Source organism: Mangifera indica, chromosome 18 (assembly GCF_011075055.1).
Source record: "Mangifera indica cultivar Alphonso chromosome 18, CATAS_Mindica_2.1, whole genome shotgun sequence".
NCBI lineage: Eukaryota > Viridiplantae > Streptophyta > Magnoliopsida > Sapindales > Anacardiaceae > Mangifera > Mangifera indica.
In genome coordinates, this window is record NC_058154.1 from 2,042,326 (window position 1) to 2,182,394 (window position 140,069).

General features: G+C 32.4%; 21 protein-coding genes and 1 long non-coding RNA gene across 41 annotated transcripts in view; 15 read left to right on the forward strand and 7 right to left on the reverse strand.

Moving 5' to 3' along the window:
• Positions 1 to 7,907: 7,907 nt before the first annotated feature.
• On the reverse strand, positions 7,908 to 8,994 carry LOC123202135 (protein LURP-one-related 5-like). The gene is made up of 2 exons (XM_044617897.1): positions 8,690 to 8,994; positions 7,908 to 8,400 (listed from the first exon to the last, which is right to left on the reverse strand). Exons 1-2 carry the CDS (start codon positions 8,969 to 8,971, stop codon positions 7,993 to 7,995), a joined length of 690 nt encoding a protein of 229 aa, XP_044473832.1. The 5' UTR covers positions 8,972 to 8,994; the 3' UTR covers positions 7,908 to 7,992.
• A 4,435-nt stretch (positions 8,995 to 13,429) lies between these two features.
• On the reverse strand, positions 13,430 to 14,038 carry LOC123202136. Its single transcript, XR_006498931.1, has 2 exons — positions 13,802 to 14,038; positions 13,430 to 13,710 (listed from the first exon to the last, which is right to left on the reverse strand). It is a non-coding gene; the product is annotated as an uncharacterized LOC123202136 (long non-coding RNA).
• A 651-nt stretch (positions 14,039 to 14,689) lies between these two features.
• LOC123202134 (probable serine/threonine-protein kinase PBL8) lies at positions 14,690 to 19,199 on the reverse strand. 2 transcript variants are annotated; one of them, XM_044617895.1, is made up of 7 exons: positions 19,059 to 19,199; positions 18,810 to 18,973; positions 18,369 to 18,700; positions 18,157 to 18,292; positions 17,038 to 17,174; positions 16,812 to 16,935; positions 14,690 to 15,549 (listed from the first exon to the last, which is right to left on the reverse strand). In XM_044617895.1, the coding sequence occupies exons 2-7, from the start codon at positions 18,859 to 18,861 to the stop codon at positions 15,047 to 15,049; spliced, it is 1,284 nt and encodes a 427-aa protein (XP_044473830.1). In that variant the 5' UTR covers positions 18,862 to 18,973; positions 19,059 to 19,199; the 3' UTR covers positions 14,690 to 15,046. The 2 variants fall into 2 exon arrangements, with proteins under 2 accessions (XP_044473830.1, XP_044473831.1); XM_044617896.1 differs by having other exon boundaries at positions 18,810 to 18,943; positions 19,059 to 19,193.
• Positions 19,200 to 21,837: 2,638 nt separating this feature from the next.
• LOC123201270 (50S ribosomal protein L17, chloroplastic-like) lies at positions 21,838 to 22,572 on the forward strand. The gene is made up of 2 exons (XM_044616697.1): positions 21,838 to 22,123; positions 22,219 to 22,572. The coding sequence occupies exons 1-2, from the start codon at positions 21,883 to 21,885 to the stop codon at positions 22,464 to 22,466; spliced, it is 489 nt and encodes a 162-aa protein (XP_044472632.1). The 5' UTR covers positions 21,838 to 21,882; the 3' UTR covers positions 22,467 to 22,572.
• Positions 22,573 to 26,932: 4,360 nt separating this feature from the next.
• Positions 26,933 to 28,127, forward strand: LOC123201794 (protein LURP-one-related 8-like). Its single transcript, XM_044617349.1, has 2 exons — positions 26,933 to 27,363; positions 27,450 to 28,127. Exons 1-2 carry the CDS (start codon positions 27,115 to 27,117, stop codon positions 27,852 to 27,854), a joined length of 654 nt encoding a protein of 217 aa, XP_044473284.1. The 5' UTR covers positions 26,933 to 27,114; the 3' UTR covers positions 27,855 to 28,127.
• Positions 28,128 to 32,315: 4,188 nt separating this feature from the next.
• LOC123202351 (2,3-bisphosphoglycerate-independent phosphoglycerate mutase-like) lies at positions 32,316 to 36,669 on the forward strand. The gene is made up of 9 exons (XM_044618235.1): positions 32,316 to 32,516; positions 32,731 to 32,858; positions 33,334 to 33,484; positions 33,560 to 33,763; positions 34,079 to 34,503; positions 34,692 to 34,884; positions 34,973 to 35,068; positions 35,857 to 36,012; positions 36,172 to 36,669. The coding sequence occupies exons 1-9, from the start codon at positions 32,361 to 32,363 to the stop codon at positions 36,334 to 36,336; spliced, it is 1,674 nt and encodes a 557-aa protein (XP_044474170.1). The 5' UTR covers positions 32,316 to 32,360; the 3' UTR covers positions 36,337 to 36,669.
• Positions 36,670 to 37,736: 1,067 nt separating this feature from the next.
• Positions 37,737 to 40,342, forward strand: LOC123201496 (cyclin-dependent kinase B1-2-like). The gene is given in 4 exon segments (XM_044617031.1): positions 37,737 to 38,436; positions 38,439 to 38,671; positions 38,933 to 39,073; positions 39,923 to 40,342. Coding segments are annotated over 4 exon segments (972 nt in total). The 5' UTR covers positions 37,737 to 37,931; the 3' UTR covers positions 40,016 to 40,342.
• Positions 40,343 to 43,124: 2,782 nt separating this feature from the next.
• Positions 43,125 to 45,422, forward strand: LOC123201887 (serine/threonine-protein phosphatase PP1-like). 2 transcript variants are annotated; one of them, XM_044617460.1, is made up of 3 exons: positions 43,125 to 43,713; positions 44,316 to 44,875; positions 45,019 to 45,422. In XM_044617460.1, exons 1-3 carry the CDS (start codon positions 43,545 to 43,547, stop codon positions 45,028 to 45,030), a joined length of 741 nt encoding a protein of 246 aa, XP_044473395.1. In that variant the 5' UTR covers positions 43,125 to 43,544; the 3' UTR covers positions 45,031 to 45,422. The 2 variants fall into 2 exon arrangements, with proteins under 2 accessions (XP_044473395.1, XP_044473394.1); XM_044617459.1 differs by having other exon boundaries at positions 43,128 to 43,713; positions 44,988 to 45,422.
• A 463-nt stretch (positions 45,423 to 45,885) lies between these two features.
• Positions 45,886 to 48,944, reverse strand: LOC123201886. Of its 3 annotated transcripts, XM_044617458.1 has the most exons (9): positions 48,691 to 48,944; positions 48,540 to 48,594; positions 48,292 to 48,439; positions 48,040 to 48,190; positions 47,826 to 47,951; positions 47,671 to 47,751; positions 47,348 to 47,540; positions 46,998 to 47,268; positions 45,886 to 46,417 (listed from the first exon to the last, which is right to left on the reverse strand). In XM_044617458.1, exons 1-9 carry the CDS (start codon positions 48,735 to 48,737, stop codon positions 46,158 to 46,160), a joined length of 1,332 nt encoding a protein of 443 aa, XP_044473393.1. In that variant the 5' UTR covers positions 48,738 to 48,944; the 3' UTR covers positions 45,886 to 46,157. The 3 variants fall into 3 exon arrangements, with proteins under 3 accessions (XP_044473393.1, XP_044473391.1, XP_044473392.1); XM_044617456.1 differs by having other exon boundaries at positions 48,540 to 48,944; XM_044617457.1 differs by lacking the exon at positions 47,671 to 47,751 and having other exon boundaries at positions 48,540 to 48,944.
• A 7,975-nt stretch (positions 48,945 to 56,919) lies between these two features.
• On the forward strand, positions 56,920 to 57,519 carry LOC123202234. Its single transcript, XM_044618062.1, has one exon. It carries the CDS (start codon positions 56,920 to 56,922, stop codon positions 57,517 to 57,519), a length of 600 nt encoding a protein of 199 aa, XP_044473997.1.
• A 7,838-nt stretch (positions 57,520 to 65,357) lies between these two features.
• LOC123201606 lies at positions 65,358 to 66,237 on the forward strand. The gene has a single exon (XM_044617179.1). The coding sequence runs from the start codon at positions 65,546 to 65,548 to the stop codon at positions 66,146 to 66,148; it is 603 nt and encodes a 200-aa protein (XP_044473114.1). The 5' UTR covers positions 65,358 to 65,545; the 3' UTR covers positions 66,149 to 66,237.
• A 1,194-nt stretch (positions 66,238 to 67,431) lies between these two features.
• Positions 67,432 to 68,678, forward strand: LOC123201456. The gene is made up of 2 exons (XM_044616970.1): positions 67,432 to 68,347; positions 68,464 to 68,678. Exon 1 carries the CDS (start codon positions 67,666 to 67,668, stop codon positions 68,320 to 68,322), a length of 657 nt encoding a protein of 218 aa, XP_044472905.1. The 5' UTR covers positions 67,432 to 67,665; the 3' UTR covers positions 68,323 to 68,347; positions 68,464 to 68,678.
• Positions 68,679 to 75,705: 7,027 nt separating this feature from the next.
• On the reverse strand, positions 75,706 to 77,387 carry LOC123201451 (cyclin-dependent protein kinase inhibitor SMR11-like). 2 transcript variants are annotated; one of them, XM_044616964.1, is made up of 2 exons: positions 77,184 to 77,387; positions 75,706 to 76,865 (listed from the first exon to the last, which is right to left on the reverse strand). In XM_044616964.1, exon 2 carries the CDS (start codon positions 76,748 to 76,750, stop codon positions 75,998 to 76,000), a length of 753 nt encoding a protein of 250 aa, XP_044472899.1. In that variant the 5' UTR covers positions 76,751 to 76,865; positions 77,184 to 77,387; the 3' UTR covers positions 75,706 to 75,997. The 2 variants fall into 2 exon arrangements, with proteins under 2 accessions (XP_044472899.1, XP_044472898.1); XM_044616963.1 differs by having other exon boundaries at positions 75,706 to 76,761; positions 77,184 to 77,386.
• Positions 77,388 to 81,408: 4,021 nt separating this feature from the next.
• Positions 81,409 to 82,286, forward strand: LOC123202430 (calcium-binding protein CML42-like). Its single transcript, XM_044618368.1, has one exon. The coding sequence runs from the start codon at positions 81,484 to 81,486 to the stop codon at positions 82,108 to 82,110; it is 627 nt and encodes a 208-aa protein (XP_044474303.1). The 5' UTR covers positions 81,409 to 81,483; the 3' UTR covers positions 82,111 to 82,286.
• A 4,993-nt stretch (positions 82,287 to 87,279) lies between these two features.
• LOC123201637 lies at positions 87,280 to 90,735 on the forward strand. Its single transcript, XM_044617224.1, has 2 exons — positions 87,280 to 87,869; positions 90,018 to 90,735. The coding sequence occupies exons 1-2, from the start codon at positions 87,400 to 87,402 to the stop codon at positions 90,397 to 90,399; spliced, it is 852 nt and encodes a 283-aa protein (XP_044473159.1). The 5' UTR covers positions 87,280 to 87,399; the 3' UTR covers positions 90,400 to 90,735.
• Positions 90,736 to 94,166: 3,431 nt separating this feature from the next.
• On the forward strand, positions 94,167 to 96,931 carry LOC123202300. Its single transcript, XM_044618156.1, has 2 exons — positions 94,167 to 94,705; positions 96,484 to 96,931. The coding sequence occupies exons 1-2, from the start codon at positions 94,233 to 94,235 to the stop codon at positions 96,866 to 96,868; spliced, it is 858 nt and encodes a 285-aa protein (XP_044474091.1). The 5' UTR covers positions 94,167 to 94,232; the 3' UTR covers positions 96,869 to 96,931.
• Positions 96,932 to 100,524: 3,593 nt separating this feature from the next.
• LOC123201596 (cytochrome P450 714A1-like) lies at positions 100,525 to 104,843 on the forward strand. The gene is made up of 5 exons (XM_044617171.1): positions 100,525 to 100,964; positions 102,669 to 102,895; positions 102,975 to 103,225; positions 103,321 to 103,726; positions 104,313 to 104,843. Exons 1-5 carry the CDS (start codon positions 100,667 to 100,669, stop codon positions 104,736 to 104,738), a joined length of 1,608 nt encoding a protein of 535 aa, XP_044473106.1. The 5' UTR covers positions 100,525 to 100,666; the 3' UTR covers positions 104,739 to 104,843.
• Positions 104,844 to 110,414: 5,571 nt separating this feature from the next.
• On the forward strand, positions 110,415 to 115,480 carry LOC123201576 (protein PIN-LIKES 6-like). 4 transcript variants are annotated; one of them, XM_044617151.1, is made up of 11 exons: positions 110,415 to 110,433; positions 110,712 to 110,948; positions 111,039 to 111,118; positions 111,210 to 111,334; positions 112,036 to 112,157; positions 112,559 to 112,753; positions 113,083 to 113,157; positions 113,798 to 113,898; positions 114,202 to 114,254; positions 114,486 to 114,674; positions 115,004 to 115,480. In XM_044617151.1, the coding sequence occupies exons 2-11, from the start codon at positions 110,760 to 110,762 to the stop codon at positions 115,123 to 115,125; spliced, it is 1,251 nt and encodes a 416-aa protein (XP_044473086.1). In that variant the 5' UTR covers positions 110,415 to 110,433; positions 110,712 to 110,759; the 3' UTR covers positions 115,126 to 115,480. The 4 variants fall into 4 exon arrangements, with proteins under 4 accessions (XP_044473086.1, XP_044473085.1, XP_044473087.1 ...); XM_044617150.1 differs by having other exon boundaries at positions 110,427 to 110,563; XM_044617152.1 differs by lacking the exon at positions 110,415 to 110,433 and adding an exon at positions 110,487 to 110,628 and having other exon boundaries at positions 112,595 to 112,753.
• Positions 115,481 to 118,211: 2,731 nt separating this feature from the next.
• On the reverse strand, positions 118,212 to 121,999 carry LOC123201349. 2 transcript variants are annotated; one of them, XM_044616809.1, is made up of 2 exons: positions 121,780 to 121,999; positions 118,212 to 120,143 (listed from the first exon to the last, which is right to left on the reverse strand). In XM_044616809.1, exon 2 carries the CDS (start codon positions 119,938 to 119,940, stop codon positions 118,459 to 118,461), a length of 1,482 nt encoding a protein of 493 aa, XP_044472744.1. In that variant the 5' UTR covers positions 119,941 to 120,143; positions 121,780 to 121,999; the 3' UTR covers positions 118,212 to 118,458. The 2 variants fall into 2 exon arrangements, with proteins under 2 accessions (XP_044472744.1, XP_044472743.1); XM_044616808.1 differs by having other exon boundaries at positions 118,212 to 120,153.
• Positions 122,000 to 122,208: 209 nt separating this feature from the next.
• LOC123201518 (bromodomain and WD repeat-containing protein 1-like) lies at positions 122,209 to 127,756 on the forward strand. 11 transcript variants are annotated; one of them, XM_044617063.1, is made up of 10 exons: positions 122,209 to 122,837; positions 123,653 to 123,725; positions 123,809 to 123,856; positions 123,944 to 124,021; positions 124,183 to 124,225; positions 124,318 to 124,416; positions 124,700 to 124,768; positions 124,870 to 125,191; positions 125,566 to 125,699; positions 126,408 to 127,756. In XM_044617063.1, exons 4-10 carry the CDS (start codon positions 123,975 to 123,977, stop codon positions 127,080 to 127,082), a joined length of 1,389 nt encoding a protein of 462 aa, XP_044472998.1. In that variant the 5' UTR covers positions 122,209 to 122,837; positions 123,653 to 123,725; positions 123,809 to 123,856; positions 123,944 to 123,974; the 3' UTR covers positions 127,083 to 127,756. The 11 variants fall into 11 exon arrangements, with proteins under 11 accessions (XP_044472998.1, XP_044472992.1, XP_044472991.1 ...); XM_044617057.1 differs by having other exon boundaries at positions 122,209 to 122,483; positions 122,609 to 122,837; positions 123,809 to 124,021; positions 124,180 to 124,225; XM_044617056.1 differs by having other exon boundaries at positions 122,209 to 122,483; positions 122,614 to 122,837; positions 123,809 to 124,021; positions 124,180 to 124,225.
• Positions 127,757 to 129,127: 1,371 nt separating this feature from the next.
• Positions 129,128 to 132,092, forward strand: LOC123202391. Its single transcript, XM_044618311.1, has 6 exons — positions 129,128 to 129,584; positions 130,246 to 130,413; positions 130,510 to 130,635; positions 130,794 to 130,991; positions 131,312 to 131,476; positions 131,643 to 132,092. Exons 1-6 carry the CDS (start codon positions 129,318 to 129,320, stop codon positions 131,985 to 131,987), a joined length of 1,269 nt encoding a protein of 422 aa, XP_044474246.1. The 5' UTR covers positions 129,128 to 129,317; the 3' UTR covers positions 131,988 to 132,092.
• Positions 132,093 to 135,352: 3,260 nt separating this feature from the next.
• The window catches only part of LOC123202214 (RING finger and transmembrane domain-containing protein 2-like), a 4,765-nt gene continuing 48 nt past the window's right edge, over positions 135,353 to 140,069 (reverse strand). The window contains exons 1-9 of the mRNA XM_044618045.1: positions 139,737 to 140,069; positions 138,950 to 139,581; positions 137,841 to 137,917; positions 137,565 to 137,733; positions 137,270 to 137,358; positions 136,893 to 137,057; positions 136,703 to 136,780; positions 135,964 to 136,067; positions 135,353 to 135,818 (exon numbers count right to left, since the gene is read on the reverse strand). The exon at positions 139,737 to 140,069 is cut by the window's right edge and continues 48 nt beyond it. Coding sequence (XP_044473980.1) covers positions 135,713 to 135,818; positions 135,964 to 136,067; positions 136,703 to 136,780; positions 136,893 to 137,057; positions 137,270 to 137,358; positions 137,565 to 137,733; positions 137,841 to 137,917; positions 138,950 to 139,562 — 1,401 coding nt within the window. The 5' untranslated portion in view covers positions 139,563 to 139,581; positions 139,737 to 140,069 and the 3' untranslated portion in view covers positions 135,353 to 135,712. The remainder of the gene's footprint in view (positions 135,819 to 135,963; positions 136,068 to 136,702; positions 136,781 to 136,892; positions 137,058 to 137,269; positions 137,359 to 137,564; positions 137,734 to 137,840; positions 137,918 to 138,949; positions 139,582 to 139,736) is intronic.

Genomic DNA, 140,069 nt, shown 5'->3' on the forward strand with positions numbered 1-140,069 from the left:
TAAACTTCGCATTACGTTAAAAAATATTCATGCAGAAGCTGATAATTTGTATTTGATAGGAAAAAGACGAGCCACTTCATACCAAACATTCGAGCTTTACAATACAACAATGGCGTCCATATAAATTTGGCAATAGAGAAAAGAGAATAAGGCTCTTTGCATAAGCCAAAGTTTTTGGCTGCTAAACCTCTCTCTCTTTTAACCCTTTCATTTATTTATTAAATTCCAACTCAAAACACATCATATCTTGATAATAACTTCGACATATACAAATATATGCTTCCTTCCATAATAATAGTCCAATTACTAACTGCCCAAATTCAAGTATCTTCTTTTGAATTAGGATCCAAGTTGAATTGGTTATCCATTTGTTTTTGTTTTGGAGCAAAATTGCATTGGAATTCCACAACCCTTTTGTATTTAAGTGCAAATCCACCGAATAGAAAGAAGTTATTCTTATGTTTGTTGATGATGTGAAAAATGGCATTGGCAAGGAATATGCAATGCTAGAGGTATAATCTTAAACAAGTGATTCATTATGAATAAGATGTTTTCAAGGTAGTATGATCGAAAAATTATGTCTACTATTATGTTATTAAATGTGTTTAGTATAACTCGATAGAGTGATTGTGAATGACATAAAAGAGAAACCCTTTTGTCTTGAAAGAATAAGAGAAAAGAACGATAATATAAATACATAAAAAGATATATCTAGAACCTAATACATTCAATATAAGTATCTAAAAAGAACTCTTAATGTTGTTATCTCGTTAAAATAGGAAATATTATACTATCTTATAATAATAAGCAATGTATATGGATTGTGATCTCGTAATAGTACAAGAATGGAATGTCATGTTGAGAAGATCATAAAAACAGTTAAAATTGTCGACAAACTCTCTTTGCATTGTTTTTGGATAAAAGGGTTTCTTACTACACTTTGGGTTAACTTACATATAAATTACATGTCTAATTGTTAATCGAACAATTGATCGCTTCTTTGAAACTATTTTTGTACATATGATTAAAGCAAAGTCTTATCACACATCAATGACTACATGCATCTATATATTAAAAGTCTCAAGAATAAGAAAAAGCTTATTACTCAAAAATACAAACTTTAGTTGCACCAATATATGTATGTATGTATGTATGCGTGTGTGTCAATAATACTTCATTCATAAATGAATAACTACTAATCATTATTTGATTTGATAATTTTAAATTAAAGCTAAAATTAACAATTATATCATTAAGTTATATGATAATACATTAGTTTATTTATATTTGTTATTACTCATTGTTTATACATATAATATTAATTAATAAGATTTTGTCCCTATAACATATAAACAAGGACATTTCATGGGTCAAGGTCACAAGATAAATACTTATGTATATATGTATGTATGTATGTATGTATGAATACTAAGTATAAAGTCTTACCCATCAATTTTAAGATATAATTTGAACTACTTAATTATTCAAATCATTAGTTTACACAAAAATAGACCAAATTAAGCCCAAACTACTTTTCATCTGTTTCAAAATGCTGTTTATGAGAATTGTTAAATAATATCATAGTTTAATAAAAAAATTTATTAAAGCCCATATCATAGAACTAATCACCAAACAACCCCAGATAAAATTCATATAATAAAACTAATCAATAAAAACAAGAAAGAAAACTAATCCACAAAACTTACAAATAAAACTTTCAAAAATAAAACCCTAATCAACATAAAACCTATATTTGTGGATTAGAGAATAATATATTATTATCACAAAAATATAAGAATATAATAAACTATATAATACCCAGAAGAGCAAATGTTATTTAATGGTTGATTCGAGCTAAGCAAACTCGAATTTGAACTTATATTCAACTTAAATGAGTCGAACTTAAACTTAAAGTCTAATTTGACTCAAGTTCGAGAACTTGTTGACAATTTTTCACCCAAACTCTTTTTTTCTAGTGATTATTCTTTTTTTATTTCTAATAATTCTTCTCTCTTTTTTTTTTAACTATTCTTTTTATTTTTCAGTTTTGATAACTCTTCTTCTTCTTCTCAACATCACAATTCACAACTTAAACTAGCTTGAGCTTGACATTCTAAATTCAAACTGAGTTTGAGATGACCTTTGACTGAGCTCAGCTTGAATCCATCTTTAATACTATCCCAAACCCTAGTAGTGGTCTGTAAAAATTAGGTTAAATAATAATATATACCTACCAAAGACCCACATATCCCATAGGCGAACTCTCATTACATGTCAATAAACTATGTGACACCCTTACTTGCTTTTATGCAGGTAGAAATATTTTTCTAAACCCTGTAGGTTGTAATTATATTCTGATTTTCATAGATTTTCTAAAGAAATACAAATTCAAATATACGAAAATGCCAAAATATTGAATGAGCCAAAAATCTTTATCAATGCAAGCGGGCCTATATTAAGATGAAGAGGAGGAAATGTTATTCCAACTGGGCTGCTAAATCATTTATTGGACTATATGGCCCATTAAATAATGCTTTGTACCGGATTTGGGCCGTTGGGGTCCCTATATCTCTGTCACAACCCACTCAAAACCGATATTTTTGGATCGGATCGGGTTTTGACCTAACTAATTTCATCTTTTATTTCTTATTCAAAATGTGACTTCTTGAATTGAAGTATCCAGCATGTGACCTTATTTGGCTATACAACTCTATGGCTTTACTATCTTTCCGAAAATTAGACTGCTCATAGTAAGGATGGATTCAATCTAAGCCTAGCAAAGCCTTGGGTCAACTCGAGTTTGGATTGTATTCATAATACCTAATTCAAACTTGTTTGAGTTTAATGTATAATGTTAGTAGAGGACTGTCGACGACGTAAATAATGTCACCAATGGGATGAACAATATTATTAGATTAACAAAATAAGTTGATCTCAAATTGAGTTATCGAGCTAAAACTGTAATTTGAGATTGATTAAATTGAACGTTGGATTCAAAACAGGTCAATTCAAATGGGATCCACCCCTGGTTCAGAGTATGTGATCTTTATTAAAGAAGTTTCCATTGTTGAAATGTAAATGATGTGGATGGTCTTTATCATCTTACTATATTATTGGCTTTCTGTCATTTGAAGGCATATGGTCTGGTACAAAAGTTGCTAAAAATATATTTATGAATTAATGTCCTAGTTTGTTGCTTTTAGTAAAAAGGAAAGAGAGATATCCCTTCGTTTGGTGTTTCAAAGCAAGACAAATGATAAACATGTGTGCTGCAGCATTTAGATGGAAGAAAGATTTTGGATAGAGTGAGTTAGGAAAAATATGTTGATGGCATCCATCCACAATGGATTCATGACTCAGTTTGAACAAACTGATTTTGGATTAGAGTTTTAATTTGATAGTTCAATCTAAATTCGATTCATTCATTTATTTAATAATATAATTTATTCTGTCAATAATACTATTGACAACATCGACAACCCTCTGATGATACTGTATACATGCTCAAGTTTGAACTCAAGCCGGTATTATGCTTTTGATGGGGTATTGCAATGACCTCATAAGCTTCCTTTGTAGTGTTGGCCGGTAAAGTCCCTGCTTAACTGTTTGGCTTTGGATTGGATTCATGGATTGGGCAGGAAACATGCTGTGAATGCGGTTATAGACTCAGGAAATGTTTGTTATGAAGGGGTTAGGTGGTTTTATGGGTAAATAAGTCGAGTCAAATTCAAATTTAAATTTAGTTAATTCATCAAACTCGTTAGTTTATGTCCAGTTTAATAAAATAACAATATATTTTTACTAATTTCAATTATTTTATTTATACCCTTTAAATCTTGTTTTTAAATTTTGAATCCTAATTATTGTAAAATTTTTTAAAACAATTTCACCAATTTAATGATTAGATATTAAATTAGACTTACATTTTATCAATTGCAAAACTTTAGGAACAAAAATTGTCCTACATATATAACCGTTTAATTAGAATGATTTGATAGTCAAATAATGATTCAATATGATACATTCAATTTAAACGTAGTTTGATCTGATCCAATAGACCAAACCGATCATTCGGTCAATTTCTAATGGACTCGATGGGGTTTTTAACACAATGCTCTAAGGTTGAATTAGCAAAGTTGACATTAGTTGGGCCAGAGGCTGAGCGTTCTTATTTGAGAATAATCACTCCAAGGTATGTAAGGAAGCTCTTAACCTTCCACTTGAGTTGTAGATTGCGCCAACTCAACCACGAGAGCTATGCAGATGCAATCCGCTCTGTAGCGCATGACCTACTGCAGAAAGTGAAATAGGCCAAAGACTATTTCCTACTCAAGTTTTAGTTCAATCTCAAAATCATATTTGCGATAAATAAAAAATTCAAACACTTACCCATGACTATTCTAAAAATTTTCATTTAGCGATAAGGGTAAAATCATCACTTTATTTATAAACCCTAAAAAATTATTCATTTTTCCCCAAATTATAAAAAACAAACCATTTCATTCTATGATTAAACTTTAAAAAGTTATGTTTACCCCTTAGGATTTCTCTTTTCTTCTTCTCTAGCATTGAAGTTCCTTTCTGACTAACGACCTCTTCCCACCCATCCTCTCTAGTGACGAATTTCCTCTCTAGTCGAAGAGCAACTGCACTCAATTGACGATTCGGCTTCGCTCTCTCATTTTTCTTTGCCAAATCTAGATCTCTAAATCTTAGATCGAGATTCATGCTCCTTGTTGCGTCTTCACTCTGTATTGCGAATCCAAATCTCTTTGTCTGGATGATGACTTGTCCAAACAAAAATCATTTAGATTTTCAGACGAAATTCATCAGTTTTGGTCAGAGAGATAAGAAGACTTCGACGGCAATAATTTAGGGTGGATTCGACAATCATCGGAGATGGAGATGGTGGCTGGATAAAGGAAACAAACCCTAGGGGTGAAATCTAAGGGGGGAAGGGAAATGATATTAATTTTTAAGATTTTAAGGTCTAATGATAAAGTGACGATTTTAACCTTGTCTTTAATTGAAAATTTTAATAGTAGTTAGCCGATGGGTGGGTATTTGAATTTTTCATAAATATGCTTTTGAGAGTAAATTAAAACTTGGGTGAAAAATAGTCCTTTGGTCAAGTGAAATAACATAAGTTGTCATAAATTTGGAGTTTAGAGCCCTAATGCGTAAAATGACGGTCAAATCATATATCGTATAATGCATTAAAAACTTAATTTTCTATATTGTGTATTGTATCGTATGATATGACTTTTAAAAAATAAAATAATAAAAAAAAGCTAATTGATATATCATTATTTTGAAAAATATTACAGACATATTTGACAATTTAAAATTTCTCATATACACTTATATTACATTATTATTTTTTTTTTCTAAAAAGTGTATCAATACGTATCACTAATATACACCATACCATAGGATACGTATCATATCGTATAAAATATCTACCATACTATATTAATTCGATACATATAATTTTTCATCTATATTGTATCGTAAGATAATAATAACTATGACATATAAGTGTGGAGACTAGGGATGGCAATGGGGAGGAGCGGGGAGGGGATATCAATCCCCGTCCCCTCCCCGCGAAGAAAAATCCCCTCCCCATCCCCGCAGGGGAAAATCCCCTCCCCATCCCCTCAGGGAAAAATCCTCTCCCCATACCCGTAAATATAAATTTTAATTCCTTTATGCATTTCAATAAATAAAATAAATCATATTCTCTCAAAATATCACTTGTTAAAAGAGCTACAAAATATTCATTGTTATTTTAGTTCAAATACAAAGTTTTCATAAAATCTAACAATATATAATAATCAATCTCTTCATTAGTAGCTCTTCATGTATGTGATTTAGGGTAATTTTATAATAACATTAAATTTAACACTTTTCATTCACTTCAATTGATTTTATCAAGTTTCTAATTTGTTTTTTTTTTTTTTTTGTGTAAAACCTGGTGGATTGACTAACTAAGTTTTGAAGTTGAAATAGAATTAATTTGGTACATTTGTATTTTATGATAATGAGATTCTGGGTTTTTTTTAATATATTAGATTAATAGTTCAGAAATTAGTAAAAACTGATAATTGATAATTCAAAAATTGGTAAAATTAAAATTATAGTTTTAATAAATCATAATGTAAAAATTTCTAGAACTTAATAGTTTAGAAATTATTATATTATTATATTAGATTTAGGGGGTGGGGTGGGGTGGGGTGGGGTGGGGAGGGGGAGGGGAGGGGAGGGGCGGGGCGGGGCGGGGACATATGAATCCCCGTCCCCGATTACGGGGATTTTTTTCATCCCCATCCGCATCCCCGCCTATTTCCCCGTTTTTATCGGGGAATCCCCTCCCCGTTAGGGTCGGGGAGGGTCGGGGCCCCTAAAGTCGGGCCCAAATTGCCATCTCTAGTGGAGACTAGGAAAAAATCTACAAACCAAACCGAAATTGTATCCAATCCAATAACTGAATCGGAAAATAGGATCACCGAAAAATCTAATTCATCTACTGCTTTTGGCCAAACCAGTTTTTTCAATTGATTAGCGGATTGGCAGTATTTGTGAACTGGTTAATCCAACTACTCTAGTTTGAAGATTGGAATGGTTGCTCAAGATGTGGAGTGCCCATTTCATTTCTCAGATTGCTTATTCAACAAGGAACAATCCAGTCCAGTAATTGTTCACCATTAAGGACAAACTGAACGAAAAATAAATTGAAGAACAACCGTTCCAAGTTTGGAACGACCGTCACTCTCGAAATTTGGTTTTAAAGCGTGTAACGAAATATCCATTTTGGTTATTAGACATTTTCGATTCAATTCAAAACTAGTTAACTAATTCGACTTTGGTTTTCTCCAGGTTAACACACCTGGAGCCTCTCTATCTTTTTCCTGAGCTTGAGATCCAAACTCCACTGGGAAGAAGACATAGTGCCAGCAAAACATACACCAATTCTAAATGATACCTTCTTGTTTCATTTCCAGGATTACTTTCTTTCCTTCAAGCATTTGAATTGCAAAGTGGTTTTATGAGATTTATTTTTTCCTGGGGCTCTGTCTTGAATAGCAAATGGATTTTCATTTTAGATTTACAACAGACTTCTGGAAATCCTAATGATTCTTATGGTGGTTTTTGTGCTTCTTCTGAACATCTGATGGCCTGCTTCATAACGGTAACTTCATATTACATTAATGCAATCTTGAATTCTTATCCTAGAGAAAAGGGAAATCAGCAGAAGCGGCTAACATCATGGTAGTCAGATTGTGTATCGTATCGTGTATTAAAAATCTAGTTTTACGTATCGTATATTGAGTATCGTATCGTACAGTTTTTAAGAAATAAAATAATAAAATATTAATAAATTAATTAAAAAATATAATTGACACTGACACATCATCATTTTGAAAAATATCACAAACACTTTAAAAAATTTTTAAATTTTTCATATGCACTGTTATTACAAATAATACATCATTATGTAATTGAATGATTTTAAATTTAAAATAACAGTATTCTTATCAAAAAAATTGCTTTCTAAATTGAGTAATATATGTACAAATGACAGATACTAACATCTAGTTTAAAAAATGAGTAGAATCTTTTAACTCGAACTTGATTCGATTTGAATTAAACCTATTTAAGTCGAGTTAAAGCAAACCAAATTGACTTTTGAGCCTAAACTAGCTCAATTTGAGCTCAATCCTAGATCAGACTAATCTAATTTAATCCTGTTTGATAATTAAAACGAGTTTAGACCTCGACTTAAACTAGATTTGGCAGCTATTCTTGATTGGTGTGGCCAAGATGATGCATCCTTTGGAGGCAAAATGAAGCTTAAAAATGGTTGCTTCATTTAGATTTAGAGCAAGTTTAGCTGGATTAATCGGAAAATTGGTATAAAACCTTTATAAAACTAGAAACTGTTGGCCATTTTGAGTGATTTTTGTACAAGGAATGGAAGGGAAGAAGTCTAAATCAAGAACACAAAACTGGAGCAAAGATCTTGCTGCAAATGCGATCCAGTATTATTACAAACGCCATAACCAGGTGAGTCGGAAAACCAGGCTGAACAACCAGGCTGAAGACGTCGTCGCTAAGTAGAATCGTTGAGTTGACTCTCTTCCGAGCGATGCTGGCTACCACTTCCCCATTTGCATTCTTGATCTTGCAATTTCGAGTCCTGAAAGAGCCCTCAATGGTGAAATCAGGCTTATTCAATTGAGCTTGTTTGTTATTTCTCCCCATGTAAACCTCCGCTTCATCCTTGCCGTTGTTGAAGAAAACCGGCGACCTTCTCATCATTGAAAACACTCTCGATCTCTTCCCATGGTCGTCTCCTTCTTCTTCTCTGTATGCATTCCACTGGTATTGCAGGCTCAACATCTGTCAATCCATCAAACAGGCCAAGAATCTAGTCAATCACCATGCATATCGGCATCATTATCAAAAAAGTGAAAGAAAAATATTTAACAGACAAATATTTGATTATTACAAATACTATTTTTATAATTTTATTCATCAATTATTTACATTATTATTAAAATTGAATAAATTTATAATTTTAACAAAGAAAAATAACTGTTTAAAGTTTATTTTTTGTAACAACGAAAATTTTTTTTTTTGTAAATTATTTTTGATAATAAGAAAAGAGAAAGAAAGAGTGAATTTTTACCTGGGGTTTCAGAGATAACAAACAATTCCCAGCACCATCCATGAGAACAAGACCAGAAGCTTTACTTCTGGAATAATTATCAACTCTGAAAACCAGTCTGCCGTAATGATCAAACACTGTGAATCCGTCAGTCCCTTGGAAACTCATGCTGGATCTCTTCCATACCGTCAGTATACTTGGACGACGTCGTTCATGTACATCATCTTCTTCCTCCTCCAGTACTTTCCCTTTCGACATAATCAAATCATTATGTTTGTTCTCAGTTGGATAAACTTTCGACATACTGAACTTTCAACTTTGCAACACCCAGAAACACAAGGCTTATATAAATGTGTATATATAGATGGATATATAGATATATGGAGAGCTGATATCTATGTATATATATAACAGAGGAGGAGGTGGTGGTGATTTATCTATAGAAATTTTATAAAGAAAGAAGTGCGTGGAAAGAGAGAGCTTTGTCTGGGATGTTTGTCGAGCATAGTGGCTTGCACAACTAATTCCCCTAGGCCCCCACCATTTATTCGTCTGGTTTTTCTTATTTCTTATTAAGAGGAGCCTCCTCTTTACAGATAAATAAAATGGTTTCTGCCTGAATTTGCTCATGGGTATTCATGCATAATTATGTTACATTGAGACACACAAAAGCTAGCGGTCTTGGAAGTAAGGGAAATCATCATTTCCCATATTTTCCCTTTGGGAAGCCATTATCAAGCACCCCCATTAAAATCTGGCTTTTCATATTTTTTATTTACTCCGGTAGATGTTGTAACTCGTAACATGTCAAAACAATAGTCCAATGCATTGTAAAGATATTATCTGTTTTGGATATATAATATCATGAATTCGCTTTGAGATTTTGTAAAATAAAAAGTGTTTTGATAGTTTAAGAGCTTACAAACTGTTCAATTCATCTTTTCTTATCATTCTTAAATGATCATGTGAGATGCATTTTACTTGTATTTTGTCGACATGGATTAGGGGTTAATACAAACTGAATTGAGTCCAAACACCACTGGCTTGAGTTCATAATTCAACTTTGCATAGTTCAATTTGAATAAAAAACAGTTCAGTTCAACTTTATCAAACTAAAGTTAAATATAACTCAAGTTCAGTTCGGTTTTTAAGTTCGAAGTTCGAAGCTCGGCTTGAGTTCATAATTCAAATTTGTGACTCGATTCATAAATTATTAACAACGATGTCATTCTACCTAATAAAGAGCAAAATAACGTCATATTTTAACAATTGTTTGACATTACTTGAATCGAGTCATTAACCAGCTTGCAGGTTAGATTAAGTTAAACTTTCTTCAGCTCGAATTTGACTTGGTTTCAGAAAAAAACAAACCCTCCCAACTTGAGTTCGATTTAAATAAATTCGAGTTTAGTTAAATCAGTGTTTGAAACTAAATCAGCTCAATTCGCATCCAACCCTAGAATTTGACTTGGGTGTCCAAGATGTCAAAAGGAAATTTTTTTCCTTTCTATGCAAAAAAACGCATATGGTACCTAGTGGTAAACGGGGGCGGCTAGCTATAATACTATATAGAAAAAATCAAGTGGTGGAGGAATCTTGAAACTTCATTTGACATTCTTTGTCGTGATAAAGAAAGTTGGATCTCTAATTTTCATTTAATTATGCATCAAGTTGATCTTCCAGGGAGAGTTTTCGAAGGCTATAGGACTAAACACATGTGGGTTTTGTCCAAAATTGCAGAGCAAAATGAAATCGTCATAAATGAATGAGCATTTTCTTGTTGTTTTATTTGTTGTCATGATGCAAAAAAATTTCAATGGATTCTCCAATGGATACAAGAGTAAGTAACATTTGTTTTATCTTGAGAGAAGAATTTTGTGAATAAAACAAGCAAGCCTGATAAAGATTGGAATGGTAGGCAGCCAATCTGAGGAGGGTTCATTCTGCATTAATATTAATTATTGGTTTAAATATTCGTAATTAACATGAGGTTTATAATTAATTAGAGCAACTTGGTTTTAATTTGAGTCAGAAAACATCTAACTAATACGGTGGATTCTATTTGAGTTGGTTCGATTTTAAACTACCTTGAGTTGGAGTTTTAACTCGATAGTTTGGTTCGAGATTGATTTGTTTATTTATCAAATAATATTAAAATTAAAATAATGGAGATAATACTGAGGTTACAATATTTTATTAATATTTGTTATTTGAAAAAATAGTACACAAAAGAATTATATATGATTGGATATGATACAGTATCAGATATGATCAAATATATAAGTTATATGAGACACACGAAATATATACAGAATTTTTATATCATATTTGTTTGTATAGTTTGTCATGTGGTGGCATGAGTTGTGCTTATCACACATTCCACTGACAACATTGTTTATATTATTCATCTCGTTGATAATCGCCTCATGACATTGTGTATTGACTTGAACAAGTTCGCATTGAATATCATAGATTTGATTTGAACTCGAATTGATCATAAAGTTTATTCAACTAATATTGAATCGATCCCTACTAACTAATCAGTCTTTGTCGAATGTGGTGGCATCGTTAACCATCCAATTACCCATGTTCATTTTCCTCCCATGAAACAACCCAAAACTCTATCACTGTAGAAACTCAAAAGGAGACTTATTATTCGTTTTTAGGTTAATGGTGCAGGCCTTCGGTTTTACTTTGGTTGTTGCCCTTCCCTATGGTTAGGGTGAGCTTAGTTTGTTTTCCAAGTCCCTTTGTTGGGCTGCTTGTTTTTTTGTTAATAAATACATTTACTTACAAAAAAACAAAGAAACAACTCAGAAACAACAATTATGTAATTAATTTCAATCAAATTATTGACCCATACATACAGAAATGGAAATATATGTACGACAGTATAAGAATTAATTTGAATGATAAATGCAGGAAGAGGATTAGGGTTGTAAGAGAGTCATTTACAAATTACTCGAGGCTTGGCTCATATCGACTATCGAGCTGAGTTTGAGTAAGGTGTTTACTCGATTCAATGAGCTTGTGAGCTTATTCTAAACTCCTTGAGAAATCTTATCAAATTAGCAATTGTCAATTCACTTCCTTGAGCCCAGCTCAAATCAACAATTCATATCTCTATCTCAAACTCAAGCTTGCAACTCTTGAACTCTTCGGGTTTGCATCTTGCATCAAGCCTATCGAGTCAAATTTGAATCCAAGTTCAACTCAACTCCATTAAACCCCTAAACAGGAAGAGGATTAGGGCTACAATCGAGTCAAGCACGGCCCCGCTCATGTCAAGTCAAGTTCAAGTAGGGTGTTTACTCGAGTAGGTGAGCTTGCAATCTTAGGCTAAGCTCCTCAAGCCTTTCTCGAGCAATCTGGTCCTTAAAAGTCAAGTCAACAACCCTTAATTGTCTACTCTGAACCAAACTCAAATCATTAATTCATATCTCAAGCTCAAGCTCAAATCAACAATTGTCCAGTTTAAACTCTACATCTATCCTATCAAGTCGAGTTTGAATCCAATAATGTTCAACTCAACTCGGATCAATTGAATACCTAAACAAGATAATGTTATTTGTTTCGAAAGTTCATGTGAACTAGCTAGTGGGCTAACATCATCACCTGGCAAAAGCATTAGGTTTTCATATATGATAAACTAATTAATGGAGAAATGGAGAATGTGTAGTGCATTAGCCAAATTTTCTGTACTTTATTAACATGCGGATAGGAATACAAGCATTTTTATACTAATGATAAAGATGGAGATCCACATTCAATACATTGACTTTGTGACAGCAATACCATATACCATTCTTCTGGCTTTTCTTCTTCTAGTTTTTAATTTTATTCTTCAGCAAATAAGATAGAAAATTCAGTAAGTGATATCTGAATAATATTCAACTAACCTGACATCAGTTTGTCTCCATCATCAAACTGAAAAGTGAAAAAGCAAGACTTTAGAAAGGAATAAGGTGATGACACAATTAAGAAATGTTAATGGAGGTTTCATTTTCTTCCCATCTCATATGATAGTGCATTTCCAGGTCACATTCTAAAGAATGAACTTAATAAATTCCCAAAGCTTATAGGATATTGAATTAAGTATTTTTTGGGTTATAGGAAAATATGATATGACATGCTTTCTGAATTCGTAGATTTCTTTAAATTTGCTTCAATGTGGTGACCAATTTTCTTCCTCACAAACATTTTTGAATTTCAATAGGTAAAACGATCTTAAAATGCTATTTTAGATTTTGGAGAGGGGACCAAACCAAGCAAAAGTTATTGGATGTCTCATCGAAAGTTTAATAAACCCTAAAATTCATATGTCGTACTTTCGAAAGACGTTAAATTTTGCGATTGAACTTTCCCTCCATAAACCTTACTAAATGACTTTTTCAATGGATAAACTTATCGGCAAATATTATGTGTTAGATTATGTAGAGGAAGTCTAAATTTTGTTAGACTATATTCAAACGGTAATTTGAGTAGTAAAGAAAATGAATTTCAGGCAGAAGAGCCAGGATTTTCCCTCTTATCACATTTCAATATTAACCTTCTACCACGTTTCCTTGTCTTGATGTTCATTTAAATTATTGTAAGAATAGAAATAGAAATGTTTAATAAATAGTATGAATATATATATATATGATAAACAATGACAGTCATACACATATACATATAAATGAGTATGCAAATAATATATTATTATATAATTTTATATTTAATTTAAAATTATCTAACGATATAATACATGTACCAATTGTATGGTCATATATGTTTTTATTGAAATATGATATTGTCAAATTACTGAGCACAGGAAGTACAGTTGCAGGTTTTGGGGACGAAAGCGCAAACCCCATAAGGTTTGCCGGGAAGCTGGCAGTCGATTCCAAAGCAGCAAGACATGGTGACACAGGTGGCACCGCTGCAGCATTTGCAGACCAAGCAGAGCTGAAACGGCGTGAGTCTTCGTCTATTATCCACCACCACCTCCTCCATAATTCTGTACTCAGTTCCTCCGATTGGCTGCAGCAGTTGCTCTCCATCTGCATATAATGCAACTAATCAGTCCTCCCAAATTAACGCACAATTAATAACAGATTAACATGGATAATTATACATTAATGAATACTCCACCTTGTCCTTGAGCCGCCCTGAAATCGACTATCGATAAAAAAAACACGAGTAATTTGATTCCATGATTCATCTTGCTCTCAGAGACAGACAGACACAGTGACAAAAAGATGCAGGGAGTGAGAGGACGATGAGGATTGGAGGAGAAGGAGATTTTGGGTATAAAAAGATATATGTGGTGGAGAAAAGAGAGGTAGTTGTTTCGAGGTAATGGCATTGGTCAATTCTAATGTTGGTTTTATGTATGCCATAAACCACGTCATTTGGATAAGAAATTTAACGAAGAAAAATGTATTATTGAGATCAATAAAATTATGTATATTTATTATAGATATATAATTATGTATATTATTATATAATTAATTAATTTTAAATTAAAAATAAAATAATTTTTAATTTAAGTACATTTGGTGTCAGCTCTATTGGATTTAAAATTTACTAGCACATTGTCGGTTCTATCATTTGAGGAACTTGGAGCAGTCCTTTTAAAGTCAGTTTTGAATAGGACCAAAACCGAAATGTTGGGTATCTATCAATTTTGATTTCATGTGACTCTTTTGCAAAATCCTACTTTATGTAACAAAGCCGGAATAAAGATAAACTTAAGTTTAACTTGAATTTGAAAGATCTAGTCCAAATTAACAATGAGGTTATTGAAGAAATTGTCAGAAAATGTATAACGAGAAAAGATTGTCAGAGATGAAAAAAATAATTACCAGAAAAGGAGAAAAACTATTGAAAAAGATAAAAAATCAACAGAGAATAAATCTTCATACAACTTTCTGACAACCCCTTAAATTCAAACCAGGTTAATAGCAAGTTGAGACCAAACCAATTTAGGTCAGATCCAACCCCATGCATCTCACATAAGCAATTAAAATTACACGCATCTGATGGTGAAATAATTGTGGCAAGTTTTCATGTTCAACATAAAATCAAGAATTGAAATCCCAAAATTATCAGTAGTTGCTGAAGCCCACATAAAAAATGTCATCATCTTCGCGATATCAGCAGTAGCATTAGAAAGCAAATCCACCTTGAAGTAAAAAATTTGAATATGTAGAGGAACAATATTTAACACGCAAATTTCCCTGGTGAACACAATTAGAAAATTGACACAAGCAACCATGTTGGCTATAGGGGGGGCTTGGGTTCCAAGTGATACAGTACAGTGTACAGTAAGCACAAAGAAGCAAAGGGTTGGAGAGGAAACTGCACACCAAACAGTACACAATTGCTTAAACTTTTTCATCGAACCCTGCATGCTGCAGGTCCACTGGGCGAACAATTTGGATTTGGCGATCGACAATTAACAGCAGGACCAACATTATTGCCAAATCTAGAACGTACCCGGTAACCTGGAACTCCTCCCATTGCAAAAGCATTAGCACCATTAACAGCTAAGGTAGGGGAAATTGATGATGAGACTTCATTACCACCATCGTTTGTACATTGTAGAGGTTCCAACGTTTCAACTACATCGCTCATCAAAGGCCTTGCTTTAGGATTTTGGCTAAGACAATAGTATGCCAAGCTGCAGGCTTTCTGAGCTGCTCTCACTGAGTACTGATTTTCCAATCTAGGGTCAATTATTTGCAACATTTTCTTCTTGTCATTCAGTTTCGGCCGGGCCCAATCTACCAGACTTTGCTCCTTGCTTGGTCTCGTTTTGTCAACAGATTTTCTACCAGTCAAAAGCTCCAAAAGAACAACTCCAAAGCTGTATACATCACTCCTGGCAGTGAGGTGGCCTGCTCAATACATTCAGATCTTATCATTGCACTACAATGTTAAATTGCACAAGCACTAGCAGAAATAGAATTCTTTGAGTACGAGAAAGTAGAAACGTGAAAACCAGTCACATGCACAACACAGACATCACTGTTACTTCATCTACTGACTTAATTTAAAGGAAAGCCACAGGTTACATGAGCAATGAATTCAAAAATTAGTCAGCATGCAGGACAAGTGATTAAGACTAGGGTGGGATGCACTATACAAGGCACCAAATTACTGAGAGATGCACTGATCAATTATAATTTCAACAAAGAAAAAAGCTATAATGAAGGGTACGAATTGCAATTTCTCAGAAGATTTCATACTTTCATTTGGTTCCCGAAAAGTGTTACAAGGCTAAACATAGTAATGAGCTTATGAGTGAAAGCCCTTCTTCAGTATTGTCTATCATTCCTTCATTAATGTTCAGGAATCAAATGAAGGGTTTCAGTTGCCATGGCCAAAGGCTAAAGCTCCTAAAAGGCCAACCCTTCTGGTTTCATCAAGAATACATTACAGAAATATTTCCAACCCTTAAGCTTAAATTCATGCAAGCAAAAGACCTGGAATTTTGATGAATCTCACTTCAATTCTAAATTTCATGACAAAATTTTCTTAAATTCTAAACCTCACAATCAGAGAAGCATGAAAAATTTCCCTTCCATCAATGGTTTTTTTTTTCCTTTTTACTTCTCTTTTTTTATATATGTCAAACCGCTGCCATATTATCTATCACTTCATAGTTCTTACTCAAGTTCTCACTTAATAGTTCAATCATTATTTTCTTCTTCTTTTCATCATCAAATTTCTTGTTTCCCATTAACTACAATGTCCTTTCTCATAATAATGAAAGTTTGTATCACTTCCTGTTCTAAAGATAACATGTACTGGTACTTAAAATAAGTAAGTTAATGTAAAAATCATAGAATGACTCCAATTTCAGGTATACAAGAGACAACATTTGTAAAACTCCAGTGAAGAACCTTAAAATGGCCCATATTATACACCATCCAATTTGTATAAGAAAGAACCATCACACCAAAGAATCCAATGCCATCTCTCTATCATGCAGTTCTTATTATTAATGCCATCAATTATAGATTCTATTCTCTTTACATACAGAACATAAATTCAAAACAATCCCCAATTGATTAAAGATTTCTAGCTATATTCCCATATAGATTAGGACAACAGTGATGATAAATTAAGTATTTCTAAGATAAAAATGAGGGCATACCAGTCATTACATATTCAGGAGCAGCATAGCCATATGTACCCATCACTCGAGTTGAAACATGGGTCTCATCACCTTGTGGTCCAGCTTTTGCAAGACCAAAATCAGAAAGCTTGGCTGTGTAATCCTGAAGACTCCAAGACAAGGAATATTGATGAACAAGAACAAATATACCAAACAACCATAACAGAATATTGTTAAGAATGGGATGTATGAAGTTTCTACTCACAGTATCCAACAATATATTAGAGGTTTTGAAGTCCCGATATATAACCGGCCTTTCAGCATTGTGAAGGAATGCAAGCCCTTTGGCAGCTCCAAAAGCAATCATCATTCTTGTGGCCCATGATAGTGAAACAGTTGCCTCTAAATGCCTCAGGAAACACCGTATTAAAATAAGGAAAATGTACTGGAAACTAAGTAGCAACATTATACTTCCTAATGTCATCAGAATTTATTGCTATTGTTTGATCAGTATTATAGTCCTCAGTAAAACTTTATAAAGAAACAATTGAACTCACATACAGGATAATAGATTACAACAATGTTAAAAGATGAATGGTACAGATATAGTTAACGCCCCATTTGAAAGCAGAAGCATTTGAGAATGAAATGCCCTAAACTTCATAATGTGGGAAATGAAAATTTCTCTTCCGTGTAGATGACACTCACACCTGATCATGAATTCTTGATATTATCCTTTCATTAGGGTGGAGAACGAAGTTTTGCTCTCAATAATCTGTCTGCTTGATGTTATTATCCTAAGGACATTAGATTAAGTTTTGAGAAGCCATAAACTGTATTTCATATGAATTTTGACCTTAAAGAGCACCATCCAAGACCGATAAAGAGTAAAGTTGACAGCACTCATCACTGAATATATACTGTAACATGCCCAAAAAGGGATGGAAAAGCAATGCGTATGAGTAGTTACTTCTAGGGCATTTCCTAAGCAATCAAAAATCAAACAGGATTTGCATTTAGACCTTATAACAGGAAGTGAAAAAAGTTTCAATTTTTAAAGCATAAAGAGCTAAGCATATAGTAAACGTTTACAAGTAGTACAGGACTTGTTACTTTTGCTCAATTCTTCTAAAATATGGAATAGCAAGTGTAAAATGTAGAAAGCACAAGTGCATACTTCTAGGGCATTTCCTAAGCAATCAAAAATCAAACAGGATTTGCATTTAGACCTTATAACAGGAAGTGAAAAAAGTTTCAATTTTTAAAGCATAAAGAGCTAAGCATATAGTAAACGTTTACAAGTAGTACAGGACTTGTTACTTTTGCTCAATTCTTCTAAAATATGGAATAGCAAGTGTAAAATGTAGAAAGCACAAGTGCATACTTCGAAACAGGTGATTTTCAAGGCTCCCTCTGAGCATAAACTCATAGACAAGTAACCTGTGATCATCCTCGCAACAATATCCAATCAATTTAACAAGATTTGGATGTCTAAGTTGGCCGAGGAAGTTCACCTCCGTCTGTGGACAAAAAAATTAATTAATTAACCGACTAAACAACATTCAGATGAAAATACATACAGAAAGAAAGACATACAAGCCATTCACGGTGACCCTGAAGGCCCTCCTTATTGAGAACTTTTACAGCGACAGGGAGAGATTTGAGACCAACCCTGACATTCTCATCGATGTAACCTTTGTAAACAGTTCCAAATCCACCTTCTCCAAGAATATAATCAGAGCGAAAACTCTTGGTGATAGTCTCGAGCTCGAACAAAGTGAAGGCAATTACATGAGTATAAAGCATAGCATTGCTTCTACACTCCTCCAAATTACGTGGAGTAGAAGAATCGCTCAGATCTGACACAGAACGACTATGTTTCTTCTCCGTTCTAACAGGTAAAGAAGATAAGTTTTGTAATTGCTGAACTGTAAAAATGTCGAACACCACAAAAACGAATAATTAAAAATACAAATAAACCCTAAAATTAACAAATAAATGAAAAAAAAAAAGAGATAAATTAGATCTGAAGAAGACCTTGAGCACTGGTGACAACGGCCGATTCCTCTCTAGTACCACAGTTGCCCATTTTCCACTGGCGTAACGTTCCTGATGGCGCTCAGGCTGAGTTTCATTCTTCGCTCGCTGCCGAGGTACTGTTTTCTTCCTCACTGTTTCAGCAAGCTTTCTTTTTCAAAATACTGAAGAAATGAAAATTGAAAAATGGAAAATTACATATTAATTACACTCCATAACTAGAATTACTGGAAATAAAACTAATCAGACCTCTTTTCTCGTTTCGTCTGTCTTGCTTGCCTTCTTCTCTGTCGTGACTCAGTTTTACCAAACGGTATGTGGATCTCCTCTTGCCTTCTTTTTTTGCTGCTTTTTTTACAGTAACCCCAAGATAAATTTTGACTTTTTTATACTGTTGCTTCCTCATTTTATTATAAATGACAAGGAGATCCAGTAAAATCTCAAAATGACAATTAGGTTCATATCAATTAAGGGTGGATTTGGGCCAACCGAGCTGACTTAGGCTCAAATCCATATTCAACTCAAATAAGTCAAACTCCAACTGAAACTCTAGCTTGGTAGCTTGACTCAAGGTTGAGGGCTCACCAACAATTCTTCACCAAAGCACTTCATCTATGATTATTCTTCTTATTCTCTTTTGTTGACTTATCACTTCTCTAATATTACTATTTATCATTCGAGGCGTATAATACTCACATGGACTATTTCATTAGTTTCGTATAATAATTGTATGGTTTAAATTGTAAAATTATGTTACGTATTGAACAAGGGAGTGCAACAACCGTTTATAAAAATATAATGTTCATTTCATAGTGGAGAATAAATAAGTTACCATTTCCTCCATTAGGGCGTATTCTCCTCATAAGGTAATGTCTGGAAAGAAGTACTAAAAATTAGCTTAAGCTTGAATTTGAATTTATCATTTTAGCTTTGAATCAAGCTTAAATTAGTCTTTGTAAAAATATATTGAGTCTATAAGTGGAAAGATCAAAACTCATATTACACAAAACTAATTAGTTTATATTAAGGTCTAATCTACCACTTTTATATATCACTCATTTATATTATTTTTTAATCATTATTTACTGTTAACTCTATCGTTCGATTGGATGCATTGTCACTTGATATCGAGATCACAATTGAACCATAACATGGCATAATTTGGTATACTTTAACTCTTGGGACACTAATTAAACCATGTTAGACTATATCAGACTTGGCAATCTGGTATACTTTCGCTATCTTTGTAGCTACCATTTTTCATTTAAGACTATCAAGCTTATTTACATAATAAATAGAATGAGTGATAAAGGCTTATGGCTATGTAGAGGAATTTGTCTAATTCAATTCTTAATTGATAAGGACTTAAATATTGTGCGTTTGATTCGAGTAATATTTTATTATCAAAATTAAAATATTATCTTGAAAATAACATATCTAAAATATTATAATATATTATTTTATTTAAATAACCTTAGATATAATTATTCTAAAATATTTTTTAGGCCAAAGGACTATTTCCCACCCAAGGTATGCTATTTTTCTAATTTTTCTCCCTTTAACTTTAAAAATCTCATTTATCTATTTGTGGTTAATTAAAATTAACGGTTTTAAAGGTAAAATCGTCATTTTATCTGTATTATTAAAAATAAACTTAAATTTGATTTTATTTCCCTCCTAAACCTTAAAAATTGATAATTTCTCCTAACCCAAGTTTTAAAAAACAACATTTCCCCCCTTAGGGTCTTCAAATTTTCAAAGTTAGTTTTTCAACACCGTTTCTTCCTCTCTGACTACCTCCAGGCAATGTCTCTTTCTCTCCGGCACAACCTCCTTCCAACAGTTATCCTGGGCATGATTGTCGACGAAGACTAGTCGTCTTTGTCGAGATGAAGATGAATCATCTTCGTCAAAGTCTTTGATGAAGATGAATCATCTTCGTCTAGAGAAGAAGAATCCTCGTCGACGATGAGTCTTCATTGTTGATAAGGACCTCGTCTTCGTCTTTCGATGAAGACGATTTGTCTTTGTCTCGACGAAGAAGGCTCTTCTTCGTCGACGACCATGTCTAGGACAACCGTTGGAAAGAGGTCACGCCGAAGAGAAAGAGGCGTCGCCTAGAGGTCGTCAAAGAGGAAGAAATAGCGCTAAAAATTTGAATCTGAAAATTGGAAAACTTAGGTTAGGGGAAATTATTAGTTTTTAGGGTTTATGTGGGGAAAATGATATAACTAACAGACTCAATTAATTTTAATAGTCTATGGGTGGGTAAATAAGATTTTCAAAATTAATAGAGGAAAACTTAAAAACACTGCATACTTTAGGTGAGAAATAGTCCATTGGCCTATTTTTTATATTTTTTATTATATTAATTGAAAATAGTAATAAAATATTATTAAAATTTTTTATTACTTATCAATTAAATAAAATAATATTAATAATAAAAAATAAATTATTAAAGTAATTTTTATCTACTCCAACAAAACACCTCTTAAATTTTACTTAACTTATTTTATCTAACTTTAAGGACCAAAATATGTTTAACCCCAAAAGCGAGCCTCCCATCATTTTATAGTTTTTTAAAATAAATGTTGGGCAAGATTCAAGCCAAACAAAACTTAAATAAAAACCAATTCAAACTTAGTTTGAATTTAAAATGGCTAATTAGAATTTAATTTATTTGAATTGGTAATGTATTTATTAAAAAATTGTTAAAAAATCACTTAATAAAAAGAAAAATGATTATTAGAGATTAAAAAAGAATAAGAAAAATTATCGAAAAAGAATGAAAGTTTTCAACAAAATACAAAGAGTCCTCAGAGAAAATGAAAATTATTTAAAATAATGACTCTGTTGATCACCCGATTGAGTCGAATTCATCTCAATCTAGTTCGGTTTGAATTCACTCATACAGGCCCAAGTAATAGACAAATGGGCTGATCCATATGCATGGAAATTGTATGGGCTCTGAGAAAGGGGAGCCCATAATCCGGCAGCCATGGTTTCAAGTCCTGTCCAATTTGTCTCATCATCAACTATTCAGCCAGACTCTCACTCCTGCGAATTCTAAGCAATGACGATGGCAACGGCAACGATAACGGCTGTAACGGATACGAGTAGCAGATGGAGTCTGGCATCTCTAAGTTCAGCTCTTCCTTCACTCAATTCATCTCCTTCTTCAAATCAATTCAATTCATCCTCCCCTTCTTTCCCCCAGCGTCATCTCACTCTCAGCCTCAACAAACAACCACAACTCATCCCATCTTTCACCGGACTCGCTTCCGCCAACCATCTAATCTCCCTTGGCTTCTCCGGTAAGTTGTTTTCTTCTCAAATTCGACATTTATCACTTTCATTTTCATTTTTCTGAGAATATATGTATATATATATTTTTTAATTTTGGTTTCAGACTGCACGAGCCTTGGACATTGTTTCACTATTGTGGATAACGGTCGCCGAATTTCTGCAATGAGTCATGGAAGGCGAGTTCCGAAGCTGAACAGACCGCTGGACCAACGGCTGGCTTTTCTGCGTGGCCTTACGACTCAGCTCCTTAAGCACTATATTACTTCTCTCAAATCTCTATATTACCATACATGCGTTTGTCTTTTAAAATTAAATGGTTATATTATTTTTAAACAGTTTTTAGATGGTTAATTGTAAGTTAGATTGAATGTTGTTTGATTGGTCGTGAAAAGTTGTATATAATATTTCTTGTAGTTTAATCACTTTCCGTGATTATATTACATGTGTTAATTGTTGTCGAGAGGGTAATTTTTAAGTTATGTTGCATAATGAAAAGACTTGGTGTTTAACTTATGTTTTTTGCAATTGTTTATATTTTGTAGGTTAAACTGACCGGTTGAATTGGTTGAACCGTGACCTAGTACAATAATTAGTTTAATCACTCGTCCGGTTTTAAAAACATTATGTTTAACCAATAAAAGCAAAATCCTCGGTTATACACAAAAAAAAAAAGTGGTTTGGCCTTGAATCAATAGCTGCGGCTATTATTGTTTGTTTGGAGTTTAGTAAGAAAGATTTGAATAATAGTCACGTTGGCCTAATACTTCCTATCTATGCCTTTGGTCGGCCGAAGTAACTACTAAATATTACAAATTCTCGAATCAAATCAAATTTGGGTTACAATATTTATTGTCATAAATTTTAAGTCAAGTTAAAAAACTTATTTAACAATTGGATTGGTTCAAGCGTTGGGTCTTAATCAAGTTAAAAAACTTATCTTACAATTCAATCAGATCAATCTGTAGTCAAATCAAGCTAGTTCTGGTGTCCTATTAACATTTACATAAAATTTTTTATTTAGTTATATATTGTTCTAAATTTTAACCTAACATCTTGCAAATGGATATGGTTTTCACTAAGTCAAAACTAATTTCGATTATATTATCCCGTTGTTAATGAATGGCACCATATAGGTTACATTCATGTTTAGTTGAATATTGTTATAATGTTTATTAAAATATTTTATCAGTTTGACAGTCAATCATACTAATTAGATCAAAGTTGTCTTTGATCGGATCAATTTTTAATATGAGTCTAAAAAACCTTTTTTTTACCCTTTGGTTTTCTCAAATCTAAATATTATTTATACCTTGTATTCACAATTAGGGTTTGGATTTGATCCGAATTTAGATTGAATCCAAGGCTCAATTTGAATGATTCGATTTCAACCCTATAAAATAATCTCACCCATTCAAATAAGGAATTAGATGCTTTAATAGTGAGTAGGTTTCAGAATCAACCTCTTCGACTACAAGTTTAAAAGAATATCAAGTCGGTTCAATGACTAAATTGGATTTCAACCATGATATAAGTCATTCAGACGGTTTGGTTTTAAAATAACGCTAAAACACAGTATTTTTAAAACTAGATCGAATCATCCAATTCGATTAGTTGAACCATGAACCACTCTATAATTAGGTCTAGTTTCACAATCTGACCCGATCTATATAAAAATATGAACTTATTTGAAATTTAGTCGAACTTAGTAAATCTGTTGAACCAAAAAAACAATTTAAACCCAATAATTTATAATTGGTTTTTTCTTTATCTATGTAATGAAATGTTAATTGTTTAATTAACATATTTGAAATTATGTTTAATATGTTTTATGTTAAAAAAATATAGTAAATATTTAATACTATTCAAGAAATACATAACAATTTGATAATAAATTGAACTAGTTGGTTATCTAATCAAACTGATCGAATTATAAACTAATAAAATAACTGGCTCGATAACCGGTTTGGTTTTAAAAACACCACTAAAACACCCACCAAATCTAATGGAAACACACTTCATCTTTTACTATAATCTAAACTTATACTCATAGTAGTTGAATTGCATAGTATATCATATATATCGTATCTTATTGTAGAATGCAACTTATTGCATATAATAATTATAATAAAAAATTCAAATCGATATATCATTATTACTTCTCTAATAAAATTGTATCGCCTTGCATCAATAAGATATACTATAACATATGATATATGTAGCACAAAATTTTTATACATCATAAAACCTTGATCGTGACTCTTTTTTTTTGTTCAGTGACAAAAAATCTCATCTAAGTTAAACTGTTACATTCGATCAAAACTAATTATCTAAACAAAATAAACTTTAAAATCTTAAAATTATTAAATTAAATAAATTAAGAATTTGATCGTAATATATCAATTAAGAAAACTAAAATTCATATTGTTTAATATATAAAATATATATATATTTTTTACTCCAATTAGTGCCTTTTAAGTGTTATTCATTTATTTTATATTGTACGAAACTAATCAGACACCATGTGATCCTAATAAATAATACTAAAAGTCTGAGGTGAAATTGGCAACAATTGGTGGGAGTCGCTGTCACTGAAACCGGCCTAGCCAATCACATAATCATATGAATTATTGATATTCCCAGAATTTGGACAAGGGAGGTGTCCACGCCTCCGCCGCCAATTGGTCCTCAGCCACAACTTTTATTTTATGTATTATTAAGGCCCAAATAACTATGTCCGCCCAGTGTTAGATGGAAACTCAATTTCCCATTTATTAATTATTAAATATCTATTTATTTATAAAATTTTATTATTATTATTAGTGATAAAATTATTATATATTAAAATATTTAAAAAATTAAAAATTTATCATATATTTTTTTTAATTTTAAAAATTTAATAAACTTTTTTATCTAAAATTCAAAAAATCAATATTTTTGTCAAGATTTTTTCATTTATCATTGTCAAAGAATAACGATATTCTCTTTTCCTCTCGGTTTCTCTCTCAGTCTCGTTCTAATTCTTACTATCACCTACTGATAAAACTGTTTGACAAAAACTTTTTTTCGTCTTCAAACAAAGATATATGAGTATTGAATTTTTGGTAATTAACATATTGAAAGTTGGCTTGCATCATACCTTGAGTGGGACATAGTTATTTAGCCTACTAATAATATATATATATATATATATATTTGCCTTGAAAGTAAAGAAAAAATGGTGATTAGAGTTCATTAATTTATAATAAATTAAGCATTCTTAATTTCTTATTCTTATCATCACGTCACCATCTTATCGCAGTTCATGTGGTTTCTGGTAGTGAAGGACATTCGTTTGAGATACTGTCATTTTACTCCCTTCATTTTAAAAGTGAATTTATTAAAAGACATTACTGCCCTTTAAACCTTTATTTGTAATTGAGAGTGAAATTTTCTTCATTCTTAAATAGTTGTTTGTCATATATATAATAATAGATAATGTTGAAACCAAAACTAAACTAGTTCATAAGATTAGGTTCGATTTAAGATATTGGATTCGGTTCACTCATGATGGGTTGACCCGATCTATTATAGCTGTAAATATAATATTAACCTATAATATATGATGATTCCAATTTTGCCTTTGACACTTATTAAAGATAATTGTTACTCTCCCTCTTTATTTAAACTGGCGTAATTTCCATTGGGAGTTAGAATTCTTATGCAAAAAATTACAGAAAGCATAGTACTCTTTTTCTTCTATTTCTCTGGAAGAATTTTACAGAAACAAGGAAGCAAATAAGTAAAGTGTGTTGTGGATACTCCTAAGAGTGCATTAAATCACCAATCATCATCAATTGTCAGATTCAGTAAACCATGTATGTTTTTCCTGTGATCCTGGAATTGGTATTATTTTCGCTTACATAAGATATTCGAACTTGAATTCCAACTTAGATCAAATTAGGAGAATTCAAGTGAAGGATATGGTTCATTTTCATACATGAGCTAAGTTTGAATTGACCCAAATGTTTGAGTTCAAACTAATAAGGTTAAACTCAAACCAAGTTAGTTCAAGCTCGAAAGTTGATATTACTCAATTTGGCTCAGTTTGACTTAATTTAAATTTATTTAGCTCAAATTCGAACTGAGTTTGAATCAAGAGGTTCATCTCGTTTTTGAAATCAAACCGAACTCAAGCAAAATGGACGGATTGATTTAGTTTAAACTTAACTCATGCCTCGATTTAAATTATATTAAGTAATTGTTAAAACATTCATTTTACCTATTATTAGATAAAAATAATGTCGATTTGTTAATTAATTATAAATTTGAATAATGAATAGGAACCACAAAGAAGAGTCATAGATTCAAACAATTTATTCGAGTTAAACTCAAACTATCCTTAATTTTGGTTTATCAAACTCAAATCGAACTATTTTTTTTTTCAATCCGAACTCGAGTCAAAAGTGTTCATGCTCAGCTTGGTTCATATCAACCCATACAAATTGGCCAAAATTGAACATAAAGTTAATTTGTTTTCAAAACAAGTTTGAGGCTCAGCTCGTCGATCGCGAGTTGACTTTTTTATATTTGAATCAATCTCTAATTGAACTTTGTTTACACTAAATTTGGATTGAATATAACCTTATTTATTTTGAAGAAATTAACAAAATTAGAAAAATGTATAGCTTTTAAGGGTATTATTGTCTTTTAACACCAATCTCATTAAGTGTAGCAGGTACTAAAATCATAGTATTTCAAATAATTGTCCTTAGGAAAAAGTCCCAGGAACTAAAATGATGTTATATCGCGATCTCCCTCACCATCCATTGCTTCTTCCCTTCCAATAAAAATTCATTAATGGAGTTTTGACGTCACGTGATGGTGGCGCACCCTCAACCCTTTCTTCTTGTAAAGGCATTTTCCCATTGAAGCCATCAATATATAAATCCTCCATTCATCCTCAGTCTCCTCATTCAAGAATAAGCTCGCAATATCCTTCACGCACTGCAATAGGCGAGTGATGAGAAAGGTCTATCCCAACGGCACCGTCGCCGCACCAACCACCACTAAGTCCCCGCCGTCTGACGAAAACAAGGCCTTCGTCCTCACTGTGTGGAAGAAATCTCTGCTTTTTAACTGTAATGGATTCACCGTCTATGACGACAAGGGCGACCTCGTTTTTAGAGTCGATAACTACATGCAAGGCCATAAGGGCCAGATCCTCCTCATGGACGCCGCCGGCAAGCCTCTCCTCACCTTCCGCCGTAAGGTGTGTATATATACATATACATATATATTTATTAAAATTCTTTCAAATTATCTATTTCTATGCTCAATTAATGTGGATTTTAACAGAAGTTGAGCTTTGGAGAAAACTGGCTAGTGTACGACGGAGAAACGGACATTAATCCGGCGTTTTCCGTGAGGAAGAAAGTGAATATCCTCAACAAGTGTTTGGCTCATGTGAGTCGTATAAGTTGTGAGCATAACGGAACGGGATCATCTCCGTCATCCAACAACAAGAAGAAGAATTTGATGTATGAAATTCAGGGATCGTATGCGCAACGATCGTGTGCCGTGCACGACGGAAAGAGGAGAATAGTAGCGGAGATAAAGAAAAAAGAAGCCGTGGGAGGAGTTGCCTTCGGCGTCGATGTATTCCGTCTAATTGTATATCCAGAAATCGATACAGCAGTTGCCATGGCCCTCGTTATTCTCCTGGACCAGATGTTTGGATCTTCCCGACGCTTTTCCTCATAATTTTTCTTGTTTGGCACGGCAGAACCGCCACCACGACCACCACCGTCACTTTTTTTTTTTAAATTTCTATTATCCAGAAAAGTTTGATTTTTTTCCTTTCATATAAAAAAAACAAACTGAAAGTGGGCGTGTGTGTATATATTCCAGAAGAAAAATAATGGTTTTTTGTTTTTGTTTTTCTCTGGGTTGGTGTTTAATTAGCTGTTGTATCAATAATTAGAGTCCAAACGAATTTATTCGAGTTCAAAATAAGTTTAGCTCGAATGAGTTTGAACATAAGTTTTAGACAATAAATATGAATCCAAGTATAAGTTGGGAAGTAAAACAAAAAATGAACCCGAGCTCAAATCCGAACTAGAGTTATACTCAGCTCGTGAGTCAAGCATGGCTTGCTTGAACTCTCAACAAATGAGGTCGTTTTCAACCTTATCTAAAGATAGGGTTGTATTCAAAATGAGTTTATTCAAACTCAAAATGAGCTTAGCTCAAACAAACCCAAATAAGAGCTCAAGACAACGAACATAAACATGTGGTTGAACGAGCCTGATGAGTTCAAATTGAATCAAAACCAAACCCAATCTAAAATGAGTCAAGCCCTGTTTGAGCTTAGTTCGGTTTATTTCCAGCCCTAGATGTGCCCATGCCTTGCCTCTTGTTACTCATGTATATGAGATCCTTTTCTCCATTTTTATGATTAATAAAAAGAATTTTATTGATGAAATAGAAGCAAAACCGTAGTTTTTAGAATTATACGATATACGATACGTATCATATGATATAATATGATACAAGTAAAAAATAATATATATTATAAAGTATATCAAAAATTGTCAATACGGTGACATATCGTATGATATGATATATATTATCGATATAAATTGATACATATTTTTAGAGAAATGATAATACTGCAGAAGTGTATTTGGATAATTTTAGAGTTTCATAAGGTATTTATGATATTTTTTAAATTGATGAAATGATAATTTCAAATTTTATTATATTTATTTTAAAAAGTTGTATTATACGATACAATACATAATATAATATATAATATAAAAAATTAAATTTTTAATACATGATACGATTATAATTCGACTACCTTAAGCAAAACTTCTACAAAAATCTTATTTATTGATGAGATTTTTCGCCCTTCGTACAAAAATTAATAATAGTGTCATGAGATGAACCAAGTAAAAAAGAAATTAAAAATTAAAATTAATCACACAAAACAAGAAAATTTATGCGGTTTGACTAATAATTCTATATTCAAATTACACTGGGTTTTGTTATTGATTTTAGGATTACATGATACAACAAATATAATCACATAGTTCGTTGAGCAACAAGACACTCATAAAGAGGTTGTTCCTATTAATGATCTGGCTCCACACTCCAAAATTGATTTGATTTGAGTTATTCAAATTCAGAGTGTGCTCATATCAAACAAATCAAATTTGAATCGATTTAAATATTTATATTTAAATTTACCTGGATCAAATTTAAAATTAGATCATTTTTTAAGTTAAGTTTGAGTTTTAACTTGTTGATCTCAAACTAATTTTTTTAAATTAGAGTTGATTTTAAATTAGACTTTGTTCAAACTCGACCGAGATTGAACTAGTGGGTTTTTACAATGTTTAATTATATATTCCCATTAATAGTTAGGTAACAAAGAGTGCTTCAATTTATGTTGCATCACTTTAAAGCATTGAAGTTGATTTTGATGAGAATTATAATTGAGATTAGAATAATATTATATACACAAATAAATTGTATAAATTTTTGTATATAATCGATGTGATAGCATCTGATTGATCAATTTATAAATAAGAGAAAAAATAAATAATTATATCATCCAATCATAAACTATCACCTCAAGTTGTATACAAAAATTTGTATAATATATTTATACATCTAATTTTATTGTTGAGATTAATTAGGGTTAATAGTAGGATTGGATTCGAATTGAGCCCGTTCAAGTTCGAACTCGAGCTATTCGTCAAAATTTTTAATTAAAAATTTTGATACAAAATGACGTCGTTTTGACTAATATATATTAAAACGACATCGTTTAATAGTGAAAAACAAATCGAACCGAGTTCGAGTTTGACTTTCATGAGCTCGAACTCGAGCTCAGCTATATGTAAAACAAGCTGAGCTCGAGCTCGGTTCGGTTCGAATCCAACTCTAGTTAATAGTTTTGTTTGTGTCTGAAAATCAAATGCATATTTGAACTAGAATCATACAAACGATTAAAATATAAAATAATAAAACTATGTATATTTTTAATAAGTAGCAATTAGATATCAATGATGATAACATGATCATGTGATTTAGTATTTTTAAATTAATAATAAAATAATATTGAATTATATAATGACATATCATCATTTGTATTTAAAGTTATATTAATTATAAGCGCATATACAACAATAAAATTATATATATACACTTTTAAATATACAATTAAGTACATAAACAATTGAAGAACCTCTCTGCTAGAGTTGGGCAAGCATTGATGTGTCGCACAGTTACTGTTAAGAGATATAACGATCACTTTAATATTAAATAATATGAATCTTAAAAAAATCATATTTCAAAAACTAATTATTAAAATTAAAAAAGCTAAAACTATATAAATTATATATTAAAAACTTATACTTTTAAAATAAAATCTAAACCTCACGTCTTATACTTATATATTAAGGGGGAGTTTGGTTGGTGACTTTTAAAGATTACTTTGGTAATCTATCTTTTATTATTTACATTATCTTGTTTGATTTATCAATAATAAAAAAATATTACAGTAATATTTTATTATCAATGCTGACGTGACAGGTGATATAGGTAGTAATCTAATTACCACTTATACTTTAGGTATTAAAAATTTATCAAAGTAATCTTGATTTTATTATAATTATATTATTATTTATTAATTTTATAAGAAAAAATAAATTTATTTTTAATTAATATAAAAATATTTAAAAATAATTATATTCAAACGTATTTAAATAGAATAATTTACTAGTATTCTTTTATTATCGTTAACTAAACATATTAATTATTTATACTATCAATTTTTATTAAACATAATAATCATTTATATCTAATAATTTTCTCAATAATCTATCTTCAAAATAATTTTTCTATTTTAATAATAAAATATTACCTAAATTAAACGTCTCTACAGTTTTCACGAGAGAAGTCTGGTATTGGTTGTAATAGCAATATTACAAGGTGTGGTACTGGTTACATCATGACTTTTAGCCTTATTTTCGCACGCTCACCTCATCACCCACGCGCCGCCTTTTCCAACGTAGACAATTGAAGAACCGGTTCGGTTAGGTGCTACTTAATAATCCACATCCGCTGACGTACGAGTGGATTATGTTTAACCCCTGGGGTTTTAGTTTCTTACCTTTAAATCCCACAGTTTAAGGTACTAGAAATACCCCCTATTGTAATTTGAAAAAACTGTTAAACGAATTTAAAACTAGGACAAATTCAAATTAGGGGTATTTTTGTCTTTAAGTAACAAAAACCATCACAATTAATTGGTTAATGTAAACATTTGTTAAATAAGAAGGGATAATTAACTTAATTTGAATCTAACTCTATTAATAATAAGTCAAATCATATTAAAAATATTTTATTTTCATTACTAGCAAACTATCAAAAGATTCATACACTAAAAACTTGGACTCAAATAATAGACATAAAATTATTTTGTTAAGTCAAATCACCATGGTCATCAACTAGGGTTAGATCCAATCCTGCATATTTCTAATAATGGGTGTCGAATCATGTATCATATCATATATAAAAAAAACTTAATTTTTTATATTATATATAATAAGATACACTTTTAAAAAATAAAATAATTAAATAATAAAAAATTATAATTGAAATATAATCCTTTTAAAAAATATCACAAATACTTTTAACAATTTAAAATTTTTTATATACACTTCTGTTACATTATTTTTTCTCTAAAAAATATATCAAATGATATTAATAATATGTATCGTATTATAAAATATATATTGTATCATATAATATATCTATTATGTTGTATTAATTTAATATACTTTAAAATAGATATATATATATATATATATATATCTCGTATTATAAGATATTGATAACTATGTTTATAACAATTGAACTGATTTTTGCATCTAGTTTATTAGTAATTCATTTTTATTAACCATGGGAACAAGCCCCTGTTTGTGTGGCAAAAAAGAATATATAAAAATATATCGAGGGTTTAAAAAAATGTAAGAAAACAATAAAAAATCACGTGCCAAGTCGCGGAGTAAGGTTTTGAGTCAAGAGCAGAGGGTGGTACGTGTACGGTGTACCATGATTTTGTAGGTAGATCAACGGCAGGGGGCGTGTTTACGCAGTCAGCAGATCTAATATAAACATACGAATCACTCTCTCGTTGCTTCCGTTTCTCGTTTTTTCTGTTATTTCATTTCACTCACATTTGGCCTGATTTCATCGATGGCGACCTCCCAATGGAAATTGAAAGAACACGGAAGGATCCCTAGGAATAATATTTTAGCGCTGGTTGTTTTGGATGGTTGGGGCGAGAACAAGCCCGATCAGTATAACTGCATCCATGTCGCCGAAACTCCCACCATGGACAAGCTCAAGGAGGTATCGATTTCCTTTATTTTATTTTTTATTTTTTGTCCTCTCGTCCTTTCTACTTACGGAATCTGTTCACAAAATTTACCTAAACATAGGTTGTATAGACGGTTAATTTGGATGGATCAGGCTCAGATCCCAACACTTGCTTGCTGCATCGTTATGTTTCAGTTTTATGGAGTGTGAGGAGGACTAATTTGTATTTGATCTGTTTTTTCCGAAGGGGGCCCCTAAACATTGGAGGTTGATTCGGGCGCATGGTGCTGCAGTTGGACTTCCATCAGAAGATGACATGGGGAACAGCGAAGTTGGCCATAATGCACTCGGAGCTGGACGTATTTTTGCCCAAGGGTGATATTCTCCTTCCTTTTCTTTTCTTCTTCTTTATGGAAAGTTTGGTTGCATCTGAAATGGTTTTACGGATTCTACACATTTTAGCTTTTGAAGATGCTAATGGCCTAGAGAGAGTTGACCATACCGTTTTGATGGGATTATATTTCTTGGGGTTTTCAGTACTCATGTTTTATTTTCAAATAAAACTGTCTGTGCAGAAACAATGCGCATTAATTTATTTATTAATAATAATATGTTATTCATATGATGAGAGTTACTTTATCTTAACTTAAAATCACTTAATCACATAATAACACGTCTTCAACTTGGAATTTAAACTATCTCAGCTCACTTGGCTTTCAATATTTGTACTCTGTGGTCTGTGCCAGATTTATGTCTTGTGAAATATCGATATTAATTGTTCTACCAATATCTGATTTGTCATACATGAATCTAGTTGTGAGATCAAGAACTTATGAAAATTTGAGTGCAGTGCAAAGCTCGTTGACATTGCTCTGGCCTCTGGAAAAATCTATGATGGGGAAGGGTTTAAGTACATAAAGGAATGCTTCAAAACTGGAACTTTGCATCTCATTGGGTTATTGAGTGATGGTGGAGTACACTCCAGGCTTGACCAATTGCAGGTAAAAAAGCATTGTACTTGAGGAACAATGTGAATATATTTTTTCTGTATTTTATATATTTTTTATTTTGTGCAGTTGTTGCTCAAAGGAGCTAGTGAGCGTGGTGCCAAAAGAATTCGTGTTCACATTCTCACTGATGGGCGTGATGTTTTGGATGGTTCGAGTGTAGGCTTTGTAGAAACTCTTGAGAAGGATCTTTCAGAATTAAGTGCAAAAGGTATTGATGCACAGATTGCATCTGGTGGAGGCCGCATGCATGTCACTATGGATCGTTATGAGGTATGAAAAATAATGTCTGGATATTTACGAACTTAACCTATTACCGTGATTACTTGCATGGATTGCTATTGTTCTCTTCTGTAGGTATTGTTTAATTTGTACTGGAAAGCCTGTTTATTGCCTACCTGTAATGTGTCTTTCATAATTGGGCGGTCTTTTTTCTTGAATCTCCTTGAAATGTTAACTTGGTTTTGTGAAGGAAATCTTAAATTTATGTCCGTAAAACTTGCTTTGTTTTACCATAATTACAAACTGTCCTTGCTCTGGGCTCTACTCAATTGTATGATTCCGTGACCTTAATTGAATTTTCTGCAGAATGACTGGAATGTTGTGAAACGGGGATGGGATGCCCAAGTTCTTGGAGAAGCCCAACACAAGTTTAGGAGTGCAGTTGAAGCTGTTAAGAAATTGAGGGAAGAACCTGAAGCCAATGACCAGTACTTACCTCCATTTGTTATAGTTGATGAGAATGATAAGGCTGTGGGTCCAATAGTGGATGGTGATGCTGTGGTTACTTTCAACTTCCGTGCAGATAGGATGGTCATGCTGGCTAAGGCCCTAGAATATGAAGATTTTGACAAATTTGATCGAGTTCGATTCCCTAAAATCCATTATGCTGGCATGCTTCAATATGACGGGGAGTTAAAACTTCCAAGCCATTACCTTGTATCTCCACCTGAAATAGATAGGACATCAGGTGAATATTTGGTGAATAATGGGGTCCGTACTTTTGCTTGCAGGTCAGTTTCCACCTAGTTTGTATCATGTTATAACCATGTTAAAATTATTCTTTATTTTCTTAATAAACATGTAAATTTAATTCTTTTGCTCTAATTTCTGTTTTGCTTGACCTAGTGCTTGTTCTTTGTTGAAATATACTCCTACTCATTTGGTTTTACTTTAATATTTTTTTCTTTTAAATCCGCAGTGAGACTGTCAAATTCGGACATGTCACTTTCTTCTGGAATGGAAACCGCTCTGGGTATTTCAACTCAGAATTGGAGGAATATGTGGAAATTCCTAGTGATGTTGGAATTACATTCAATGTTCAGCCAAAGATGAAGGCCATTGAGATTGCTGAAAGTGCAAAGAATGCTATCCTTAGCCGCAAATTCCACCAGGTAATTATAATTACTGGACTTCTAATGTGATAATTGAGATTGATAGTCAAAATTGAACTGATTAATTATGGCTTTGGTTGTTTCTTAGATACGTGTGAACCTTCCAAATGGTGACATGGTGGGTCATACTGGAGATATTGAAGCAACAGTCGTGGCATGCAAGGCTGCTGATGAAGCTGTCAAGGTATGATTGCTGTAGTGTTTATGCACTAGCATTTACTGTATTTTCATGGTTGATATTTGACTGCTAGTATAGTTTTCTCACCTCCTAAACATGGCTCCTTTCCTTTATATTTTCCAGTGTTTCTGTTGAATGGAATGGGAGACAAACTTGTTCCTGTATGAATGATCTAAATTTATCTATTACTCATTGTCAATTTCAAAATAGTTTTTTTTTTTTTCCAATGCATTGCAACTCACTTCTCCTGACTGATTTTCCCGCAATTTTCTGATATCAGATAGTTCTGCACACATTGTGATTTCTTAAGAGCATCTTCTTCAAATAACCCATATAAATCATAGCCTCTTCTTCCACTAAACAGTAGCGCTGCTATTTGTGGGGCTTATCTTTTCCAACTATGCCTTTTTCTTGGATGTTATTCCTAATTTTCATAGCCCTTTTGGCCTTCTTTTGTTTCTTTTCTACCATCAAATTTTCTGCTCTTAAGACCCCCATTCCAGTGTTTTTGTATATTCAGATTGATCTGCCATCAAGGATGTATTATAATAAAGCTTATGGTCAAAATTTCTAACAGATTAATGAAAAAGCCTCTGCTATTTCCTCTTTGTGATTTTTAACCTAATTTGTTATAGAAGACTCAGCAATATGCGTTCTTCAAAAAGGTCTCTTGTTTTTGTCTCTCCTAGATTTATTAAAATTTTTCCTGACTAATTTATTAGCTTCCCCCATATCTGTTCGGCAACAAGTCCTCTTGTTTTTGTTGTCTGATGATGAAAGATGTTCAATCTCAGATAATTATTGATGCAATAAAACAAGTGGGTGGAATCTATGTCGTCACTGCCGATCATGGCAATGCCGAGGACATGGTGAAGCGGAACAAATCTGGGGAGCCTATTATTGACAAGGATGGCAAGATTCAAGTACTCACTTCTCATACACTTAAGCCGGTAATTTTTCTGAACTCTCAACTTATATTTTTTCAAACATCTGAAAGAAATTGGTGAATATAGGATCCCTCTACGCCCTCGGTGGTCACATAATTTATGCTTTTGTGTTATATTATGTTCCAGAAACAATTACATTCCCATTTTTTATTTGGGGTACAGGTACCTATTGCAATTGGAGGTCCTGGACTGCCAAGTGATGTTAGGTTCCGATCGAATCTTCCCGAAGCCGGGCTTGCCAATGTAGCAGCAACAGTCATGAACCTCCACGGGTACGAGGCCCCAGCTGACTACGAGCCAAGTCTGATTGAGGTATATGATGCCTGAGCTGAAGAGGTCGCCCGGAACAATCAAGAGAAGAGCAAGTAATACCCAGAGCAATGGCCATATATGGTTTTAACTAGAGAAGTGAAACGATAAATTAAATTAAAATTTTGAGCGTTCTCAGCTTTGTGATGGTTCAGCATCTGCCATATCTGTTGGAGGCAGACCCAACAATACAGATGAAATTTATATCTGTTAAGTTTTGTTTGTTTGACAGGAAAATTCTATGGAAAATTTCCATGCATTTAGGCCTAGCAATGTAAAGAGCATGGCAGGGCATCTTCAATATCACTTTTACTTACGATGGTAATAAAAATATAAGCAGTAGTTGTAGGACATGGCATTAAAAATGTAAAGAGCCTTCAGTTGCTTCTGCTTCCAACAGCTTCTACCACTTCCTCTGGCTTGTTTTATTTTTTATTTTTAATTTTTTAATTTTGTCTATATAAACTAATTCAAATCTTTTTCATTTCCAATTTTATTTACAAATCTCATAATGTCTCAATCTCAATTCTTTCATTATATTCTCAATCTCATTTTCTCTTACCAACTCTCTTTCGAAAACTATCTGAATTTACAAATAATAATTCTTTGTGTTTATAATTTCATTTTCATTTCAATTTTATCATTACAAATATATTTGATGTCAAATAAATTCATAAATTTGGAAGTTGAAAACGAGTAGATAAATGGTATAGTATATATATTTTATTTATGTTTGTAATTATACAATATGTAAATTAATTTATTTATACTATATTATAAATTTATAATATTTTTATCATATAATCACGATATTCCTCCGTCACAAATAAGAGATTATATATAAAATGTTTAAAGTACCGTTATTAGTTTTAATAATTAAAAAATAATTTATGTTTAAAAATTAAAAAAAAATTATATAAATAGACTAGTCTGACCTTATATATATAAGGTCGGATCTTAAACCTTCAAAAATCTATAAATCGATCTAGTCTGAAGGCTCATTACTGTATAAGTCTTGAGTCTGACTTGACTTATGAATCTAATAAGCCTAACTGGAGCTAACTTAGAGCAGCCCATTAACATGTCTACTTACGCTCAAAAGTAAAACAACCCAATCTCTAAAACGATTTGATCAAATACAACAAAACAAGAATGGATAAGAATTAAAAAAAAGAAAATAGGGAGTTAAAAAGAAAAAAAATTAATTAATTTACATGAATATATAATATGTTTATACTGTTTACAACATGAGTGATATTGACCTTATTTTATTATATAAAGAAACAGTGATACACCTACAACTCTGATAACCAAACTTGACGGTTGAGGGTTAAAATGGACTTTTTAGACTTCAAAGATGAGAAATAGTGTAGATAATAGTCTTTCAGCTTTTTCAAAATTCAAAGAGAGGGAAACCGGTGAAGGCAGCACTGGCACATGTTGCTGTTTGTGAAACGCTGCCGTTTTCAAATCTTGCAGTTAGGTTCTCTATGTTTCTACTAAAATTCAATTCCAACGAGGCGGTTCCGTTCAAATTCAAAATTCTAGGGTTAGTATCAGTGGAGAGATAGATCAAAATTCAAAGACATCAACAAGAATCATTAGCAGGTAAAATGGACAAGTACGAGAAGCTGGAGAAGGTAGGCGAAGGCACTTATGGAAAAGTTTACAAGGCGAAGGACAAAGCCAGTGGCCAATTGGTGGCTCTGAAGAAAACAAGACTCGAAATGGACGAAGAAGGCATTCCGCCAACCGCTCTAAGAGAGGTCTCTCTCCTTCAAATGCTTTCTCAATCTCTTTATGTCGTCCGTCTTCTCTGTGTTGAGCACGTTGATTCTTCTCAGAAATCTGCCTCCAATCCAAGCCCTGACTCCGCTTCTCTTCATAATCATAATAATTCTAATAATAAATCTAATCTTTACTTAGTCTTTGAATATCTCGACACCGATCTCAAGAAGTTCATTGATTCACATCGCAAAGGCTCAAACCCTAGGCCTCTTCCTTCAACCCTAATTCAGAGCTTCCTGTATCAGCTTTGTAAGGGGGTGGCCCACTGCCACAGTCACGGTGTTCTTCATCGGGATCTCAAGCCTCAGAATCTTCTTCTGGACAAAGAGAAGGGGTTTTGAAGATCGCTGATCTTGGTCTTGGGCGTGCCTTTACTGTTCCTGTCAAAAGCTATACTCACGAGATTGTTACGCTCTGGTACAGAGCTCCTGAGGTCCTCCTTGGTTCCACTCATTACTCTACGGCTGTTGATATGTGGTCTGTTGGTTGCATTTTCGCTGAAATGGTTAGAAGGCAGGCTCTGTTTCCTGGCGACTCTGAGTTTCAACAATTGCTTCATATTTTCAGGTAGTTTATTCAAATTCAATTCACTTTTCACCGGCTTCTATTGGTGTAGCTGTGGTTGTAAATATTGATAATTTGTTCATTTAGATCGGTATTGATTTTTGTCAACGCAACTGGCTTTGGCATAATGTTAATGTTCATTTTGTTTAAATTAGTCTATCCCAATATGCTTTGCATAGAAGTTGAAGCAATCAAGTGCATTTCTCTTCACACTTCATGATTTTTATCTCTTTGATGCATGTGATTGTGATGTAATTATTTGAAGGTTGTGGGAACGCCAACTGAGAAACAGTGGCCCGGTGTTACTTCTCTGCGGGATTGGCATGTGTATCCAGTGTGGGAGCCTCAAAACTTGGCACGGGCTGTTCCATCTCTGAGTCCTGAAGGAGTAGACCTTCTATCGGTAACTTTCTTCTCGAATGCATTTTGGTTCTTCATTTTATTCATCTTTTGATTGTGGGGTTCTGAAAACTACATGAACTCTGAAAAAACTTAACTATGAACCAGAAGGGTAACTATTCTGGATTTCTGTAAAAATCTTTGAGTGATTGGTGTTAGACTTATGAACTCCAGAAGATATTCTGAATTACCTTCTTTCTGGATTTCATTTTTGTAGTATTTCAGCCAGACTGTCTTGAGTGATATGGTGCTCTAGATCTTACCCATCTGAACTATTTTACTTAGATAGCTATGGTTGCCTTATTGCTAATTTCTGAATAGCTATCTCGGGCAGCATTGGTCAAATTCATTTGGCATATATTTTATACTGAATTTTTATGGTTGCACAATTAAGATTGTAGGCTAACTTAATTGACTACTGTTCTGATTGACAAAATACAATCATTACCCATTTGTTCCTTGAGACAATATATATGTTACTTAGGATAGCTAGACTAGTTGCCTTATTGAATTAATTTGCCTGTGGAATGAATAGCTATAGCTCGGGCAGCATTGGTCAAGTATCATGTTGGCAGCAATGTTTTCAGACCTGTATCGGGCCCAGTCTTTGGCCCAGACTTGGTCTTGATCTGTCTGGTGGTCGGGCTGTTGACAGATTAAATAGACATTAGAACTTTATTCAACCTAACATAGTTATGACTTGGTAGAATGTAGTGCATATTTCTTATCAGATGGAATATGTATTCTTTGCAATTGATGGGATTGGAATTACCTTTATATCTTAGTTCTTTACTTTGATTTTTGGGTTAATTTTTTTATTTAGTTAATTTATTGTCGTAATTTGTTGTTGTAGAACATGCTCACATATAATCCAGCGGACAGAATCTCAGCCAAAGCAGCGATGGAGCATCCCTATTTTAGCAGCCTTGACAAGTCTCAATACTAAAGTTTGCACTGCCTGCCAGTCTACTGGAAACACTGATTTTTTTTTTTTAACATATAGTATGCATTAGGAATTCAAATGAAGGGGACTGAATTGATTTAAACTTGAGAAGAAGTTTCGTGTAGTTGGTTGTCATCATCTTGGTGATTTCACCAATTGAAACTATGTAATTTGATTCTTCTCATCTATGCTTTATTGTCAAGATCGATAACATGTTGTTAACTGCTAGTCAGAGTTGCTTCCGAAAGCACACGATGTTTGAATATGAGCAATGTTATGTGCATTCAATTTTAAATATTCAATTAGATATTGAAAGAAATATAGTCATATAATTGTATGTTGTTTTATCTTTAATTCAAATTAATCAATCATATAATAATATAATATCTGATTGTCTTATTAAAAATTTAAAATTAGATATATATAGTTTTGTTGTTTGAATATTCTCTATTTAGCTAGAATATATATTCAATTCGAATGAGTTGAATTTGAACTCTAACTTGATGGATCAACTCGTTTGTCTTTTTAATAATACTGGTTATTATACCGGCAATACTATTCACTTAAAATCTTTTTTTTAAATAATTCAAATTAAGATTTTACAAATATAACATAGATTTAAATTCAAACATTTTCTTTACAAATTCTATTAGTCGATTAGTTTTGTTAATTCTTAATATTAATATCAATACTCTTTTTCACACTATTTTATACTAATTCAACAAAACTCAAATTTAAACTGATAAATATCATTGCTTTGTTTTTGTGATTTGTTAAAGAAAGAAAATTGAGCCTAAATATGGTTCTAAAAGGGGTTACATCTATAAGGAGCAATTTCCTAGAAAGCATAGGTCTACTTCCACGTTGCATTATCAAGGCAGGAAAAGATCCATGGAGATTCAGAGATACGATGATGATGTGTATGTTTTTACGTATTGAGTACAGGATCTGGCCAAAAACTGTTGATCAGTCCAAGGCCTCCATTTTCGGCATTAAACAGAGGTCAATTACTGGACCACCCAAAGTTTGAAGAAATCACTATTATTAGGCCAAAGGACTTATTCCTGCCCAAGTTTTGATGTGTTCCAAATTCGCACAATGAAATTTAAAAAGTTCAAAGTCTCACTTATAGGTTAATTACCATAAAATTTTATATTAGAGATAGGAGTAAAGTTATTATTTTACTAATAATATAAAAAATATAAATTTTATTATATTTTTCTTCAAAGTTTTAAAAACTAACAATTTCATTTATGCCTAAAGTTTTTAACTTTAAAAAGTCACAATTCCTCCCCCCAAATCTAAAGTTTATTCCTTCACCCCTCCGACCACTGTCTCTAATGCTGAAGACCTCTTCTCTCCACCCTAAAACGTCGGCTGGGGTTAAACAATCTCCCCTCTCTAGATCTCTTCGTAGGAGACAAAGAGATTTGAAGATCCCTCTATCTCAAACGAAGAGATCGGTTTCTTCATCTCAATGAAGAAACAAAGAGACTGTCTTTTCATTTTTTCTCTTTGTCGAGGCAAAGAGACCAATCTCTTCATTAGAGATGAATAGATCTTCAGATATTTTCATCTCCGACAAAGAGATTGATCTTTTCATCAAACGAAGAGATTTGGAAAGGGAGATGCCAACCAACATTTTAGGGTAAAGAGGGGAGATCATCGACGTCGGAGATAGTGCTCGGGAGAAGAAGAAAAAACCTTAGGTTTAGGGGAAAATATGACTTTTTAAAGTTAAAAAACTTTAGGTCAAAGTGAAATTGTTAAATTTTAAAACTTATAAGGGAAAATATAATGAATTTTATTTTTTTAATATTATTAGTTAAATAACAATTTCACCCCCTTCTCTAATAAAAAATTTTAACTTTGGTTGGCTTATGTATGAAACTTTGAGTTTTTCAAACCTCATAGATATAACTTTGAGAATGTATCATAAGTTGGGTTAGAAACAATCCGTTGGCCCAATTATTACTTTTAAGTTTGAAAAATCATTTTCCTCGTACATGTTATTTTTTTTTTTTTTATAAAGAGTAATATTATATGCACAAATTTATAGACAAACCATGATATATTGTTATGTAATTCAATGTTATTTTATCTTTAATTCAAAATCATATAATCACATAGTGACATGTCAACGTTTGTGCATTAGTTTATGTTTATTGTTTGTGCATATAATTTTATATATGTTTTTAAAAATCAGATCGAATTAATAGGTTTAATTGATTGAACCATCAACTGTTAGCCAAATTAGTTTTGATTCTCTTGAAAACCTTTGTGCAATTAAACTAGATTGAAGCAGAATAAATCATTCAATTTATCTGATAGGACTAGGTATGAAATCAGTTTGACTCAATCAACATAAAAAGTTATTTAAAAAAAAAATCATTATGAAAACTTGAAGTAAAACCTATATATACTATCAAACTCAGTTTAACTTATTATTATATAAGTTAAATTATATAATTAGTGATAAATCATACAAAAAAAATTAAATATTATTTTATGAACAATTAATTAGTCTAACCACTAATCAACCCATTTGACCACTAATTGGACTAGATTGCTCTCTTCACAGAATCGATATCCATTCCAGTTTTAAAATTATTAGTTTTATTGTTTTATAAAATTGTTAAAAAAACAAAAAAAATAATCAAATAAATAGTACTTTAATCCCCTTTTTTATTAAATATATTTTACCATTAATTATAATTAAATTTTAAAAATTTTAAAATTTTAATAATCACTCGATAACTTTAGAATTACATTAATCAATGTAATTTTAACTAATATCGTATCAAATTAGTATGATTTTTTAGTAAAGAACAATAAATTGTTGGGATGAGTGAAAAAACAAAAAAACAAAAAGAAAAATAAAATATTTCTGATTAAAATGTAATTTATTTATACGGTTAGGAGAGTAAGTGATATTATCTATTATGTAAATATGTATAAAATGATAAAAATATCATTTGACACTTAAAACTAGTCCGTGTGACATTACTTTTTCAAACTTAAAGATAGCAATTCTATTTAATCAAACATTGGGGGGAAGGGGGGGACCCCGAAATTATTCGGCCTTAAGCAAACTCAATGAATATCAGTGGGGGAGGGGAAAAGTATGAGCGTGGTGTGGACGAAGAGAAGAGATTGACCTGCAGGACAGGACAATGAAATAGCCTCCGACTTACATGCACATTTCTGCTGTTCTTATTCTCATCTCCCCTTCATCAGAACCGTTAATTCCAATCAATCAACAACCTCTGTCATCCAACACCCCTTTCCTAATAATATATCTCAACTCCAATTATTCTTCTGGAATTGCTTTCTCTCTCTTTTTTCACAACCCAACTTTCATTTTTCTCCCCATTCCTTTTCTTCTTTGATCATTTTCATAAAGAAGAAGGTAGAAAGGAAAAAAGAATTGGGTAATGTGTTGTTTAAGGAAGATGGGAATGGGGTGATTAAAAAAAATGGTGAATAAAAAGTAGAGAAAGTAGCAAAAGCAAAGACAAGAGAAATAGGAAAGATGGAAGGAATAGAAGGACTGTTGGTGAGGCTATTGGAAGGAAGATATAAAAAAGGGACAAGGGTTCAGCTTTTTGAATCCGAAATCCGGCAACTTTGTGTCACTGCGAAGCAGATCTTCCTGGCTCAACCTATTCTGCTTGAATTGGAAGCTCCCATCAATATCTGTGGTACCCTTTCTCTTCTTACTCAATTTCATGTTCTAATTTGATTTGATTAAAAGTTGGGTTGGTTATCCTAGGGTTGGGCTGGTTGGTTAAAAGTTTGGTTGTACAGTTTTAATTTGATTTCTATTTATCTAGGGAAGGTCCCTTCTCTTGAACCCTATCAGTGGAGGAACTCTGATAGAATTTCAAGAGAAGGCGGCTTTAGATTCTTGTGTCTTTGTTTTTTTGCGTATCCTAGGGTCCTGTCCAAAGGTGTGCATTTTGTGGGTTCCTTTGCCGTGCTTGTGCTTGTTAGCTCAACATAGTTCTTTTGTTGTCTTTCCTTCTTTGGGGGCATGATGAGTTTAGGTTGTTTCTTGGAGCCTCCGCTTTGAGCTCCCGTTCTTCTTTTGGTTTATGCACATTTACTTACCAAAAAAATTCATCTTCTAATTATTGGTCTTTCTGTTGATATATGTGTATGTTATTATTTTCTGATGATTTTTGAGAAACTGAAATAGGATTGTGTGTGGCATGATTGAGAAGGTTAAGAGTAATGAACATTGAATTTACCTTTATTTTCTGAATCAAATGGTGGAGTTGGAGACAATTTTGAATGCCTGCAGGTGACATCCATGGTCAATATCCAGACCTGCTAAGATTGTTTGAGAATGGCGGATTTCCCCCGGATGCCAATTATTTGTTTCTAGGAGATTATGTGGACAGAGGAAAACAGAGTATAGAAACTATATGTCTTCTCCTTGCTTACAAGATCAAATACCCAGATAACTTTTTCCTCCTCCGTGGCAACCATGAATGTGCTTCTATCAACAGAATTTATGGCTTCTATGATGAGTGCAAGCGCCGTTTCAGCGTGCGTCTGTGGAAGATTTTTACAGATTGTTTCAAATGTTTGCCTGTGGCAGCAATTGTCGATGATAAAATCATGTGTATGCACGGTGGACTTTCACCAGAATTGAAGAACTTAAATCAGATCAGAGCTATAAAACGGCCCACAGACGTCCCTGATCAAGGGCTCCTGTGTGATCTTCTCTGGGCTGATCCTGATAGAGACATTAAAGGATGGGGTGAGAATGATAGGGGTGTTTCGTTTACCTTTGGAGCTGACAAGGTGACTGAGTTCTTGAGGAAGCATGACCTTGATCTCATATGCCGTGCTCACCAGGTATGTATGTGTATCGATCGATTCCTGAAACATGAAAACATTCTTAATGTGTGTTAAAAAGTAAAGGTCTTAATGAAGAATCGATTCTGCCTCTGCTGGAAATGATTGACAGGTTGTTGAAGATGGCTATGAATTTTTTGCAGACAGGCAACTAGTTACCATATTCTCAGCTCCAAACTACTGTGGCGAGTTCAATAATGCGGGAGCTCTGATGTGTGTGGATGAAAGCTTACTCTGCTCATTTCAGATTCTTAAGCCTTAAATCATAACAGCCAAACCAACATTGTAATATATTCCAAGTGATGGAGAAGCTGCCTCATTATGCTGTACAAAAGTTCAGTCTTTGAACACCCTTTCTGATGTGGTAGTTTCTCATTGTATATATTACCATGGGCTTAGAGATTTCACACAGCGGAACCGCCCTTGCGACACTCCGAGTCAAGTGAAATCATTGTGACAATATATACCTAACAGGTTCAATGGTTGCTTTGTATCATAAAACTAATAAGCATCAACCAATCTGGATTCTTCTTCCGATTGAACCATACACCTGGTATGCTGCTTTCACAATATGGAAGGGTTGGCTTTGAGCAGAACTCAAGTGTGGAACAGCTCAAATTCGGTTCGACTTCAAAGAGTTGAACTCATTGAGCTCCCCAAGCTCAAGTTTGACTACAGTGTCAAACTAAGTTTAAACTAACTTGTATCAAAACAATATCATTTTTATATGTATTAATCAAAATAACATTATTTTGATTGTATCAAATTGATTTCACCTAAGCTTGCAAGCTGAATACCCTTAGGCTCGAGGTCAAGCTCACCTAGAAGTAGCTTATTTCAAGTTCAATCCATCCAAACAGACAATCAAACTTCTGCTAACTTAGTTTAAATCCAACCCTAGTTCCTTCAGGATTGTTTTATTTTTCGGTAGTCCTAACTGCCTAAATTTCATCAGGAAGTTTATACTAACAACTAATCCAGATGTAGTGAACACGTGCACATTCATAGAATAAATGAAATGATCAGGAGAGTATTTTGTTTCTTCCATTTCCTTGTGGCTGAGCAAACAAAAGAAAAGAATCAAAATTAAGGTACAGATATGAAGACATTGCAAGACTTGATTTCATCTCAATAGGCCACCTTTATACCACAATGCTAATCTATAAACAAATATATTCCAATTTAATCATCTAAAAGTATGATGTGAAAGCGCTTTGACATCTATGATACACAAAAGTTATCCAATCTGCTGCAGAGATAGCTCAGCAGAATTATTGGATGTTCAATTAGACCATACATGTACAAGCCCATGTTTGTTTCCGGTGTAGATCTCATTGCGGTCTTCGTCATAGAAAAGCGACGTTATGTCTTCCAAAGCCTCTGAAACTGTGGTTCTTATCTGGGAGAATTGCTTCAACTTCCTTGTGCTGTTAACAGGCCTGTCACTACTGCTGCACTCATTACCCTTGGAACTGCCACTTGTAGCATTAATTTTAGCCAGACATTTCCCAGTCAAAATACTGCTAACGTTAATCGATCCAGCTGCATTAGAAAGAAAATAATGAGACTAGAGATCCCACCGCTACGATTTTCATCAATGAATTACAGGTAACACAACATTTGTAAACATATTATGAAGGGCAGGCCACAATGTTAGACAATGATAAAGCAACCAATTCCATTTGGTTCATGTTTCCATCAACCAACATATAAATTACCCAGAGTCAGTCATGGAGATGAATGACCTAATATATATTATATATAGCTAACGTGAATTCTTATGTGATTTAGTTAACCTTTGAATTACATTCGACTCAACTGTATACAGGTTCAAAATTTAAGTTACCCAATGCAAACACATGTCAATGGATGAAAATGGAACTTGTGAACTTAGGTTCAAACAAGGATTAAACAGACGACATATTGGTCAAAGGTAGGCGAATGCCACTATACTTCAATTATGATTTATTAAATACGATTATATATGAACCACAATATGCTAAATATGATAAAGTTCAAAATGGAATTTATTGAGACAATTATAATCCAGTCAACATTCCAAACATGAGTCAGTAGCACATTTATTTATATATGTCACCCAAAATGAAGTAACAAGAATTACCATTTCCTTCCATCCATTGATCTTCAGATTCAGCCTTGCAGTAGGAAATAATAAGATCTTGATCAGCTGTTATATAAATGTTATTTGTGTTACAGTCTGGATGCCATAACAGGTGATCCTCAAACGAAGTCACAAGCTCCCCTCGGAAGTTCCATACGGCAACTGTTCGATTTCTGAAGGTCAAGAATAACTGGTTCTCATATAGAAAGATAAATGCTGATGGCGTCATAAACTCAGTTCTGCTAACTTCCATCATCTCAGCATTTCGAACCTATGCAACAATTTTGACATTTCCATAAGGCATATAGAATCATTGAAGTGAGCAGACAGAAAGACAGCAAATAACTTACATCAAGAATCTGGAGATTCTCATTTTCTTGCTTGACAAGAAGCTTTTCATTAAACTGTTCAATAAAGTCCACCTTCTTATTTCGATGAAGCAGATGGTAGAAAGCCTTGAGAACAGTGCCATCTTCTATTGATAGTATCTTAAGAGGAACATGACAACTAGATCTATTGAAAATCAATAACATGACACCTGGACTGTCACAGGTAAAGTAGACAAATTGGAGTAAGAAAAAAACTTAGGAGATATGATGGATAATTTAGAACATAGAAAATTTTGCAGCTGCACTAATCTTGGTAATTGGTGAATCAGAGAGTGAGATATTACCTAATCTTGATCTCTTGTACATGTTTATCTGATATAGAATAAAGCATAGTATAGTTTTTTAAGTCAAACACCTTGTATATACTGTCAACATAATCAATAATTAGAATCTAAATTTGATGTAACAACAAAATACAACATTTGGAGTTGGAAAGTACCTATCTTGTGCAGAGTAAGTTAGGACTTTTCCATTAACATCATCAAACTCCACAAAGCCAGGCCACTTCAATGACTCTGATTCAAAAAGAGGAAAACCCGCATCTGGCTTACCCCTCTTTATATATCTAACCAATTGAAAATAATTTTAATCAGAATAAGACGAATAGATTGGCAAGAAAAAGAGAAATAAATAAAGGGAAGAAAGGAACGCACTCAATCCTAGTGGATCTGCATTTCAAGGAGCCAAAATTATCGCAGGCATAAACAGAAACAGTAATAAGTGAATCATTATTCTTGTTATAGAACAAACTTCGAATGACTTCATCAGGACTAACATTGAGAAAACAAATCCTCTTGTTTGTTTCTGCATTTAGAATAGGCAACAAAGAAATAAGTTAACTAAGTTGAACATATTATTATTATTAAAAATTTACAAAACCCCAATATGGTAAAACCTAATAGTACCTCGACTGAAAGCTGCACAGACACCGGAATGTGCAAGAGCAAAGACAATGTCACTAGCGGAGACAATCTCAATTACTTTGGTTCTTTTCATTAGAAAAGGCAAAACCATGGGGCAGTGTCCCTTCGGATCATGGGTGTCATATTCCTCCTGATGCAGATTCAGAAAACTAAGTAAAAAACAAATCTCTGAAATATTAAGCAAAGTAAAAGAAAAGAGAAAGCGGTTGAAGTAAAGCAAAGAAAAGTACCACCAACTGCATATTGCGAAACCTTTCTTGTGCATTACTGATGTTAAAAGCTCGATCTCTCTTGGAGGAAATTTCACGCCTTTGAAGTTTTTTGACACTGTTAAGGAATCCATCGGGACGAACCCTTTTCTTCGCCAAAACCCTCCGTCCAGAGCAGGGCCTTGGACTGGCTGAAACTCTCCTCCCTAATCCCTCCATTACAAAACCCTAATCTAAAAACCTAAACTAATTTTTTATTAAAATTATGCTAACACATCAAAATCACCGACCTTAATTTCTTGCTCCTTCACGGCTTTACTTTACAATATTGTGAATTTGTATTTTGTTATGAGTAGGAGAAGAAGCAGAGACTGAGAAGGAGAACTGGAGAACTGGAAAACTGGAGAAGAAGGCAACAAGCCTCCGGCATGGTTTTTTTTTTTAAATGATTTAAAGTAATATAAAGTTGAATTTAAATTCAGATGGGCTCAGCTGGGCTGCCGATTGGCCCAAGAAGCCCAAATTGAAAATAAATTTAATTTAGATTTATAATTGGTAAATAAGTAAGATGGAATTAGAATAAAATATTAAAATTGAAAAAATAATAAATAATAAATAAATGAACTCAGCTATAAAGTATTATAATATTTATTTATTATTATTAATTAATTAATTTGTGCTACTTAAGTTATATTTTGAAGTTTGTAAATAAAAAATTATTGTTATAATAATACAATCTAGTAATATATAATTATGAAATAAATGCTTTTTATAGAATAATAAATAACATATTTTCTCTATTGATTATCAATAAATTACTAAAACAATTTATTTCCATTTTGGCCCTTCTTTCATCTCTCCCTCTTTTGCTTGCAAACCCACAAGAGAATGAATAGAGTTTTTTTTTTTTTTTGTAAGTATCAAATCGTAAACAACCTAAGTTCAACTTGAAAAAATAAAATTTCAAGTTAGCACATGTATACAAAAGGAATACAAACAAAAGAAGCTCTCCTTATAGGACATCCTCCTATATGGAGAGGAAGAAGAAGAGATGAAAATTCTCATGAAAATAAAACCTTTTAAAAACCTATCTGAAAGCAAGCTGAGATAAGTTTCAAGAAAGCTACAAGGATAACCAAAATCAAGTAGAAACAATCCCAATTGATTCATATAATAGAACACACAACACAAGGAGGCCAATCACGGAAGAATCACATGAAAAAACCCCACCACCAGCAAGCAAAATTCTACTCTATTCCAAAGAGGAACATGACAAGCTACTTCGAAAATTCAAGCTAGTGCTCTAACTTGAAATTTCAGAGTAGCTTGTCATGTTTCTCTTTGGAATAAGGCAGGGTTTTGCTTGGTGGTGATGGGTTTTTTTTTGTGATTCTTTTGTGATTAGTCTCCTTGTGTTGTGTGTTCTAAAATGAATTGAACTAGATTTGAGCTAAATTAAACCAGAATAAAAGTCAACTCAAATTTAGCTCAAACCCAAAATGACAAGCTCAAACTCGAGTTATTTGGAATGGTAAACAATGACATCGAAAAAAGTAGAGTTGTTGATGAAAAAAATAATTGCTAAAAAGAATTTGATGCGACAATATTGGCGAGATCTCAAACTTAAGTCAAGTTGTCAAATTAAAACTTTAAGTAGAGATTGGTTTGTTCAAATTGAACATGGACCGAAGTTTAATCCATCTCAATTTGAATCTACTCTTAAATTGAATGTTATGATGAAGAAAACTTTGATTTAAATCTCACCTAAAATTCTATTAAATGCTAAAGAATGAGAAATAACCCATTTAATATACAGTGGTGGACAAATTTTAAGTAGTAAGAGGTATAAAAATTAACAGAAATAGATGTACAAATAATGAACACTAATGAATACATATAAATTATTAAGTCATTATATAATAGGATAATCTAATTATTTAGTTGATGTTTAATTTAAAATTATTTAATAATTAATTTATTTATATTCGTTAATATTTAACACTTGTACTTAAAGATTTTTGGTATGCATACAGTGGAAGTCAATCAAAGAGAAGTTAGCATACGTTTACCTAAAGGGGGTTTGATTAATGAGTATAAACGATTATTTTGAATGTGTGTTTAATTTGAGTAATGTTTTATTACAAAAAAAAAGAGAAATAGATTATCTTGAAAATTATTGTATACAAATTATTATTATATTTGAAAATTTTGGTAAGTATAAATAATTATTGTGTTTGATTAGAGGTAATAAAATAATATTAAGATATTATTTAATTAAAATGCCTTTGGATATAATTATTTTAATTATTTGTTATATTAATTAAAATGAACGTATTCTTATCTTGAAAATTAATAAGTAAAGATAAAATTATAATAAAATGAATATTACTTTGATAATATTTAAATATTTAAAGTGAAAGCAGTAATCAGATTTCACTACTGAAAATAGATTACTAAAATATTTTATTCCTTAACAAAATAAATAAAGTAATATCAATAATAAAAAATAAATTATCAGAGTAATCTTTATATACAACAACCCAATGCCCCTGATAAATTATATTTTATTACTGACATTACTTTATTTGATTTGTCAAGTAATAAAATATTATAGTAATTTATATTATCAATGGTGTGTAACATATAATATTACTAAGGTAATATTGATTTGTTACAATTATATTATAACTTATTAATTTTTATGACAAAATTGTCTTTATTTTCAATTAATATAACAAAGAATATTTTAGAATAATTGTACCTAAGTATATTTAAGTAAAATAATATTTTTTTATTTTTTATTAATTCCAATAAAATATAATAATTATTTATAATTATCAATCATTATTAAATATAGTAATAATTTATATTTAATAATTTTTTAAATAATCTATCTTTATGATAGTATTTTATTTTTAATGATAAAAAATTACTCAAATCAAATGTATCCTAACTCTTTCATCAAACGGAAGGGTAGGAAGTCGTCACCCGTCCATTGCATTCTCAGTATAAATATCAAAGGGAAGCCAACAATTTGGCAAACCAAATTCACTATTGCAACAAGAAATTGACCTCAATGATTTAGTGTTAAGAAATTTGCCCCCAAGGGATGGTTTGGCTGATAAAGAGTTTGGGTTTAAGCCTCTTTGGTGGCATACCAAAATTATATTCTTGATCAACTGATCTAGTGATTGTGGGATAAATGAATGGACTTAAAGTTTTATCTTTTGGTGTGATTGATTTTTCTCCAAATACCTAACCTAACTTAGGTGAGATTTGTCGTTAATAAAAAAAGAAAAAAGAAAAAAGCATTCCAATGAGTCTATGCTTGTGGTCATAACCCACAACTCAAAATCCCAATCAAAATGAAAAAAGCAAGAAGAACTCTTCACTAACATTCAATTCTAGAAGTGCAATTACACTATTTTAACTAACTATTTTGATTGTCTAACTAGAAAAAGAACAATATTAAATGTACCTAAATTTGAGTATATATATAGGTATATATTTTTATGTGTTATTATGTGATTAAATATTATTTTCTTATTAATTCAAAATTACTTAATTATATTATAATATGTATCAAATACATATCAATTTATGTATTCAAAGTAGACATACAAAATTTTATTACTGAAAAAAATTGTCTCTCACTATTTAGTTTTATTCAAATAAAAATTAAACAATCTATTTATGATAACTAATTAGAGCAGTAAAATCCCGGATCAACCTTTCATCGATTTAATGCCTAGTTTGAGTTTTAAAAAATTGATTTAAATAACTTGTTAAATTTGACATATCTAGCATGGAACATTTCAAATTATACAATAGTCATGTCCAATTCAAACTTATGGTACATTTGATCATAGTATTTAAAGATTAGTTTAATAATATATCTTTGGCCAAATGACTATTTCCCACCAAGGTTTAGTACAAACATAACTTCCTATCTATTAATTATTAAAAATTTAAATACTCACTATTCTGTTAAATTTTACTGTTATTATCAGAGGTAAAATTATAATTTAATAAAAAATATTTTAAAAATTAAAAATTTATTATATTTCTAACCTCGAGTTTAAAAACTAACAAAGTCAGTTCCACCAAAACTTTGAAAAACTCACATTACCCCATAGGTTTTTGTAACAACTGTTGATGCTCGTAAATAACGACGACAATGACATTCTCTCTTTCTCCTAACTTCTCTCTCAATTACAGTCCATTTTCGACCATCATTGGCCATGAAGAAGAGACCCACAACTCGATCTCTTAATCGTGTTGTCTGTTAGGGGAGAAGATGGCTATAAATAGAGGGCAACTGAGAGAGAAGTCAAGAGGAAGGGAGAACGTCATTGTCGTTGTCACTGTTATCTCCGATCACGACAATTGTTACAAAAACCTTAAGAGAGAATTTTGATTTTTCAACCCTTAGTTAGGGAAAGGTGGGTAAAATTATTATTTTAAAACCTTATGGGGTAAATAATAATAATTTATTAAATATTTTATTAAATGATAATTTTACCTTAATAACAATAATAAAATTTAACACAAAGATAGTATTTAAATTTTTAATAATTACAAGATAAGAAATTAAATCTACACCAAACCTTGGGTGGGATATAGCCGTTTAGCCTATATCTTTTATTATCAAGACACTAATTTAATTGGTTTGTGTTAAAAAAAATTCTACAAGGATGATTATGTAGTAGATAAAAGTATAGAAGTGTCATTATAATGCCTTGACAAAATGTTAAATAGGGTCTTATTTTTGATTAAAAAAATTTATATTTATTATTTAAAGATGAGAAAATGTTTTTAAATTAAAAAAAAATGTAATTTATTCCATTCATGTCGACATGTCGTGTTTGAGCCTTCCTCGGAAGCTGAATTGAAGACCATCAGTCCAATTCTTTGCGTTCACACGCACCTCTCGTTTTCCAAGAGAGTTGACACGTGTAATCACAGTTCATGTTTCTAGAACCAAAAACATTTATAATAATTAGTAAATAATTTGGTAAAGATTAAATTAATAATTAAAGAATTTAAAATCAATATCTGTTGGTCCACACCAAAATTCTCTCGTCAACCAAAATCTAAATTATTTGCGCTACGGGGTATACAATCGAAAATCACTGAAATCATGTAAATATATTATATATATATAAAAATAGTTATATATTTAATATTATATTATTTTAAAAATTAAATTAAATCGATTAGTTTAATTAGTTGAATCATAAACTAACTCCAAGTTTAATTTGATTAATATTAAAAATGATTTATTTATTAATTCAATCAAATTTAATCAAAATTAGTAAATCGAATGAATTGGTTAAAATGCGATAAAAACCGATTTAACTAAAATTTAAGATATTTTTAAAAAATTTAATTATTTTAAATTAGACAAAATGAATTTTTAAATATCTATAAAAAAAACATATAGTTAAAAAAAACAAAAATAAGAAAAAAATATATCATATCTGTTGAAATCTTTTTTTATAGGTAATGACTGTATCATGAATTAGGGATTTTTTTCATCTCATTATCTCATTGAAATCATGTGAATAATTGTTATACTTTAGAAATGATATATTATAATCCCCATGGATTTGACTATCTTAATTGATTTTTTCTTTGTAAATTTTTAAGTAAAATCTATTGGTTAACTTGATATTATTTAAAAAATTTATTACAATTTGATAATAATTTGAAACAATTAGTTTCCGATCGAACCATGAACTAATGAGACAACTGGTCTAGTTTTAAAAATATTAGATATATGTTATCAAATAATCGACTAATTTTAAATTAAAGATAAAATAATACTTAATTACATGATAATACATCGTGTGTGTATATATTTGTACATCAAAAAATAAATACACATAACATTACTCACTGAGAATTATATATTTAAAAATTTATACATACAATATTATTCAAATCTAAAATATAGATTACTAAAGACTTTTCAATTTCTTATTACAAACGTCATCTTAGATAAAGTGAAAAAGTTTAATTCATACCGTCAATATTTATAACAAGAGTGTTTATAAATAAATTATATAAATTTTTGTGTATAATCTAAGATGTGAGTGTGTGATTAAATAATATGATTATTTATTTTTTTTCTCAGTTTAAAATTATCTAACCAAATGATACCATCTTGGGTAGTAAATATTGGAAAGGAAAAAAAAAAAAAGAGTATGAAAATTATATGGGTATAATAGGTAAATGATAAAAAAATTTGTTTATAAAAAAATATTATAAAATTTAGATATGAAAAAAATATAGAATGTATATATACAAATTTAATACGATACATTGTCAATAATATGTTTTTAAAAATAAGATAATATCAAACATAATTTTAACACTTTTATAGATTTTTTTATTAACATCAATCATTATAAAAAATTATCGGAAGAGATTAGAAATTTAGATGGCAAAAATTATGTTTTTTGTTTTATATAATTATAACATTATGAAATTAATTGAAAATGCAAGAGATATTTTTGTACTTTAAAGAATTTATAAAAAAACATAAAACATAAAAAATAAGTGAAAATACACGTTTAATATGAAAAAATATAAAATACACGCTTAATATGTTTTAGGTTAAAAAATTCAGAACAACGTGTTTAAAACGTAAATTAAATGGAAAAGTAAATTAAAATATTATCTAGATAATCTTAGTGATAGGTAATATATGATGTAATTTTGGCACCTCCACCTTAGGTATTAAAATATTATCTAGATAATCTTGATTTTATTATAACTATATCGTTTTTTATTAATTTTTTAAATGTAAAAATAATCTCATTTTCAATTAATATAACAAATAATATAAAAAATATTTTAGAATAATTAAATCTAAGGGTATTTAAGTAAAATAATATATTAGTATTCTTTAATTACCTCTAACCAAATACAATAATTATTTATACCTACATATTTTTACTAAATTTTATCAAATAAAATAATAAGTTATACGTAGTAATCTTTAAAATAATTTATTGTCAAAATAATTTTTTCATTTTGATAAGGCCAAAAGACTTGTTTCCACCCAATGATTGAAAAAATATGAAAGAGTGTTGGTATGGAGGTTGGCTGGTTCGATCATTGGAGAAACAGTAGCAAAAGAAAACTACAAAACCTAAGGGGAAAATATTCATTTTTCAAACCATAGGTGGGGAGAAAATGATAAATTTTTAAATCTACAAAGAAAAATATAATAAAATATTTATTTTTAAATTTTTTTATTAAATAATAATTTTATCCTAATTTTAATTATAATTTTTAATAAAAATTAATTTATAAATAAATATTTTAATTTTAAAAATCTGGCAAATACAGAATTACATCAAACCTTGAGAGAGGACAAATCTTTTAGTTCTTATAATAAAATATTGGCCAAACATCTATTTCCCACCCAAGGTTTGATGTCTTCTCAAAAGTCCCCCTTTTAACTATGGAAACACCAAACACCCACCCATGGAAGGTTAGATTTAACAAAACTCTAACAGTGATAGGGGTAAAATCGTCATTTTTGCTATAATATTAAAAATAAACTAAAATAGAATCTAATTTTGTCCCCCTAAACTTTAAAAACTAAAATTTTCCCCCAGCCTAAGTTTTAAAAAATGACAGTTTCACCCTAGGGTTTGGTTTTGAAATCTCCAACGATCATTCCGGCTCCATTACCGACGGCCTCTCCTTCCGACGAATGCTTTCCTTCTATTTAGAGGCTCGATCGGCGTCGAAAATGCCTTGAGAGACGAAGAACTTCGTCTGGGGAGAGGCTGCTTCGGGAGGGAGAGACTGTCGGTAATGGAGCCGAAACGATTGCCAGAGATTTCAAAACCAAACCCTAGGATGAAACTGTCATTTTTTAAAACTTAGACTGAGGGAAAATTTTTAGTTTTTAAAGTTTAGGGGGGCAAAAAGAGATAAAATTTTTAGACGTTAGGGTTTAGTTAAATCTAACTGGCCATGGATGGATATTTGATATTTTCATAGTTAAAAGGGGGACTTTTGAGAAAACTGCAAACCTTGGGTGGGAAATGGGCGCTTCGCCAAAAATATTTATCAAATCAAACCCCTCTCCCGAATAATCTTACAGGACAGTGGGGGGGCATTTATTGCAGGGTAGGGCAATTTTCAATCGTACTCGTTGTGCGGGCATAATAAACAGGTGTACAAAAGAAAATTGTTCCGCGTATCCATTAAGGCTGTTTCTAGAAATGGACAATAAGATTAAGCAAGAGATCCATATATTTTCTTTTTCAATGTGAAACAGGAGGAGTTTAAAAAATTGATAGAAAAGCAGCTATATATAAGTCATGATCCAAATTCAAGCTTCCATTGTAGCGGAAGGAAGAAGAAGAAGAAGAAGAAGAAGATGGATATTGAATCAAAGACGGGCTTTTTCAGTGACCGGAAACGGAGGAACATATGCATAGGCTTTGGAGTCACCCTAATCTTGCTTATTGTAATACTGGTGATATTGGCCTTCACCGTTTTCAAAGCGAAAGACCCAGTAATCACCGTCGATTCCGTCGCTCTTGACGACCTCAACGTCGGGCTTGACAGGGCCACAGCAACGGTGAATATGAACTTGACCGTCGCCGTCAATCTCACCGTCGAAAATCCGAACAAAGTCGGCATGAAGTACAAGGACACCGCGGCGTTGTTGATTTACAGAGGAGAGCAAGTAGGAGAAGTTCCGATTCCGGCTGGCAAAATATCGGCCGATGAATCAGTTCGTATGAATGTCAATCTCACCGTGATGGCCAACCGTTTCGTGTCAAATTCTCAGACTTTCAACGACGTCGTTTCGGGCTCCTTACCTCTCAGCACTTACACAAAAATTTCAGGGAAAGTTTTAATCTTTAGCATCTTCAAGGTTCATGTGAACTCGGTTTCTAACTGCAGTTTCACTGTCTTTACATCGAACCGTACAGTCAGCGACCAACAGTGTACGTATAAAAATACCTTGTAGTATACAACTTCAATACGACGTCACTTTGTTAGCTTTCCATTTTTTCTTTTTATAAATTAATAAAATTATTTTATTTTATCGTGTAACCCATTTCATTAAAAAAAGCTCATTTAGTCAAATCCATGAGTTCACATTTCACACGCTCCAGACTCCCATGTTCCGCGTAAGTTGCAAGATCTTGACACGTGTTAATTTTCCATTCACGTTTATTTCGGGCCAAAGGTCTGTTCCACCCAAATATCCTTTCATTTTATTTTCGACCTTTAATATTGAAAATATTAAATATTTATTAATAAATAATTAAAATTAATAATTTTAAAAATAAAATTATTATTTTATCTATAATATTAAAAATAAATTAAAATTTAATCTCTTTTTTCTTTTTTAAACTTTAAAAATTAAAAATTTCTTTATAACCCAAATTTTAAAAAATAATAGTTCTCTCTTAAAGTTTAGTTTTCAAATCTCAGATGTTAAATTCGATGTTATCATTGGTGATAACTATCTTCTGATGTCTTCTCTCCCTCTGATGATCAAATTTATCTAGTTTGAAAGCTTAGACGATATCGATTAACAAAAAAAATAACTCAACTTCATTGAGAAGACGAAAATGAAATTTGATGTAGACGAGATCTTTATTGGGGAGTCTCATGCTAGGATTAAGAGTATCAGATGAAGGGAAAGATGGTGATATGGTAAATGGATATTAATTAAATACCTCGTATCCTCAACACTGAACAAAAAAGTCCAAAACATTTTATATAAAGCAAAAATGTCCTAATCACATGAAAAGACCAAAATACTCCTTTTATATGATCTCGAGTGCGAAAAATCATTGTTTTTCAGGTGAAAAAAAGTGAACAGTAACTTTATGATGCATCGCAAAAATTACTGTTTACTTTTAATGAGAAAACAGTGACTTTTCAATGTTTGTTCAGTGTGAGTGAACATTCTTGCAAAAAATCAGTGTTTTATGTGAAGTGAACAATGATTTTTCGTTATACACTATTCACTTCAAGCATATGAATGGTATCTCATGAAATTGATTGTTTATCATAAATTTAATTTTTATAAATTAAATTAATCATCCAAAATAATAACAATTAAATCTACACCTATTTAAATATAAAATTGCTTAACAAATTCATTCAAGATTAGGGATGACAATTTGGGTTGGACTTTAGGGGATCCAACCCTAACAGAGAGGGGATTCCCTAATAGAAAAGGAGAAGAGGACTGGATAATGATAAAAAAAATCTTCGTAATCAAGGATGAGCTCAGGATGGGGATACATGTGTCCCCTCCCCGCCCCGCCCCGCCCCGCCCTGCCCTGCCCTTTTTTCTCCCTGCCCCCATCTCCATCCTTTTATATCAATATATTTATTTAAAATACTATAATATTTTTATAGTTTAAAATTATTTATATTTTTCAAATTTATTTAGGTTTTTGTACATATTAAAATAGTTAATATATTATATTTGTGATATTTGAAATAGTGGGTTAATTTTAATTTTACTTAATTTTGTTGTTTAATATATTTATATTGTGTTTAGAAGGTATAATTTTTTTTTTTGTGGATATGAGGAGGGGATTTTTCCCTATGGGGATGAGGAGGGGATTTTTCTTTACAGGAAAGGGATGAGGAATCATTTTTATTCCCGTAGCGGGGATGAAGATCGATATCCCCTACGACCATCCCTATTCAAAACACTAAAAAATTAACTGATATAACCAATTGTCCAAATTCAAAAACTCTAACCTTAATAATGTTGGACATTTTTGCTTTAAGCATATAAATTTAGACATTTAATTTAATTTCCCTATATAAAATATACGAACTTGATTTAATAGATAAATTAAGTTTTGGATATCTTGTTATCACAAACTAATTTTTTCGATTCGAACTCAAAAATACAAATTTCTTTTCTTCTGAATGAAGCCATAATGTTTGATATTGAGTGAAACCGAAATTTTGTATGAAGTGAGAAAGATGTAAGAGTGAAAGTTTATATAAAAGTGGTGAAAGGTATTTTAAAAAAAATTGAGACATTTTTGCGTAAACCTTTGAAAAAGGGGCATTTTTGCTTAAACCCTTAAAGAAAGAGCATTTTTGCTTATTGTCTTGATTGGAGGCATTTAATTTAATGCCGAACGATAAATAGCATTTATGCAATTAAACTTATTTTTACACATGCTTATTAGAGCTAATCCAACCTGATTTACTGATGCTTCTAGAAGCATCAGTAAATCGAGTTGGATCAACTCTAATGCAACTAGGGTTGAATTCAAACCAAACTCAAACGAGTCTTAAATGAGCTAACCTCCAACGAGCTAGAGCAACTCGTTAAGCTTACAAGCTAAAAATTTTGATACAAAATGATATTGTTTTAACCAATATGTCGTTTTAATAACGAGTTAGTTAAAGCTAGAGTTCGAATCGAACTTTAGTCGAGCTCAAGCTTATTTGTGGCGAGCTTCAGCTTAGTTCGACTCAAATCCACCCTAGATGCAACCCACCAAACCTAAGAGTTGGGCTAGATTTAGAGTTCACATAATTGAAAATTTTTAAATTGAATCAACCCAAAAAGCACATAAAGCTTACGACCTAACCCTATGTGGTTATAAATTATCTATGCACCTTCTAAGAAGTTCCGTTACAATACCACACAACAATTTAATTTTGAGCAATGTGGTGCTTACTAATGTTGATATGTTATCTTGGTGATTAAGAGTTATTTTATCTTTAATTTAAAAATATTTAATTATATAATAAAATTTGTCTTCAGGTATTTCAAAAGATAGCACTATAATCCGTGAAACTGAAATTGGTCATATTACACCTAAAAAACTAAAAAAATAATTATAAAAAATGGGTTGTCACTCTAATTGACTTATATATGGTTTACAATAAAACTATTAACACACAATTCTAAGTATTAACATACAATGATCATATATTATCTAAAATACTCAATTGAATACTTAAAATTATATATATGTAATATTATTTTATGATTTATATTAGTATAAATTTGAAAATTGATGTTGATCTCTTTTGATTCTTCTAAATATTGCTAATATCTCATTCATTAGAGAAAATTAGTAGTAATTAAATTTTGTAAGAAATTGAGCTATACTTTAACAAAGAATTTTATCCATATTTGAAAATTTGAGTAAGCTTATTTCCGTTAATCGTAAGTACTAATTTATATATTAATGATAATATATTATTATATAGTTAAATATTATTAATTTGTGTCCAACTTGTATCCATCATGTAGTATTGGATCCCATTTTGGAGTGGTTTTGGTTCCTTAGAGGGGTAGAGTTGGAATCAACTATTTCTATAAGATTAGAAATTATAACCAACCCAAGGTAGACCAATTCTAGGAAAGAATTAGATTTGAAAGTTCGGTTTTATATGGGTAATTTGCTCACCTAAGTTAGTATTAGGATTAAACCCAAATAGAGCTAACTTGGTCTCAAAAACTAATTTGGACTTGAATTCATTTAAGTTAAATTCGAGCAAATTCGAGTTAGAAGGATCTGCTCATTTTTAAAATTGAATCAAACTCTAACTAGATGAAGTTTTACTTGGTTTGACTCGATTTGATGCTGGTTTGACTTGATTCGTTGCGAGCTTGACTCAGTTTATTTCGTGTTATGCCAAACAATTGTTAAAATGTTATTTTATCCATTATTAGGTAAAACAAAGTTGTTTTGAGAATGAATGGTAAACTCAAATTGTGAATCTAAGCCAAAAATTCAAGTAATGAGTTTAAGCTAAGCTTTGAACTTCAAACTTAAAGATAGAGCCAAATTCGAATTATCCTTACCTTTGGCTCGAAAATCTTAAGCTATCCCATCTTTCTTTTCAAGCTGAAGTCAAAATGAGAGGTATTTAAACTCGACTCAATTTACATTTGTCACTAGTTAGTATCAATTTTCTTAATACTTGGCATAGTATTACACCAATATATACAAACAAACTAATAATAGATATATTATCTAGTGATTTTAAGTAGGGTTAGATTCAAGTCAAATTAAACTTGAGCTTGAGTTTGACTCGACTTAAGTGGGGTTGCTTCAAAGCAATTTGGGTTTGAATCATTTAAGAGAAATTAAGTTTGAGCTCAAAATAATATTATTTTGATATATATTGATTAAAATGATGTTATTTTTGTTGATTTATAAGAAAACTATTTAGACTTACACGCTTAACAAACCAAACATCCTAAATTTAGAATTTAAACTCATTTGAACAAAATTTTTACCAATATCATTCAAATCAAATTCAACCTAAAATCTAAAGGCCAAAGGACTATTTTCCATCCAAACTATGTCGAATTCTCAGAGTTCCCTTTGTTAACTATGGAAATATCATTTACCCACTCATGAGCAGTTAAAATTAATGGTAGTAAGGGTAAAATAGTCATTTTGTATTTAATATTAAAAATAAACTTAAATATGATTTCATTTCCCCCTTTAAATTTAAAAAACTAACTTTTCTCCTCTAAGCCAAGTTTGAAAAAATCACATTTTCTCCCTTAGGGTTTTGTAACATCCCTCCCTAAAAGTACTACCCATCGAAGGAGAAATGTTACGAATTAATATTCGGAGCGTCTCTTTTTTTCAATTTAAAAATATTTTAAAATAAACGCATCATTAAAAGTATTTAGGAAGTATTCCAAGAAAACTGAAAATCTGAAAGTGAACAAAAGATGTATATACTCATATGAAAACTCATCTGAAAGCATCTGAAAATAGGGAGTAATCATATGCAACTGTATCATAATCTCAAAAAGTCAAAAGTCGACAAGAACATGCCACTGTATGCATGTAATATAAACCAGAGATAACCTACTCCAGTCGGATCTACCTACGCTGACCTAACCCTACCTCGTAGCTACTTCGATTACCTATACCTGTAATCAGGAAAGAAAAGGGAGTGAGTAATAAGAACACTCAGTAAGGGGAAAAAATCAAGTAAACTATCTTTTTTTCCTGTTCTAACTCACTTTTGGGACTCAACCTCACATCTTAACCTCTATAAGAGATTATGGGGGTAATTTAGTTCACTATTTACTATTTAGATCATATTTTATTCCATCTGGTGTCTATTTGATACTTTCTGGAAGCTAACTATAGGGATTTGACACTTTTCGAAGCTCAAGCTCTTTTTCTTTCACTATACTATTTCTGAATCTGAATTGAGCTCTACTGCGAGCGGACCCTACTAAGGGTCTATGTCCTACTACAGACGTGTCCTACTGCGGACGTACCCTACTGCGGGCGGTGTAGTGTAAAATGCCCCATCATAATTTATAGCATGCATGCGGGTCTTATATCTTACTAATTTTGCTTCCATTTAAATTTATTCATAACTCACCAAACATTACTCTTGAGACAACCCTTAAATCTTGAGCCCTAAATTCCTTTTCTTGCTTTTCTTTCTTTTTTCTTTTCTTTTTTTTCTTTTCTTTTCTTTCTTCTTCCTTTTCTTTCTTTCTTTCTTTCTTTCTTGCCCAGAACTACAAAATATTGTTCACAGGACAGTATTTCACAGGGCAGCCTTCATTTTTATATAATTTGACATCCCAAATGATTTCTAATTCATACAAGTTATATATCATTGAAAAGAGGATTCAAAGATCTTTCTAACAAGTTATAATAGCACTCATAATTCAATAGATAAGATAGTCAAAACGTGAGATAAACTCAATGACAAAAACTACCTCCTCTATTTATTTGGTAAAACAGTCCTTGTGGTTCATGCAATATTTAACAATCCAAATGATTCCCAATTCATGCAAGCTATGTATCACTGAAAAGATAATTCAAAGAGATTTGCAACGAGATATAATAGCACTCATAATTTCATAAATAAGACAGTCAAAACGTGAGATAAACTCAGTGACAAAACTGCCTCCTTTGTTTATTTGGTAAACCAGTCTTTTCGGTTCATACAAATCTTTAATAGTCCAAATGATCTCTAATTCATACAAGCTATATATCATTGGAAAGATAATTCAAAGAGCTTTCCAACGAGATATAATAGCACTCATAATTCATCAGATAAGGTAGCCAAAACATGGGACAAACTCAATGGCAAAAACTGTAAATATCATGCAACTTTCTGTCATGAACAAAATAACATACATAGACATCCCAAATGACAAAACAACACTCGTTAACTTCAAATTCATCATTTATAACATAGATCCGAGGAACTAAAAGCCTAAAACATGTAACATATCAAGGAGGATACCCCTTACCTTGTTTCAAGCCAAATCTTTGCAAGTTAGCTTCCTCCTCTTTGTTTTGCTTCCTTTATCACCAAGATTACTTTAAATCAATATCAAAACACACTAACATATTCACATAACATGCATATAAACATAGATAAAAGGAGAAGGAAAGAGATCTTTGGTTACCAAAGCTTCCAAGGTGCTTCTCTTTTTTTTTCTTTTTATTTTATCTTCCAATATCTCTTCAATTTCTTCCTTTGGCTTCAAGAAAGCAAAGAAAACGCATGAAGAATGGTGGCTGCTGGAATATGGACGGAAATGATGGAAAAGTCTTTTCTTTCTCTTTATATATAAAGTCTTATCTCTTTCTCTTTTTCCTTTTCTTTTTGACTTTTTTGTGTATATATATATAGATACATATATATATAGATACATATATATGTATATATATGTATATATATATATATACATATATGTATATGTATACATATATGTATATACATATATGTATATGTATATATATATATAGATACATATATATATATGTATCTATATATATATAGATACATATATATATATGTATCTATATATATATAGATACATATATATATATGTATATATATATGTATATATGTATGTATATATGTATATACATATATACATATATATATATGTATACATGTATATAAATAACTATATACATATATATATTTAAAATGAGAAAAATCTCAAAACAGGGTCAAAAAATATAATTACCCTTGGAATATACCTGAGGGTATAACAGGTTTAGTTTCCAAACCCCTTCACTTTCTCCGGTGTCATTGCCGACCATCTCTCCTTCCTGACGGTTTCTCTTTCACCGACGACCCACCTCAACTCCACCCCAACCTATCCAACGTCGAGAGACGTCGTCTGGGAAGAGAAATCGTCTTCCCAGACGAAGACGAGATGACTCGTCGTCCTCTGGCAAGATAATTCGTCTTCATCTGGGAAGACGATCGTCTTCTCAGAGATTGATCGATCTTGTCTTCGTCGCCTGAGAAGATGATTTCTCTTCCTATATGACGTTTCTCGACGTCGGATAGGTAGGGGTGGAGTTGAGGTGGGCCATTGGTAGAAGAGAAACCATCAAGAGGGAGAGACGGCCGGTGATGGGACCGAAGAAAGTGAACGGGTTTTGAAACTAAACCCTAGGGTGGAAATACGATCTTTTTAAACTTGTCTTAGAGAAAAAATGTTAGTTTTTCAACTTTTAAAGGGGAAAATGAGATTAAATTTTCAGAGGTTAGGGTTTCATTAAATTGAACAGGCTATAGGTGGATAAATGATATTTTCCTTGGTAATGAGGGGAACTTTAAGAATTCAGCATAGTTTGGGTGAGAAATAGTCCTTTGGCCAAATCTAAATCCCCTTGCGGAACTATTATTCCACGGTCCAAGCCTCCCACTGATTTAATCCCGAACTATTATTCCATACCTGCTACTGATTTAATTGGATGTAACGGAGACCAATACCCTGACCCACCAGTCCACCGCCACCTGCCCCTCAGCAAATTAATTTTATTAAAAAAATTAATTATATTAATTTTTTGTTTGCAGGAAAAAAGTAAAAGTAAATGTCCTCCATTGAAGCTTCTAATGTGACTTTGATTTTTTTCCTTCATCGTGAAACAGAGCAGCAGGAGCTTTGAAATCCAAACGAATCAAACAAATATATATAACCCATAATCCCAAATTCCAGATCACATTGTTGCGGGAGGAAGACGAAGAAGAAGAAGATGGACGTTGAAGCAAAGAAGCAGCGAGGTTTCGGTAACCGGAAACGGTGGAAGATATGCATAGGCCTTGGAGTTACTCTAATCTTGCTTATAGTGATACTGGTGATCTTAGCCTTCACCGTTTTCAAAGCCAAAGACCCCGAAATCACCGTCGATTCCGTCGCTCTTGATGACCTCAATGTGGGGCTTGACGCGGCCAGAGTGACTGTGAATCTCAACTTGACCGTCGCCGTCAATCTCACCGTCAAAAACCCCAACAAAGTCGGCATGAAGTACCAGGACAGCGTGGCGGTCTTGTTTTGCAGAGGGGAGCAAGTGGGTGAAGTTCCGATTCCCGCTGGCAAAGTATCCGCCGACGAAACAGTTCATTTGCTTGTATTTCTCACCGTCATGGCCGACCGGTTTGTGTCGAATACTCAAATTTTGTCCGACGTCGTTTCGGGTTCCTTGCCTATTAGCACTAACACCAAAATCTCAGGGAAAGTTTCTATCTTTAATGTCTTCAACGTTCATGTAACTTCGGTTTCTAACTGTAGTTTCACAGTCTATATAGCTAACCGTACAATAAGCGAAGAACACTGTACGTATAAGAATAGCTTATAATATTTTCAAGGCATGTAGCTTCCACAGATAGTTGTACTTTGTATTTTCTTTCTCTGATTATTAATATATTTGTTTCTTGCAACGAAAAATTTCAACTTTATGATGCTTTACTTTGATGGTGATTTGATTTTGGTTTGTGCTTGAATCAAACTCGAAACCCATTGCTGAATTCACTGTCAAGATGAAAGGGCCAGCCATGGTTGTTATATATATGCAAAAAAAAATTTTTGTTTTTATTGACCCTTTTTTTGCTTTAGCTTCCACAGATCGTTGTCCTTTGTATTTACTTTCTCTGGTTATTAATATATTTGTCTCTTGCAACGAAAAATTTCAACTTTATGAAGCTTTACTTTGATGTGGTGATTTGATTTTGGTTTGTGCGTGAACCAAACTCGAAACCCATTACTGAATTCGCTGTCAGGATCAAAGGGCCAGCCATGGTTGTTATATATGTGCAAAGAAAACGTTGTTTTTGTCGACCCTTTATTTTCCGTAGCTTCCATCGATTGTTGTCCTTTGTATTGTCTTTCTCTGATTATTAATATATCTGTTTCTTGCAACAAAAAATTTTAACTTTGTGAAGCTTTACTTTGATGGGGTGATTTGATTTTGGTTTAAGCTTGACCCAAACTCGAAACCCATTACTGAATTCGCTGTTAAGATTAAATGGCCAGCCATGGCTGTTATCAATGTGCAAAAAGAAGTCTTTATCGACACTTTGTCTTTGCAGTTGTATTTTACTCTTTATTACTTCCAGTAGATGTCCTCTTCAGGGCATGGCTATGGTGGTTCAATTTCAATCCGAATTGGTGTTTGAAAATGTGCAAATATTTATTAATCTTGTTGCTGTTAAGTTTGACAAGTTTGCATTTTGAATTGAAAAGTCCTCATGTTTCCGGAAGCATGATTCCCAAAAACCAGTGCCTTTCCATGTATGATAATGATATTAATGATGCAGTCTTCTTCAAAGGAAGGCTGTTTGTGGGCATTATTGATTCACACTCTTTCTCATGAAGGCAGTAATTACAGTTCTTGATGGCGGCAAAGCATGTGAAGATCTTAACTATGATACTGTTCTTCTAAGCTGAATCACTCAGAAAGAACAGTTAAAAGAAAAACCTTACTGTTGGATTGGACTAGTAACGTGTTTTTAATTTGCCTGTTGTTATTGAGTACGAAGCAAGCGAAGATTTTAAGATTTATAATATGATTTGCTTTCTCTTTCTCTTTTTCTTGTTTGTGTAATTATTTTTATATTAAAATGAAATTAGGTGGAAGATTTCATTCATTTAAGACCATTACATGGGTGAAAGCTCTGTTTGTGGTAAAATAAGCTGGAAGTTGAGTGCATTAAAATCATTCAACTTCCCACTACTTCTTCACTTGCAAAACACTTGGCTGTTTTGTGTCGAGGTCAAAGCCTTGCATTTAATCTCCCACTGCTTCCCAACTGTAATTTCTACAATACTTTGCATTAGACTTTGATCCTTTTAGTTCAACATTATTTTTTAGATCTGATGCAGTTAAATTCTGTCCACCCATCTGAACATTCATCAATGACAACGGTTAACCAGGATCAAGTTCTTCCTCCTCCCATGAAGGGCCAGAGGAAAAGGCGATGTCTAATTGCTATTGGTGCAATATTACTACTGATTTTGCTGCTATTCATCATTCTCTTGATCCTTGCATTGACTGTGTTTAAGGCAAAACAACCCACCACGAAACTTCAATCAGCAAAGGTTGATGGGATTGCGCCTCGACTGACTTTACCTAATATCAGTTTCCAACTCAACCTCACCCTTGACCTTAAAATCCTTGTTAAGAATCCTAACCATGCTAGTTTCAAGCATGGAACTGGTAAAAGTCTCCTTCTGTATGAAGACAGTCAGGTTGGAGAGGCCGATATCTACCCGGGTTTGATTCCAGCCACCGGCTCCACCACTCTTACAACCAGGGTTACAATTCAGGTAGATGATTTTGCATCCAAATTAACCTCTTTGATTTCTGACATAATAGGAGGTCATCTGGTTTTGGAGACACGTTCAAAGATTCCAGGCAGAGTCAACTTCTTGGGGATTTTCAAGAAACATATTGTCGCTTCTTCTGATTGCGAATTTACTATTGGTTTTCCTTCTTTGAAAATTACCAAACAAGAGTGCAAGAACAAGTATTGATCCATGTTGGCTCTTCAACTTTAAGGTAATTGGTTGGATTAGATTGTAGTATAATCTTCTTGTGCCTTGCTTTTCTTCAGCCTGCGGTTTTGGCTTTTGCACCGATTAAGACTGTTGAATTCCTCTGCATATTCTTACTAGGAATGCGTGTTGAAAGAATCAGAATCAAAATTAGAAGCAAGTTCTTTGTTTGATAATCTCAGATGCCATTTTTTCGGAGATTGTAATCTTTTTTTCTTCTTCAAGTTGATGTACAGAGTTGTCACCTGTAATTTAGATGCTATGAGTGGACTGGAGATACTGTATACAGAAGGAAAACTTTTATTATATTATCACCATGTTTTTCTGATGTAGAATTCTTCATCTTCCAGTGGCTTTATAACTGTTTTATTATTCATATGCATCTATTGTTTTTGTTACAACCATGAAGAAAAATAAAACTATACTTCTACCATCAGCAAAAATTTCAGAAGAAGGCACTCATCTACAGATGACTGAACCCCGAGGGTGTGTAGAAGGCTATAAAAGGGTGTTGGCAAGGTTGAACCCCAATGCTGGGCGTATTTGGAGTGCCGCTCTCGGGCAGTTCGGCTATGCCAAACCTCTCTTAGCCGGTGCCAGGATACAGGAAAAATGAATATCAAATCCAGGTTTTAACTGGAATAGAATTTGACTACTGAAACAATCAAGCTTAATAAAAAATTCTTGATCTTGGTTTTCCATTACTTGGCTTTACTTATTCTGAATGAAGAACCAAAAACAAAGCAGGTTTTTGGGCACATCTTGGTGTAGGCCAATTGTGTTGGGACCCAGAATGACGGGAAACTGCCTGCAATTTTGGCCACGCATCATATCTCATTAAAGCAAGAAAATATCCAAAAGACTTTTGCTGTAATAAGACAAAGTTGTGCTAAGACTATAAGAAGTTGGACAAGAGGCAAGACATGCTATTTAGAGCACTAAGAGCAAGAAGTATCTAAAACCAGTCACTTCAACTAGATTTTTCATGGGCGCAAAGACTTATTCCCGGCCATAGTTATCTTAAAAGATAAAATCGATATTTAATGAATAAAATATTATTTAATTTTTTAATTTAAAAAATTAATAATATTTTTATAATTAAATTTTAAAAAATCACTTCTTTTTTTTTGGGTTTTCATATTTAACTCATCATTATCCAATGACCGGAATTGATCATGAGCTCTCTTTATCTGTCGCCGACCTGCCTCTGGCCGTGAACTCTTGTATATGTTCTGCTCAAACACTAACCCTAACCCTCCCCTGTTCCTTTATTCTCTGTGCCACACACCTTCACTTTGCCTCCAGACGCATCTTCACTTTTACGTCTCAAAGCGGCTCGCGTCACATCTATATTCCCATCACACCACTGCCTTGCTTCTTCATTGCTTCCTCCACAAGCGTCATCTCTCATTTTCCCTCAAACAGGAGCGCCACTTATTGGCATGGCTCCACAAAGCAAAATAGCCAGCGTTCTTCTTCATCTCTTCAAATGCCACGCGTCTTCGTCCCTCCAAACACAGCCGCCCTCCCATATTTCTCCCAACATACATTTTTCTGATTTCTTTCCACTTCAGACCGGGCTTCATCTTCATCTTCATTCGTCACGGCCGGAGGGAGGTTGGTGGTGGAGGAAGAGAAGTCATGATCAGATTCCGCGTATGGAGAAAGATGGGTTGAACATGAAATCTTGCAGAAGAAAATTTAATTTTTAAAACTTTAGTATTAGGAGAAATTATTAGTTTTATATTATTAATTAAATAGTAATTTTATTCTTGAAATTATTTGATTATGTTAATTTTAATACTCTATAAATGAAAGTTTAAATTTTTAATACATAATATGAATCAGTTTAAGAATTCAACAAACCTTCGATACAAATAAGTCTTTTGGTCTTTTACATACACCAGGGTTTATATTCGAAGTACAAATTGATATGATCTATAGAAGACCAAAACTATGTGATCGCATAATCAAAAATTATGACAAGACTATTATAAGGTAGAAAATATTGGAAATGTCTAGACACAAACCAAAGACTAGAGGAATGACATCCATCAAACATGTGGCAAATGACATAACACATATTTGGTGATGTGTCTAAATGACAAGAGTAGGGCTGGATTCGAGCCGAGCCGAGCTCGGGCTCGGCTTGGCTTTTTGAGGGCCGGCTCGAGTTCGGCTCGAGCTCGACTCGAGCTGAATTCGGCTCGGTTCGAGTTCGGCTCGTTTTCAGTTCGGCTCGGTAACGGCTCGGCTCGGCTCGTTTTTTATATCAAAACGACACCGTTTTGTATATATATATAAATCAAAACGACGCCGTTTTATATAAAAAAATTTTTAAAAAAATATACCGAGCCAACCCGAGCCAGCTCGGGCTCGGCTCGAGCTCGATCGAGCCGAGCTGAGCCCGGCTCGTTTCGGGCTCGAACCGAGCCGAGCCGAGCTCGAGCTCGAGCTGGCTCGACTCGAATCCAACCCTAGACAAGAGTCATATTATGTGTATAACTTTTATATATAAATAACGATGTGTTATTATATGATTGGATAGTTAAAAATTAAAAATAAAATAATATATAATTATATAATAATATATTATTATTTATACATAAAATTATATATAAAAATTGTACAATGTTATTATTGAATAACAAAATCTTACACGAATTTTAAAAAATATCAATTTACTTCTATATTATAAAATGTAACTTTACCCCATATGGTCAAATATCACTTTACCTCCAATTAATAAATTTCCAATTTAACCCCTACTTTATCTTACATTCATTCGAAACATTTTATATGTTTCGTTACTAATAGAATCTCAATTAAAAAACATACTAAATTTGACAAATGTTAATTAGCCCCCAATTTTCGAGTAAAATATCTATGTACCCCCCTTACATAAAATATCACTTCCCTCCATGCATGGTCTAACATCTAAAAACACCTTTTACATTATAAAATATTATTTCATACATAATCTAATATTTGATAACATCCTTCATTGTAAAATATCATTTCACCTCTTACAATTACAATTATGAAATGCCCCATACGTTTTTCTATCATTTTTTTTAAAACACAATTCTATGTTACTATTTAACACATTACAAATTGTTGTGTTATCAATAAAATAAATAAAGTTTTAAGTTATAGTTCATATAAATATATTGATATCACAAACCTATTTCCTTTGGATCGAAGACATGATCACAAACTTGTTTCTTTCATATTGAAATCACAATGTCTGATGAGTGAGATTGTGCATGGGAATACATTGTAGTGTTAGGGTTTATATAAAATAAAGCAAAAGTAATTTTGGTCATTTCTGTTTAACACCTTGATAATTTGGGTATTTTATTTAGCCCACACAAATGTGGGCAATTTTCTTTTGACACATGAAATAGGGGTATTTTAAAATTAAGGGAAATTATCAAAAATGGCCAAAATACCCTCCCACTAAGCAAAAATGCCCAAATTCACTATTCCTAACAAAATTACCCATGAGTTTTTCTAAAATATCAAAATTACCCTTCCCTTCATTTATATAAACCTCCTCACTCCCTAGAAGGGGTTAAATGAAATTTTATTAAAATTAGGGGTATTGCGATATTAAATATTATAAGAGTATTATAAATTTCTCAATGAAATTTTAGGAATAGATAATTGAGGGGTCAAATAAAATGTTATTAAAATTTGGGGGGCATTTTGATATATCGACTCGTATTTTTCAGATTTTTGAATAATTTTTTGATTGTTGCCATTCTAGGATTTTTCAACTTTTGGAATTCGAATTTCAATTCCGTTTTTTCGAATTTTACCGTTTTACGAGATATCGACTAGTATTTTTCAGATTTTCGAAGAATTTTTCGATTGTTGCCATTATAGGGTTTTTCAACTTTTAGAATTCAAATTTCAGTTCTGTTTTTTTGAATTTCACCGTTTTACGATAGATTGACTCGTATTTTTTAAATTTCTAAAGAATTTTTTGATTGTTACCATTTTAGGGTTTTTCAACTTTTAGAATTCAAATTTCAGTTTCGTTTTTTTAAATTTCACCGTATTTCGATAGATCGACTTGTATTTTTCAGATTTCTGAAGAATTTTTTGATTGTTGTCATTCTAGGGTTTTTCAACTTTTAGAATTCGAATTTCAGTTCTGTTTTTTCGAATTTCATAGTTTTACGATAGATCGATCCGTATTTTTCAGATTTCTGAAGAATTTTTTTATTGTTGCCATTCTAGGGTTTTTCAACTTTTAGAATTTGAATTTCAGTTTCATTTTTTTGAATTTTATCGTTTTACGATAGATTGACTCGTATTTTTCAGATTTCTAAAGAATTTTTCGATTATTGCCATTCTAGGGTATTTCAACTTTTAGAATTCGAATTTCACCATTTTACAATACATCATTCAAATCACATATAGAATGAAATCAAATACATATCTATATCTAATGACAGATAAAGTACATCGTACACATACCAATATACAATAAATATATACATACGAACATATGAAGAACGATAAACAAACAACGGGGTAACTAAATATACATCCGTGAGCTACTTGATACAGTGAAAATACAACTGCGATGCTAAACGTCGACGCATAGAGGTAGACGACTCTCGGGGAAAATCGTAGCTCCATGACAATCGAAAAATTCTTCAAAAATCTGAAAAATACGAGTCGATATATTGTAAAACGGTAAAATTCAAAAAAACAAAACTAAAATTCGAATTCTAAAAGTTAAGAAACCCTAGAATGACAACAATCAAAAAATTCTTCAGAAATCTGAAAAATACGAGTCGATATATCGTAAAACGGTACAATTCAAAAAAATGATACTGAAATTCGAATTCTAAAAGTTGAAAAACCCTAGAATGACAACAATCGAAAAATTATTCAGAAATCTGAAAAATACGAGTCGATATATCGTAAAACGGTGAAATTCAAAAAAACGGAACTGAAATTTGAATTCTAAAAGTTGAAAAACCCTAGAATGACAACAATAAAAAAATTCTTCAGAAATCTGAAATACGAGTTGATATATCGTAAAACAGTGAAATTCAAAAAAATAGAATTGAAATTCGAATTCTAAAAGTTGAAAAACCCTAGAATGACAACAATCGAAAAATTCTTCGAAAATCTAAAAAATATGAGTCGATCTATCATAAAATGGTGAAATTCGAAAAAACGGAACTGAAATTCAAAAACACGAATCAATATATCCTATAAATGAAAAAATCGAAATATTGAGTTGAAATTACGTTATTACATCGTAAATTGTGCCAAAAAGCTCTAAAATTTGAAAAATCAAATCTCAAATTTAAAAATTACATATGGAAAAACCCTAAAACAGAAAAAACGGATATAAAATTCGAAAACTACATGATCAGAAACCCTAGATAACAAAATTCTTAATTTACCCCCTCATGAAAATTCCTTTTTAAAACAGGTCAACTGTTATATGGCAAATTTCAGAAAAACCCACTGTGTTCTAAGGAATCTCCCCTGACTCCCCAATATTTTAAGAAAGCTATTTTACCCCCCTAACCCACGGTCAATGTTTGCTGACCGTGGGAGAAATCGTTTGACTGTGGGAAATATTGTTCCCACGGTCAGACTGCCGATCCTTCGGCAGCCATTTTCGGCCAAAATTTGGTTGTTTTGGCCTTCGATTTTTTCATAAATCAAATCTACACGTTGTATAACACAAAACCCCTCAATCAAGTCAACGAAAACAACCAAGAATAAAAACATTTTAAGCATTGTTCAAATCGAAACCCTAAAATTTTAAACATCAAAATCTCAATCAAATCTCAATAATATGAGCAATAACTTGATTCAAACAAGATTATGAGAGATATACTAACCTTCTTTTTCATTTGCGATTGTCGGAAAGTAAGAAAATCAACAAAAATCTGGTCGATCGTGGGATGACCGTGGGAAAGTGGGAAATTTTGAATTTTCTTTGAATTTGCACAGTAAAATGACCATGGGAAGTAAGAAAATTTGTTGTGTTTATATATGGGGGTAGTTTCGTCATTTCACAAAACCTGGGCATTTTTGTTTAAACCTGAATATTTTCGACAATTTTGCTTAGACCCCCTAAATTTTGGCTATTTTTTATAATTTCCCTTCAATTAATATCTCCTAAAGGTCTTAGTTAATTTAAGGGTTTTAGTCTTATTTATTTTGACAATCTTAATTAAGTTAAAAATTAAGTGTTTGAATAAAATAAAGAATTATTGTTTTAATAAGATAAAGAAGTATTTATTAGGAAAACTTTATGTAACTAGAACTATTAGCATTAATAGCAATCATGAGAGTCCAAATTAGAAAAGGAATCCTATTTTGTTACCTTTCAGTATTGTTCCTATATAAAGGGATGTATAAAATGAAATTAGGCAAATTAGAGTTTGAAAAATAGCTATATAAAGTGTTGTTTGTTTTTATTCTAATTCTTATCTAAACAACTAATTTGTTTAGTGACGAATTTCTACTAATTCTCATAACTTTTTGTTTTTTTTAGAGTCTAGTGGGTCAACTTAACTTCTTGTTTATGACGAAAGTTTTATCAAACAATGGTTATTAGTTCTTTCTTTTTTCCTTTTTGTTTGATCATTGACCCAAACCCCAAAACCATTTTGAAAATCCTTACAAATGTCATCTTAATTAATTATATATACAAACTTTGATTATTAGACCATCACAAGCAAACCTGTGGACAAATTAAAACTAAAAAATTCAGAACAAATCACAGAAAAACTGGTGGTTACCAATAGAAAATGAATCCTGCTTTAGAGCTGTACAATGAACAATTTAGTTAAAACTCATTGATAGTTATGCTAGAATTGGCACCCACTTCGTTTATAGTAAGTCCCATGAGGAGCTTACAAGAGGTTTAAGCTTAACCCAGGAACAACCACTTTAAGATTTCTCTTGCAAATGGTAATGGAAGTATGATTTTTCTTAAAAATAAGATCCTAATATGATTTGTCTAGAGATAAGAATCCTAGTATACAAATACATGATTCTTTTGTAAAAGTGATATAACAGTACATTAACAAAAGTGATAAGATATTGAAATTATATTGACTATGTTAGACTTAATTCTGTTTAAGATGAACCTAGATAAATTGCGGATGTTCTTTCTCTTTACTGTTAAGTATGATTTTTTGTTTTATTGACTCTACAAACTGTTTGGTTTGTTCAAGTTCATCCCTTTAATTATTGCATCCAATGGATAAATTCAGCATATCATCAAGATTCTACATTCTGTCCATCCAAATAAGCAAAAGAGAATCCTAACAAACATATAATTTGATATAAATGCAGAAACAGAGGAGAACACAGACGTTCAGAGAAATTTAACTTGCCAAGTTATAAATAAGACAAATATCAACTATACAATGCTAATTCTATGCTGGAAGCTTGGGCAGAATGAGCCCTTTTCTCTTGAAACAAATTCTCTCATGTTCTCCCAGTGCCACGAGTTATAATTTAGAGAAAAAGAAATAAGGGTTCAAAAGTACAACATGATGAAGTAAAGCAAAAATTAGTCACTGCTGCTAAGTCATCCTCTGAATTGAATCCTCAAGATTGCCCTACTGTCAGCTCAGCCATATCAAAAACTTACAAATCCACTGCATCAGAATTTAAGCTTTCTGCACAATCCTAAATCGATGTTCCTTGATTTTGCTGGGGGCTTCATTGGAGCACCAGGGCAAGTTTTAGCAATTCCATTTAGGCGATGACCTGGAGGTGTCTTGCAATAGTTGGAATCCCACTCAGTATTTGATATTTCAGCAAGAAGGCCCTCAGTCTGCTTTGAAACAATAGCTTCCAAGAGATTATTGTAAACAGATTCAAACATCTCCTCATCTGAAATTGATTCTGCATCATTAACACAAGTATTATCTTCCATCATATTGAAAGAAGATTCAAATTTCAGGCGACGGGCAACACTTGTCCTCATTTGGTACAAATATTTCTTACAGAGGGGAGCCATTGCCATGTTATCAGGACCAGGAGCAAATGGGTCAAAGACAACATCATTTGGTGTCCGGGGACTGCTATCATCAGCACAAGTATCTGGCTCCTCTTTTCTAGAAGTTTTAGCACAGGGGCTGCTATCATCGACAGATGCAACTGGGTTGTCTTGTCTAGCAGTTTTCGCACCAAAGCATGGAACTTTGGTTGATCTCTTCGCTTCAGTGAGCGGTGTCTTACAGTCATATGGAGAATCAGCTATCTCTCTATCAGGAACAGGAGTAATAGGCTCTAAAGAAGCTGAGCCATTAGACATTGCTGATACTTCAACAGCCTCCCCATTACAAGCATCATCCAATTTTTCACAACCTTGACATTGGTCTGACAGGAACACACAATTTACAGAATCCATAATCGAGATAGCTGTTGAAAATGGAAAAATAACCGGAAAGTTCTAAGTAAACCTTGCAATCCTTAATTTTGAGCAGAAATTATCTTCAAACATCAAGGTTTAGAGAAACAAAACCCTAATCAAGAATATGAAAAGTTAGCATTTTTATTTTCACTGAAGTTAAAAAATCGAACTTTCAGAGCGAAATGACACAAAGAAAAATCTGAAACAAAACCCAGAAGCTAGAAATGTAAAAAAAGATTGCATTCAACATTATATTAATAAACCCTAACATTTCAAAGAAATCCCAGATGTCAAAAACCTACAGAAAACAACATTCTGATAACAGAAACTACAGATCCAGGACAACATAAAAAGGCAACTGGGCAACATTTGTGAACAAATTAATCATGAAAAAAATTAAGAAAAGGGAAAGAGGTTGAAAAATAAATACCTGGAAGAAGCAAAAGAGCGGAGCAGACAAGGTTTCAAAGTCCACAGAATTGAAACTGCTGCAACTGAAGAACAAGAGAAAGTAGAAGAGAGCTGTGAGTGTGAAACTGTGAAAGTGAATTTACCCTCCAATCCAACTGAATCTGGCCTTATTATAACAGAACAACTTCGGATATGGACCATTGGATTCCTGCTCAACTCAACTGTTCATCTCCATGATTTAATATATGGAAAATGCTTCTCACTCACGTGCCTCCGACACGTGATGGCGAGTAAAGCCAGGTGGGCGCCGTGTTGGCCCACGTTCCAAATATCAATGCCGTCCTAATTCGCTGTATTTTTTATTGGGAAATTAAAATTTTTAATCTTATTTTAACCCCCACATATATATATATATATATATATATATATATATATATATATATATATATATATATATATATATATATATATCACTTATTTCAAAACTTAAATAAATATATAATAACAATAATTTACTTTCTTAAAATATCTTTCTTAAAATGAAATGATTCATAAAGAGATTCTATTTTTATAATTTTTTCTCTTTTCTTTTTCAATTTTCGAGTAAAGATCTATGTAGAGAGATCATTTTTCTTTTTCTTTGTAATATAATTAAAGAAGATCATTTGACAGAATTTTAATTGGAAAAAATGAAAAACTAACATTTAATTAAAAAAAATTATTAATTATTAAAAATAAATATTGTCGTTACTTGAAAAAAAAAAGTTATTTAAAAAACATCAACTCTTATTTAAAAAAAGAAAAAAAAAAGGGTTGGGACCCCAACCCTTTTTATATGGAAAGCACCACCAACCCTTATTGTAAATAAAAAGGGTTGGGGCGCCAACCCTTTTCATTCCAACCATTTTCCATTTTAAAAAGGGTTGACGTATTTTTATTTTTTAATTTAAAAAAAAAATTGTTTAAAAAGTCTGAACCTCATCCTTTTTAAAAATTTTTTTAAAACATTTTAAATTAAATTTTAATTTAATCCAAATTTAAATTAATTTAATTTGATTAGATTAATTTGAAATTTTGTTCAAACTTAAATTAATATAATAAAAAATAGACAAAAAAATGACAGTGCTAATTTTATAATTTTTTATGTAACTCTTTGTTAAGACAAAAAAACAATACACACACGAGCACTATATTGGAATATACAAACATAAAAAATAAAATAATTGAATGTAATAGAAGAAAACAAAAAAATAAATTCACTGGGGCTCGGGGGGTTGGCGTTAACACCTAACGCCAACCCTGACCGAAATGCCAATGGTTGGCGTTAATGCTAAGGGTTGACGTTAACGCCAACTTGTTCTTCTTCTGAAATTTTTCCTGATCTGCATCTTGATAATTTATAACTATCATTACAACATTAAACAATATTATAACAACTTTAAATAATAGAAACAACATGAAATAATAACATTAAATAATCTAATAACATGAAATCACAATAAAATTAAATTTTTGTCTTTCCTTCCCTTGTGTTCAAATTGAATATTTTATAATGATTTTTTCACTGGTTTTATTGTTCAATCACGTGTTTTCTTCAATTAATATTTTATTTTATTTTTTTCATGTTGTAGAATTGGAATACGCAAACATAAAAAATAAAAAAATTGAATGCAATAGAAGAAAACAGAAAAAAAAAAAATTCACTAGGGCTCGGGGGGTTGGCGTTAACACTTAACGCCAACTCTTGGCGAAAATGCTAAGGGTTGACGGAAACGTTAAGGGTTGGCGTTAACATTAACCTGTTCTTCTTCTGAAATTTTTCCTGATCTGCATCTTGATAATTTATAATTATCATTACAACATTAAATAATATTATAACAACTTTAAATAATAGAAACAACATGAAATAATAGCATTAAACAATCTAACAACATGAAATCACAATAAAATTAAATTTTTGTCTTTCCTTCCCTTGTGTCCAAATTGAATATTTTATAATGATTTTTTCAAGGGTTTTATTGTTCAATCACGTGTTTTCTTCAATTAATATTTTATTTTATTTTTTTCATGTTGTAGGGTTGGAATACGCAAACATAAAAAATAAAAAAATTGAATGCAATAGAAGAAAACAGAAAAAAAAAATTCACTAGGGCTCGGGGGGTTGGCGTTAACACCTAATGCCAACTCTTGGCGGAAATGCTAGACAGAAACGTTAAGGGTTGGCGTTAATGTTAACCTGTTCTTCTTCTGAAATTTTTTCTGATCTGCATCTTGATAATTTATAACTATCATTACAACATTAAACAATATTATAACAACTTTAAATAATAGAAACAACATGAAATAATAACATTAAATAATCTAACAACATGAAATCACAATAAAATTAAATTTTTGTCTTTCCTTCCCTTGTGTCCAAATTGAATATTTTATAATGATTTTTTCACGGGTTTTATTATTCAATCACGTGTTTTCTTCAATTAATATTTTATTTTATTTTTTCATGTTGTAGGGTTGGAATACGCAAATATAAAAAATAAAAAAATTGAATGCAATAGAAGAAAACAGAAAAAAAAATTCACTAGGGCTCGGGGGGTTGGCGTTAACACCTAACGCCAACTCTTGACGGAAACGCTAAGGGTTGACGAAAACATTAAGGGTTGGCGTTAACGCCAACTCGTTCTTCTTCTGGAATTTTTCTTGATCTGCATTTTGGTATTTTATAACCATCACTACAACATTAAACAATATTATAATAACTTTAAACAATAGAAACAACATGAAATAATAATATTAAACAATCTAACAATATGAATCACAATAAAATTAAATTTTCGTCTTTCCCTCCCTTGTGTCCAAATTGAATATTTTATAATGGTTTTTTTATGGGTTTTATTGTTCAATTACGTGTCTTCTTCCATTAATATTTTATTTTATCTTTTTCATATTGTAGGGATTCCTTCCTCAGTTGAGAAAGAAGAAAGAAAAAGTTACAAAAAAAGAGAGAATCTCTGTATGGGACATTTCAAGAGGGGTATTTTAGAGAAATAGATTACTGTTATGATATATTTGTTTAAGCTTTAGAATGAGTGTAATATATGTATACACGGTAAAAAAAAAAAGGCTAAAAATTTTAATTTCCCTTTTTTATTCCAAATCATTGAAGTGACCCAAAAAATTTTCCATTTTCTGTTTCTATTCGTATATCATGTTGAATGACTTTTTATCCTTCAAAGTTTGAAAAATCCATTTTCACCCATATATATTAAATTTGTAATTATTTTTACAAAATTGATGAAAGACAAGAATATCCTTTGTCTTTACATGAAATTAAAAAGCATTTGCCCTCCAAAATTTAGAAATTTTTATCCATCAATGCTTAATATTTATAAAAATTACAAATTAAAAAAAGTTATTGACAAAACTATTTCTCTCTTGCTTTTGTCACCCCTACATAGTTGTCAATCAATTATTTAGCTTTTTGTGATTGTGTGAATGAACTTCCGTTTCCATCGCATTTTCAACCCTACAAAAAACTTTTTGACAACACCTTCTTTGTTTATCATCAATTCAATTTAGACTATCAAATCTAACTTAAATTTGTCGTTGATAAACTCGATTTGATTAGATCTTGCCTTTATCATCAATTTCAAGACTTCTCACCACTCTCCTAAGCCTTAAGTGTGTTCAAATTTTCTTACTCCTCCTAAGTGTTTTTCAACAACTATCAAATAAGAAAAAAAGAAAAATATATAAAGTAATTTGTGTAAAAATGTAAATTTTTATACTTTTAAAGGTATAAGTAATATTAACTCTGTTATATAATATGTAAACGGAAAACAAAACAACCATTGACCATTAAAACTAATGTATGATTTTGACAAATAAGCGGGGAAAAATCCGTTAAAACTTGAAAGATGATAATTGTGATTTCATCAAAGTTTGGTGGGAAATAGTTAATTGATCCATACAGTATGCACCATCATCGTCTTCCAAACCCTAACCACTGAACCAACGAAGATGAAGGGTCCAGTCAACTAATAGCTGCCATGCCATTACGAAAATTCAAAGTTCTAAAGAAGTCGTGCGATGCTCACATTAGGAGAAGAAAGGACCCAAAAAAAGAAAAGGTCTCATGGTTGGCCCTCCTTCAATATTGCTTAAACCCTTGTCAGTCACCTCGTCAAATGCGTTTTGTCTTTCATATTATAGGTTCTCAGCTGGCCATTCTCATCAAGAATTCCTATATTATAATTCACTTTCTTTCCCCCAACTGGCTCGGCTAGCTGCTTGAACAACGTCAAAGAGACAACGTAAAAATGGAGGAAGTAGATGCAGCAGCCTCCACGGAGAGACAAGAATGGAATCGAAGTTTAAGCAGAAAGGCTTCATCTTCATCGTTTCGTCTACGGACGTCACCAAGTCTCAACTCTCTCCGTCTCTGTCGTATCTTTGACATTTTTGACAAGAATGGCGACGGTATGATCACCGTTGAAGAGCTCCATAAGGCCATTAGCCTTCTGGGTTTAGACGCTGACTTACCCGAGTTAGAATCCCTCGTTGCTTCATATATAGAACCGGGCAACGACGGGCTTAAGTTTGAAGATTTTGTAAGGCTTCACCATTCCTTGGATGAGACATTGTTTAGATGGGAAGAAGAAGAAGAAGATAGTGAAGATAAGAGTGAGAGGACGAGCGGCGAAGCGAAGATGTCGCAGGAGGAGTCTGATTTAGCAGAGGCGTTTAAGGTGTTTGATGAAGACGGAGATGGGTTCATTTCTGCAGATGAATTGCAGGTAGTTTTGGGGAAACTAGGATTCTCTGAAGGGAATGAGTTTGCAAAAGTTCAACAAATGATCATGTCCGTTGACCGAAACGACGATGGTCGAGTTGATTTCTGTGAGTTCAAGAACATGATGCAGGGTGTTCTTGTTCGGAGTTCTTAATTTGTTGTTGATGATTCTGTCTCTCTCTCTCAGTTATTTGCTTCGTAAGATCGTTGTTGTTGTTGTTAATGGTGATCTGATTTTGAGTTTTGTAATTGAAAATCATCTCATTGCCATTGATGGATGATCTTGTGTATGTGTCATTTCATTGCAAATGATAAATTTTTGGTGACCAACCAATGTACATGATACAGAGTTTGCTAAAGTTAAATATGGTAGCAAGCAACAATTAAAAATTTCATTAGACTCGGATGTCTACTCCATTGGAAAATCAAAGTAAATTAAAGAACAAATCATAAAATAAAATTTAAATATAATTATAATGATTTATTACTATTTTAATTGAACTAAAAGAAAATACGTATAATATCTCTATTAGGAACGAAAACAGCGCATTCATGTGGTTTGATTAGCTGCTCGGGGAGAGTGCTACAATGAGAGGATGTTATTAATCATTATGAGAGAGTGTACTGACATGATGATATATTATTTGTGTATTCAAATTGTATATTAAATATATATAAGTATAGTTTTATTATATTATAAAATACTTAACATATTATAATGAATTATAGGCCATAGAAGAACTCTACACAGAAGGCTGAGAAAAGTCGAGATAAATCCTTGCTAACTTAACAAATTTAAGACACTGTAACAACCCTGGTCCAACAACCTGATCTACTGTTAAGATATTGTTCACTTTGGACACACAGTCCATAATGAGTTTGTAACCTAAAACGCGTCTTAACAGTTAAGGAGCTCACAAGCTATTTAACCAATCAAATTCTCGCACCATTAACCAATATGAGATACATAGACAGACCCAACATCTCTCCTCTGCTTTGTTGATGTGGGATTCACCTAAGGGTGTCATAGACACAATCTGAACGTAGCGGATAGAGCAGCAAGGAAGAAGAAGGTCAAAATGGAAGTTAAGGTACTAAATTTATATCGTTTATGATCCTGTATCCTAAAGTCAAATTTCTATGTGTGCTAGTTGGACTTGACACCCACTTTGAATTGAACAATGTTATGTATACCCACTTTTTGATACACAAATACATACATACATAATATATCATCATATGATTAGATGTTATTTTATCCTAAATTTAAAATCACTCAATTATTTGGTGATACACATTAAATGTGTATCTATTTATATATACAAAATAGATATACATAATTTTATTACTTTGTATATATCATTTATCCACATGTAAAATAGTAACTTCCATCTAATTAGTCTCAGTCGTGGTTTTATCCTTAATGTAATTATTTAGAAAGTTAATGATTAGAACTTAATTATGAGTTTGTAACTGGTAACACTATAATCTTTTTCTTAAATCATATAAATATGAATGATTATCAAGGGAACATGACATATACAAAAAAAAAAAAGCTAGATATCTCTCCTACACTTAAGATGAGTCATGTTCTATTCTAAGTTCGGTGACAAGGGCTTTTGAACAATCCCTCTTTTGAGAGCTATGTTAAAAAACCATTTTGTGTCCAATTATTTCTCTCTACACCCATCATATTGGATATGAGAATTCATTATCAAATCTCGTCATTATTATAGTTTATTTTGTATAAGGTTCTGAATTGTGTACATCAATTCATAACGAAAAATCTCATAAAACACACATGCACACACACACACACACATATATATCCACTCGAGTAATATTATGTATATATATTTTTGATATATAATTTATGTATACAGATGATATGTTATCGTATGATTGAGTGTTACTTTATCTTTAATTTAAAATTACTTAATCACATGATGATATATCATCTGTTTACATAAATTATATGTAAAAAATATGTACATATAATTTTATTGATGTCAACTCTACCTGCTAGGGCTTCACCAATTTGTGACACCTCTTTGGTGGGTAATTGAATCGAAAACATTGATCATATATGCTTATAAATTTTATAATGTGTAATCAAGTGGAGATCAGCGCATTCAAATTCAGACTTTTAAGTCAATGGCTTAAACTGTAAAACCACGGATTATTGTTTTTATTAATTAGATCTTCAAAGAGCATAAAATAAATTTAATCCCCCAATTTGAGGCGAATGGTCATTTGATTTCAATGTACTAATTGTTTGACTGGAAAAATGGTCTCAAAACAATTGAAAAATCTATACCAGTATTTGCCAGCACGATAAACGTCATTCCCACCCCCCTCATTTCCAGGGTTTGATTGGATCGGTTTCACAAAATTCATGGGTTAGGCATCATTCATGAGAGACAGGATGCCCCTTTTGGGTTCCAGTGCCTGCGGATGACATCCTTGCCCTCTGACTACAACCACGCCGCATGCTTCAACATTAAAATATGGCCAAGGGACTTATTCCCACCCAAACTTTGGCTCAAACCCAATACACACCTGCAGGGTTTCAAAAAACCTATACACCCACCTATTATCTAATTTCTGTTGAAATTTTTTATTATGATCAAATATAAAATGATTATTTAATCAGTAATATTAAAAAATATAAAAGTTTGTCATTTTTCTCAATTGGTTTGGAAAACTAATAATTTATTCTAAGGATTAAATTTTGAAAAATTATATTTCCCCCTCAGGGTTTCAAAATCTTCCTTTCATTTTCTTGTGACTGGCTCTAGTCAAGTCATCTTCATTCTTCGTTGCCAATGATGGATGATAGCACCTCATTGATGTATTCCGGCCACGAAGGCAACTCAAACGATGAAGGATCTGTCTGGATAATGAATCGTTTGATTTGTCTTCATCTAAATGACAACGAAGATAAATTCTCTTCGTTGGTGTTTGGACGAAGACGAATAAGTTCATCTTCGTCTTAGCCATTGTCTAGACGGAGACAAATCAGATGATTTATCTTTTGGACGACGAATCCTTCATCGTCCGAGCTACCTTTGTCGTCGGATTGGGTCAATGAGGTGCTATTGTCCATTGTCAACAGCAAAAAAGAAGATGGCTCGGCTAGAACCGATCACCAAAAATGGAAGGAAGATTTGAAAGCCTTAGGAAAAAAATGTAATTTTTCAAAACTCAATCCTAGAGAGAAATTGTTAGTTTTCTAAATCAAGAGGGAAAAATAATATAAACTTTTTAGTTTGTAGGGTTTAATAGTAAAATGATGATTTTACCTTCTATAACTAACGGTTTTGATTAAATTTAATCACCTATGGTGTGCGTTTTAGTTTTTGAAAGCCTATGGGAGTGCGTTTAAGAGTAGGCTAAACGTTGGGTACCTTAAAATATTTGAATTAGCAGACAAATTAAGTGATTGGAGTTTTGTTCTTCGACTATAAAGACATGGGTGACGGGTCCAAGTAGGAGTTCTACTTTGAACTTTGAAGTTCTCTTAATCAAACTTGTTTGGAATTTTTGGTCAATAATTGTTCAGCCCTGTATAAGAAGGCATTTTTGGTCAATAAATGTTACGTCGAATAATATGGGTGAAAGAAGTGCGGTTAAAATCAAGTCAATAATTTTATAATAAAATTATATGTATCCATTTTGAATATATAAATAAGTATATATTTAATATATATTATTAAGTGATTAATGATTTTAAATAAGGATAAAATAATATTCAATCATATGATGATACATATCAGATATTTATTTATTTGTGTATTCAAAATAGGTACACATAATATTATTTATAGTTTTATTATAGATTAAATATGATTTAATGGTATATGACCGATTGAATTTCAAAGATAAAAGAAAATTTTCAAAAGGTCTTGTGAATGATTTAAGTGTTTACATTCAAAACCCGCGTATAATTGATACAATATTTAAAGATTCTTAATTTAAATATGATTATAAATATTTATGTTTATTCTATATATACGAAATAAAATACAAAGGAAATCTCATGGATATATGTAGTTTTATCTACGGTCTCCTTAATAGTATTTTTACTTACGTTTTATATAATTTTGTGAATATATAGTGTCTTATTGTTGTTCTTGTAGTTTGTTGGCTTCGGATGTTACTCCATATGTTCGATGAGGGAAAAGGTTTTTAGTTTTTACTTTTACTTCGTAACAAAACCATTGAACCTTAATGTATCTTAATGTATCAAACTATTATATTTTTTTTTTATTGAAATGAGTGAAATATATATTTTTCCATTGAATAGATTGAAATTGAACTTTCGAAAATTTTAAATGATGGAATAACTTCAAATTTTCTTATTGAAAAAACTAAATTTTTATTTATTTCTTATTGATAATACCAAAATAAAACAAAACAAATAATCAATTTACTTTTAAAATAAAATAAAATAAAATAAAAAATACCAATTGTATTTGGTCAATACCTTTAATAAGAAGTTTGGATTCTCTTTTAAGGAAAATTTGAAAAAATTCAATAAAAAACTTTGAGAGTTTAGCTATTTCAATAATAAAAAAAAATAGGTATTTTTTATTGAAAAAATGTTATAGTTCAACATCTATAGGTGTTAATATCCATTTTTTTTTAAAAAGCAAAATTATTAGTTCCGTCAATAATTTTTAAAAAAAGTCTAAAAGTGAAAGTTCCATTACCAGTATTATTTTCTTTTTTTGATAATTAGAGATTCTGTCTTGTATTAATTGAATAGATAAACTCTAAATACAGTAATCGGATAAAGAGACTTAAACCCAAATTTCTTTTAAAATTTTTTTAATTTTTTTAATTTTTTTTAATACCATTTGTCACAGGGGTGTTCCTCGTACCCTGTGCGGCATCCTCGAGGTGCAGGCTTGTCTCGAGGATCAGCCTTGCATGCGTCCACATAGTGGCATCGAATCACTGGTTTCGTCCTGCCTTGGACTCATCAAGAGAGCGGCTCCAGCTCCCGACCAGTTTGTGCGGGGTTGGCCTAGTCCCCCCTTCAATGCCGGGTGAGTAGCATTGCGCACGCCCCGTGGTTGGAGCACTCCCAATAGCACATATTGCTTTCCGAACCCAATGATCACGCATACTCATTCTTAAGATTGCCATCACCTCATAGCTGCCCAAAGCCCTGCCACGACTCCCAACCTGAGCCCGTGACAAACCTTCGATAGGGGCATTATTAAGTGTTGTTATTCCAAAGAAGAATAAAACTTTGGTTTAGCCATTGCCCATTGCCCATGTATGACATTGACAACAAATCCCATGTGGTTTTATTTCTTTTACATATAAACAACTCAATAATATCTCATCCAAAATATCCATTTTTTGTCTCCACCTTCTTCCTCCTATTAATTCGCTTCATCACTTTGCTTCTTTCTTCGTCGCTCCATATTCAACCATGGAGCAAAGTATCATGAATCGAGACCCGGAACTGGAAGCCAGTTTCTCTTTCAGTGGTCAAAATTTTAGCCCCGCCATGGCTGGCTCCGGTGATGAGGAGGATGATGACGATGACCAGTACATCGAGATAGCTCTTGAAAGACCTGTTAATGGAGATAATCCTGATGCTGGGTCTAATCAGTCGGAGCTCCGTTTATCGTTTTCGTCTTCTTCCATTCCTTTTCTTCGACTACCCAACTGCGGTTTGGCTTGTGCTAATACTGTCACTGACTTCTCCGACGCCGTGACGACTCGTTTATCGACGTCGTCATCGGCAACATCCGCCTCGAGTTTGAGCCTTTCTTCGGCGGACGGGCGACGGAGGACGAGAGAACCAAATGTCAAAGCTCAAAAGACTATCAAAAGGAGGCTATTGAATTCATTGCTGTCAAATCAGGAAGCTTCATCTGAGATGGTCAACAAGACCAGGTAAATCAATTACCGTCCATGTCCAATTTTTTTCTTTACTTAAAATACGGTGGTTGCATAACTGTCAGAATTTGACCAAAACAATATTTCGAGTACATACTTTGGGATCACAATTTCAATATATACATAATATATTATTATATAAGTAGGTAATATTTTATTTTTAATTTAAAATTTTTAATTATATAATAATATATTATTTATATATTTAAATTATATAAAAAAGGTTTTAAAAAAATAAATTCTACCAGTCATCTATTTTTATTAATAGCTTTTGATTAAGTGAAATGATAGAAAAGTTATTTTACGTATAGTTTTCTATGTCTCTCCTTTTCTCCTTATTTTTTTTATTTTCCCTTTAAAAACTTTAGGAGGCAAATGCAATTTACAAACATATTAGGGAGCATTAATGAAAATTTTAAAGGGTTTTAGAAATTTAAAAAAAGTTTAGAGGTATTTTTAAAATTTTAAAAAATTGAATGTACTCTTCAATAGTTTAAAAAATGATAGTTATACCTTAAAAAACTGATCAAAATGAAATCTTTTAAAATTTATTATAGTTAAAATATTTTGGGTGTCAAGGGGGTTATGTCGATCCGCAACACAACCTAAATTCTCTTATTTTGGCATGACCCTTAGGGCTTCGCTTATTATTGTAGTAGATTGTGTTAGATTCATAAAAAATAATTAAAAATTAAAATATTATAAATTGTTACATCGACATGTAAAAGCATGCAAGCCCACCTGTTAAGGCCCGATATGACATGACCTTAGAGGTTTTAGGTTATGTCATGAGCCCTCTTAATTTGGTGGGCCAAATAGATCTGTATTGTAGCAAACCTTGACACAACTTAACCCGATAGTACAACGGATCATACTAAAACTAATCTAATATAACTTGACACAATCCATTGCTATGTCTAATCTAAATAATAAATTTTAATTAGATAAAAATATAGTGATAATTTGATATTTATATTATAATTAAGTGTTAATAATAATTTGTAATTTTAATAAAAAGGATAAATAAATTATTTTTAGGAATTTAACAAATTCATAGACAAAAATAGATAACGGGTGGGAATTTGAAATTTTAAAGTATAAAAATGGGAGAGTTTGTCATTTCATAAGACGTTGGGTGGGAAATAGATTGATACTTGATTGAGGCATATGCTTCACATGATATAGTTTTTAAAGTTCATCTTTAACCAATGGTCAAACTGTTGTTCAGGGTTTCAAAAATGACAGCTAGTTGTTGTTGTACCCAATCAAAACCCCAAGTTTACACTATGTCTTCTACTTGTATCATAATTCATGAAATTTATTGGAGTATTATAATTGATCACATTAAACTATTTAATTAATTGATTTTAATTAAATCAAAATTATAATTAATATTAAATTATAATAAAAAAATTTCTAACAATAGTTGTCATTCTCCTTGCTTAGGGATGGATACGGATTAGACTGAGTTTAAACATCTTTTGATTTGAGTTCAATTAAAATAGAAAATAATTTGATTCGAGCTCAGTTTGATTCGATTTTGGTTCAATTTCGTAACTCGAATCAGTAGTTCTAATTAGTAGCTTAGTTCAGCTTGAATTGATAATTCGAATTTATTGTTCGGATTCATAACTCAAATTCATGGGTCATTGACAAAATGACTTTATTTTATCGAAATAATAATACAAAAATTTGATTTGAGTGGAACTAAGCCACAAATTCCAACCGTCAATTCGAATTATGAATTCGAGCTGAAACAAGCTACTAATTAGAACTATTGATTCGAACTGAATCGAGTCAAACACCTCCTTGCTCCAGTTTGGCTTGATTTAAAAAAGAAGTCAAATCTTTTTATTCGAGTTTGATTCAAATTTGAACCAAACTAATCAAGCTGAGTCCGCTCAGATCTTATCCAAGCCTATCATTGGTTGTAAATAATTGTTGTTTTGTGAGTCAGCGCTATCCAAATCGATACTAATGAAATTAGTGGACACGTCTTTGGGATGATTTCTTGTGTTCTCGAGCTTGTGCTATCCTCCATTCCTGAGGACGAGGTTAGGATGTATTGGCTCGGTTTTGTGCAGTGTTTATACTTATACTTACCCCAAAAAAAAAAAAAAAGTGATCGATATTCATAACGTATAGGAAAGGAACGACAAATGACGGTGGAGCCCTGATGAAATTTTTGATCAAGTGTCGATCTATGAACATTCAAGCAATATTAGCATCTTTCATGAAGCCATACCAGTTCATTTATTCTTCTCATCATAGTAATACTAGTAGTAGCAGTGGAAAGAAGACGAAGATGAACAGAGCGAGTCAAAGTTTGAAGAAGCCATTTGATATGAATTTGGATGCGATGAGAGGAGTTTTAGAGGCAATGAGTTCAAGGCTTAGTAGTAAAGATAGAAAAACAAAGAACTCTCCAAGCGCGACAAAATCCTCCATACAACAAGGATGTCAAGTTGAGAATAACTCCATTCAAGCCGCCATTGCTCACTGTAAGAGATCATTTGGCCAAGAATAAACCTATGGAGGCAACAAGAAACTACTTGATAGATAGACAAGAAGAGAGGGGGTAAAAAAAAACAAGACCCTTAAACTTGATAGACAACAAGTTGTTGGGAAAGACTGAAATTTGTTAAAAGGAAATTCTTGCTTAACGAAACGAAGGTGATTGGAGGAGGAAATGATTCTTGTACACAAAATGGCGTTGAGAAATTTGTAGGCACGAACTTAAAATGCCGAAGAATTGCCTTCACGGTCAAGACCTGTGGGAACTTTTTGTGAGTGTTAATTCAACAATTCAAGATGATACTTTTGTGCACTGTAGTTAAATCGTATATCATATTGTATATCAAGAATTTAAATTTTTATATTATGTATCGCGTATTGTGTTGTATTATATGATACACCTTTTAAATAATAAAATATTAAAAAATTATAATTCACAGTTATCATTTTAAAAAATATCACAAACACTCTAAAAAATTAAAATTTTTTATATACATCCCTATTATATTGTTATTATTTTTTTAAATTTATTGATCCGTATCAATAAGACTTATTGTATTGTATGATAAGTTCACTATATTGTATTAAATCGATATATTTTATGATATATAAATTTTTCACCAGTATTTTATCTAGACATGACAAATGGGTCAGGTTGCCTCAAAGCACGAAAAAGGCCTGATATGATACTACAATAGATGAGTGCTAGGCCCACGTGCTTTCAAGGTTGGACCTTGGGCCTAGGCATTAGGCTTGTAGGATGGCTCAACCCAACCTGGGAATTGTTCACTTCACTTAATTTAAAAAAATTAAAAAATTTTAAAGTCTATGCTGTGACAGGTGAAATACCAACTAGTGAAAATGGGATAACCACATATTCGACAAAGATAAAAAGGAAACAAAAGTCTATGATGTAAAATCACTTTGATCAAATACAGAAAACGATTGGAGGAAAAATAATTCATCAAACAGTGTGCAAACACTGCGGTTCATGTTTAATAAGTGGAAGTTCGGGTGGTATAGGACATCTTCACCAACATATTACTGCTTATTATAAAAAAAAATTCCCCCCTCCCCTGAGATTATCCCAAGCCCCTCTCCACCTAGAAGGAAGATTATTCTCCTTGGGATTCCTTGAGGTGGAGCACCAGACCTTGAGATCTATAATTTTCGACTACCATTTCAACAAAAAAACAAATCTATACTTTAACATAATAGCCGTCAATCAATTCATCCAAAACAAACAAAAATCGACCCAAAAAATCAAATGTTCAAAACCAAAAACCTTAACTGAACACCTAACATCTTTATCTAATCGATAAAATCTCAACACCAAAATAATTAAAATATGATAAGAGATGATGTACTAACTTCTTTTGTCATTTTAAGTGCTTGAAAACTGGAAAAACCCCTAGAGAAAAGCCAATCTCATGCACCTCATGGAAGTTATGTGAGAGGTGTGTGATTTCTCCGAATTTAAACAGTGAATTCAAGGAAATCAGTCGTTTGTTTTATTTGTTTATATAAGGGTATTTTTGTATTTTTGTTTTGTGTTGATTAAGATTGGTATTTTTGCCTTTTTGAGTATATTTTAGATATTTAATTTAATTTTCCATTTTCTCCCTCTCCTTATATGTATAGGATGAAGAGAGTCGTTTATAATCTTATCAGTACATTTCAAATATATACTAAAAATTAACTTCTTAAGGTACATTATTTTTTCTCAACGAGAAACGTTAATCTACAGCTTGAGGTGTGGATTGTTACTTCTATAGTTAATCACTTCCCTAGAAAAGTCGCTATAAAACCCTGCTAACTTGGAAATTTTAAGACACAATTAATCTGAACTTAGCAGATAGAGCAGCAAGGAAGGAGGCCAAAAGGAGGGTTATGGTACTAAAATTGTACAAGGCTCAATGGACAGAGCAATGGCAATTTACAGTTCATGACCCTGTATCCTTAAGTCTAAACCTTTGAAAAGTGACAACTCTCGGCACGAGAACACATTTCGCCAGTTGACACCCACTCCATATTTATTATTTGCCCACAACACAAAACAATAACTTCTACCTAATGAGTTTTGATCGTAATCTCATCTTTGTATTGTAACTGTTTAGAATGTTAATGTTTAAATTTTAATTTTGAATTTGTAATTAATAACATTATAATCCTTTACTTGAATCGTATAAATATAAATTATTACCAAGAGAAAAATGGGAAAGCACACGAATTACATAAAATAAAACCAGATATCTCTCCTACAATTCAGATGACTCCCATTCTATCATAAATTGGGCAACAAGAGGCCCTCAGACCCTATAATCTTTTTGGAGGTATCTCACACTTTTCAATCATCTTTTTAAACCTTGGCTGAGAGAAAATTTATTAGATTTTAAACCTAGAGAGGAATGTGATAAATTTTTAACTTTTAAATATTTTGATAAATAACAATTTTACCCTTGATAACAACAATAAAATTTAACAAATTTGTGAGTACTTAGTTTTTTTATAATTAATGATTGAAAAGTTGAGTTTACATCAAACTTTGGGTGGGAAATAGTCTATTGGCCTTTAAAATTTTAATTATGGTATGCTGGCATTTCCAATCTAATTTGTCAATCTACCTGCTCAACCTGCATCTTAGCCCATTGATTGAATTAACATCAAGTGGTTCAAATTCATCCTCTAAGTCAATGATTTAATTTGTATCACCATCACCCAGGACTATTATTATTATTAATTGCATGTTCAAACGGCATAAAAATAAATTGAATCCCTTGATTCAGGGATAGCGACCATGTGATTCTAATCTACTAGTTGTTTGACTGGAATTATTGTCTCAAAACAATTGAAAAAACTTGAATATAGATGCCCATCAAACTTTGTATATGTATTTTAGATATATAAATATATACACACTTATATATAGGAATAACAATTTGAGTCCGACTTTAGGAGTTCTGACCATCCCCGACTCTAACGGGGAGGAGATTCCCTGATAGAAACGGGAAAAGAGACGAGGATGAGGATGAAAAAAATCTCTGCAATCGGGGACGAGCCGGGGATGGGGATACATGTGTCTTCTTCTCGTCCTTTTATATTAATATATTTATTTAAAATACTAATATATTTTTATAGTTTTAAATTATTTATGTTTTTTAAATTTATTTAGGTTTTTGTTGTGCATATTAAAATAGTTAATATATTATATTTATGATATTTGAAATAATAGGTTAATTTTAATTTTGCTTAATTTTACTATTTAATATATTTATATTATATTTAAAATGTATAAATAAAATATTTTTTGTATAGGTATGGGGAGGAGATTTTTTCCAGCAGGGATGGGGAGAGGAAGTTTCTTTGTAAGGAGGAGAGAAGAAATCATTTTTGTCTCTGTAGCATGGACAAGAATTGATATCCTCTATGGGGACGGGGATTGAGATCCTCTCCCCGTTATCATCTCTATTTATATGTATAATTATATGATTAAATAATTTTAAATTAAAAATAAAATAATATTTAATTATATAATAACATATAAATATATATATATTTATATATTTAAAATAAATACGTATCCACAACTTATCTCTTTGACTACACATGATATGGGTGACGGGTCCAGGTATGAGTCCTCCTTTGAACTTTGAACTTCTCTGAGTCAAACTTCTTGTTTTGAAATTTTGGTCAATGGATTAATTGTTTCTGCGTAAAAACCAAATTTTTAATATTTCTTAACAAAGATATTAAATATATATAATTAGTTTTTTCTTTTTAATTTTGTTTTGGGGAGAACAATATCACAAAATATCCATTTTTTGTCTCAACCTTCTTCCTTCTATTATGGATCGAGACCGGGAACTGGAAGCCAGTTTCTCTTTCGGCGGTCAAGAATTTAGCCCCGCCACTGCTGGCTCCTGTGATGAGGAGGACGACGATAGCGATGACCAGTACATCGAGATAGCTCTTGAAAGACCTGTTAATGGACATAATCCTGATGATGGGTCTAATCAGTCGGAGTTTTTTATATCGTTTTCATCTTCTTCTTCGGATCCTTTTCTTCAGCTACCCAACTGCGGTTTGGCTTGTGCTGATACTGTGGACTGTATCGGCACTGACTTATCAGACGCCGTGACGGCTTCTTTGTCGGCGTCGTCATCGGCAACATCCGCCTCTAGTTTGAGCCTTTCTTCGGCGGACACGCGACGGAGGACGACAGAACCAAATGTCAAAGCTCAAAAGACTATCAAAAGGAGGCTATTGAATTCATTGCTGTCAAATCGGGAAGCTTCAACGGAGATGGTCAGTAAGAACAGGTAATTCACATAACTGTCCCTGTCCAAATTTTTTTTCCTTAAAATACGGTGGTTGCATATCTGATAGAATTTGAACTTGTTTTTTAGATATAATTTAGATATATTAATAATATATTATTAAAAAATTATTTATTATTTTATTTTTAATTTAAAATATTTAATTATAAAATAATATATTATCTATATATAAAAAAGATGTACGTATCATATTATTGATTTGACAAACTATTTGCAATATCTCCCAGCATGTTATAAAATAGGCCAAAAGACTTATTACCCACCCTAGGTTTGCTGAAACAGTTAGTTCCCCTTTTAAATTTCAAAAATTAAGTTGTACTTGTCATTAATTTATATTAGTAGCCTCCGTTAAGTAAAAGGATAAAAAAATCATTTTATATAAATGTCTTTTCACTTTATTTTTTATTTTCTTCTTCCTTATTTTTTTATTTTCCCTTTAAAACTTTTAGGAGGCAAATGACAATTTTTAAATATATTAGGGAGAATCAATGAAAATTTTAAAGGGTTTTGGAAATTTGAAAAAAAAGTTTAAGGGTATTTTTAAAATTTTGAAAAATTGAATATGTTATTCAATAGTTTCAACAATGATAGTTATATTTCAAAAAACTAACCAAAATGTAATATTTTAAAGTTTATTAGGGTTAATATTTTTTAGGAGTCTAAGTAGACATATCAAGGGGTCGCACTAGTCAGTGGCATTGCTTAGGCCCCCTTATTTTGACACAGCCCATGAGAGCATAACCTATTATTGTAATGGGTCATGTCAGGGTTGCAAAAAATTATTAACAAATTAAAAATAATTAAAAATTATAAATTGTTGGGTAATCTGTAAAAGAATGGGGGTCAACTCTTTAAGAGCCTGACATAGCATGACTCAAATGTCTTGGGTTGTGCCATGGGCTCTCTTAATCTGGTGGGCTAGAAGGGCTTACACTGTAATGGGCCTTGGTACAAACCGACCCACCAACACGACAAGTCATGTTGAGGTTGACCCAACATGGTCTGGCACGACTTGTCATCATGTTTAAGTCTAAGTGATAAATTTTAATTAGGCACATATATACTGATAATGTGACATTTATATTAAATGTTAATGACAGTTTGTAATTTTAATAAAAAAGATAAAACAATAATTTCTAAGAATTTAACAAATTCACTAATAAAAATGGATAACATGTGAGAATTTGACTTTTTGAAACTTAAAACGTAAAAATTTATCGTTTCATAAAACCTTGGGTGAGAAATTGTTATTTGATCTATAAAATATTGAATAAATACTTGATTAAAGTTTTTAAAGTTCACCATTAACCTGATGTCAAACTGTTGTTTAGGTTTTTGGAAATGAAACCTAGCTATTGTTGTACCCAATCAAAAGTCTAAGTTTACCCTATATCATCTACTTGTATTATAATTCATGAAATGTATTAGACTATTTTTATGATCATATTAAACTATTTAATTAATCAATTTTAATTAAATTAAATCAAAATTATAATTAATATTAAATCATATTAAAAAAATTTCTTACCAATAATTGTTGTTTTGTGAGTTAGCGCTAGAGAATTTGGATTTTGTCTGAATCGATACTAATGAAATTATTGGACATGTCTTTGGGTTGATTTCTTGTGTTCTCGAGCTTGTGCCATCCTCCATTCCTGAGGACGAGCTTAGGATGTCCTCCTGACTTGGTTTTGTGCAGTGTTTATACTTATACTTACCCTCATAAAAAAAAAAATGTGATCGATATTCAAAACGTATAGGAAAGAAACGACAAATGACGGTGGAGTCCTGATGAAATTTTTGATCAAGTGTCGATCTATGAATATTCGAGCAATATTAGCGTCTTTCATGAAGCCATACCAGTTCATTTATTCTTCTCATCATGGTAATACTACAAGTAGCAGTGGACAGAAGAAGATGATGAACAGAACGAGTCAAAGTTTGAAGAAGCCATTTGATATGAATTTGGATGCGATGAGAGGAGTTTTAGAGGCAGTGAGTTCAAGGCTTAGTAGTAAAGATAGCAAAACAAAGAACTCTCCAAGTGCGACAAAAGCAATATCCATTCAACAAGGATATCAAATTGAGAATACCTCCATTCAAGCCGCCATTGCTCACTGTAAGAGATCATTTGGCCAAGAATAAACCTATGAATATAAACAAATCTTATTACTTATTTATACAAACTGAAGCGATAATATGTGATTAGATAATATGATTGTTTATTTTTTCTTTTACTTCAAATATATCAAGTTAAGACTTATTTGCATTGTTTTGAAAACTAGACTAGGCTAGTCGGTTCAATTGGTAACTAACTTCAAGTCTGATCCAGTTAACATTAAAAAGTGGTTTATTGGTTAATTCGGTCAAACCTGATCAAAACTAGTGAATCGGAGGAACTAGTAAAAACTAATAGAACCAAGTTTGACCAAAATTTTGGGTATTTTTAGATAATTTAATTATTTTTAAGTAATTTGATTATTTTAGATTAGACTTGATGAATTTCTAAAGGTTTATAAGAAAAACATAAGTTTAAAAATAAAATGAAGAAAAAGATATCTCATATCCATTGAAATGTCTTATATAAACAATAAGTTATAGAATTATGTTTTTTTTAATTTTATGTATCATGAGGTGAGGACATTTTTTTCATCTAATTGTTTCATTAAAATTAGGTGAACAATTGCCAACTTTATATATAGAATAAACGTATATAAATATTTATGTATTTAAAATAATTATACATAGTTTTATTTTTTAAGGGCCCTTAAATCTCTCAACTCATTTGACACACCTAAGAAAGAGCGAAAAAATTGCATTTGACCCATTTCGCCCAAATCACATCCACGGACGTGATTTATCCATTTGAATGTCAAATCTCTCGCATTCTACCAAAGAAATATATATCATCAACCTTCCTATGTTACTTTATTATTATTATTTTTAATAGCAAGAAATCTGGTTCGTATTTATTAAATAGATAAATTTGAGGTATAGTAATTAGACCTATAAATACTGTACCAAATAAATCAAGGTTTCATAAGTATAATAGAGGTTCGAACTCAAATCTTCACTTTAAAACTTCTAATACTCTATCGTTTTACTAACCCTATGTCACGTTTTTATTAATAATATATCAATTTTCACTTGAAAACATAACATTAATTATAAAAAATTAACAAATTATAACTATAAAATAAATCATTAACATCATAATAAACATAAAAAAAAACTCTAAAATAAAAAAATATATATTTTATACTAACTTCTACAAACAATTGGGTAAAAGAATCCTTAATAAAAAGGGTCAAAAGACTTGTTCCCTCCCAAGATTTATTACATCACTTAATAATTATTGAAAATTTAAACTTCCACATGTGAGCTATTAAAACTAACAAAATCACTTAGTAATAAGAGTAAAGTTGTTATTTGACCTGAAATATTAAGAAAAATTAAATTTTATCATGTTTTTCTTTCTAGTTTTAAAAAATAATAATTTCTCCACTAATAATTTTGAAAAGTAAACTTTTCCCCCTATTAGGTTTAACATTTTCTAGCATTATGTACCTAATCTTTTTGCGACGACAAACACAATCTATCTACAAAGAAAGAAGATGAAGACGAATCCTCGTACGTTGACAATGTTTCTTCGTCTTTGTCCAAATCTAGACAAAGACGACGTCTTTGTCCAAGTCCAGACAAAGACAACATCTTTGTCTAGATCCAAACAAAGATGACACCTTTATCGACATCAACAAAGATGCTTCGTTTTTATCCAGACGAAGACGAGTTAGAGACAACTAAAAAAAGGAAGAGAAGGCAACCGAAGATGGATTGCATTAGTCTCGGGAAGATAAGGTAGTCTACTAGAGATAGAAGGTCATCGAAAAATTTTAAACCTAGCAAGGGGAAAAAAGATTACTTTCCAAATTATTAATAAGGGGAAAGTATAGTATTTTTGGGTTTAGGGGGAAAATGAAATAAATTTTTATTTTTTTTAATATTAATAATTAAATAACGATTTTACCTCTAAAATTAACTAATTCTGGTAGTTTTAACATACCATAAGTAGAAGTTTAGATTTTCAATATTTAACGTATACTAGTTTGGGTATGCAACAAACCTTGGGTGAGAAAAAGTCTTTTGGCAAATTAAAAAAAGGAAAAGGACAATTTCTCACCCAAGTTTTAATCCAATCTGAAAAGCACACCTACAACAAATGAAAAACTCAAATATCTACCCATGAGCTAACTACTGTTAAAATTTTTAGGCCAAAGGACTATTGCCCACCCAAATTATGCTGAATTCTCAAAGTTCCCCCCATTAACTTTGAAAATACTATTTACCCACCTATGGGCCGTTAAACTTAACTAAGTCTATTGGTCATATCATTTTCCCCCTCAAACCGGAAAAACTAACACTTTCCCCCTAACCCAAGTTTTTAAAAACTGCATTTTCCCCCTAAGGTTTCCAAACTTCAGATCCAAATTTTTTGATGACGATTGACGATCGACAAACACTTACTCTCCCTTTTTGACCATGCATTGTCCGACGCTCCTAGGCGTTGTCGTTGACGAAGATGACGTGTCTTCATCGAGATGAAGACGAATCAGTTTCATCTCGACAAAGATGGCGCGACGCCTAGGATCGTCGGACGACACACAGTCAGAAAGAGGAGATGCTGGGGAGGAAGAGACATCGCCTGGAGATCGTCGATCATTGCCGAAAAATTTAATTCAAAGTTTGGAAACCCTAGGGGGAAAAATGCAGTTTTTAAAAACTTGGGTTGGGGGGAAAGTGTTAGTTTTTAGGGTTTGGGGGATTAAATGTAAGTTTATTTTTAATATTACAGATAAAATGATGATTTTGCCCTTGAATCTGCAACCTAATGTTTTTTTTAACAGTCTATAGGTAGGTAAATAGGTTTTCCAAAGTTAAAGGGTAGAAATTTGCAGAAAAAACATACCTTGGGTGGGAAATAGTCCTTTGGCCAATTTTTAATTAGAGATATGGGTAAAATCATTTTACCCCTAAACCCTAAACCTTAAAAAATTATATCATTTGCCCCCTTAGTTTAGAAAGCTAACAATTCCCACTGCATGATTAAATTTTGAAAAGTTCACTTGTTTTTCCTTTCTAGGTTTCAACTCTAGTGGCTTAGGAAATTAGATCGGTGATCAGGAAGAAGCAACAACCTTCTTTAATGAAGGATGACCCTTTGTTGTCTAGATCGGGAAGAAACGAAGAAGGGTGACACTTTGTCATCCTTCGTCTCATCATTCAGACTATGTCTTCCAGACGACGAAAGATGACTATTCATCATCCTTTCGTTGTCCTTTATGGTCGAATATGGAAGATGGGTAGAAAGCGCTGGTTGTCGACCGAAATGGTTGTGGCTGGAGATGGGAAACAAACCTTATGGGTGAAATCTAAACTTTTTAAACTTTGAAAATGAGATGAATTATTAGTTTTTAAAACTTGAGAAGGGAAATGATACAAATTTTAAGTTTTTAAGGTTTAGGGGTAAGATAACTATTTTTTCCCTGTCTCTAACTAAAAATTTTGATGACAATTAATTTATGGGTAAATATTTAAATTTTGTATCTGTTGTAAATATAATTTTGAGATTGAAATCAAACTTGGGTGGGAAACAGTTCTTCGGCCATAAAAAATTGATTTTGGTCTCTAACTGCTTAGACCCCAAAATGGAAGTTTAATCAATTACCTCGCTGTCATAAATAAAGACACTTTATTAAGTATCTCCTTTACTAACAACCCTGCCTTCTCTTTTTTATCAACATCTCCCCTATAAATTAATAATACTCTCTGCTCTGCAAGCACAGGGAGACTCAAATTTGACTCTCCGGTCTCAACTCTCAACCCATTTGACTCAACCAAGAAGGAGCTTGGACGTTTTGAAGAGATAAGAGATTTCTGGAGAAGATGGCGATGGTGACGATGATATGTTGGTCTCTGGTGGTGGTGGTGGTGACTGGGCTGCTACTGTGCAGACTGAAACAAGTGTATGAAATGGTGTGGAAGAACCCCATAAGGATTCGCTCTACGCTGGCAAAGCAAGGGATTGGAGGTCCAACGCCGGCCTTCTTGTATGGAAATGTTAAAGAAATACAAATCATGGAGTCAGAAGCTCGAGAACATGCTAAAAATGTTCAAGAACTCTCCCACGATCACTGGGTTCGTGCCATTTTTCCTCATCTCCGGAGATGGACATTCGACTACGGTAAGAATACAATACAATACAGTACAATCCCATTTTTAATTTATTGTTCTATGTGTTGTGGATTCATCTATGGTCCTGCTCATGCTAGTTAGCTCTGCAAAGGCACTATAAGATCAATCAATCCATGATTATTGCTGCGTTCATCAATATTTGTTATATTTATGACTTTATAGCAGACCGGATACATGAAAAAAGGACAGTCAAAGCAAGACCTTTTGACACCTCATTACTCATAATGTTTTATTACATCTAATCAAACCCAAAGAATAATGATTTTAAAATTGGACTGGACCGATCGGTTTAACCGATTGAACCAAGAATTGATTCCAAGTCTAGTCCGGTTAATACAAAAAACTAGTTTTTTATTTGACTCGGTCAAACCTGATTTTGACCAGATTTGCCCAGATTTGATCAAAAATTTGAATTTTTTTGAAATTTTAATTATTTTTAGGTAATTTGATTATTTTTTATTAGATTTGATAAATTTCAAAAGGTTTATAAGAAAAAATAAATTCAATAATAAAATAAAAAAGAAAAAAAAATCTCACATCCATTGAAATGTCTTCTATAGAGAATAATTTACAGAATTATTTTTTTCTGTATTATGAGATTAAGACTTTTATAATTTTAATTGTTTTATCGAAATCAAATGGATAACGGTTACTCCTTAAAAATGATATGTTTTAATCTTCATATGTGTAGTTATTTTGATTGATTTTATTTTTTTACAAATTTCTAAACAAAATTTATTTATTATAATTTGATAATAAGTTAAACCAGTTGAACTAATCGAATCGTGAACCAGTGAAACAACCGATTTAATTACCAGTCTGATTTTAAAAACATTGCCCAAAAGTATTCAAGACAATTTAATTGAGTTAGTTTCAGATATTGATAATCAAATATATCTTTTATGCATCTTCGTCATTATGAGTGTGAGGCTTGGGAAGTCCACTGTTTTATAGATATTGTTTCGATCCACAGACATCCGGTCACTTAAAGTTGAGAGGACTTGCACTTCTCTAGTTTGAGTGACAATTGAGGGGTTTTATGTATAAAAGGGTATGGGTTCAGATTTAAGATTAAACTTTTAACTTATCTGATACAACGACTGTAGGGATAGACTCCATTTTGATTTTCGGTTTCACGACTTTATCCTTAAAAGATATCTCATGAAAGAAAAGGAAATAATGAGTTTATATTGACTTAAGACTTTTAACTCTTATTTGATGTAAGATTTTCAAAATTCAGGGAGGACATTTGAAATCGTTCCCACAGTTGACTCGATCTGCATATGACAACCACTTAAAACTGTGATTAGTATTCATTAGCTCACCACTTTACCCTTAAAACACACCTCATGAGCTGTGGCATTTTTTGCATCATATATATATATATATATATATATATATATATATATATATATATATAATTAAACTGTTTTATGTTTACAAATTTCGAAGTTAAAGTAATGTTGTTGTGATGAACGGAGTTGATGTGAACTATGAATTTCTCAAATGGCTTTGTTTGGTACAACCAACACTGCTTAAGTATGCATGCAGGGCAAGTACAGGGATGATTCTGATGTGTGTATGTCTGCGGTGCTATACAATGTTAAATGCTTCTTCATCGTATGAGTGTTAGCTACTTTTGAGTTTATCTAATAAGCCATTTTTTGTACCAATTTCCCCTTTGGATTGACAGGGCCAGTATACATGTTCTCAACGGGAAACCAGCAGCACCTGTATTTGAGCCAGCCAGAGTTAATAAAGGAACTGAAGCTAAACAAGTCCTTGGATTTAGGTAAACCTTCATATACATCCAAAGCACTGGAGCCCTTGTTGGGCAATGGCATCATTAAGGCTAATGGACATGAATGGGCCCTTCAGAGAAGACTTATTGCTCCTGAGTTCTTCCTCCACAAAGTTAAGGTAATTAATATATGAACTACATCCCAGATTTTAACAGATAATTTTGATGAATTAATTTCATCAAAGACTTCTGTTTTAGGGGATGATTGGTCTCATGGAGGAATGTGCCATGGCAATGGTGAAAACATGGGAGACTCGACTAATTGAAAGCCAGGGAGGAGTTGCAGACTTGATGGTTGACCAAGATTTAAGATGTCTTTCTGCAGATATCATCTCCAAAGCTTGTTTTGGAAGCTCTTACTCTCAAGGGAAAAATATTTTCAGCAAGTTAAGGGTCATGCAAGAAGCCATGTCCAAACCCAGTATAATCTTTGGACTTCCAAACTTAAAGTATATATAGCTATATGAACAGCTTTAAATATACTACAAAGATTCTCATAATTATTCATTTATAAATATATCTAATGTTTTCAATGGTGGTTCAGATTCCTTCCAACAAAGAGTAACAGAGAAATATCAAAGTTGAAGAAAGAGGTAGAGGAGTTGATATTGAAGGTGATCAAAGAACGTCAAGAAGAGAGCCAAAAGGACACTGGTAAATATGGAAAAGACTTACTGGACATGATACTTGAGAGTGCTGCTACTGATGCTGAATTGCAGCAAAGCAAACATAATACACATCGATTTATAGTGGACAACTGCAAAAACATCTACTTTGCTGGCTATGAATCTACTGCTCTTGCTGCCTCCTGGACCTTGATGCTTCTTGCTCTCTATCCTGAATGGCAAGAACATGTTCGAACTGAGATTTTTCACATATGGGGTGATAAAAAAAGTCTTCATCAAACTCCGGCTTCAATAGATTTAGATCAACTTCGCCAATTGAAAACGGTATCACATCTTCTTAATCTCATCAATCTGAATTTATCTGTTATTTATGATAGCCTGCAATGAGGGTAAGGGTGCATAATCCAGTTTAAACTATAAAATCGGATCGAATCATTTAAAAATTATAGTTTAGTTTATAAAATGACTTGGTTTGGATTGATAAATTTTTAAAAAACAATTTTCAGTTTAGGGTGCGGTTTGAACAATTTTCAAACCAAATTAAACTGTAAACTGCATTTTTCATATATATAACTATATTTGATCAAATTTTTTAATAATTAATTAGGTGTATAAATTTTTTTTTTCTATTTATTGTCATTTTCTTTGCATGTATATAGTATATATGTTTTATATTTATTTTATATGTTTATGTTTTGCTCTAGAAAAGTATAATTTAATTAATTTTATAAAAAAATATATATTTAGAATTAAATGATTTTAACATGTTAAAACTATATTTTTTCAGTTTGATTTGGTTTGGTTTAAAATTTTTTTTTTTTCAGGTTTGATTTGAAAAAACTTTCAAACTGCACCAAACTGAATCGGATGTATCCCTAAATGTGTTCTAAGTGTTATTTCATGCATGCAGCTGACCATGGTGATTCAAGAGAGCCTGCGGCTGTATGGGCCGTCTGTGGTGGCGGCAAGAGAAGTGTTTGCGGATATAAAATTGGGAAATTTGACAGTGCCAAAGGGAGTAAACATATGGAGCTTGGTGCCTGCGCTGCATCGGGATCCTGAGAACTGGGGTGCTGATTCCAATGAGTTTAAGCCGGATAGATTTGCAGGAGGGATATCTAAAGCCTGCAAATGGCCACAAGTTTACATGCCCTTTGGCTATGGAAGTCGATTGTGCGTGGGGCAAACGTTTGCATTGATGGAACTGAAAATATTACTCTCCATTTTTGTGGCAAACTTCTCCTTCTCCATCTCTCCGAATTATCGCCATTCTCCTGTGTATAAAATGCTGTTGATGCCACAGCATGGAATGAGGCTCCTTGTAAAGAAAGTGTAGACTCCACAACAGCTGAAAAAGGAGAGATTGTTTGGAGAAAGATGAACAAAAAGTATTGAAATGAAAAATAAAATGATTCCAGAAATGCAGTAATTGGATTGTGCTTACTGAGAAGATGAGTCTGTTTCAAAGAAGAGCTGAATTATAGGCCTGGCAGTCTTTTTCTATTCTCTCTCCCGTCAACAAATCCGATTATTTCCTATCAGATGGAAATCATGTCGTAATTATGTTTTAGTCCAGGCAAAAGACCTATTTATTACCTTCCAAAATAGATTAAGTGACGAAAAAAAGGTTTCATATTTAAGAGAACATGGGTTAAAGTCTCTTTTAAAAACGCATCAAAATTTAACTTTTAACTTATGTAAATCAATGTCCTACTCGTGGTTGGTTCACCTTGAAGGTAGCGATCTGATTCAGGTATGGTTCTTTGGTTCAGTGTTCTATTCAGTATGATTGGTTCAAACTCAAAGATGATGATCTGATACCAGTAGTGTTCTTCGTTACCAAAAAAAAACTTATTATTCTTACTCAAGATTTAGCCATATTCATTAATTTTGAAAAAGGGTGTGATTGGTTCGATCCAAAGATAAAAATCCAATTTAGATAAAATTTTTCGCTATAAAAAAATTCTCACTAAGGATCTAATCTATTAGTAAAATCATATTTATTAATTTTAAAAAATTTAAACATTTATTTATCAATTATTACGGTTTAAAAAATTAGTTAATTATAAAAATATAAATATCTTTCAATCAAAAATATTAAAATAAAATAAAATAATATTATATTTATTTGACTTAGTTTTAAAAACATATATTTTTTCCACATAATATTTTTTAATAAAGAATGTTTCCATTAGATTATTTTGTCTTCATAAATATAGGTACTAGATTATTTTGTCTTAATCACATGTTGTCACTTCAAATTATATGAATAAATTAGTAAGATTTATTTGTACAAATTATTAACTCAATTAATATGGTGTATATAAGTCTTTAACCGGATGGTTGAATAATATTAAAAGTTCTCACCTCTAATAAATGGTTTGAATGACAAAAGAAAAAGAAGAAAATATCTTATTTGGCTAACAATGCTGAAAACCAGTTAATTGAACCAATTTAATAATTTTTCAAATCGAATCAAATTTTTGTTTTGGAGAAAATCATAAAAGGAAATTGAGCCGCTTTAAAGATTAACTTATTTTTCGATGAATAAAAAATATTAATTAACTTAATTGAACTTTTGGTTAACTGATTTTGAACCGAATTTCAAATAATTATTTTTAATATTTTTTCAATTTTTTTTCAAAAAGAGCATCAATATTATATTAATTTTTTATCAAATTTTTTAAATTTGATTCGATTTGGTTAACCAGTTTTAAAAATTTGAAAAGTAGTTACTGAATCAAAAAACTAGTTTTTCTATGTTCTTGAACTGATAACTAAACTAATTTTTCAAATAGCCTCTTTTTCAATTTGAAAATTAGTTTAGTTCAGTTATTAGATTTTTTTTTAACAACTTTACTTTTAATTATATATCAAAATTAAAATTTTAATTTATCTAATTAATAGTTATTGGATTGATCATTGAATCTAAAATTTATCTTATTTAATATAATTGATTTAATTTCGAAAGAACATTATAATTAATAGATTATTTTGTTATAAATATATATATTTTAAAAATTTTGTGAGCTGTATTTTTTCCTATTTTCATTTACCTCTCGCTGTGGTATCTCGGATGGCTCTAAACTTCGTACATCTGATGGTGACAGAAATCTCAACACTTTGAGAGTCCCATGAGTTCACGCAAAGAGTGCGTGTCACGGGGGGTATAGCCGCAGCCACGGCAAAGCCGAGGTGTTGCTTTCACATTACATGGTGGGTTGGCCTGTTGTGTCGGTGCTATTTTGTTTGGTAGCCCAGCCCTGGGAGGTTGCAGAAATATACAAAAACAGCTTTAAAAAAGTGACGAAATTTTCACATCACAATCAAACAAGCCGTATTGCGTGCTGGAATCGAAATGGTTTACAGGTAAAAGTGTTTGTGTTGTTTAGCGTGAGTTGGGAGACGACGAAGCTTCGGGCGTCGCATCAGGCCGATGCCGATTTGATTCGTCCGTGGGCATCTGCTGCTTTCACAGTCACGCATTAAAAACCTCTGTCCTTGACTTTCATTGACTTTGTCTTTTCCAAGTGTGCTGGTCCTTGTTGGGTTTGGAGTTAAGAACCTTTGTCCCTTCTTAAGAAACAGAGTTTCCTGGAAGGCCGAACGATTTATTCCCATCCCAAAGAAGGTTATTTTTCCAAATTTTTATCTTATAATTTTGAAAATTTTATATATTTATATTAGTTTTAAGAGTAAGGTTATTTTTTTATATATAATATCAAAAATAAATTTAAATTTTATTCTTCCCAAACCCAAAAATTAATCATTTTCTCCTTAAACTAAGTTTTAAAAAATAGTGTTTCTCTCCTAGATTTAGTTTTCAAACTCTAACACCATCTTTAATGTCATCGTTGGCGGCGACCTCTCTCTCTGTGATCTCCCTCCTTTCACTTAAACCTTCGGTTGGCATTGATTGAAGTCAGAAAGACTAAGAGCTTTGTCGGGAAGATGAGATATTTGTCTTTGTTTTTTCAATGAAACTCTGTCTCCCTGACTTCAATCGATGCCGATTGGAGGTTCATATGAAAGAGGAGAGATCGTCGGAGGGAGAAGCCGTCAGAGTTTAAAAACTAAACCCCTAGGGGGTAAATGTTATTTTTTAAAACTTGATTTAGGGATAAAATAGTAAATTTTAGGGTTTATGGGGGAATGAGATAAATTTTAAAAGGTTAGAATTTTATTAACTTTAACTACTCATGAATGAGTAAATGAGGTTTTCAAAGTAAAGGGATAAAAACTTGGGAAAACAAAACATTTTTGGTGGGACTAAATCCTTTAGCCTTCTTTGAACAGGAAATGTTATCTCAACTTGATCACCAATTCCTCTATTTTCTCTTTTCATTGCTCATGACGTGTAAGCTTTGCATCATGAAAAAAGTACTAATGAAGTGTTTGGTTAAATCCCTCCCGAGTCAAACTTCTTTTATAGGGTCAAACCAACCGTAACGAATTGAAAAAAGTTAGATTTAAGTTCTAACCCTTGACATCACACATTTGGGGTTATATACAAATTTTTAAGTATATAATTGAATATATATTTAATATGTTGTTATGTGATTGAGTAATTATGAATAAATAATAAAAAATATTTAATTATATAATAACACATTAGTTGTGTATTCAAAAGTGTGTCTATGTAGTATTCTTCATTTAAAAATTATTTCGATAATCTTTTTTTATTATTTGGTTTGTCAAGTAATAAAAGATTTTATAATATTTTATTACTAATGTTGATTACGTTGAGGGGGTATTTGGTTTGGGGAATATTTAATTATCAAAATTAAAATATTACCTTGAAGATTACTGAGTATAAATTATTACTATATTTGATAAAATTTGGTTGGTATAAATAATTATTGTGTTTGGTTGAGGTAATAAAAGAATACTAGTATATTATTTTACTTAAATTCCCTTGAGTATAATTATTCTAAAATATTTTTTATGTTATTTGTTATATTAATTGAAAATGAGATTATTTTTATCCTAAAAAAATTAGTAAATAAAGATATAGTTATAATAAAATTAAAATTACTTTAGTAATCTTTTAAAACCTAAAGTGGAGGTGGTAATTAGATTACCCATTATATTAAATGACATATCATCATTAGTAATAGAAAATTACTGGAATCTTTTATTATTTATAAACCAAATAAAGTAATATAAGTAATAAAAGATAGATCGACTAAGTAATTTTTAATTCCCTCAACCAAATTCCCCCTAAAAGATTATTAAAGTAATTTTGATTTTGTTATAATTTTATATTTATTTTTTAAAACATAAATATTCTTATTTTTAATTAATATTATAAGTAATACAAAAGTTATTTTAGAATAATTACACCTATAAAATATTATTTTAGTATTTTTTATTACGTATAATTAAATACAACAATTATTTATTCTACGAATTTTTATGATAAATAATCTATCTTTATTTTATAATAAAATATTATCTAAATCAAACTTACTTTAAACATTTGAATAAACTGATAAGAGGAAATTACATGAGTCCCTTAGATATCATCAAGGATGCTTATTTTAAATACTATCCTTTTGATCCTTTGATTTTGATAGAACGTTATGTTAGTTGAACTGAAAATTATGAAGAGATAATCTAAACAATAACAAACACAAAAATGTATTACGAAGATGATAACGATGTAAATAAGCCTCCAAAGAATTGTTTAACTGATAATGAAGTGGTTTTATGCAAAAAGGACATGAGTTCAAATTTTCTCTTAATCACACTTGAGGTTTAACTGGTTTGATGTGATTAGTTCCATCTTTTTATAACGGTATAACTTAGATAGAATTCATTTTTACAAAAAAATATAATAACAATAATGTAAATTTGGAATACTTTAGCAACTACTTCAATCAAGTATGACATACATCATAGTGTTACGGAAAGATTTCATCCTAACTATTCAAGCTCAAATTGATGTCTGTTTGAGCTAAACAAATTTTTGTTTGAACTTAGTTTCGCTCAAACCCTCTCATCGCTCCAATGTTATCACACAAAGTTCTTCTTGATAACAATTCTTTGCCTTTTATATTCTTCTCTGTAGTGATTTAAATAAGTCAAAATTTATCTCAAACTAGTCATTCTGAATTCAAATTGAGTTAAGCTAGTCATTGTTTGGATGCGACTCAACTCAAATCCAGAATAGCCACATATGATGGATAGCCTTGTGCTTTACATGATGTTGATGGTAAATATCTACCAATGAGATGTGTGCAAAATTAGACATATAATAATGTGCAAGTAATAAAGAACAAAAATGAAAACTTTAAAGTGGTTTGACATATGCATGAAAAGTCTTGGTCAAAAAAATTATATACCAATTTATATATCTTAACCTCTCTTCAAAAACATCCTCGCCTTCATAATATAAAAAGACCCACTCTCTTTTATAAATTTTTTAAATCAAGAGTTTAATTTTAGGGGTGGAGCTTAGCCAAACTATGTTCAAACTCATTTAAACTCGAGTTCAGTTTGTTTTGGTAAAACTAAGTTAAAATTTATCGAACTTATTTTTTATGTATTTGAATTTAGTTTATTTGAGAAGAGTCAAACTCAGTTCAAGTTCAAATCGAGTTTTGAACTCAATTTGATATGAAAATGATATCATTTTAATTAATTTATATTAAATTTTGAAAATTTTTAAACTTTACGAGCTAAACAATCTTAAAGTTCAAACTAAAAAATATTAAACTTTTAAATTTGAACTCATTTTAAATTTATTTAAATTAAATTTAAATAAACTTAATTTAAACTAATTTTATTTAATTTTAATATATCGTGAAGAAGATTTAGAACCATAATCTTATATTTGACGTCCCACTCGTTTATCACCGAAAAGCAAATCCTCAAGGAATTCTTCTTTGTAATTTTGGCGGTAACGCAACTACCAGAATCGGTAAGACAATGACACTTGGAAGCATGGGTCCACACAAAAAGGACGAAAAAGTGAAGGGATAGTGCAGAGGAGGAAATTTCCGTTAGTACGGAGTAACGGACAATTAAGGGTAATTTTGACAATTAAAAAATATATATGTTTTTCATGCTAGAGCGTTTCTTCTCTTCTACTTCTTGAAGCCTCTGGTTTTCTTCTTACGAATTCAAATTTCAGTTGAAGTTTCCAAAATTTTATTACGTGTATGTATGATTTCACATTTTTCATTTCAAGCTTCAGTTTCAATTTCAAGTAGGAACCGTTCAAGGTTGTGCTTTTTCCGACCGACTTGGATTTGTTTTTAATATTATTAAATCTTTTTATTTTTTTTATTGAATTTTGTTTGTTTAGGTTTGATTAGATAGCTGAGGATTGGGGGAAGGAGCGGAGGAGGAGAAGATGGAGCGGTGGTTATCGAGAATGTTGGTGGAGCATGGAGCAGCTGCGCCGGGGCAATCTTTGATTTCCACTATAAAGATTGCTGTTTTGCCTATTGCTAAAGTTTTTACTATGTGCTTTTTAGGGTTTCTTATGGCTTCTAAGTATGTGAAAATCTTGCCTGCTTCTGGGAGAAAGCTTTTGAATGGGGTGAGTTTATGTTTATGTTTATTTTTAGTTTTTAGTTTTTTCAATTCTTGTCTTTCTCAATTCTGTTGTTTTGTGTTTTTGTTAATGCAGTTGGTTTTTACACTGTTGCTTCCGTGCTTCATCTTTTCACAACTTGGGCAAGCTATTACCATTAGGAAAATGCTTGAGTGGTATGTCTATTTGTTGTCAAAATTGTGTATCTATTAGCATTCTGCTGAAGTTGTTAAGGTTGGATTTTTATTTTCTTAAAATTTGTTTCAGGTGGTTTATTCCTGTGAATGTTGTCTTGGGTAGCATATCAGGATCGTTAATTGGTTTAGTTATTGCTCATATCGTGCGTCCGCCATATCCCTTCTTCAAGTTTACAATTATACATGTTGGAATAGGTGAGCTCAATTCATATTCAAGATTAAGCTTCATATATATATATATATGCTGAATTTCGACGCTGTTTAATTGGTACTAAAAAATATACAGTAAAATCTCACTTAAATTACTTTAAAAGGTTTAACCTGAGGTTAAAGTTCTTCGAAAATAGCATGCTGTCATATATTATCGATTAAACAAAGAGAAGTATCTGTTTGTTGAAGTTACTATTTATTAAATGCAGCAAGTTTCTGTGTCTTACTTCTTACTTTTGACAATGCAGTCCATAGGTGAAAAAAGATAAGATACAGTATGCATATGCATATGCTGTTTAAAAGCATTTTAGGAGCATGAAAGTGGTTTTCTTAGATCTTATTTTGAAATTAATACATCACTGATCATGGCCTAAGATCAGATCCTCCAATTCAATTGGGACCTAATTGTTTTTTGCTTTGAGAGAGAGCTAATACTTGCTAATGCTAAGGAATGAGGTGCTTTAACTTCATTTAGACAGTGCAGTCCTCACATTCTTTTGTAGCATATAGATATAGATGCCAAATTTTTGGTTTGTCATATAGGTACATATATGATGTCAACCAAACACATGATAAGCCATTATAATTTAACACACTGGGTTCAAGCAACAGCCGCAGTATGATTTCTTTGGTTTTGTGCTCTGTATCTCTAGTATAATATGGTTGTTGATGTTGATAAATGACAGGAAACATCGGTAACATGCCACTGGTTGTGCTTGCTGCTTTATGTAGAGACCAGTCCAACCCTTTTGGTGACTCAGATAAATGTAAAACAGATGGGACTGCTTATATTTCATTTGGACAGTGGGTATGTTTTGGAATGTAATCTTGTAATTACTGCTTTTGTTGGATTTACCGCATCTGCCTGGTTTATTCTTGTTAGACACCAGTGTATGCACACCTGTAGTAAATGAGGGACCATGCACATATCTGTTCACAAATCTGGGATGGGATTTCTAGGTCGCATTGAGTTGATTACTTATTTATTGGGATATGGGTGCATTATTTTTTTGCTGCGATTTGAAAATGAGGCATGTTTCATCGAGGCAATGCTTGTTCTTGGTGTTACAGGATTGGAATTTCATTGGACATTTTTGGTTAACGGTGTATTTGTGGCCTTCTCTGTTTCCCCATGCATCCTTGTATGCTAGGCTTTTTTTTGTTATACTCACAGACATCATGTAACTGAGTTCCAAGTATGTATGTTAGGTTGGTGCAATCATCCTGTATACATACGTATTCCAGATGTTGGCACCTCCTCCTGAAGGTACCTTTTATCCCGAGGAAGCAGTTATCCTTCCCATCAAGGACACTCTAAAAAATGCCACAAAAACGTCTGAGCAGGTTCCATTGCTGAACCAGGAGTTGGTACCATCAGATCTGTGTGCTCCAGGGAGAGGAAAGGTGAGAATTATAACTTGATTTTTGTGTATTCAGTTTTCTCCTCTTCTCTGGCTTAATTATGTTTTACAATTTTTCTGGTCATGAGACAATTGGTATCAATGAAATGATATCACAATTTAGTCCTCTCAATATTATGAGCTTTTGGATCCCATGTCATGAGAGGTGATGCTATGTTTGCAATATAGGACCAACAATTGATATTTATTTTAGATTTTTTCCGAAAGAAGCTTTTGCTAACTAAGTATATGGAAAAAAAATTCTGTCAATTTTGATGCTTTATGACTGTTTTTGATTTCCTCTATGATCAACTACGGATTTTGTTGATACAGATTGCAGATTTTTTTTCTTGGATCTATGAAAAGTTGAAGCTGAAGCAAATCCTTCAACCCCCAATCATTGCTTCTGTAAGTTCCACTCATCTGTTCAGTCAATCTTCGGAACTCACCCATCTCTTTTTTGTGGCATATTACCATACTTGGTCTTCATGGTAGCTCTACCTAATTCCGTGGTAAATTCCGTAGAACTTTTTGTTGTCAACCGCAGCTAGGATCATTTTTTCAAATAGAAGAAAGATACTCTGGGAATGGTTGGCAAAGTCTCCTGGTGTTAATTCCAATCATCAAATATACATCTATAAGCCTAAAAGTTTAAAGATGTCAACTTTATGAGATAGTACCTAGACTTCTTGAAATTGAAGTGGCTTATTCTCCAAGCCATTGTAGTACAGTACGCTAGTAGCCTGACTTGAGGTAGTTTTTCACTTGCATGTTCAATGAATTTGCTTTTCAATATGTCTAAGGAAGAGCTCAACTATCCTAGTCATGAGCTGAGTCACCTTTTCTGGTGTCAATTAAAAAACATTTTAGCAAGCACCTGGCATTTGAAGGTTTCTTGGATAAATATGCTTGTTCACAGAATGATCTGTTAATGTTTCTAATTTGACCATAATAACAAGATCGACTTGATAAATGGTGTTTTTGTTGATCAAAGTATAGTTTTTTCGTCTTTTTTTCACTCTAATTGGTTTGCCTTTATCTGCGGCAGATTCTAGCCATGGTACTTGGTGCAATACCGTTCCTTAAGAAGTTGATATTTACAAGTGATGCCCCACTTTTCTTCTTTACAGACAGCCTTCTAATTCTTGGGTATGCTTATTTGTTTCTTATACTGACAACGCTTTTTTATTTCTGATAGCTGTCCTCTAGACATATTTTGCTGTTTATTTCCTCTATCTGCTGGTGTGTTAGTATTTTCTGAGAATCCTCTCAAGATGCTATTATATATCAGTTTCAAATAATCTGGTGACAGTTACAATTTGAAAAGTTAAAAATAAGACTACCTTATAGCCAATCGAACTTGAATGAATTATGTTATTTTTTCTACTCTGTTTCGTATATTCACTTTCATTTGCATTCATGATAATTTTCCACTTTGCTTGTGTCAATCAGGGAAGCCACGATTCCATGCATTTTGTTGGCATTAGGAGGCAACCTTGTAGATGGTAAGTGTTCTTCCAAAAATGTCATCTTTTCTACTTTACAGATATGATTTCCGTGCGTCTGTTCATATAGAGTTGAATTGCCCATTTGGGCTTGAGAATCTTAAATTTCAATAATAGCAGCTTTATAAACTTAAAGAAAGCAAAAACTTTTTTGTATATTTATCTGTTTTTGTATGTACAGGTGCGCACTCTTTAAGTTGATGGTGTAACTTTTCTTTGTTTTTCTTGTAGGACCTGGAAGTTCAAAACTTGGTTTGAGGACAACTGCCGCTATTGTTTTTGGAAGACTGGTGTTGGTTCCTCCTGCAGGACTTGGCATTGTAATGTTGGCTGATAAGCTTGGCTTCCTTCCTGCCGGAGATAAGATGTTCCGATTTGTCCTTCTCCTTCAGCACTCAATGCCCACATCCGTCCTTTCCGGTAAACCTCCACTTCCTACTCTTAATTTTATCATGCTTCACAAAATACAACCTAAGTACAAGACATAACCGATAAAAGAGGAAGCTTTTATTGTTTGGTTTGAAATCTCAAAACTAATGGTTGTTAATATGTTGCATGTAACATCCAGCCCAATAACTCCGTCAACTGTTAGTTGACCAATTTTCCCGTATCATTTTTAAAAGATGTAAAATGTTTATATATACTTAACAACTTTCTCGTATTTTGTTAATGTAAGATTTATCTTTTATATATTCTATTTTTTAGAGTGAATATGTTTGCTTAATAAAGTTTTTTATTTTTGCGGGCAGCTGCCGTTGCCAATTTAAGGGGTTGTGGAAAGGAGGCGGCCGGAGTATTATTCTGGGTTCATATATTTGCTGTTTTCTCAATTGCCGGATGGATTGTTCTCTTTCTCAACATACTCTTCTGAAAAATTGGATCAAATTGATGCTTTGCTAGGTCCAGATATTCCTATTTATTCCCTGTTCATGGATGTTAGTAGCCTAGGTTAATCTCGAATTAGAAGTTTTTGTCGCCCATATATCGGTAATATTAAGGGGCATTTGTAATCTAGAGTAATATTATACATATCTGTTTTGAGTACACAAATGAATATACACATATGTATGTCATTATGTGATTGAATATTGTTTTATCTTTAATTCAAAGTTATTCAATCATATGATGACACACATCGAATATGTACACAAAGTGGATATGTATAATTTTATTGTTGTAATCTATTATGCAAATGTAGTAATGTTCATTCCATTTCAATTCTTCAACCAACTCTTTGTTCTTTCTCTTGAATTAGTGTCCATTTCAATTAGAAGTATTCAGAATTTCAGATTTTTACTCCAAAGGGGTCTCCTTTTGTAACATGGTTTTAATAATCAAATCAGATCTTGATATGATCAAGGGTGTAGTTCTATCAGCCGGACCTGGACCAGGTCAAGCATTCAGTACAACTGATCAAATTGGGATATTGTTAATATTTATTAATATATAATTTTTATTTATAATATCCCCAACAAAAAGAAAAATACAATGAAAAGAACTATAATGAAATATAATGATGTGGTCTAACAGGATATTATAGTTTTGTCTATTATTTGAAATTTGGTTTAAATCTCAACGATTATAAAATTTTTTATACTCTTAATAGGCCAAAAGACTTATCTCCACTTGAGGTTTAGCGTATTTCTAAATTTTCATTTACAAAGTTTTAAAAATTCAAATATTTATTTATGAGTTGTTTAAATTTAAATTTATTAGTTTTAGGGGTTAAATTGTCATTTAACTAGTCATACTAAAATAAAATAAAATTTTATCTTATTTTCCCCCAAAACCCTATAAACTAACAATTTCTCTTGATAATCAAACTTTGAAAAATTGCATCCCCCCCTAGGGTTTCAATTTTTTCCCCCTAGGGTTTCAATTTTTTCAGAACAATTTTTCGGCGAATGGTTGGCTTCTACGATGCTCTCTATCCAACATGAAAGTCGCTTTCTCTTGACATGAATCATCTAGACGAATCGACGAAGATGATCTTCATATATTTGTCTAAACAAAGATGATTCGTCTTCACCTAGATGAAGACTCATATTCTTTGATGAAGATGTGTCTCCACCGATAAAGACAAGTCCAGACAAAAGAAGAGAGAGGGCCCAAGGGTGCCAGTTACCAAAAAGAGAGAAGTTGCACTGGTAATTGAAACCCTAAGGGGAAAATACAATTTTTCAAAACTTAATACTAGGAGGAAATATTTAGTTTTTCAAACTAAAAAGAAAAAACAATATAAATTTTTATATTTTTTTATATTATTAGTTAAATAATAATTTTACTCTTATAACTAATAGATTTTGTTAACTTAAACTGCTCATGAGTTAGTATTTGAGATTTTTAAACCTTGTATGTGAAAGTTTGAGAATAGACTAACCCTTGGGTAGGAATAAGTCTTTTGGCCTTCTTAATAATGTCAAGGCCAAATGACTATTTTCCACCCAAAGTTTAATGCAAACTTAACTTTTCACCCGTTAACTATTAAAAATCTAAATGCACATACAGCTATTAAATTTCACTATTATTATCAGAGGTAAATTTGTTATTTATTAAAATATTTTTAAAAATTAAAAATTTATCACATTTTCACCCGCCCAAGTTTAAAAATTAACAAATTCTCTCCATCCAAAGTTTGAAAAACTTACATTTTTTCCTTAGGGTTTTTCCAACACGCTATCAATAGTTAGAGACCACGACATTCTCTCTCCCTCCTAACTTCTCTGTCAATTTTGTTTTGTTCCTAGTTAACCTCGACCAATGAAAGCTGGAGACGAAGGTGTTTCTTCTTCTACTGAGGAAGACGACTATTCATCCTCAATGAGGATGAAGACAATGAATCGTTGTCGTTTGAGAGACGATGACAACTCATCATCTTTTTCAAAGACAAAGACGAATCGTGTCTTTGTCTGGAGATGAAGAACGATCTTTGTAGGCTTGTTTCCTCAATCAATGATGATCGAAAATGGAGCATTAGTGAGAGAGAAGCCAGGAGGGAGGGAGAACGTCGTCGTCTCATCTCCGACCACTAGCAGTGGTTGTTGAGAAAACCCTAGGAGGAATTGTTGATTTTTCAAACCTTGGGTGGGGAGAAATTTGCTAGGTTTTTTAACTTTGATGGGGGAAATGTGAAAATTTTTAAGTTTTTTTAAATATTTTAATAAATAACAATTTTACCCTTGACAGTAACAATAAGATTTAATAGATGAATGAGTATTTGAATTTTTAATAGTTAACAGGTGAAAATGGATTTGCATCAATTCTTGGGTTCAAAATAAAAAATGGTGTGGTCTGATAGTGCCTTGCCATGCACTCCAGGCCTTCCAAAACTAAATTAACATAATTGATCTAATTGAATCGTGTTCAAAATGATCTAGTGCTAAAATCATTGGATCGTTCGCACAGACTGAATTGGCCACTTGTTACCAATTAGACTGGTCCAATTTATAAATTCATGCTTTGTAATGAGTACAATCAATGATTTTAAAACCAGGCTAGATTATCTAATTCAACCGGTTGAATTGTAAACCACTCTACAATCTAATCTGATTTCATAATCTGATCTAATTTATATATAAATATTAATTTATTTCAAATTCAATCAAACTCAGTAAATTCGTTGAATCGAAAAAACTATCTAAAATCAATAATTTGTAATTAATTTTTTTCTTTATCTATGTAATAGAGTATCAATTATTTAATTAACATATTTAAAATTATATTCCATATGTTTTATGTTTAAAAAATATGATAAATGTTTGATACTATCTAAAAAAATAATAATAATTTGACAATATATTGCACAGGTTAATTGTCCAACTAAATTGGAAAAAACCGTGAACCAATAAGATGATAGATTCGAAGATTGGTCTGTTTTTAAAAACATTGAGAACAATATTTATATCTTAATATCACTTGGAGCATCAATCAACATAATAGAGAAGAATAACCCAAAAATTTGACCTAAAAAGATATACCAGAAAGGTTGATCTTCCTAATATTAGGCATCTTATAGAGGAGATTCATATAATTAAACCAAAAACTAACACTACTCTACGGAATTGCATACAACACCTTGCACAGTTTATTGAAAAAACAACAAAATTGAAATCTCTTAGGACCAAAAGCACATGATGTCAAATATAAACAGCAATCAAACAAGTTATCACCTATTGTATTATATCTACTACATCCTGTTAATATTTTAGAAGGGAGACCACCATCTCCTGCTTCTGTTCTCCCTTTGATTTGCAGGGGCGGACCCAGGAACGTTTATTTGAGGCTGATTCACTGACAGTCTTCTGGCAGCAGTCATTGGATTGCCCAACCACAGTGCAAGAACAATACCAGCAAGACTGACAATCGGAGCAGCCGCAAAAAGAAACCATCTTCCCCTACCGCTTTCATTGTTGGAGTTACAGACATTCGAATCTATATATTGTGAACCCAGTTGATAAACTTCGAAAGCTTCAGCTTCATTGGATGCTTCAGATGAACTGTCCTCATTTGCATCCTGCTGCCTCATTTCACGAATCTCTATTCTACTGCTGATGTTCTGCTTCCCCTCCTTGTATTCCTTATCATCAGTTGGAAGCTCGTACCGACAAAGAGGGCATGAATTCCGTGCATTCAACCATGGCACTATACAGGGCTGATGATATAGGTGAAGGCAAGGAAGCTGGATTACTTTAGTGCTGATAGGTATGACATCCTTGCAGATTGCACAGGCTAGATTGTCATGCTTAACGTGTTCCTCATTAATGATCACACAAGGCAGACTATTTACAAAAGACATGGCTGCAGGAGGTGCTCCTCTTCTGGAGTTGGCAGTCTCAGCAAGATGCTCAAGCAGTTCGTCAAAGCCTCTTGCGTCAAGATTATCCCCATAATTCCCAATGTATGGATGTAATTCTGATTCCCCTAAGTTACCAAATATATTACGGGTTAATCTTTGTCTAGCTTCTCTAATCCTCAAATGAAAGACAACCTGAGATTCGGGAGACTGAAACAGCCTATGCCGATTAACAGAGCCATTGCTTTCACTAGGACTTGAATTGAAAATGTTTCTCAGTTGAGTTGTGACTACAGTAGATTCAGCAGTATCTTCCTCAACATCAGCTTCTTCCCCTTCATCATCCTCTTCTTCCTCTTCATCATCCTCTTCTTCCTCTTCTTCTTCTTCTTCAGGGTCATCTGAGTTCCATTGCAGGTTCATACCGGCATGCATTGGATCAATGTCAATGTCACTACCAAAAATGCTTCCATCTTCTGGCTGAATAAACATGTCAGTATCCAGGAAACTATGTCCGTCCAAAGATGCATCAGAATCACCTCCATAAGCGCTAAAAGAAATGCCATCACTTTCACCATGAAAAAATCTATAGCAGCCAAAACTTACATTTGATTCAGTATCCCCGTAAAGAGAATCCAAATTATCATAACCATCAGATAGAACCCGACGCCATCTTCTAGAATCACTTGGAGTTGAACGAGCACTTGAACGACGAAATGACCTTGTAGTAGTACCACCATCTAAAAATTGATCCTGATGCCCAGAGATGGGGGATTGGTTTTGTCTTGCCGAATTAATCATCTGTAAGAAAAGAGTTTCAATTGACTCAGTACTACTATACCTTGTACTTCTTCTTCTAGGTGGTAGCCTCTGATGAGAGTCTTGTGTAACCATCCCAACATCTTCAAGAAGTAAAAATTTACAGTCCCCACACAAGCTAAAAGTTTCAAGATCATCAATTGATTCATTGGTAGGTGCTAGGATCCTTCTGCACACTGTACATGTGGCTGGCTGAATAGAATGGTCAACTACTAAATCACCCTCCACATGGTCATGGGCAATGGACAGTGGCACTTGCTGGAATATTCTTTGAGAGTCTGAATCCATCTAACCAAAAGGTGGTAAATCAGTATATAAGCAGGAAATGATATCATAAAAACAACTTAACACAAGCAGACACAATGGGCCATGCTGATAGTCAAACAAGTAAACTAGTGTTTTTTCAAATATATGCCTGCATTGTTGACTTGAAAACAAGAAACGAAATTTATAAAAGGCCAAAACAATTGAGTGCTTCATACTGGTGCATCGATGTATAATATGTTCTTTGCTTTTGGTTTAACTTGTCTCATACCACACTAAAGCTTGCAAACTAACGGCAACCACAAACATGTAAATATCTATTAAAGAAAAAATGCAAGCAATTTTCAATGCTGTAATTAAAATCGATTATGGAATGAAAGCTTCATATAAAGAATCATCAACTTAGGAAAAAGTGTTTGAAATCCTCAATTAATAATGTGGTAGGTTTTGGCAAAGAAAAAAGTAGCAACTGGATCTGTGATTAGTTATGCTCGTGTTAAACATCAACCTCAAATGCTAATTTTTAGCATTTAGTCATAAAAGCATTTGCCAAGGTTGTTCAAGAAGAGATTCTATATGTAAACTTTGATAGAAGCAGAGATTTTAGTCAAATAAATCAGGGTAATACCAACTTTATGTTTGAATCATTACAAAAATTTTAAAACTTTTGTACTATAGAAAGACAAAATGCCTCCAAATAAAGTTATATCAAAGAGTGTCACAGCAGGAAAACCTTACTGGGTATATGAGATGAATCCTTTTCTAGTGTTTAAAGTCTCCAACTTTGGGTTTTACCACAGGCATTTCCTGGGAAATCAATTCAAAAGATGTCTGTTCATTGCCAGATTTACAATTCCTAGAGCATTTAGTAAGGTTATTAGAGTATTTCCTCACATATTACTGTCATTATACTTACAGTGGTAAACTTTCAAAACCACAAACTTCTTTCCAGTATTCCAATCGACAATCCTAATGCTAAATCTTGCTTACAAAGATATGCTATGGCCAAGTAAGAATATGACAACCACATTGTGATCAGATAAATCTTCAAAACCAGGGGGCTCATTTGTGCTCAAAAGTAGGTTTAGATGGAACCTCATTAAAAAGTGAACGGCTTAAACTCTGTAGAAGCTCCACAGAATCCCTATAAGGCATATTAAAACATGAAAAATAGACCCTCTAATTGCACTCTATTAAGTTGAAGACCTCTAGTTTAATGGCTCCCACTCCATAGGAGTTCTTATAAACTGCACAAGACACCCAGCTACATGAACAGAATGCCAAATAAGTCCTACTAGATATTTCAGAACCAATCCAATTATATTCCATCTTCTGAAAACCCATCTCATAAATATTGGAAAGAACTCACGAATGCCATTGCCTGATATTACACAGATACAAAACCCATAATTCCAATTCCCGCCTTAAAAAATAAAGAAGCAATTTTGACAAAAAAAAGTCCCAAACTTTAGCCCCATTGTTCCCACGCATCAAATAAAGTTTATAATTTTCCTTACACGCAAAACATAAGAAAGCCAAAACAAAGGAGAGTTGAGATAAAAAGAAGATCATGTAAACTGATAAAGGAACCTCGCTAAAATGGAACAAACAAGAATCACATAACATAACTCGCGAAGTCAGAATAATTACCAGAAAAGTAAATTAGGGAGAATTGGTCTGATCTTCAGAATTACATCCAGATATAGCACATGTAAATCCAATGTTATCAAGAACTTCAAATGACATGTAAGCAACAAACAAGAGAGGAAACAGTGCGGAAATTTGTGACTAAGACGCAGGACAGACACAGTCAGTCAATTTGTTTACCCTTTAACCTCTTTTTTACTCTAAAAACCCACGTAAGTCTTTCAATTTTTTCTCCTCCGGATGTCAGCCCATTACAGGAGAATGAATCCACGCTCCTTGAAGCGCGTATATTATCCAAACATGTACATCTGTCTGACTGTGATTCCAAGGAGAGTTTAAAGTACAGCCACCACATTCTCTCTCATGTTTAATGTTTACACTCTTCAGCTTGTCGTGCTCTCAAAATATTTCTTTTTTATATATTTTTTTTTCCCAATTGATTATAGAGATTGCGGTACATGTGTAACAGGGAGCAAATAAGAACAACTGCGATTTGTGAGGGGTATTGACTGCCAAATCTCATATTTTGTGTAAAGAAGAAAGCAAATCAATTACAAGCTGTATCTCTTAAAGTGCATTGTAAAGTCTACTCCTTTGCCGGTTACATTCCGCAAAATTCACCTTTCCTATAAAGCTAAAACAAATACCTGATGACCTCCCATATTTCTGATTTCTTATCTTCTTCAGTTTTCAACATTGTCTTCCAGGTGGGTTCTTCAAAATGCATGTGAAAATTGATTGAAATTTGTGAAAGAAGTGATTTTTTTTAGTTTTTGTTCTTTTAAGAATGTGTTTGTGATTGTGATTGTATAAATGGTGGGCTGTGTATAAGAAAAGTACAAATGTCGATGTGGAAAGAAGGGCAGAGGAGAACAAGTCCTCGAATATCTGGTTTGGATGCATGCAAGGTTGAGCCAATGAAGCGCGTGAAAATTGGAGTTGGTCCTAGTACAAATGCTTGCATAAATGGACCATCCTCTCACACAAGAGCCAGGAAAAAGAGAAAACTCAGACCTCTTCAAGATGTGGCTGCTACTTGTGTTTCAACCATTGCTCAACAGGTCTGCTTCCTTTTCTTTCACATTTATAGCAGTGTAAATTTTTCTATTTCTATGAAATTTCATTTCTGTGTCTCTTGGTCATGTTGCTTGTGTTTTCTTTTTCTGTGTTGTACTCTTGCTTTTGGGGTTTTAATAGGTGACAATTTTACAAGTTGGTAAAGGAAGGTTCATTGACATATTATTTCTCAGCATTTTTTTAGATTTTAGTACTGGGAGATTTCAGTCAATTATTAACCAAATGCAGACAAAAGTACTACTGTCGGCCAACAGACAAGCTCAGTCTAGTTTGCTGTGCCATGATTCACTCTTTCACTGACTTTGTAGTTATTTTTTCCTTCCACCATGTGATTGATTCAGCAATGGGGAGTGAAGCTTTTGTTTTAGTATTGTGTGAACTTTTAACCACCCTTCTACATTTGGTTTTAGCTTTTCCACATAGGCATTCCACCTCTTCCCCAGCTAAAAGATTGTTACTTTTTTCTTGATTTATATCAATACTACTGTTTTATCTAGGAATTCTGGGGGCACCATTATGTGGAAAATCCACAGTTTGGTTGAATAGGCTTAATATTTCTCTAGATTTTAGGAGTTGTGATCTTTTTTTTTTTTTTGGGAATTATTGTCATTGTGCTGAATTAAAGTCGAATTGCCTCAATGATTCACTTGGCATGCACCCTATTTCTGCTAAAAGGACTAGTGATACCGAATACCTTTAAGTATCGCTATCAGTACTTCTGCTTGTTTCTGGTTTTTACTTACGGATTTTCTACCATTGTAAATAATGCAAACACTCCTCAAGTTGTGTATAAATACAGTCTCAAGATCCCGAATTATATGGTGTGAATGAGGATAAAGAGCAAGGTCGTAAATATCATCCAAGTAATAATGGCGAGACTTCATGTGTTATTGCAATGTAATTATAGACTATTCTTTTATATTAATCTGAGAACTTGAATGGCTTCTTGTATCAGATAAACCACTTCAGCTGTGTGATGGAGGCAATCAGCCTACTTACCCTGGTTACTCTCATTCATTCTATTAAAATTTGTGAAATGAAGATCGATCATTCCAAATTAAATGATATATATCTTCTTTCTTGACATCAGATCCACCATCAAGTGGCCCATCTACCCATGGATGCCAGAAAAACACACACTTGAGGTTATCCTTGACATACTACAGAGGTGGAGATTCTTTTGAATGAAACTGTTTCTGTCATTTCTTGGAAGTTGAATCCTGATGTTGCTTAGTTTGAAGGCTATATGACAAATATTTTTGTAGTGAATTCCTAAGAGAAACTTATATTCATTAAATTTACTTTACATGTTCCTTTTCGTATCAGGAGAGACACCCATGAAATATTTGCTGAACCAGTTGACCCCGAAGAGGTTTGCAATTTCTTGTTGCTTTTCATCTTGTCAAATCATGAATACCTTATTCCCTCTTTCATGCCTAATAGGGTGGAGTTGGCTGTGTTTAGGTGGAGGATTATTGTGAAATCATCAAGGAACCTATGGATTTTAGCACCATGAGAGCTAAACTTCATGAAGGGATGTATACAAGTCTCGAACAATTTGAGGTTTGCTCTTTTCTTTAGAACTAGTTCTCTGTTTCCAATTCTAAGTTCAATCAGTTTTCATCATGGTCTACTGTTATCCTTCTATTCTTTTATGCATGACTACATAGCTCAGCTATTTAATGTATCACAATTGTGGCTTTCAAGTAGCCAAGGTGGTTTATATATTAGTTTTAATGACCGATAACTGCAATATATTTGGCTATAATAGACTGCAAACCTATTCAAATTACTGGAGACTTTGATATCTTAGTTTTACTGATTATTTTGTCTAACTACCATGCAGCACGATGCACTTCTGATATCTAGAAATGCTATGCAATTTAATTCATCAACCACCATTTATTTCAGACAGGTATGATTATGATCAAATCTCTGTCAAAGTTTGGAAGAGATATTTTAGAATTATTTAATATGACAATCCAGATCTTGGATATCAACTCTTTAATTTAACAGGCTCACGCAATACACAAATTAAGTAAAAGAGTTTTTCGTGCTGCTAAAACAAACCCAAAGAATTTTGAATCGGAGTTCTCAGAAGCAGGACGAAGGACTGTTAGAAGGCTGCAAAGTGAAGCCGGAAGTCCAATTATTTATAGCTCAAGTCCAAGGCTTGCTACAAATTTGAGATCCCATAGCACAACTGTTAATAATTCATCAAAAATTGTTTCTAATTCATTGAGTGGTTCATCAAATCTCAAGAGAAGTAGTCAAGGAAACTCGGGGTGCTCTGGTGCTGCAACTTCTGTTATTGAAAGAAATCTCGAAAAGCTGGCTGGTAAAAAGTAATTTTTGGGAAAAGTTTCAAATTTTATTTATTTATTTTTAGTGACTCTGGAGGACAATCTTAAATGCTCCAGTGCTTATTTCTTTCTTTTGTTTTTTCCTTTAGGTGAATTGTCTGTTATGGTTTCTAAAACACATAGCTTTCTCATCTTGAAACTTCAATAGGATTCTAGAATCTAGTTTTGCTTATGCAGTGTCAAGTTTTCCAACATTGATTTGCATATCCTTGTCTGACACTGAATAAAGCTTCAATTGTGAAGTTTTCTAAGCTGCCTTGAATTTTTTTAGTAGCCCTTAATGTTATAGCAGTATGGTTGAGAATTTTAGATTCTTTATTACTCTTCTAAGTTAGTTCTTCTGTGACAGGTGCTAAAGACAGTAGAAGAACTAACTTTTCTGGGGTAGATCGATGTTCTACATATAATACCTGCACACCTTCCCCGAATGAGAATGATTCAGTTGTGTCAATAGCACATGATAATTCGAAAGCTCTACAGCATGTGAGTGTTTTTTGCTTTTGTTTGTGTTTTTAACATAAGGCTGATGACTCGTATACGTCTTATGACGCACCATGTGATACATAGGCCAGGCCTTGTAGTGGAGCAAACTCTATTTTAAACTTCATCCAATTTTTTTTTTTTTTACCCTCAAGATCTGCTTTCATTAATAAATCAAATGATTGTACTGTTCTGATTTGACAAAGACACTGAATGCCCAACACGGTGCTTTTAAGTTGTATAATTTAATTCCTTTAGGAGCTTTCTTACTTCAGATAGACCCTACTTTCAGTGGAGTTGTTCAATCATTTAAGATACATAGTGTGTAAAGCTATTGCAATTTCTTTCCTTTTTCTTTAGATTCATCTATCTTTAATCTGTTACAGGCCTGATGCAACAGAACCTTCGATTTCAATTAGGTTTGTTAACAATTATTTGATGATTTTAAGTTGCTTTCCCTAATCCAACTAAAGTTTTCGATGATTTCATAAGTTGACCTGCCATTTGAGAAAAGCTAATTTATCCCATTACTTTTAGTGCAATAGCATATTTCTTCCTAGTTCCTTCTAATTCATGGATTCCACCTTGTACATTGTATGATGACTGCCTTTTGGATTACCGACTTGTATGTTAGTTATTAACTTCTTTGGTTTTTCAAAATTTGTGCCTTTCTATATACGAAGCTGAAAAATTGATTCTCTTTTTACGTAGGTAAATCAGCAGGATATTGGTTTTACAGAAAGCTTAGTGCTGTTTGTTAAAGACTTAGGACTAACGGCCCAAATGATTGCCAGACAGAAGTTACATGGATTGTCCACTGCCAGTTTTCGGATTCCAAATTCTAACTGTTGGCTTCAGACTCCAGGTTGTCAAAATCCTCCTTCATTTGCTTCAGCACAACAGAGACCTACTACTCTGGACACAACCTTCAGTTCTTTGACATCTCATAATCAATCTGATCACCGTCAAGGACAACGAACTTTTCCTGGAAACAGCAATGACCAAATTGGCCTGTGTGATATTGATAAAGGAGGGAAAGCTTTTACTGGTGACAGATTGGATACACATTCCCCTTCTGCAGAAGCGGAACCCAACATTGAGCAGAGGAAAATTCCTAGTGCGTTTGGAAGGATCTTTTGCACCGGCAGTGCAATAAACACTGTAGGTGTTTTAGGGAGCAGCGAGGTTCATAAGGGTGAAAATAGTGGGATTAAATTGAGCTCAAACTCTGCTTTGCTTGCTGCTAGAGATTTGAATTTCTCACTTTTAAAAGACGGAGTGTTAAAAGACACAGGCGATAAATCATTGATCATATCAGACGAGAACAACTTTAGTAATCAACCATGGAGTATTCTCCATCAGACATGTCCAGTTTCACCCTGCTAAGCAATGCCAGTTCATCATCACTGTCTGGGCCTCTACGAACTGCAAGTATGTCAATAGGCATCTGCTGCATAACACGAAAGCTGCAACAAACTGGATTCATCAGGTATTAGCCAATCCATAAATTCAAGCCAACCTTCGCCACGTGTTTCCCATTTTACTTTTTATCTACCACACTTGAAAACATGATTGGATCAGATGAACACCTCCTCAAGGCAAGATAGCTTATTGCAGCAATGCTCAGGTTCTTCAGCTATAAGATATTGAACTTAAAAAAGAAATGTTTTGACATTTTCACAACTGGGGATCAATCGAGCGAATAACAAAGATGGAGATAGATAGGCCTTTCCTTATAACCACGAGTCTACTTTTTATATAGATGTATACAAATATGTGAAGACTTTGTCAATTCAATGGGATAGAGACTTAAAGTAGTGCTTCAAGCCTAAATCAATAAAGAAAATGATCCATCCTAGGAATGTAGAAAACATACACCAGACTGGGTAGGAAATCAATGAAACCAAAAAAAAAAAAACACCTGATTTATTATGCTTCATCCAAAATCTGTTTATATTTAGCTGAGTCTGTATTATTTAATTATTTTCTTACGCATAATAATGTATTTGATATAGAGTTTCATACTTATAAGAGAATAATATGTTTATGTATGACCATCATGAGTAATGTTTATAAGAGAATAATATGTTTATGTATGACCATCATGAGTAATGTCTAACGGGTGACACCTTACTGGTTAAAAAATAAGGGATGGATAATAGATAGCTAAACCTATGGGTTACCACCGATGCCTGATCTACTCACGAGGAAGTGGAACCTTATCCATTGATCAAAAAACAATACTCTTATGCCTTATCAAAGAAATGGGCGTAATTCAAAAAGGCCAAAAGGCTTGTTTTAGCACAAAGCATAATAAAATCTCAAAGTTCTATCCTCTAATTTTAAAAAACTAAAATATTCACCTATAAGTCAATTTTTATTAAAAATTTTAATTTGAATTAAAGGTAAAATTATCATTTATTAAAAAAATTAAAATTTTATTATATTTTTCTTCTCAGATTTAAAAATCTCATAATTTCTTCCTCCATCCAAAGTTTGAAAAGTGACAATCTCCCCCTAGGTTTTTTTTCTCTTCTCTTTGGCAACGATTTATTGTCTCTGATCATCGGTTATCTTTCCTCTCGTCTTATCTCTCCCTTCCCTCTCCAGCGTCTTTGGTTGAGATAAAGATGAAATCGTCTTCATTTTAGACAAAGACCGTTCATCTTTGTCTTGGGTGAAGAGAGAAGGGAGAGAGACAAAAAATGAGAAATAAGGTAGGAAAGAGGACAACTAACAATAAAAGATGGCGAATAGTCACTAGAGAGAAAAGGAAGAAACCCTAAGGGGAAAATTGTCACTTTTCAAACTTTAAGTGGGGGAAAATTGTGAAATTTTTAAACTTGAGGAGAAAAAATGATAAAACTTTAATTTTTAAATATTTTTTTAATAAATGACGGTTTTATCTTTAATTCTAACTAAGATTTTTAACAGAAATTGGTTTGTAGATAGATGTTTGGGTTTTTGAAAATTGGAAGGTGCAACTTCGAGATATCCTTATACCGGGGGTGGGAACAAGTCTTTTGGCCATTCGAAAAACGGCCGTTAATCGCATCGAAGGAACAAACTTCAGTCAATGGCTCGAAAACAAAACCAATCATCATCATTTTAACATATCTCTAAAACGCTTGAAGATGTTACATAGAATGTAAGTCCTTCTTCAATCCAGTTATGGTATTGGTATCTTGTTCACGAGCTTATAGGTAAATTTTACAGAAATAATGACACTTAAATAATTTCCCATATATTACCAACCTGATATTTTCACGGGCTCGTGATGGAATCCTAATAAATATGGAAAAGGAAAATGGTGACTTGGTAAAGTGAGAAATGAAATGATGATGTGGAAAATATGAAAACCGTAAGCACTATAAGTTGAAGAGTGAAAGCTTAGATTGCGGAAGAAATCCAAGGGTAAAGATGGGTTGAATTGAAACATAACAGGGTTGGTTAGTTTTTATGATGCTTCATTAAAAATAGGGAGAGTTGGAGTTCGTCGGTTGTAGAATTCTCTGTTGGAAATCTTCGTTTTTCTAGTTTCTTCATCTGGGTTGTCGTTGTTGTTGCTGGTCGAGGTGGTGGCGTCGGCGGTGGCTGTGTCAGCATCTCAACTTTTCAGAAATGGCATACAGGAGAAGACATGGAATAACGAAATCATCCACTTTCAAAGAGGAGATTTATCATCCACCAGACAACAACAACATCAATAGTAACGGTGAAAATATTATTAAGGCATCACTTCCAACCTTGAAAACTTCTTATTCGTTTTCACCATCATCAGCAACACAATCCTTAGCGGCTCAGGTGAGCCCTGCATCAGCCGCTCATCGTGATTCATCTCCTTCTTCTGCACACCCTCTTTTCCCATCTGAGACTCAAGAACCCAAGGTTCCCTTTTCATTTTTCACCATCAACCTAAGGATCTGTTTCTGCTTTTTTCTTTTTAAATGCATTATACATACATACATACATACATACGTACATACGTAAAAATCAGTTGCATGCTTTAGAATTTTCATGGTTGGTTTTGTTTTGTATGTTAATATTGCCCCCAGGGTGCTTTTGGTTGATGCAAAATTCTTGTTGTAAGTTCATTTGCACAACTAAGTAATGAGGAAGTTTTTTCATAATCTGGATTTGCTTACTTTGCTTTGAGACAGAATTTATAATGATGAAAAGAAATAAATAATGCATATAAATTCTTCTGATGTGTTATGAATATGACAACTTTATCAAGAATTTTTCTTCTAGGATCTTTTATTTGCAAATAATTTTGCAGTCTTTTTGCGAATCTGTATTATACATACATACATACGTACATACATACATGTATATATATATAAGTACAACTTATATGCGTATTATACATGCATAGATAGATAGATAAATACATAATTTATAATGATGAAAAGAAATAAATAATGGCTATAAATTCTTCTGATGTGTTATGAATGTGACAACCTTATCAAGATTTTTCTTCTGGGATCTTTTATCTGCAATAAATTTTGCAGTCTTATTGTGAATCTGTATTGTGAATGTGATGTGGTAGAGTTTTACTGCCCATGAGGATGTATCGGCAAGAGATGACTCCAAAGGATTTTGGGGGGTTCTAGCCCGGAAAGCCAAATCAATTCTCGAGGATGAAGAGTTATCACCGCAATCTGGATCCCCGGCAAAGTCTAGGTGGCAGATGTCCGAGACCTCAGCAGGTGTCCAGGTGATGATAAACTTAAAAAATTTTGCATTTCTTCAATTCTTTTCCTTTTGTTCTTTGTTTATGTTCTTTCTCGATGTCTTTTCCCTTTTACTGCAGTCCCAGCAACCATTCCAATCATCCGCCGGCACTGGAAATTGGGACAATCCTAGACTGCAGGGGGGCTTGGATAGAATTGCATCTTCCCTTAATCAAACTGGTGACACCTTTGAAAAGCCTTCTGAGGTAAAATGCCTTAGATTATGTTTTCCTAGAGGATTGTGCCCTTGGTCTTTAGTTCTATTTTGCATTGTTTTTAATTACTCAAGATTTATGAGGTTCTGAATAGTCAGCTTCCTTTAAGTGTTCAATTTAATTGTTATCACTTTCTCTGATCTCCCCAGGAAGGTCGAACGATTGCGGAAAATAAAACTGCAGATGTTACTCAAGAAACCGGTAAGCTTCATATTAGGCAAAAAGGAAGCACCAATGAGGAGCAAAATCGAGCTCCTGCTGCAAATAGCACATGGCAGCCTGTAATGCAAACAACACAGTCACAGAATCAAACTTCCCAGGAAACAAAACTCAAGGCATCTCGCGACGTAAGGTGGCAACTATGTTATTGTGTGTAACTGGTTCATGAAAAATGAATTGGTCTAATTTGGAAAATGTCAATCACGTTAAAATTTTGAAGTCACTTTAAGCAACCCATCAGAAGTCATTACTGCATACATCTTGTCATTCAGCAGTTTAGGATGTGATTAGAGGAAAGAAGGGACAATTCTGATTTGCATTATTGCTTGGTATTAATCCTATTTTCATTGCTTTTGAATCATTAGTGGAAGAAAGAGATTTTTATGATCCAAGTTTAATATATCTCCTATCAAATGAAATGCATGCTGGACTTTGTTTCGGGTTACAGGTTGCAATGGCGACAGCTGCAAAAGCGAAACTTCTTCTTCGGGAGATAAAAACTGTTAAAGCAGATCTGGCTTTTGCAAAGCAAAGATGTACTCAACTGGAAGATGAGAATAAACTCCTTCGCGAGAGTCGTGAGAGGGGGCAAAACCCTGCAGATGATGATTTGGTAAACATACTTTTTCCTTTATGCAGTGTCAGTGAATTCAAGGCCAATATGTTCTTATGCTTCTCTGATTCATATCTTAAGTGTAACTTTCTATACTGGCACATTTAGTCAGCAGGCTGATTGTTCAATTTATACATGTTCTGGATATGCATATTTGTTACTGCAGGTTCGCCTGCAACTCGAAACTCTTTTGGCTGAGAAGGCTCGACTGGCAAATGAGAACTCGATATATGACCGCGAGAACCAGTTCCTTAGGGAGATTGTTGAATACCACCAACTCACAGAGCAGGATATTGTGTATTTGGATGAGGGCAGTGAAGAAGTGACAGAAGTTTACCCCAACGTGTTCTCTGATTCCCAACTTGAAGAATTGACAGAGGAAATCTTTCCAGTCCTATCAGAAGGAAGAGATGAAACTTCACAAAATGATGTCCCAACAAATCTACTACCTAGTACCACCGAGGTACCTGAAGAAAATGGTGCAAAAAAACCCTCCAAATCATCTGTTTGATTTTTAGTTTTATTCAAATAGAAGTTTGTACCATTTGTTCCAATGTTTTGCTTATCTTCAATTTCTTATTTTTTGGAATGAGTTGTTCTTATTTCAAGCACGTAATTTGTGTATGCAATTTTTTGGATTTGTTATTAAATAATAAGTTGGAACTTCTTAATCTTCTGTTAGTTTTAGTGTTTGGTTGTCATGTGCAAATGACAGCATGGATGGATTTGAACCAAATTCGAACAGAACCAGTTTAAGTTTGACTTTAATCTAAAATATCTATTTAAGTTCAAGCTTGCTCGAATTGACAATAAAATCATCGGAAAAAATGTTAAAAAACACAAAAAAGAAAATATCGTGATAAAAAGAAAAATCGCTAAAGAAATGAATTTGAAGAAGATTTACAAGTGACATCCTAGATTTAAGTTGTTTCAACTCAAACTTAATTTATTCAAATTGAACATCGAGTTAAGACCAAACAAGCTTGACTCATATATAAGACCAAACAAGTTTGGTTCATGTCCAACCTTAAACGAAAGTCCAAATTTGTTGAATTTGATTGAACCCATAGAGCTAGACATGACAAAAGAATATCATAATTACATGATTGAACCCATAGAGCCAAATTTGTTGAATTTTATTGATAATTCTTCGCTTGTGACAGAGAAATACCTTAAGTACATGATAAAAAATGTTCTAATATATTATAAATCAGTTCATTTATATAATGTACAATTACAAATATAAATATGATATATATATCATCATCTACTCGTTCTTAATGTCAAAATTCTTGAATTCTTCGAAGATATCTTTTGCAACCCCATTTTGTAATTTGAAGTTAGCTTTCACCCGATCTTCATACACGTGATCATTTGGATCATGTGTGGGTGTAAATTAGATCATTTATCATCTAACATGCGTCTATCTGCACTAAAAACGGATTTTGATGTTACAATAGACACCAGAGAGGTTGGTAGATCTCAAGTTAGCTTATCTCAGATCATAGTAGCAAACATAGAAAAACTTTCATGATTTGTTTTCTATCATGCCAAAACATCTAATTTCTCATCATTATATCATTTAACAATTTTTAAATAATGATTAATATTGATATAATTATAAAACTCACTATAATTTGAACTTTAACTCATAGGTTATTTATCTTTGCGTAAAAGTGATCATATACATGAACTTTTTCTATCAGAACTTACCTCAAGTTTTGAACTTTGTATCATCCTTCCATATTTATTTTCATAGATACTATGCATTTCTAATAAAAATTCTTAGATATTGTCTATACAATTACTGTTGGTAATTAATAAATTATCATTAATAGTATCTAATAAAATTTTTACTCCTATTATTTTTGTCTTAAGATCTAAGACAATGGTAACAACATAAAGTAAAAGAATTTTGTTCCAATATTTTTAAAATTTTTATTTCATTTGTCGAAAGATATTTTGGAAAATATTCTGATATCAATACTCTTTAAAAATATCATTAATTTCTAACATAATATACAAAATTAAACAAATAGTTTGATATTACATATTTGAGCATTGGTTTGTGGTTGTCTTCAATGACTCTAACATGTTCATTAAAGTCATGAGAATCTCTCAATCATAACCTGTAAAAAAAAAAACATGATTTTTTGAATTTTTTGATTGGTTATTAAATAACCATGTTACAAATATTTTATACCCTTCGCATGTTTTCAACATGAGGCATATTGAGTTTCCCCTAGCTCTAACATATGTCCCTTTTTTTTTTTTGTCTTAAACCTATCGACTTACATTATTTATGATATGTTTAAATATGTGATGGGAATGATGAAATATATATGATAACACATCGAATTGTTAATATCTTACTTTAATCATGTATAAACCATCTTGAGTTATTAATTAATAATATGATATGCACATTTAATATAAAATAATTTTGCATTAAATGGAACAAATATTAGATTAAACATTAATCTAATAACTCTGTCATTATTTTTTGTATTATCAAAAGTCATTATAAAAATAGAATTATTAATTGTATATTCATTAAAAATATTACTAATACTTGATAAATTATAAGACCACTATGTGGATATTATAAATTTCTAAATACAATTATTTTTTTGCACAACTGTCAATCAAAATCAATACAACTGTCAATCAAAATCAATATAATGTGCAATTGCGCATAGGTATTCTATATCTTGATTTGTGGCAATCTATAAGTTTGCAGGTATTAAAGTAACACCATTAAAATTACAAAAATTTTCAATAACTTTTAATTTCATTAATTTATAATTTTTAAAAATGTAGAATCTAAAATTAGAGGTAGGAATTCTTTTAAATGCGGGTTGAATACTATTATGCATTATTCATTCTAATATTTCATCTTCAATGTAAGAAAAATGTTGGTTAAAAGTGACAATATATATGCTTATGTAGTCTTGCATTTTCATTTAATTGTACATAACAGTGAACATTTCTCTCATATGCTTAGAACCACTTAAAGCTCCTACTACATTGACACTGAGACTAACAAATCGTAGTCTAGTGAAGGCAATTTGTTATTATTCTCTCATCTCGTGTAAAAGTTTTTTACAACAATCTGTAATATGCTTACAAAGATGTCCTCTGCCTCTCGAATTAACATCTGTTAAACATGAACCATAATGTTTGCACATTACTCGACTAATTATTTTTCCATCGATCGTTTCTTAAATTTGATCAAATGATCTCACACCATAGGCTTTTGCTTTCTTTTTCTTCCTGTAAAATTGTGGTTATCCCACTTTCATTTGTTGGTGTCCGTGCTCCTATTCCACATGGATCATCAATAACATTATCAACACCATAATATTTATACAGATAAAACTCATTTGAACCTAACTCAATTTATAAAATAGTTTGATAAATGAAATTATAAAAAATAATAATTGATTAATAAAATTAAAAAGAAAACTAAATTATAAATACAAAAATATTCCTTGCAAATTCAGAGAGTTTGAGAATAAGAAATGAATAAGTGAATATAAGATTGGAAAGGATGAAAGATTGAGAGATTAAGAGTGTTCATATAAATTTTAGGAGGGGGAGGAGAGGTTTACATACAAAAAAAGAAAATTGAAAAAACAATAAAATAATTAAATTTCTTGCCAGGCCAATAGTCGTTGGCCTAATGCAAAACAGTCTCCTCTGCACCTACAGGGCCGAAAAATGTTTTTTTAAAATAAGCACGGCCACAGTAACAGACCGTCCCCTTTCAGGCCGTGCTTTTTAACCGGGCCTCGGCCCATGTGCCATGTCTACATGGAGCTGCAGAGCAAAATCCCATTTGATCATTCCAAGCATAAAGTCAAACACAAACTCAAATCACTTAAAAGTTTTGTAATTCAAACAGAGATAAATATATTCCTTTCAATGTTGAGTGGGGAAGCCTCCAATTATGGCAACTGAACATTTGACCTTTTATATTGTTAGTCTTGAAAAAAAGTGGAAAAAAAAAACCTGTAACTTAATGACCAGATTAGATACATTCAACATATTTCCATCTTCAACACAACATATACTAGGAGAAAATTTTGTTGGCACCCATGAACAAACCAGAGTTAGTACAGTCATATTTACTGGCTTAGGTGACAAATCAGGAGAAAGGAGAAGAAGAAGGCTTCCTGAAACGAATATTCCTGAGCTTCATGGCAGAAAAACTTCCTCATTTTCACATTAATCACATTAGAATATCTGGAAAAACAAACTAGTTGATCCATCGCCAAATGATCTAAGATCCGCAGGCTTCACTAACGCCCTGCACAACGGGCAAGTCCTTTCCCGTTCAAACCTGCAAACACAGGTGTCAACACTATTGCCTTTTTTTACATCACACGAAGGATGAAAAAAAAAAATTATTTAACAAATAAACTTTATGAATCCAGAGTCAGAAGAACAATAAGAAAAGAATGACAATAGACAACCAACAAACTAACCATTCAGAGACACAGTCTTCGCAAAATATATGTTTACAACGAAGTAGAATAGGAGCATGCATCTTTTCCTGGCAGATAGCACACAGATCCCCAGCTGCATTTACCTGCATCAGTAAACATGTAGCTTAATTCACATAGATAAATTTCCGCTCTAAGTAAAGATAAACAATCATAAAGAGTCTAAGATACAACTCTAGACACTTCATGATCTCAAACCAACAAATAATGGCGGCACACAATGGAGTATATTACATGCATCACAAAACAAAGTTATTACAACATATGCCTAGCATCTCAAGTGAAAATGCATCCGAGATGGTAAGAATATTGACAATAAAAAATATCTAATATAAACACAGCATTATTTGGAATATTGTTACAAATAAAATCAACTCATGCTTTTAATGCAGCATGTTCTATAAATTAGAGAAGCTAACCACACAAATTTCCCATAAGTTTTCAAAAATAAATTGCTGATTTCACAATCAAGGTTCTGCTTAAGAAATAATTCTTTATAGCTTCACTTTTTCTGCACTGCCCTTTTCTTCTTTATTCATTTCATTTGTTGTACAATGGATTTCATTTGTAGAGTTCAATCATATCAATAGTTAAAATGAATTTGGTAATATAAATGAAATAAGATATTAATTTGCCTGGAGAAATGTTTCACCTGCAAATAATAGACTAAAAATTCAGGTCATCCAGTAGCTTGAAATGAGGGAAAGGAAATTCAAACTACCTGCTCTGACGTTGCATAAGCCCCATAATGAATCTCTTTACGTGACAATGCCTTCAGTGCAGCAAAGAAGGATTGCACCTGAAATCACCATAACCATGTAAGTGGGAAAAAAGAAGAGGAATGAGAACAGTATAAGTTAAGCCACAATCTCTACTTAAGATGAACTCAATCATCTTGTGGAAAATCTTACCTTCTCAACTACAGATGTAAGCTTAAAAGTCAAGTACAGCCCTGTCATTAATGATGAGAAGAGGCTACCATATTCTTTGTTCAAGAAGAAACAATACCATACAGGCGTTGGCAACAAGGCACGATACAGCAGTATCAGGTATTCAACCAAAGTTAACAACTGACCCTGAAAAGAAAATTTTCTACTCTCATAGAGTGATGAAAAAAAAGGTAATTGAAAATAGAGAAAACCAAAAATTCTACTTGTATGAAACAATGATCAAATGACCAAGATAATATCATGTTCAACATAATGATAAGGAAAACACCAATTTTGTGAAGGTTAAACTGAATAGCTGGCATATAAATTTTCAGAATTTTGTATCATATATTACCCACCTGCTTCCGATAATTTCGGCCTCTACTGTTCTTGTAATACATTAACAGAAAGCACTTGAAAACCATTGCTGCCTGCCGGACCAAAGTATCTGAAAGGTTCTCATGTTAAGATAAGAGACTACTAAAAATAACTGGTATTCCAACATATCCAGGAATTATCTAATCAATAAGTAAATGCATAATATTAGGATGGACTAACTTCAATGTCACAAGATAAGACATTCAATATAAATACACTTTGAAGGGGAAAAAGAAAAGGAACCAGAAACTTATTAACTTGAAGAAAAGAACATACCATTCACTATGATGATGAAAATAGCATGCCAGAAAGGTGGAATGGATTTGGGAGGAAGCATGACCAATGGGTAGAGAAGATCATCATTCCTATACCACCAGTAAACACCAAGCACATGAAGTATGAATGCAATCGAGATGCCAATCAGTACAGAAACCTTTCTCTCTCCCTGCATACACCAACCATTGCACTGCTTTATTATACTGAGTAAAGAATGGTGAGAACTCTTCTTAGGTCCATTTTCCAATCAATCAATAATGATAGAATTTAAAGCACCTTCAAAGCTGTTTGTTTCCGTAGAATGTCATTTGACTTGAACATCACAGCAGCAATCCAAATAGTAACAAAGAAACCTGCCAGTCTCCACAAAGGGCATATATCACCAACTAGAAGAAAGCAATGATTGATTGAGCAACTCAAACATGACAAGAATAAAGAATAAGTAGATGAAACTCCAACAAATCCCATTTCAGGAATGACTCAACAACGCTTTACAGGAATTTAAATACAAAAACTTCAGCTGGAATATTCAGCAGCACAGAAGAGGAATATTACACAGACCATCTTTGATGGGAAGTAAAAATGTTAATTTGCTTGAGAAAATTAGGATATGAGACACTAAATTGTTCAAATTCTTTCTCTTCAAGAGTGTATGTTTGCTAGAGTAAGAGTGCATCTTCGTGTGCATGCACACACATGCATTAGGCTTTGAGGTGGACGGAGGAGAAAGAGTAGAGTGTCATTTTGCAAGCATGCACATGTATGCATTAGGCTTTGAAGAGGAGGTGAGACAAAAGAAAATAGTTTCAGAATGTAATGATGTATTCAGATTTTACACTGAAAAAACAGAGAAATATTAACCTTGTCATGATTGAAACAGAATGGATAGCCAGTTAACTTAAGCAATACCGAGACAGAGGAACTATCCATGAGACTGAAGTACTATTAGCTACATATCAAGTCTGCAGCATGAACAACCTACTAAAAGCAATCCAAACTTATCACTGGAACTCTTTTGAGTTTGAATTTTCATTTCACAAAAGAAATAAAGAATATTTACCATCAACAATCAAGATTACTTATTATTGTGTGAAAATCATCAATTTACAAAAAATTCCTGATAGCATTTCATCTCACCTCTGAAAACCGCTGTTGACAGATCAGAAATATTATCTATGTGACACCAAGTATCCTCCAAATCATTCTATAAGAATGGACAACCCAACAACTCAAGATAAAATAGAATTCCTATGCCTAATCCACAACATTTTATAAGCGAGAATGTTAGCAGCATCAAGCCAAATCACCTAAAATAATACCTTGACTATAGTTTCCACCACAAAGCAGATCAGCAAGTACTTGTAAAGAAGAGTTGAAAAGAATACCTTGCAAATGCTGGCGAATGAAGACGACCAGAAGAAGCAAAGAGAAAGGAAGAACTTGTTCAATCCACCTAGCAGCCTGCTGAATATCATATCTCTGATAAGATGAGTCCCTACCATTAACCCCGGCCCCTTCCCCAGTTTCTGCATCAACATTTCCATTAGAAGACTGTGAAGCACCTTCTCCAGCCAGCTCCCCTCGATCACTTATACCTTCTCCCTGATTATCAGCTGCCAAAGACACAGATGGCATTTCACCCTGACTACTCACTTCCCTCACCTGCCCAACCACCAATCCGGCAGACCCTCCCCTCTCATGTTCATGCTCCCCAGCGCCAATTATCCGAATAGAAACCTCTCCATTATTAGCACTGTTTACAGCAGAATCATCAACCCGATTATGATTACTAATGTGAGAAGATGAAAAACCCGCATTAATCAATGACTCTGATTCCTGATGATTCGCCCTCGTTCTCAAAAGACCGGAGTACTCCAATAAGGTGGATATTGGCGCCTGAATTATATTTGAAGCCGAAAACATTCCATATCTTCGTGAATTACTACTCGTTCCAGAAGAACTTCTATACGCGTCAGGATTGGTACCAGACGCTTCCATTTCTCTAGATGCCCTAACCCTAGCCATTCATTTATTATTCACACAATAAATATCACAATCAATCACAAGAATACCCTATTTTCAAAAAGTAAATGAACAATTTGCTTGCATAAGAAGAAAACAAAAAACTAAACAAAAAAAAACCACATTAAATATAAAAGGAATTACACATACCTTCGAAAGCGAAACTCCGTCGAGAAGCTTTGAGGAATTGTTTAAAGGAAAATTTCCATTCGATTGAAAACCCCAACCCCAAATCGGAAGACAAAATAAAAATGAGACGACGAAAAGTCAACAACCAAAGAAACACCGTCGTTTAACGGAAAAGAGGTGCATCGGAAGCTGAATCGGAGCTTCGCTTTTCCTTTGCAGCATCGAAAAAATTCAATGTTAAAATTAGATCGTCCGTCAACCAGACGAAATTTAGAAAAAGGAATGGTGGAACAGTTCAGGAGCTCGATTTTTTTATTTATTTTATTTTATTTTATTATTTTTCCTCTCTTGTTT

Bases quoted from the DNA above. Each gene is read 5' to 3' on its own strand.
- LOC123202135 (XM_044617897.1), bottom strand. From the start codon at position 8,971: ATGTCGAAAGTTTATCCAACTGAGAACAAACATAATGATTTGATTATG. The intron at 8,401-8,689 runs GTAAAAATTCAC...ATGGATTGACAG, and splicing joins TGTTATCTCTGAAACCCCAG to ATGTTGAGCCTGCAATACCA.
- LOC123202134 (XM_044617895.1), bottom strand. From the start codon at position 18,861: ATGGGCAACTGTGGTACTAGAGAGGAATCGGCCGTTGTCACCAGTGCT. The intron at 18,293-18,368 runs GTATGTCTTTCT...TTTTGTCCACAG, and splicing joins AGGGTCACCGTGAATGGCTT to ACGGAGGTGAACTTCCTCGG. The intron at 15,550-16,811 runs GTATGCCCTCAT...TGTATTGAGCAG, and splicing joins TCCTGAATATGTAATGACTG to GCCACCTCACTGCCAGGAGT.
- LOC123201270 (XM_044616697.1), top strand. From the start codon at position 21,883: ATGACGATGGCAACGGCAACGATAACGGCTGTAACGGATACGAGTAGC. The intron at 22,124-22,218 runs GTAAGTTGTTTT...TTTTGGTTTCAG, and splicing joins AATCTCCCTTGGCTTCTCCG to ACTGCACGAGCCTTGGACAT.
- LOC123201794 (XM_044617349.1), top strand. From the start codon at position 27,115: ATGAGAAAGGTCTATCCCAACGGCACCGTCGCCGCACCAACCACCACT. The intron at 27,364-27,449 runs GTGTGTATATAT...GGATTTTAACAG, and splicing joins TCCTCACCTTCCGCCGTAAG to AAGTTGAGCTTTGGAGAAAA.
- LOC123202351 (XM_044618235.1), top strand. From the start codon at position 32,361: ATGGCGACCTCCCAATGGAAATTGAAAGAACACGGAAGGATCCCTAGG. The intron at 33,764-34,078 runs GTATGAAAAATA...AATTTTCTGCAG, and splicing joins TCACTATGGATCGTTATGAG to AATGACTGGAATGTTGTGAA. The intron at 35,069-35,856 runs GTATGATTGCTG...GTTCAATCTCAG, and splicing joins CTGCTGATGAAGCTGTCAAG to ATAATTATTGATGCAATAAA.
- LOC123201887 (XM_044617459.1), top strand. From the start codon at position 43,545: ATGGAAGGAATAGAAGGACTGTTGGTGAGGCTATTGGAAGGAAGATAT. The intron at 43,714-44,315 runs GTACCCTTTCTC...GAATGCCTGCAG, and splicing joins AGCTCCCATCAATATCTGTG to GTGACATCCATGGTCAATAT. The intron at 44,876-44,987 runs GTATGTATGTGT...AATGATTGACAG, and splicing joins TCATATGCCGTGCTCACCAG to GTTGTTGAAGATGGCTATGA.
- LOC123201886 (XM_044617456.1), bottom strand. From the start codon at position 48,737: ATGGAGGGATTAGGGAGGAGAGTTTCAGCCAGTCCAAGGCCCTGCTCT. The intron at 48,440-48,539 runs GTACTTTTCTTT...AATCTGCATCAG, and splicing joins TTCGCAATATGCAGTTGGTG to GAGGAATATGACACCCATGA. The intron at 48,191-48,291 runs GTACTATTAGGT...TTCTAAATGCAG, and splicing joins CTGTGCAGCTTTCAGTCGAG to AAACAAACAAGAGGATTTGT.
- LOC123202234 (XM_044618062.1), top strand. From the start codon at position 56,920: ATGGATATTGAATCAAAGACGGGCTTTTTCAGTGACCGGAAACGGAGG.
- LOC123201606 (XM_044617179.1), top strand. From the start codon at position 65,546: ATGGACGTTGAAGCAAAGAAGCAGCGAGGTTTCGGTAACCGGAAACGG.
- LOC123201456 (XM_044616970.1), top strand. From the start codon at position 67,666: ATGCAGTTAAATTCTGTCCACCCATCTGAACATTCATCAATGACAACG.
- LOC123201451 (XM_044616964.1), bottom strand. From the start codon at position 76,750: ATGGATTCTGTAAATTGTGTGTTCCTGTCAGACCAATGTCAAGGTTGT.
- LOC123202430 (XM_044618368.1), top strand. From the start codon at position 81,484: ATGGAGGAAGTAGATGCAGCAGCCTCCACGGAGAGACAAGAATGGAAT.
- LOC123201637 (XM_044617224.1), top strand. From the start codon at position 87,400: ATGGAGCAAAGTATCATGAATCGAGACCCGGAACTGGAAGCCAGTTTC. The intron at 87,870-90,017 runs GTAAATCAATTA...CATAACGTATAG, and splicing joins GAGATGGTCAACAAGACCAG to GAAAGGAACGACAAATGACG.
- LOC123202300 (XM_044618156.1), top strand. From the start codon at position 94,233: ATGGATCGAGACCGGGAACTGGAAGCCAGTTTCTCTTTCGGCGGTCAA. The intron at 94,706-96,483 runs GTAATTCACATA...CAAAACGTATAG, and splicing joins GAGATGGTCAGTAAGAACAG to GAAAGAAACGACAAATGACG.
- LOC123201596 (XM_044617171.1), top strand. From the start codon at position 100,667: ATGGCGATGGTGACGATGATATGTTGGTCTCTGGTGGTGGTGGTGGTG. The intron at 100,965-102,668 runs GTAAGAATACAA...TTGGATTGACAG, and splicing joins GAGATGGACATTCGACTACG to GGCCAGTATACATGTTCTCA. The intron at 103,226-103,320 runs GTATATATAGCT...ATGGTGGTTCAG, and splicing joins TTTGGACTTCCAAACTTAAA to ATTCCTTCCAACAAAGAGTA.
- LOC123201576 (XM_044617151.1), top strand. From the start codon at position 110,760: ATGGAGCGGTGGTTATCGAGAATGTTGGTGGAGCATGGAGCAGCTGCG. The intron at 111,119-111,209 runs GTATGTCTATTT...AATTTGTTTCAG, and splicing joins ATTAGGAAAATGCTTGAGTG to GTGGTTTATTCCTGTGAATG. The intron at 114,255-114,485 runs GTAAGTGTTCTT...TTTTTCTTGTAG, and splicing joins AGGAGGCAACCTTGTAGATG to GACCTGGAAGTTCAAAACTT.
- LOC123201349 (XM_044616808.1), bottom strand. From the start codon at position 120,153: ATGGATTCAGACTCTCAAAGAATATTCCAGCAAGTGCCACTGTCCATT.
- LOC123201518 (XM_044617055.1), top strand. From the start codon at position 123,915: ATGATATATATCTTCTTTCTTGACATCAGATCCACCATCAAGTGGCCC. The intron at 124,226-124,317 runs GTTTGCAATTTC...GGCTGTGTTTAG, and splicing joins AACCAGTTGACCCCGAAGAG to GTGGAGGATTATTGTGAAAT. The intron at 125,700-126,407 runs GTGAGTGTTTTT...CTTTTTACGTAG, and splicing joins ATTCGAAAGCTCTACAGCAT to GTAAATCAGCAGGATATTGG.
- LOC123202391 (XM_044618311.1), top strand. From the start codon at position 129,318: ATGGCATACAGGAGAAGACATGGAATAACGAAATCATCCACTTTCAAA. The intron at 129,585-130,245 runs GTTCCCTTTTCA...GTGATGTGGTAG, and splicing joins CTGAGACTCAAGAACCCAAG to AGTTTTACTGCCCATGAGGA. The intron at 130,992-131,311 runs GTAAGGTGGCAA...TTCGGGTTACAG, and splicing joins AACTCAAGGCATCTCGCGAC to GTTGCAATGGCGACAGCTGC.